Source organism: Haliotis asinina, chromosome 2, assembly GCF_037392515.1.
Source record: "Haliotis asinina isolate JCU_RB_2024 chromosome 2, JCU_Hal_asi_v2, whole genome shotgun sequence".
NCBI classification, from domain to species: domain Eukaryota; kingdom Metazoa; phylum Mollusca; class Gastropoda; order Lepetellida; family Haliotidae; genus Haliotis; species Haliotis asinina.
The window spans coordinates 37,481,248-37,603,143 of record NC_090281.1 but is presented as its reverse complement, the minus strand read 5'-3'; the positions used below and the strand labels follow the sequence as shown (position 1 = coordinate 37,603,143).

Here is a 121,896-nt window from a genome sequence, read left to right as displayed (position 1 = left end):
TGATTCTATGTAAATGTGCCTCCTTACTACCCTGGCTAGAGGACGCTTAAATATAGTCCCTCCGTGTCACTGCTGTTAAACGGCCTGAAGACATAAGCAAAAGCTAAAATCATAGTTAACAATTCACCAGACAGGTTGTGCGAACTTGCAACAAGGAATTCTGTCACTGATCCAAGTTTTGATCGAAGGTGTTCGCTCCAGGTATCCCCGCGCCGGGCGTAGTAATATGTAAGACGCTCGCCCGCAAGCGGCTTGGCACGAGTAAAGTTTTATTGAAAGGAATAGGGAGAGGTAAAGTTGGATTACTAGTGAGAGGGACCAATACAAACGGATTTACACTCCTCGGACGCTATGCGGATTTATTCTATATGGAATTAGGATATGTGCAATTCGTGAGGAATTGGATTACAAATTCTGTGCGCAATGTTACGGACAGCGAAGGGGATAGTCGCGGCACTGTTACTAGTGTTAGCGGTGATAAGTGTACCCCTTGTAAAAGGTGAGATGCATTCCTTTAGAAAAATGGGCCATCGTGATTTCGGCTGGCGGACGATTGTTGGAGTGTCTGGGTTGCTCATTGTGCCATTTTTAATATAAGTATGGTCTTTTGATGAATAATGATCATCTTTACTAACTTTTAATGTGTATTTGAGGTATTTACAGGCTTTTCCCACGGTCAGAATAACTTCTGTTGGGGGAACTGTCTTTGTTTAAACCGTCCATTTTGAAACACTAAAGGGTACTGATAACGTGGAGGGTCGAATTAAGTATAACTTTTGATAGATGCTCTTTGTTTTCTTTGACTCGAATTAAGAGGTCACGTGAAAGTTACAATGTTTGGCAAGTAATAGAACTGAGAATTCGTGAGTCATATTGGAGCTCGTGTGTTTACCTTTCTAAAATAGACTGGTGCACTTGTTACGCGCAGTCGCTAACACTGCACGTGTTTTTCATGATATGTATGCTTTCTCGGATGTTTTATCGTGCAGTGATAAAAATAGACACACAGACGTCTTATGTAATGATTGTTTTACAACGGGTTGTGTTCAATTGAAAATAAATACCTGACGCAGAGGATGCAATATAGTTTTTATCACCTGTCAGAAATAAACACTATTAAACATTGTTTAACACTGTCAGCAATCATGATGTGGTTATGGTTTTGAAGACATAGAAACAATATTGAACTGAGTAGTTTTTTCCTTTACAACCCGTGTGTTTGATACGGGTTTGTTGGCTTTTATCACTTCAGTTGTTTTGTTTTGTAAATGTTTTGCATCAATACATATTCACCCGTTCCGATTTGAGAAACAGCTTACATTGTTGGTTTTGTGTCAATGGATGGTAGTGATTGATCTATGGTATACTCTGTATATTGCATCAGTTGATAAAACTGTTGACTGGTACCATTAGTAATCAGCTGCAAACTGAAATCAAGAAGCTTAAATTGTTATGATGTCAGTAGTTATCATTGGTTATAACAATCTTTGCTACTACATGTGTATGACTAAGCAAATTTGAGTTCATTCTCATATTAAAAAAGTACCTTTAAGTCTTAGGCATGAAATAACGATATTACATTGTTTTGTTGGAAATTAGTAGTATTAATTAAAGTAATTCTCTCTGTTTGATATTAAATGATCTCTATTCCTCTGATTCTTGTTTTATATCCCACCCCAGCTCTTTGGGTTGAAAGAAAGTAATTAAGCCCTCAAGATCAACGAAGCTCTAAAATATCTTTAACATCAAGTAGATTAGAAATGGAACTAAAGGAAAATGATCAGGTCAGGAACATGGTTGATTGTACGTTATGATGTTTGTAAAATGATGTCATTTACCCACAGGGCAAATACAAGTGGATTATAAGTGTAGAAGTGTTATCCTGCATACACACCATTTGAAGGTACAACTGCTTTGAGTGGGTGAAACTAGACTTCCAAACTGGGAGTATTGAGTATGAACTATTACATATTTATCTTCAAATTAGCTACACACAAAATGCCATTTTGCCCAAAATGTGTGTATGTTAGCTTAATGAGTTTGGTAATAGTTTGTCTTAATATGCTAGTTTGGGTTACAGCATTACAAAATATTTAACATTAGCATATGAGTAAGGTCTTACACTATATGGAACTGTATTCCATTCAAGCCAGCTTGGTGTTAAAAGAAAACCCTCATATATGAAGGCTTGGACATGACTCCGTGAAAGTTACTGAAACCTATGACTATTGGAGTGGACATACCAATTATCAAAATCAGGATGAACTGTCCTTGACATGTAACAAAAAGGTTATGTTTTATACCATTTCATGTATGTCATCAATGCAACATCTGTTGTTTGGTTCCAATACTTAAGGACCAGGGTGAATTTTGAAGGCTACTTGTTCACTCATCGAGGCTGAGACTTGTGAGTATACCATACAGTTGAGTACTTCACTGATGCCCCAATATTGTGTCATCATGGATGTCTGGATATTTTACATTGCTGACCCCTTGAAACCTGAGTTAGAAATGATGGGTCTCCTTGGGTTTTCATTTTTTGTTAAAATTGGTGAAAATGTATGCCTGGTGCCACTGGAATCAATGCACAGATCTATGTTACCATAAACTGAGGGGTTTCTTCTTACCAATACTTTAAAGGCGGTGGAATTTCACGTTTTAAAACTGATTTCAGTATTTTATGGTGATGCCAGATAGTGGATTATCATTTATGAATGGCTGTACTGTGTTCTAAAGCCTGTAATGCTGTGACATGATGTTTTCATCTGTTGACTGATGGTGAATTCCATTGAACAACTGAGGTATGATTTCAGTTTTTTTCAATTTACTGCAGGAATTTCTAGCAAAATGTTCCACTCTTACAGATGATGAACACCAATTTTCACATCTTTCACAGACAACTGTCACCTAAAAATGATGCCACAATATCTGTGATAACATCGCATATCACCCTGACATACACATCAGTTGCTATATATATTTATTACCAAATTCCACATCCAGGCCATTTTGTCTAAAAATACATCTCATGCAAGAGATCTGTGAGCTTCCCTCCCAGTGTGGTGGAACCTGGAGGCAGAACAGACACTCTGGCTTATCTACATGTTCAGTCAACTAAAACTAGAATCGATTTCCCGGATAATGGCTCCTGCTTTTAGTTGGTACCAAACAATACCTACATTTAGACGTTATGGCCATCATCCTCCAGTATGTAATACCTGGCAGATCAATAGTGCTGTTAAGTTCACTTCATTGATTTGGCGTTGTCCCTACAGAATCCAGTCATTGGGACATGGTTTTCAGAAGGGGAATTCCTCGCTGTTCATTGCTGTCGCTTTGTGTTCCTTGGGGTTAAAAAGTCCTCATTGTGGCTTAAACAATATATCCAAACCATGTTTTGATATCATATTGTCGGCTTAATTGTGACAAAAGGTTCTTTCTTTGATCATTATTTTAAAATTCCTTACTTTGCTTAAATCTAGATGTATTTCATCATAGTATTGTATGCATTTATGTAAAATTTGGTATTAAAGCCTTCATTGTCTTTGTTATCCCTGTTAGCACTGACAGCAGGAACCCAACTGCTTATGGACAGGTAAATGATGCAGGTATGATGATGGTTATATGTTCCTGATTTCAGTTAGTGTACAGAAAAAGACTGAAAATCATATATTCACAGAATCCAAATATCAAAGACTGTTGTGTTTTACCTTCTTATCTTTAAACAACTTAGTGCCTTCCATTTTGATATAAGTTTTCCATATTGTCAATGCTTTGGGAATTGCAGTAAATATTTCAGTCTAAATATGTAAATGAAAGTGATAGGTACAGTTCATATCAGTTGGAAACTTAGTACTGGTGTAGCTGCTTGAAGTATTTCTGCAATTACAGTGCTGTAAGGAATGAGTTTTCAATAAGACAAAATTGATTATGTACAGACCACCACTGGATTTTTGTTGACTGCATTGCTAAACAGTTCCACTCATTCATTCCGAATGAGGTAACCTTTTGGGTTTTGGATTTGGCAACATGTTAAGCATTTGTTGTTATGATTGTAGTTCAGTGATTAATTTGTAAGTGGTTCTGTGGCATGTTTACTGCTGACAATACATTTTTTGTTTTCTTCAGGAATTACAACACAAGCAACATGTCTACCGTGTCTCTCATTGGCAAATAACATTGGTAGAGCTTCTGATAATGGAATAGTTAAACAGGTTTCATATTATCAACAGTTTAAGCGTTATTGGTGAAATGTTGAAAATATACCTGTAAAGGTACTAGTGTCTAAGAACTGAATTCAATACCAATTTTGCTATTCTTGATCTGTAGACATACAACAGATGTGCACAGTGAAAACAGATGTAAATTCTGCAAGCACATGAACAGGGTTTTACATTTGTACCTCCTTAAAAGCCAACTGAATTAAATGACAAAATACATATTTTTTTAGACTGTGCAAGGGGACTCTCAATTATGTACAGATTTACATAGTCATGTTTTAAAAGTATCTTCACTGAGATCTTGTGTATGTTTGCTAATTTTCTGAGAAAATTGCCTTAGTGGGTTTTAATGTTGATCATTCAGATTTATGATGATATAGGATGTAAGTGGCTGTCTACCAGAGGTTCATGTCCCAGGGGGCCAAAGCAGATCATTGGTTTATAATGAAATATGATTGTTCTGGCCCTGACTTTACATTTTCAAACAGTTCCATCCCCCAACCCCTGACACCCCCAACCCCCCAAAATTCTGTAAAGTAAAAGCAAAAGGCTGTGTTGGTGTCTTAGTTGTTAAGGCATTTGCCCCTTGTGCCAAAGACATGATTTCTGTGTGTGACGACTATTTCTGGTCCCATGATTTTATTGAAATATTTCTGAAATTGGATGAAAAGTATTGACCAGTGACCCATTGAATACTTACTATTAGAATAAGACTACTTTTTATGATACATAAAAACAACAATCCAATTTCATGGATATGTGAAATGTCTAGGCAGTAATGGACTAGTGTGTGTGAAAATTACTGAAAAATATACTTTACCTTTGAGAGTATATGTTCTTCTTATAGGTGTAATCAATAGCTACTTTCAAATGTTGATTTAGCATTGTGCATTTGAAGTTTTGATTATGGTGTTTCTTGACCTGCTGTGTCTGATTAAGGAAGTAGCTCTCTCAAATATGTTCCTTTCAAATTCTCTTCACAAAATGGCCATTTTGAATTTTGTGGGTCAGATTGAAAACTAAGAGTAATTAGTCTGAGCATCTGAAAATCTCCAGTGGCAACTGCTGAGATTTCATTTTGTAGGCTCTTAAATCTTAGTCCAAATCACATAGTCTAGTGGAATGGTATTTAATTTTTTAAAATCAGACAATTAGTTTTTGATAATTAACCTATCCTCTACAAGATGTTGCAAATATTAGTTAACAAAGTCAATGGTAAACTAATTATAAATCCTCAAATAAATTAGAGCCATTATTAATTCACCAGTCTTGACTCCTAGAGCCAGTCGTGCATGAACTGTTTTCAGGAACTATTTTTTTTACTTCACCATCCCTCTTAGAGCAGCAGATGGCTTGTCACCACCAGGGGTCCTCAGTAGTTCGCAGCTGTCTCAGGTTCCCACGCTTTAGCAGGGACTTGTTGCCCCCCATTGACCCCCCTCAGCTGTACATCCCCCTCCAATCTTTATCATTAGAACCATCGGTATTCAGGGTGTCTGGATGGGTAAACAGTATTATTAAGCATCCCTGTGTATTGAAGTCGCGCTGTAACTTTCAACTAAGATAAAGCACATTGTGCTTCATACAGTACATCTGTTTGATAGCGAGTTAATCTCACATATTTATTATCATTTATGGAATTTTCGTGACGAATTCAAATGAAATGCCATGGATGACGACTTTGAAAAGGAAAGTTCAGAATTTTATTGGAGGTAATTATGTAAAGAGAAACTTCTCACTGGTAATGTTTTTTGAAAACTGTAATTATATACAAGACATGGGATGACAGTTTGATTTAAGTTTGAACCCATGTCACAAAGGGTGAAGTCTTTACTTTGCGTGGAATACATATGAAAGACGAGGAAGGCATGGTTGTTGACATAATAACATACCACATACTGAATTAGTCACGTTTATGTTGAAGCATTTCTCCCATGTTTTAGTAGTTGTCTTTCCACTTTGTTGCATTCTTCTTAACCACCATCATAATTATCTTGAAGATGACTCACAGAGCCCTGCTGTATAGTTTACTTGCTGAAGTGATTATTATACTAATTGATCAAGAATGTATGTTCAGATGTTGGTTTCATGACAAAGAGGTGGTGTTCATGGCCAAATGTTCCCGTGTCATATACTTGATATCTGTAGTCAGTAGCACATGTTCTCTATATTTATGCTCATGGTGGAGTAGGTTAGTTAAAATTTCAAAGTATACAAAGTGACTTTAGTCTCCCATACATACCTAGAAAATGGAGGGGGTGGTTGGGCAGTCTAGTGGTTATACGATTGTAATGGTTGTATGATGGGATTCCACATATACATATTATATGTACTGGTAATCGTTTACCCAACAGGTGCTGTGTTGCTGTAATGTTACTAAAACCACTCTCTCTCTCTTTCACTCACTCACTCACTCACTCACTCATCTCACTCATCTCACTCATCTCACTCACTCACTCACTCACAATTGATTCTCTCAGGGATGTGTTTTGGATGTGGTGGACTTAGTAATAGAGGTGTTTGCTAGTCTCACTCACTCAGAAAATGAACTTGGGAAATGAACCAAAATCCATTTACAGAACAGCCACAATGTACAGTTATATGATAGCAACATGGATTTAAAACAACAAAACAAACTTTGTCAGTATCAGATAATTGAAAAGATTTAAAAAAAAAGTAAATTCATACATGGATATAAATTTAAGATACAGTTACAGAATAAAGATTAGTGCTTGTTGAATTTGGTCAGAATGCAAGACCAAATTTTGACACTTTAAAAGACAAGGTCCTAACATATTAGTGAGTATTTCAAAACAATGCAGTAGTTCCCATAATTTAAGCCTGTTGTTTTGACAAGTATGGACTTACATAACCCACATTGTCGTAAATGTTTATAAACCTGCATTAGTAGAGTCCAGTTAGTCACACTAATCAGTAGGGCACTGCTATTAAGTTTCTGCAATTAATGTCTATCTAAATGTAGTAAATTGGGGCTTGATTTAGGTGCCATCCTTATCATTTATACTAGGGTATGAATGGAGTGTCCATGTTATGTAACTGTCACTGGATGTACAGTTGGTTCACACCTGACTGCCCTGTGGTCTAGTGCTTAGAGAACCTGCCTAGAGAGTGGAAGGTCTGTGGTTCGTGCTCCATTGCCCTGAAGATGATGTATACGAGACTTATAGTTGCTGTGCTTCATGCTCAGCATGGAAGGAATTAATTTGAGGTCAGCTGCTCAGATCTGTATCAATATTCTTTTGTAACTATGATAATCTGCAGCTTGATGTACTAGTGGGCTTGCAATATGAAAGTGGGGATCACACACTCACAAACTTACGCACACTCAAACACACTGCTGTAGTAGTCTTTGATATGATGTGATGCCTTATTTCATCAAACTTATATTCGTTTTCTTTGTTCTTTTGGTAGATTTTATTGTCTGTTGAACAGAAACATAATTATGATCACAAAATGAGAAATAAAAAGTATGTGTTTGGCCTAAAACGTAATGGTGATGGTAGAACATTTAATTTTCAAAATTTGTTTTCAAATGCTATATATATTCCACAAAATAATACAATAATGTATTCCCAAAACCCAAAATAAAAGGCATTGGTTCACTTTCACACCTCTGTCGATTGTTCAGGGATGTGTATGCCTTCATTGTTTAGGGGCTGACATACCACTCAAGCTTATCACTGGTCCCAGCAATCAAAATACATCAATAATTGCTAAATCAATATATGAAATATTTACTCAAGTGCTCGTATTTGTAATATTCATAAATGCAGTGCTGTATTATCTGTACCAATATTTTCATATTCATATGTATATATCATTGTTCCATCCAGGAATTGTGTGCTAGGTAAACATACCTGGAATATTAATAATACTCGATTAAAGTGAACACCTGATATTTTCTTTGGTCTGTAATCAATCGCAGTCATGACAGATCACCTTTTGTCATGTATAAAACTCCGATGTCCTTATCTACTTGTCAGTATATACAATTGTGTACAGGTAAATGATTCATACTGCATGTTGTTGTGTGTTTCTGAACAATAAAATAGGCTTAACACTTATTACAGTATGGGGAAGTAAATTGGACACACATGGTCCAACTGTTCAATGTGTCATCTAAAACATTGCGTATTAAGTCTGTTTTGAGATGATATAGTATGTAAAAATCCTTTTTATGACACACAGGAAATGGCAGATGTTCTTTACATGTTTGTGAGCTGTCCCATGATAAGTTTTTATCATTTTAACCATATTGTTTTGTGATAAAACAGTTGGTGTTAAAATATGGAAAAGTCTTATTTGACTCTGCCTATAAATGTGAGCGAGTATGCTCCATATGCTTGTTGTGTTCATGTGTACATCTTCAAAGGATATCTAGGTTCATTCAAAATCTTTGATCTGCATACATGAATCACAGCCTTATTGTATAGCTTGGATTATCATAGGTGGGTAGAGTAAAATAAAGAAGTGATATTGAAGTATTGTGCATTTCTAAGTACGCAGACCTTTAGTGCCAAAAGTGGTGCTTATTATAATTCAACATTTTGAACACAGGTGTTGGCATTTAATAATGCTAATTACATAAGAACTATTCTGGAAACTATTGAAAATGCATTTTTTTAAAATGAAGAGAGCTGTGTGTCAATAGTTTAAATATAGATACTTTCATATTTTATCTTTCAAAGCTCATATTAAGCAATTAATTCATATTTTACTTGAGGCAGGGAGCACTTCCAAGCACTACAGTCCCATGGAAGACATGACAGAATGACTGATGGCCAACTCTGCTAATATTTACTGCTTATACTTGTTTCATTCAAAACAATTAAGACAACAAAATGTCAAGAATGACAAAATAAAGTGAATGTTTCAAACTTGGAGCAAGTTCGTGGCCTTTCACACTTGGGGTCATGTGACTTTTCCGAGATTTGTGTGGGATGGCCAGGTATTATCATTTGTTATGCTAGGCGTGCCCTGGGTACAACAGAACGCTATTTCTAGCAGTAGCTCATTGCGAAAAGACTTTGTGAACGTTTTAGCTATTTCTCTTCAGGTATATGTCATGTAAATTTGTAATTGATATCGATAGGTGCACTTTCAAGTGCAAGACAAGTGAATGAATCATTCTGATGCACATCTAGTGCAGTGAATAAATTGGTTTATTTTTTGTTGAGAATAAAATGTTGGGTTTTTCCTTATCTTTTGTACATTTTAAGGCTAACCAAATGCAGTTTTTGCCAGTAGAGAATGGTAAGTTTGCAATTTTATGTGTATCACATGCATGTCAAATTTTAACTTTGATATATTTTTGCTGTAGATAATGTGATTTTCGCTTTAATTTGATTTTAGATTCATATGTCAATTTTACGACCAACATTGATGCATTTTTAACTCTCACTTGCCTAGTCAATGGAGAATTTTTACACCAATGTGTACATTTGTTTTCAAATAATAATCTGTTTGAAATGCCATATATAACTCTCAACAATGTTATGTATTTCTAATGGCCAATAAACAAGACCTAAATGAATTTTTTGTATTACTCACTACAGTGGTGTTGATGAATGTGTGATGCTGTTCGTGCAAACAGTCAGTACAGATCTGCAAGAAAATGCATGTTTGGAAATTGAAAAAGATATTTTGGGTGATTTGAATTCTCAATTCTTCCAGACCTTAGAGAATAAAATGAAATTGAGTTCAGTTAAAGTCTAAAGTGATTTGGCATGTCTAGATTGCTTCAAGCTATTAAGCATAGCCATGAGGTCCATTTATGTTGTGATATTTATGTTGTAGATATGTATTTTTGACTGTGTTCAGGGATTAAGGTTTCTAGTAATACACAGTTTTGTTATCTTTTTTCTTTTTTAAAGCTTTTGTGTTTCTTGTTGCCAGAACAGGGTTAGTTTGAATAAAATTACAGTGAAATGCGGATGAGTCGAATGCCGGCATCTCCAATGTTATGCATAACTCTATGTACTCCATGGTCCTGACAATATTTTCTACCCAGAGTAGTCAACCTTATTACTCGAAAATAAGAGAATAATAAAATCAAGAGGTCAAATTTATTTTTTGGTCCCCAGCGATTTGAATCATCAGGATTTGGCTATATTTCATACTCAGTGAGCTTGCAGGCATGGGGTAGCCATGTGACTATGGCCTTTTAGTGTCATACCTTGGTTTTACTCCCTATATGAGTACCGTAAAAGAATGCAGTTTGTGGTTACCTATATGTCACCTGAATGACAGTAAAAGCATTGTTAAACCACATTCACTTGTCAGTTTCTTTCAGTCAGATGTGGATGTGTTAGCTGTTGTCATGTTGGTTATCTCCAATCATATTTAGTTTCTTTGCGTGGCATTCAAGAATCTTGGAAGGAAAAAAATGACAAACTTTATGGATAGCATTCCTGGTTGACAATTGTACACAGTTCTGTATCAAAACTTCACACTCTCGTAATAAAGAAGTTGTTTTCCATTACGTTAGTCAATTCACATTTAATGTTCAATCTTGAAAGAAATCTTGCTCCACGTTTTCTGTGGACAAATGGCAAGCTGCTGGTTGTCTCTATCTTGAAACAATCCCATCAAGCAGTCTATTGGCATCACATTATTACAGACTCAGCAAGTGACAGTGATCGCATCAAGCATCAGCCTTTGAGATACACGGTTATGTTGTCAGTGAACACATCTCACTGTGTGTCATCTAACAAGGCAGGTATTTCTGGGAACTGGGCATCGGTAATGTATTGTCCATAGAAAAACAGACAGGCGATCACCAAGCTAGATAGTATACTGTAGCCAGAGGATGACCTTTTGAGGCTTTACAGTATTACTGAATTTCCAGCTGTGTGAGCATGGTAGCTTATCGCACTAAAGTCCCAGTTTTGATTCCCCTTATGGGTACGAGGTGTAAAGCACATTTCATGTGTCTCCTGTAGTGATATTGTTAAAAAGGCATAAAACTAAACATTCTTTCTCTTGCTCGCTCGCTCGCTCACTCACTCACTCACTCACTCACTCACTCACTCACTCACTCACTCACTCACTCACTCACTCACTCACTCACTCACTCACTCACTCACTCACTCACTCACTCACTCACTCACTCTCTTCTCTCAGGGATGTGTTTTGGATGTGGTGCACTTTGTGATAGAGGTGTTTGCTGGTCTTCCTGAAGACCTAGGTTGGATTTCCCACAGTGGGTACAAAAAAGTGTGTGAAGTCCATTTCTGGTGTTCCCTGCCAATGCCATGATATTGTGGGAGTATTACTAAAAGTGCCATAAAATCATATTCATGCTCACTTGATTCCCTCGTATGACCACAGTTACTCTGTCAAGCTATGAAAGCTGATACATTTTCATGTTCTTTAACATCTTTTGAGTGGTTGGGATTGTGTTAAGATAACATAGAAATATTTCCCAAATTTGAATGCTATTAATGAACTGCAACTTTCTTTCCTTCAGCATGTCAGAATGGAGGAATGTCAATAGTAACTGTGTTTGATTTCTCTATAGCAACACCTTATCCAAGCACATATTGCTGTTTGTGATATTGATCTTACCACTGATACTGTACCCAGATTTCATTGTGTTGTAAGCACTTGCTAATATGCAATCAATATGACTACACACGTTATATACACCCGTCAGTCAATGATCAATTGCATCATTAGGCCTCGTTATTGGGTGCAAATAGTCATGCCTTCTAGTCTATGTACATAGATCCCAGCAGGCTGTTATGTCAAGGCATGTCATACAAATTTCTCAGCTATAGAAACATGATCACATTTGTACAAAGCAATCATTAGAATGTTTTTTTTGTGACCTGAGAGTGAGACAAGACATGATGTTCTTTATTAATTTGAGTTAATGTCTTGAATGTATTTCTTTATATGCACTTGTTATGCAAACTACTTAAGTTAGAATGTAAAGATCTATTGTAATTGTCTAATTGTTCTGTTTTGATAAGAATGCATAAAATGTCTAATGGTATATTTCAAGGTATGCATAATGATCAATTGTCTCAGTGGTTGCAATTTCTTATTAATAAATCAAAGATTTTGAATTAGAAAACTAGGCTTTTAAGGTCAAATTTCTAAGGTGATTTGAATTGATTAGCTAGGATTATGACTGCATCATGAAATAGTTATAAAACCTTTGCGTTTGTTACAATCACTGTATATACTTGCCAGGTGACTGGATCTTACACCTGTCCATCATTTGAAACTTCTTTTTACTTGCCAGTCAAGTTGTTTTATGTAGGTTTTAAGCAGATAAATAAATATTTAACAGCAACATTATGAGCAGATATGAAATGAAATCCAAGTCTATTTGCAGTTCGAAACCATAAGTGGAAATTATCTAGTAGTCCATGGACAAAAAAGATGCCATTGTTTGATTGCCTGAAATGAAAACTGACTTGTGCAGGGCATCTGGCGATGGGATTTTTGAACCCCTGGTTGAATCCTAGATGAATGTGTGTTTTATTTTTGTTATTAATTTAAATGAGTATATTTCACTGACATTTACTGTAATGTGTTGTGTGTAGAATCCATTAGGCAATTTATCCAACAAGTGCTATGACTGTCGTAAGTCTTTGTTAGAGTCTGGGACTTGCGATCACCTTAGTGCTATGGTCGCTTTGTGAAAAGGGACCCAGGCTGTTTGACTGTTGACATAACATCTGTGTTTTTTGCTTGGCCCATGTATGAGCCAGGTTTCATAAACAAGCATGCCCATATCATGTTTCTGTTTCGTGAATGGTTTTATGTTAACTCTGATTGCTTGTTTCAGGTTTCCCATCCTGCCACCCCAATCCATGCAAGAACCAGGCACAGTGTATTGTGATATCTTCTGACCACAGCGTCTGCAAGTGAGTAGCCTCCCCTTTTCATGTCAGGTAATACAGTTCAGGCTGTTGAGGTAGTGAAGTCTGCGACAAATACAGTGAGTGGATATAATAGCAATATCATCCTGACGTTGTAATGAATTATGGTGAAAGCGTTCACCTAGGATTTAAAATGGCTTGTCACACCAAAGACCCAGGTTTGATTCCCCACATGGGTCCAATGTCTGAAGCCTATTTCTGGTGTCACCTGTTGTGGTGTTTCTAACATATTGCCAAAAGCAGCATAAAACCCATCGTAGTAACTGTAATGAATGTGTTACAGGTCACCTGCCTTATTTTCAAGGACTGCCCCATAGTGTGATATGAATAATGATATTCCCTTTGTACACTAATAGGTATCAGGACTTTGTAACTTCAGTGTACTTATTGTATGGGGTGGGAATCGGTGAGGAACGGGAGTCTAGGATGTGTGTGTATATGGATAGTCCATTTATGCTCAGAATAGTAGGTCTCACAGTCCCTGAACCACATTATTATCCCAACTGCTCTGCCCTCTCTGCAATGCTAAAACCTTAAATGAAGCAGGTCTGAATTTTCTTAGATTCACTCCCTTCTCTCTGGGACTCCTTTTCAATTTATGTGACTTTCTTTCTTTCTGTCTTTCTGTCTTTATTTATTTATTTATTTATTTATTTATTTATTTATTTATTTATTTATTTATTTATTTATTTATTTATTTATTTATTTATTTATTAGTCTTTATAAGGCATTGCAATTAGTAGGGTGGGGTTATATGGGTGCTGTGTGGGATGCTCATTTCTAGTGTCAGTTGCTATGATATTGCTGTAGTATTATGTGATGAAACCTTCTCACTTTCTCTGATTACTTCTGCAAATGGCTTGCATCTTGTTTCATCGAGGTATTACAGATTGATGGTGTTTTGATTTGTGTACATATTATTTTCACTGTTAAAACACATTGGTTTTGGGTATGTAATTTGTGATTGATAGTACAGGTGAAACAAGTGTTAGCATAGTTTTTTGTGTACCTGTCCATCATTTAGACAATCAGCAAACAGTGTTAGTTATTAATGAGTACAGATGCAGTCAGTAAGTGAGTCCAATCAAGAATTTATGACTAGGTTCTATTCCAATGTCATTCAGGTACTTATCTTGACTTCCCCTGGAGGTATTGATTTCTCTCATTGAAATCTTCAACAAGTTCATCATTACAAGTCTATATTAACAGGGTTTCATGTTTCTGGGAGAGGGAGTTTGAAGAATAGTTAATTCTACCCAACAGTAGTTATATGTTCATAATTGATGTTAACATTTTTGTGTTGAGATCAAGTGTCTTTGCATCTCTTTGTGTACAGGTTTTGTGTAAGTTTTTATTGTAACTGAGCTCTGTATTGTCATTAGCTGTCATCTGACTGACCTGAAACTGTCAGCCCTCACCCTTAACTCCAGCCTCTTCCATTTCTCCCATCTTCAACTCCAACCTCTTCCAACTCTTCCACCCTAACTCCACCCTTAGCTCTTCCCACTTGCCACCCACCCTTAACTCCACCCTCTTCCCACTCGCCATCTGCCTTTAACTCCACCATCTTCCCTCTTTCTTACCTTAAATCCAACCTCTTCCACTCTCCCACCCGTAACTCCATCCTCTTCCCACTGTCCCACCCTTAACTCCACCCTGATTTACAGTAGTACAATATCACAAGATGAAAAGTTTGTATTACAGTACAGTACAGTACAGTCACAGTGTATTTTAGAATATCGCAATACACAGTATATTTTAGTATATCACAATACAGCACAATATTTTAGCATATCACATAACGGTCATAGTTTATTAGAGTATATTGCAGTATATTACAATACAATAATGATATATTACAATATATCACAATACAGTCACAGTATTACAGTATGCCGCACTACACACACATTTTTTTACAGTATATCTCAATACAATCAAAGTATATCACAGTAGACACATTATTACAATGGATCACAGCACAGCCACATTATATCAAAATGTATCACAATACTATGCATTGTGTTTCATTTACAGTTACAATAAATGCACAATTTCCTCTGTGACACCTTAAGGCTCTTTGTGTTTGTTTATCCTGCACTTAAAGATTGTGGACTAAATAACAGGACGGTTTTTATCATTCCTGACAGAACAGCTGAATTAGTTACCTTGCAGTGTTAATTAACTCTATTTTTCTGTGTAGTTAGCAATACCTATACAGGTTAAGCATGGCCAGAATTTGCCTTGTGGAACACTACATCAGCTGTCTGTCTTTGTGCTATTGGATCAATAGCATGGTTGCACTCTCAAGGGGTTTTGCTCGATGACAACAAAAGAAATGTTTCAGAGTCTGATCAACAAAACCACATTAATATTTCACTACATTTCTTTTTTCCTTCAATTCCAAACCATATTTTCTCAAAGATTCGCTGGTTAATTATTTAATCCCAATCAGAAATGGTTTGCTTCGACAGTTTGGGAAGGTAAAGAAGGTGGACTAGCTCAATTGGCCACACGACATCGCGTTAAGCGTGTTTATAATGTTAATTACACTCTGAACCATTGATTGGTTGAATTCATGTGTCATGATCTATGAAAGACGCATTGATCCTCATTTCGTGCAATGTCTACTTTCACACCTCCCATTAGATTAAAGGAAAGTACTTGAATACCTTATGTTAAGTTCTTTTTTGATGAATAGCACAGGCTCATTAGTCTGAAAATGGATAAAAAGAGGGTGATAGGATGGTTTAACATGGCTGTTTTAACTAAAATAATATGACTGAAATCAAAAGTATTAAGACAATATCAGTTAATAGTGGGCAATAGTTAGAGTCAAACAATATTTTGAATGTTTACTTTTTGCTTTAACACCACCAAGTTTTATTTCATATCTACAACAGCTGTCTGTAATTAATCAGGTCTAGACCAGACAATGAAGTGATTGACATCATGAACATTTATATATGCTGTTGGGATAAATGATTCTGTTGAAGGTGGTTTTCAGCAATATCACAGAAATATCTCTCTGGAATAGCCATAAATGTGATTTACACATTGTACCTATATTGGGAATTGAAGCCAGGCCTTTGGGGCAATGAGCTGAGCAGTTCTGACACTTTAACCACCAGGCTACCCCATTGTCCCAAATGTCTTGCAGACCAAGTTGAATGTGTGTTACATATCTATCAACAACAGCATATATTGAAGTGCACAACTTTCTGTTCCAAATCATTATTGCTTGTTGTACCTCATAAGGCAAACACGGGCAGTGTGTCATAAGCAAAAAGGACATTTTTCTACTTAACAGAGGAAAATCCAGGTATTATTGGATCAAACAGTGATTTTGTTTAAATTTAGTTTATTATTGACTAAGTTTATGGATAACAACTTCTTAATTTTGTGAGTACGATGCTTTAATATAGATAATTGTATTCTTGTCCTTGACAACAGTACAAGAATCTGTATCAAAATGTTACACTCACAAAATAAAAGAAGTTGTTACCCATACATTTTGGCCACAATTTCTACATGCCACTGTTTGGTAGGGAAAACATTTGCCCTTTTTTTCATAAGCAGAATTACCTACACTTCAAATAGAGCTGATGGTGCTCAAAAGTATCTGTTTTCACAAGTGTATCCATCCAATCAACAGGTGGAAGTGATATTCTAGCGGACATGGTTTCAGTTCTCCCAATAGACAGATGCATCATACAGGCTTGACATGAATGGTCAGTGGTAACATTGCAGTGATCCATCAGGGATTATTGAACCTAGGAAGCAGCTGCCCCTCAGGGTCCTAGATTAGAATGGATCCCAGGACCTTATTGCTGGCAATAAATGCAAAAATAAAACTGGATGTTGCGGTCAGGCTCTGTGACTTGGTTCCTAGCGTGACATTGTGTCTGCATAGGGTGGTTCATTGTTCAGTCAGTGCTCATTGTTTCTAGTTAGTGGTTTGCTTGGTTCAGACTTGATTATTTATGGGTGGCTGTGATATAGCGTTACCATTCTTGTTACTGGTGTTAAGGATTTACTTACTGTATTTTGAGTGTATTCAACTGTTGTAGTCAATCACTGTTTATGACACAGAATCTTGCTGGAAAGAATCTGTTCTTACAGGTAATGAAAGCGTCTTTGTTGAGGTATCTTGGCCATCATTATAGGGTGAAAATATGTTAACAGTACATATATTCGTAGATATGGTTCTTCTGAAGGATGTGTATGAAAGCCACATGGAGCATTGGTGGTGTTTCCTCACTGAATTGTTTTGTCTTTTAAGCTCAAGTAAAATGTATATTTATGAAAAGGGTTAAAGTAAAATCTTCTTTGGGTCTTTCTTTTATTGGAAATCCCTAACTTTTGGTCATAACTGATTTGTTAAGAGGGGATGTCTTGGAATGGGGTATGTGTGCAACATCGGTTAAGACTCAAAGTTGAAGGGTAGATGGTTAAGGTACTTGCCAATCACTCTGGGGGCACAGTTTGGTTGCTCTTCATGGCTACAATCTTTTATGCTCATTTTTGGTGTCCCCACCAAGATATCAACAGAATGTTGCTTAATGGTGTGAAATGGTTCTTACTCTTGTGTAGGCTTGACTCCAGTATCCAGGTTTTGATCTTATATAGTTATCTATGAAGTCCAGTGTTGATGGCCCCTAGCATCATATTGCTGAAGTGATGCAGAAATTGATAAAAAACTCACAACAGCACATGACATGGATTTTCAACATCTATATAACACACCATTTCTGAGTTACTTTTTGCCCTTCTCATCATTTAACCCATCCTCGATATCTCCAGGGTATACATTCCGATAAGTCTCCACTATACCCTGGATGCATCTATGGCTCTGTCTGATACATTCATTACTTCCCTTTGCTGGCTCCGCCTTCTCACAGTAGCCAATCAGCTAGGCCACCATTATAACCTAGCTTGCCAGTGTCAACAAAGGTAGCAGTCGCAACTGCGAAGGTTTGCCCACAGTGCGTCCCAGATTTTAGGGAAATCATACAAGCAAATTGACAGGTCCGAAACTTTAAAACAACATAGGCAAGAACGCCTTCTAACTCTTCCAGAGAACCTCTACATGGTTTGTGTTGCCAAGTATAATCGGTTAGATAATTCAAAAAACGAAAGTGAGTTGTGATTGGTTCGCTCAACTTCCCAGCGTAGACACCTGATTGGATCAAAAGACAGTCAAGGGAGGTAATAAATTTATCTGGCAGAGCCGTATATGCGTCCATGGTATAGTGGAGACTTATTAAAACGTATACCCTGGAGATATCGAGGATGCATTTAACCAGATGAAGGGGCAAGAAGTAGCTCAGACATGTTGTGTTGTAAATAATAAAGATGTTGTAAATCCATACCATACATTGTTGTATAACCATATAACTTCTAAATGGCCATCAAGCATCTGACATAATATTCACTGGTGAATGGTCAACAGCACATACATGGCACACATGGATTTATTTGTTGTTCATTAGGTAAGGTGTGTTTAGTTTGCAGAATTGATGGTTTGTGTGAGTCTCTCACTTACACACAATAGTTCATACTTGGAAAATGTCAGAACACAGACCAGGTCAACTGTTTCTCGGACAGAAGGGAAGCAAGTAAATGCGATAATTACCTTTTGTTTTGTTGCAAAGATCTTATGCGAAGTTTTATGGTAAAATGCATGTTTTTTTTTTATTTCATTGTAACGTCAGTGTTCTTTGCTTTGCTTGATACAGCTGTTCTTTTTGTGATTTGGCCATGGTGTCAAAGATGAAAGTTGTATTGGTTATTTTAAAATAAAATTGATAAAGAAATTTATTGTTCTGTACAAAGGCCAAAGATTGTTCACAGCAAGAAAGAAAGAAACATAATATGTGAGAAAAGCTGGAGTTGGGTGGTATTGTCTTGTGTCCAGTTGCAGGAGTGTGGTAGCATTGTGACATAAACAATGACTGTTGGTATGCATTATTAAATGAATTTTTGTTCTGGTGCACCTGTACATTGTTATGGGCAATGGCGGATAGATCTGACTGATACTTGTTGATAGCATCTCACAGAAAGGCAATAGACATTCCATTGTAGAAAATGGTGGGAGTCTGGCATGAAAGTTCAGTTCTTGATAGGATTATAGTTTGATATTGGATCCTTTTTTGCTGTTGACTTTGTTGTGCTGCAGAGTGAGTGAGTAAGTAAATATTTGTTCAGTTTTTGCTTTGTCATCCTACTCCAGCTTGTGAGTGAGTGAGGGGATATGTCTGGTTTTATTGATACTTATGCTGTATCACTGGAGAGTCAAGCCACTTGTTTGATGTGAGGAGAAATTGCTTTAACCCATTGTGAACACATGGGTGTTCTTTTGTGATTTGACAAAGGGTGTCAAAAGTAAAAGTTATGGTAGTAAATTGAGGTGTCATAAAACAGAGTAGGGAAATTATTGTTCCAAGGCAGAGGACAAGCTTCTTCACAACAGATAATAGGAAAGAAACATAACCTTTTCTAAAGTTGGAATTGGGTGAAATTCTCAAACATTGGTTTGATGTGATGAACAAATGCTTAAAACATATTGGCTACCCTGTCTCTAACCCCAACCTACCTACAGCCTATCCCCATCTCTACCCCCTACCTGCCTTCCCCCAACACTAGCTATGACTCTATTGGCTTGGTAACATTGCAACAAGTCTGTGTTACATGTGTAAGTCCAAGCAATAGTATATATTAGTGAGTGAGTTTAGTGTTTTGCTACTTATATCAATATTCCAGCAATATAATGGCAAGGGGCATCGAAAACCTTTCTTCACACACTGTACACATGTGGAGAATTGAACCTGGGTCCTTGGAGTTACACATTTTAGCTCATCTAGTAGTCATGTGATGTAAGTATTTGCAGACCAGTGTGTGTTTAGCAGCTAAGTATCTTTAAACTATTTAAAAGTTTTTAAATTTTTTTACCATTATATATCTAAAGTTATCACACAAAAAAACCAGTTAGAAACTTTGTGGAACTGTTCTCTAGAATAGCCGGTTAGTACCTACTTGAGTTCATGGCAACATTTTGTTATTTCTACAGTGGAAGTCATCATGAGCTGTGGGTAAACACTCAACCTGACACTGAGCACATCCCAAAGGATGGTTTTCTGGTGTAGAAGGCACTTACCTGAGTTTGTTAAGACTTAGACAAATGCAGCTGAGCATGCATGACCATTGTCTGTCTGTTAAGATTCAGACCATTCAGATTCCACACAAGCTGACAACTTCTTATTTACTTGATGATTGTATCAAATTCAGGGTAAAAACAGGTTGCCTAAAAAGTAATTCTGTCTTATGATGGTTATGAAATGGAAGATGCAACATTTATAAAAGAAAATGCATTCTTTGAAGGAATTGGGAAGAAATGTCTTGAGATGATCTTTGACAGTATTGTGATCTGTTTGTTGAACACGGAATAACTGTTGAGCTGAAGGATCTAATGTTTTTGTCAGTATCTGGCACATTTAAGAATAAGTTCTCAAATACACTAAAAGCCTTTATAACAAGTGTCATACTAAGGGCTTACATCCGCAGGCTTATGGATTTCCTGAAAACTGCACGTGTGGTTAGTCTGCTATTAACAATAGCTTGGAAAGATAAGAGCTTTGGTATTGATTAAAAGAGAGCTTTTAATATTGATAAAGAGTTTCTTCAGAGATGATGGACCATAGATAGTTTTGGTCGCATCCGACACCTTATCTTGGACTTCAGGATGGACAGCTCAGTCAATCAAACACACCTTATATGATAGCGGTGTGTCAACACTGAAGTCACAAAAATACATGGACTTTGAATAGCTGAAAGATACGTGATTGATAAGATGATTGTTTTCATGATGGCCTTGCCCTTTGTCTGGCTCTCCTTTCTTAAGCCCAGAGCTTCTGATGTCCATGTTCAAATTAAAAATAATACTTTCAATTGATTCAGCACGCAAGCGACAGGATATGACGTAAATAGCTAGCGTTAAAACATTGACACTCTCAAAGAAGGAAGTTTTCAGGCAGGAACAGAAAACCCTTTCAAAAAATGTCTTTGAAAACCATTTGACATGTTAACGGACATTTGAATGGAGATGACTTGTTGCAGAATAACACTGTGGACAGTTTTGGGTTGAAAAGCGCTTTTCCACAACCTTGACCTCTTTGTACTTGAATTAGCTTCATTTGGGCTGAAGGGACATCTTTCCAATCTGACACAGTGTGAGACCATGACACATTCAAATCAACTTCACATTATTGATTTTTTGGCTATTGAAACGTTTGGATGAAAAAGTGAAGAGAAAAAATATTGTCAGTATAAAACTCAGAATGAGGGTGCTTCCATGTTTGAAGTCAGGATCTGAATGAATTTTCTCAGTATGCTTTCATGATGTGATGCCAGCCTTGGAACATGTTATTTATCGTAACAGATGCCCTTTCTGTTAACCTGTAGACATGGTCATCTTTTATCCTGCTCATTGGTGGTTTACCATTTTGTATTCAACGGAGGAGAACAAAGGCATTTGTCCCAGGAAAGACACCTCATTATCCTGAAGCAGATAAATTCTATTAACCAGGTTGTCATTAACATTTCATATCTAAGACATTATGTGAATGTCAAATATTTCAATATTGTAATGAAACCATGAATTACCCCCACATTATAAGTAATCTTGTAAATGAAGATATGTTTTAAGAGAGATACCATTAGTTAAATATAACTGGTATCCAACATGTGGTTTCAGAATAAGTGAGTGAGGAGGTGTTTATGCTGCTTTTAGTAATATTACAACAGTATCACAGTCAGGGACACCAGATATTGGCATTCATACAGGGAACTGAACTCGGGCCTGGGCCATGATGAGCAAAGGCTTTATTTGTGATGTATCACCTCACCACTCCAATGGTGTCAGAATATTTTTTTTAGCAAACAAGTCATTCTTCCTTGCCACATCTTCAAGCTCCACAGCCTTGCTTTTATACCATTATTGTCTGTATATTATTGTTACAATTGGGTATATGTACATGGAAAGGTTAAGATTTTTTCATATTTTTGGATTTAAAAAAATATAGATTCTTAAAAAGATGTAATGTAGGCCTAACTTATGACGCTAAAGGACCACCACCACAACAAGACAAAGGTTCCCTCCCTCACGTTACAGCTTTTCTTTAAGTTCTTCAACACCCTAGTCCGCTGAGCCTCCCCTCAAATACCCCTGTGTCCGAGCTCCCCTATATTGTAAATTACAAGGAACGCATACATTGTAGAGTTACTGGAATGCAATAGCAATTTGTTTCCATCTTAGTACTAGTTACTTGGCAATTATGGAATTTGGGCAATAAAACCTTTTTTTGCCATTTTATTTCAATGCATTTTCCTTTGTGTTGAAATATATTCCCTATCCCATGATTAATTAGCTTGTCCTGGTTAACAGGGTCACAGCCCAGAACAGCTTTGTTATTGGTGCTGGTGATCATATGAGTGTGCATTTAACTTAGGAAACTATCATCTGAAACATTTGATTCTGGTTTTAAGAGATGGCCATGCCTTTGGGGGTCTCTTGGATAGTTCACCTGCCTTGAAAGCAGGTCAGTGGTTAGTTCCCTGTCTGTCACCCCCCAAAAAAACATTTTTACATTGAAACATTTTTCCAGTTAAACATTTCCGTCTTGTTACTCTCGGCATTTAGGTAATAAAATGAAAACTGGTAAGCATAGAGCAGATATACGTCACCTGAGTGGGGTATCCATTTTAAGTGAGTGTGTGTGTTTTGTTTTAAGTGCTTATCAGCAATATTCCAGAAATATAATGGCAGGGGACACCTGAAATTTGCGTCACACTTTGTACCCATGGTGGGAATCGAACCCAGGCCTTTATCATGAAGAGCAAATGCTTTCAGGCTACCCCACAGCCTGTAGCATGATATCTCAGTACACAAGTGCTGAAAACCTCTTTCAATGGAGTGGTACACACATGCATGTATGTTGTTAAGTATAGGCAGTAATCTATAACACAATTTAGTTCCCGCTTCAGCCCACTATAACCAATTGCAGTGGGTGTGGTTTTGTATGAACTGCTGCTTGGTTCTTTGTATGTTGACATTGTCAAGCTAAGATTACTTTCCAATGCGGCTCCATTACTCAGCATGAGAATGATGAGAATGATTTCTGTTAAGATATATTCCAGTCTATTTGTTGAAAGTTATTAAATTTTCATGTGTTTCACAAAGACTTACATTTGGCGAAGTTTTATTGTTTTTACTTGAATGATGAATAATGTAATGATGATTTGGTAAAAGCGTGAGTAGTGTATATTTGCTTTTGACATCAGGAATGGATACCTGATTTGGAGAAATTCTGTGTGGAAAAATACCTAAATGAACTCACTAAGGTTACATTTAATAAGTAAAGTGTCTGAAAGAATTGGCTGTGTGCTCTTCTTATGGACTGACTAACACATGCTCTCTCTCTCTCTCTCTCTCTCTCTCTCTCTCTCTCTCTCTCTCTCTCTCTCTCTCTCTCTCTCTCCCTTTCTCTCTCTCTCTCTAGATCATGGTGTGAACTTTCTTCATGTTATAATATGATATATAATAGAGATGATGACCTTAACATGTCTGTTCTTGAGTGAGTGAAGCCAGAACCTTTGAAGTGAACAGCAAGAATTTATTATATTCAGGAGCACAAGTAATCCAGAAAACTTGATTATACAGTTATGACAGAAGCCTCCTGTCACAGACAGATAATCTGGAATTACTTTTCAAAAACTCCATGTGTAATGAATTCACAGTCATACTAATGTCAACACATTACACTGTCTGAAACCAGAAGGTCTCCTGCTTGTAGCAAGGGCGGACTAAATCGACTGAGTCTGTGCCCAGAATTACACCCAACCGGATCATTCATCTATCTTCCAGAGTCACAGGCCTCAGCAGACACTTGAAGGTTAATGTGTTGTCATTGAATCACAGGCTGGCCTTCTTACCCTGGTGATGAGTTTAGATTCCAGTTGTAGGTCTTCCATTCACTGATGTCGATATTTCGGTCTGTTGCGTCCATTACCAAAGCATCTGATTTATAAGTCCATTTTGATAGGCTTGAATTTAAGGAGAGTAGATTGACCACTTCATATTTCTGTATTCATCTGTCATTGATGGGAGAACAGTTTTTCAATTTTATGGCAATTCAAAGGACTCTACGTTCATTAGGAATTGAAATAGTAGAGTATGTTTGTGAGGGAATATTAGACTGCCATGAAGTATATGGGCGGTGGTAATAACCTTTTGGGTAAAGCATTTTGATTCCCCATATGGGTGCTGAGTATTTCTGGTGACCACTGCCACGATACTGCTAGAGGAGAGGTATAAACCTCACCAACTTACTCACTGATGTATCCAGATTTCCCTGATGATCACTCTTACCATGTACATGTATGAATACCTGCAACCGGTGTTGCTATGAACCCATTCGCCTTTACTACTACTCTGAACATAATGAAACTGAGTCCTCAAGGTCATCCAAAATTGTTTCACAATTATCTTGTCATTGATGAGAAAGCTGACATCATTTAAACTCACCTCCTTGTATTTCATGGGGAAAGAAAGTTTGGATGATAACTTGAAAATGAATGTAACATTTAGAAGCTGCAAGACCTTCATATCGTTATCATCCTGTCCAGACACGCCAAGTTGAGGTATGATGCTGGTGTGTTGTTGATAGTATTTCCACATGTGTTTTTTCATATCGGTGGCCTTTATGCATTATCTGAAGAGATCATACAAAGGGTCAGATTTATACTTGAAAGGGTCATGCTGGAATCTTTTAATAGGCTGTTTGTAGAGGAAAATGAATGAGTGAGTTAGAGAAGGAGAGAAAGAGAGAGCTGATGACTGAGGTGATATAGCGATTTTGCACCATTGGGCTGCTAGTCTGTCTCACAGTCCACGAACCACTTTATTTTCCCAACTGCTAAGCCCTAAAGGGGCGAGTGTAGATTTCTTCTGAGTTGCCCATCGCACCGGGTCTCCTTTTCATTTTTAATTTGATTGTATATATGTTAATAATAATTTCAAAATTAAATGTACTGAAAGTCTAAGCATTTGTCTAGGATGCTCGTGTGTGGCTTATGGCAATAGAAAGACATAATAGAATAAGTTTCACAAATATTAAAGGTGAGGTAATAAATATATGTAACTAAATGCCAGTCATCACGACATCTTTGCTGAGAACTGAGTCCATTGTAAGGATCCGACAGCCTCTTACCGTATGTAGTGTATACTTCATTGATTTTTTATCCATTTGTTCCATATAATTACAATCTAGGTAGGTTGAGAGGATAAACAATGTTTTTTTCTTATGAAAAAACTGTTATCACAGAAAGAAACATAATGAAGGACATGTATATGGTTCTTGTACTGAAATGTTGAAAGAATTTATGTAAAGTAGATTAAAGGATTTTTAGCATTGCAACGTTAACTATCAAATTGCTATTCATCAGTCACAGTGAACAGTTTGAAATGTAGGGATGTAATGACATACGTAGGTAGCTATGCAGGGTTGGTATGAGGCAAAAGACCACACCATATCTCCACCTGGACAGACTACCTGACTGGACAGTGACAGGGTCCTCATACCTTTTGTGATTGGATTGTTTGGATGTATGTGTGGTTAGGAGGGTGACTACAGCTCAATCACCAGGTGCTTATCACAGTCTCTCTGGCAGAACAGTGACGAGATCCTCATATCCATTGTGGTTAAATTGTTTTCGGTGGGAAGAATGGGAAGAGATCCATCACCAGGTGACTTGCAGAGACTTCCAGACAGCACATTTACTGGTCTTTTCTGATAGGATAATATTACAAATGAAATTGTTGATATCATGCAATGGCTTACAAATACATGACAAAGTAGTAAATATGGATGAAAACATGTTTCTGGCAAGTGACTGAATTTTGTCCACGATGCTTGACTATATCATGATAGTACACAGATGTAGGCTCTCTTCCATTGATAACAGAGTGAACGAGCTTATGTTTTGTTCAAGTTTGGAGGCTTGGAGCATTGGTAGTGGATTAATTTAAAGAGTGCCACAGTTACATTTTGATTGACTGGTTTGCAGTTGAATCGTTTTGGTAAATGTGAAATTAAAAAATATTTCCCATTTAAAGAGAGAATTAAGTTGCTACCAGGGATCAGAGATGAATTCTATCCACATTTTCAAGATTGATGGCAACCCTGGAACATGTTCTCACTACTGTCTTGATTTATTGGATATGGCTGACTTATAATCTGCCTGTGGAAGAGATGTTTTTCTCCCTCAGTTACCCCTTTATCAATAGTATAACACATATTGAAGGACACCAGTGTACATACATAATGTTATGTGAAAACATTGTAAACAGTATGAATTATAAATTGGCACAGGTGAGGACTTGGTTTCCCTGATAATTTGAACTTTTCTAAGAATTTGCAATGTGAGAAGTTGAAATAAAGTTTGAGATAAACTGACAACTTGTCTGTGTGGTTGTACATTGGTAGGGTTAACCTTGTGGTTAAGCTGTGCCCACTTTGATTCCTTAGGCAATGTGTGTGCAACTAAAATAAGACAGTTTCAGAAAGCCAGCATGTAAGTTTTCTGGTATCCAATTATAGGTGTCATTGTTCAAATCACTGGCAGTGCCAATAGTTATCATAAAAAGTTCCAGCAAACCCAAGGTGTGCCATTCAAATAATCCACTTCAAGCTGTGGTCCTCAGTTTCTGCTCCATCAAGTCCCTGGCTTAGCCACCTGAAGTTTTCTGTGTGGGAATGTTGTGTTATCAGCCCTTTGAGACCATTGTTTATATAGCTATGATACCAGCTATCTGGGCGTCTTAGTGGTATTGTTGACTGATAAATATCAAACACTAGTAAACTTGACCTGCTTCATGTGTCAGATATGCCCAAGATGATCCGCTCTTTGTGAGGAGTGCAGGAAGCAAAGATTGCAATAGTATGAGTAGTTTGATCACAGTTTACTTCTGTATAGGAATTGCCAGGGAATAAAAAGTGGGCTTGCTTACAGGAGCCAGAGAAAGGAGTTTCATATCATTGTAGAGTGATGTAATACATGATATATGGAGTTTCGTTATTGTGGAATATAGAATAGGCTTCCACTATGCTTTCTGTCAGAGGAATATTATGAGTGACTTTAGTTTAACACTTCACTCATCAATATTCTAACTAAATGGTGGAAGTCTCTACATAATCAAGTATGGACTAGACAGTTCAGTGAGCATCAGTCTGTGCAACTGGGATATGATGTGTCAATCAAGTCTATGAGCCTGACCACCTGATCCCACAAGTCTCCACTCTTTCCAAGCATGGGTCACTGAAGATCAATTCTAACTGGATCTTCATGGGTTAGCAATCTAATGAGGATTGTGTGTAATTATTGTATGATTAGCCACCTGTCTGACTGGCCATGATATGACTTGACTGTTGGTATCCTGAGATCATCAGTGTAACAAGATGATAAAGATGAGAGTTTATGGTTTTAGTGTGAATAAACATCCAAGAGTTTTTGCGATGTTGACATTTATTTCTTTTTTGATTCGCACCAGTAAAGCTTTACCATTATAGATACTAGTAGTAACCTTTCATTTGGGAGAGAACTAGGTTTCTGTCACAAATATCGGACACTCCTTTGACTAATTCATCCAGTTTTGTTCCAAGTTGAGTTCATATCCTGATGGTTAAGTGGTTTAAGCATTTGCATAACAGTAAAGATTTACTGCTGTTTCTTTCAATATTCACAATACAATAATCAGTATGAATGATCTTGGGTGTTGTGGGGTTTGACTTTATGTTACTATTAATGCAGGTTGATGAGTCACACAAGGAACATGTCTGGTTCAAAATACCTGACTACCGATACCCATCACATTGTGGTATTAAATATAAAAATGGTAACATGCTTCGTGCTGGGGGTCAAATTTTGACAGGGATGAATCAACCTTGCATGTGTAGTGCTGTAGGGATTACCCGCTCGTCATACATGACTGGATTCTGATAACAAGATAAGGAAACTTTTGTTTTGTAGTGATATCATTATGTCTGCTGGAATGAAATCAATCAGGACTATATTGATAGACAGTGTACATGATAGGATCAGTTGCTTCAGCTTGAATGCACACTGTTTACCGTAAAATATTATTCAAGTTCATGTGGTTTAACAAGCAGAAAGGGACTTGCTATAGCAAAGCATTTTCAAAACTGTCAAACAAATTGAAGACATTTAGGTTTTACTCTGTAAAATGATACCTTAGACAGTCAATCTTGTTATTTAACATAGAGGTCACAGTAAGCAGATGGAGTCATTGTTACTCTGTTACTTTGTCTTCTTGCCAATGTACACAGAAGGTGATGGGGTAGCCTCATGGTTAGTGCTGTCGCGTGTCACATCAGTGGTTCAGGTTCTATTTCTTGAATGGGTACAAGGGAGCCTTGACTCAGCCATTTCTACGGATCTGGGTAGTTTTGATAATACTGAAAAGTTTCAACAGTCACAAAACTGCTCCTGCTCAGTTCTAACAGAAAACTGTATCACCGCTAAATTCATTATTAAACTGACATGTAGTGTCAAGGTTTCATGGTTCACTAAGTAGCAGCATTGAATTTTAAGGTTACTGAATAGTAATCTGAGGGGTGCTATTTATGTCAATTACTGTATGATTAATCTTGTCAGATCATCAGTGTACTAGGTGATGTTTTCTGGCGTGTTGTTGCCAATCAGGAGAAGGGTGTAGCAAAGTTTATGTCAGTTCATGCATTATTGAAGTTATTGTCATGACTTCAGATATGATATACATACATGAGTGGTGTTTGGAAGGTAGATCTACAATCATCAATGATGTTGCGATTTTCTTTGTGGTGTACATTTGGCCTTGGCATTTACACCATATGACATCTTTTGTGAGTAGATTGTGGAGTGTCTCTTGAGTCATGCATATGTCAGCTATTGCCCTCAGATAACTGACAGAAGTTGACATCTCAAATTTCATTTGGGAATGTGGACTTATCGTGTACTGTTCATAAAAGTGAAGAACATTTTTTTCATTGTTTCCTAATGATGCTGACAAAAACTATTCATTACTTTTGCATTTGTCTGATCCCTGGGAAGTCTATTTTTGTTTGCAATTTCTGTATATATTGCTGAATTATTGATACGTGATATTCATATAAAACTCATCTGGTGTTCTACTTGGTTGATTTACTCATTGAATTGGGAGATGATAAGTAAGAAAGTGTCTTTTGATAAGTGAAATAACGAAGTTTATGTTGTACATGTTTTAAATGTGATAATCGACCAGCTAATGATCACTGAAGTGGCTCCTTCGACCTGACAGTCTTTACGAAAATGAGGTAAGTATTGATTATCCTCATATGAGTTTGGGCTGCCTGTCAAGGTAGATCAAAGAGATCGATCATTGGCAAATGAAAATCGGTAAATATAGAAGTAGGTTTCATTAAAAATAACAAAAAATATGAAAGAAATAAACAAATTTCCCATCAGTGGCATGTGATGACAGCAAAATACCATCCTGATGATATACTTCAATAACAACGGCCCATAAATAAAATCTAACATTATGTTTTTCGTGAGTACTTTTTGAAATTATTTCAGCATACTAGTTAATATACAACATTATCAGTTACACAATTCTCATATTGATATTCATAATAATGATTCCCATCAACAGTATTTCTGATTGTCAATCTTTTTTGCCATCCCAAGATGTGGTTGAAATGATTTTGGAGAGATAAACTGCTCTACTTGGTTGCTAGCTGAGAGTAATAGTGTGTATATTTAGATTGTTCAAACTCAAAAGGTTACAGTGCAGTCATTTGAATTTTTGTAACCACATACATGTACATTGAGATGAATGATAACAATTTGAAAGGGAGAGCACTCTCTTGACATGAAACCTGTTGGCTATGCCACACCTTATGGTTGAACAAGCTGGCTCTGTTCATTGAAATATTCTGAGTTTGTGACAGGTGAAAAAACTTCTTTCAAAATTCCTAACCTCAGAAAAGTGTTATGAATATTCACATTGTTTGAGTGTGAATGTCTTTCTGCAGTGTGATAGGTTTTCAATGGGGGTATCTTAAAGCTGGTTTATATCATTGTGTATGGTGTACAAGGGAGAAGATAGTCATAAAAGTCTGCCCTAGGTCACTACTTTATCAACACAGAATGGGACAAGGGGCTGGAGCACCTGCCGCTTTTAATGGGGTATGGAGGGCTCTGATTGGCTGAAATAACTGGGAACGAGCTGGGCCTGTGGCCAAATTGTTGGCTTGCTACCAGGCACCAGGCTTTGACATGCTGCTGCATTTACCAGTGCTTGATTGATAGTGTTCTGCTTTTATTGAAGCTTGATACTATAACTCTCTTTCATGACAAGTGTCTATGCAGGATAAGAGTGGCCACAGTAATTGAATATTTTTGCATATTAATCTATAGGTGGTCTCAAAATACGGCTTTTGATCTAAGGAATTTGTTTGAAATTTGTAAGGTATCTATGTGTTTGCTGCAAACTAATATATCAGTATTTTGTAAATTAGATTTCAAATGATGTATTATCAGTTAAAGTTGAAGCCGTATTTTGATTGTCAAATGGAAACTAATTTTCACTTTTGCATAGTAATGAAAAGTGGTTGCAAGGTAGCTTTGTGATTAAAGTGTTTACTTGAAATGTGTGTGTACTTGGTTGCAGCCCAGTCATGGTGCCCCTTTCTCCTTACCATATGGGTGGAGTTTGGTTTATCAGTGTCAAATTCAGTACACTGATACTGAAAGTCTTTACATTATATTTATGAAAATGATTTATTAATAATGAAGGTTAAACATGTAAGTATTGATTTTAAAAGTGAAGAAAAATTTCTTTTGAAGATGTTATACTTTTTTAAGAATGCTTATGAAAGATTAATGGTTTAAAAAAAAGTACCCAAATAAATGACTGACGTTGGACTCTTTCTTTCTTCCTGATCCTCATTCTTGTTCTGTGAGTTGATCAGGAAGCAGATATGGCAGTCCAAGCTTTTTATTCAATGCTTCTGAAGAAGCGAATTTAATGCTTGTTTAAGGTTTGCTAACAGGCAGGCGTTTATTTCAATTGATTGCAAACAGACTGTACCCAAAGCACCATGTCGATGGACAAAGCCTTCTGGAACGGCTACAATAACACACGTGTAGCCAGACAATATTGTCGCTTATTGCATGTTAATTTCACCATTGATCTAGCAAAGACTAGGCCGTTATCTCTCGTATCACTATGAATAGCAGGTTACTATCCTGAATTGATTAAGACGAAAATTTCTGTCTTTTCATCATTTCTGTCTGGGAAATTGTGCTGGAAACCGTCCTCTTGGGAATGTTGCCATATGCTAGCTCTTGCTCTTCAGACCACAGTTTTTGAGTTGAAATTGCAAGGCGAGGCCAATTAAGGTGAACAGTGTGTTATTGTCCATAGAAGTGTGTTAATGGCAGGATCAGCTGTGAGCCAAAGGGCGCAACTTGTGCACTGATCTCTCAGGATGACCTCCCTTGCAGCTTTCTGATCTTGGTGCATGTTCACTGTTGGAAATATGCATTTAAATTTTAACTTGCATGTGAGTTTGAACCACAGTATTTTCAAAGTCTTATCCTGAAATATTCTATGTTCAGTGACTCCAATATGTAAGTCACTTGATATATTGGTTTTATGCCGATTTTATGCATTATCATGGTGGGGAACAACAGAAATAGGTCTCTTAGCAGCATTTAAAAGTTGTTATGTATGACCAAAATCTTTTATGGATAAATCTTTCATGGATAACCTGATAAAGGGGTCTGAAATGACCCTGAAATGTTGTGTGTCAAGGAATTAAAAGAAGATTTATCCATAAAAGATCTTGGTCAACAGAAGTCTGGTTCACATATTGTACCCATTTAGGGAATTGAACTCGGGTCTTCAGTGTGAAAAGCAAAGTTTTAGCCGACAATGCTACCTCACCATCCCACTTGACATATGACACCTGTCTTTTGACTGTCTGATGAGAGAGGAAGTTCAGTAATTCGATGCTGGCGTCTTCATACCATAAACAATTATGTGATGGAACTTGTTGTTTCCCTGTTCTGCAACCTTTTGTTTCTAATGTCGGATTAAGTGTCTTGGTTTCAGAGACAGAACATGTTAAGCTAACTCCTCATTTGGGTCATTTTGGTATGCATACTTTTTCTAAATTACTTTGATTATGAAGTGAAGCAAGTAGAAATATGACTGGATGTGCATAATAGATAATGCTGAGACAAATCTTCAGGACATACGTTCTCTGTGTTTGAAACTGCAACAGTTCTCTGTTAATCATAACCAGGCTTTAAGGCAGTGTTAAAGATAAAGCATAAAAGTTCCTGCCATAACCCAAATGTTGAAAGGTGAATGTCACAATTCAAATATTATGTTAGCAAGGGACCCAAAGAGCTTTCTTTACATCAAACAATGGCATACTACTCTGGATAAGGAGTGGGGCTTGGATTTAGATTTAAACCTAAAGAATTGTTTTCCTTCCAATTGCAGACATATCGCTGTCGAGCAATTTAGGAACCTTGTTCTTTTTTTCAATAAAGTTACAGTTTATGGTGAGAATAGAAACAAACCTCAGGAGTCCAATGAACTCTCTGTATTGCAGTACTACTGAAATCCGTAAAAACCTAAAGCATATCTGTCTGTGTCTTTGTATTGTCGAAGGTATCTCCAACATCTGTCTAATAAGATCATGATAGTGATTCTCCATCTACCGTTGAAAGACAGCAGCTGAGATTTACCTGTTCTTTGGCTTCTGAGCCAGGTTACCACTTGAGATGGTTGCTTGGCATGGTGTTTGACCATGTCCCTCGCAGACTGTAGCACATGGACCTCTGTTTACATTTGTCATGTTTATAGCAAATGGTGAGCCTCCCTTATCTGGCGACCAGGTGGACAGTAGAGGAGGACTGGTCCAAGTGGTTGCTGGGTGAAAGGAGTGACTTAGTGTATATGATTTTACAGTGCTTTTAGCAATATTCCAACAATGACACAAGGGGGAGAAACCAGAAATGGGATTCACACATAGTACGCATGTGGGGAATTGATCCAGGGTCTTTGGTTTGATGACTTTTTGCATCTGAATGGAAGTGGCAAGTGTTGAATTCAAGTGGGAGGGGATATAATTCAAGGCCTATCCTGTGACATCAATATTTTAAATTAGGTTATTATCACTCGCCATACATTTAGCATGAAGCTTGGGATATGGTATTAGGCTCTGTCCGTCCATACGTATGTACGAATTGGAATATGTTACGAATCATTCACTACATTCTTTTGGTACCTAGGTTCATCATAGTAAAAGACTGGTCTCAGTCAGGTTTGGTTAACCTTGACCTTCATTTCAAGTTCACAAGGGGACTTTAACCTTAAACCCTTGTCAGCAAAATATTGCTAGAACCATTCCCAGAATTTTCTTCATATGCAAGACCGGGCTTATTTTAGGGAGGGTGCAGAGCCCAGTCAATTTTGGTGACCTTCACTTAATTTTCAAGGTTATGGCGACACTTTGAAGATTTCAGCATGTTAAACTTGTCATTGAGATATCTCAAGAACAGTTCTTTGGATTTTTTTCATATTCAACTCCAAGCTCATTCTAGGGAAGGCAAAGGGCACAGTCGATATTGGTGACCTTTACATAATTTTCAAGGTCATGGTGACACTTTGACGATTTCATCATGTTAAGCTGCATGTTAAGCTTGTCAGCGAGATACCTTAAGAATGTTCCCTGGATTTTTTTAACATTCAACATCAAGCTTTATCTAGGGAAGGTGCAGGGCCCAGTAGATTTTGGTGACTTAATGTTCAAGGTCATGGAGACACTTTGATGATTTCAGCATGTTCACCTGCATGTTAAGCTTGTCAACATGATGTCTTAAGAACTAGTTGCTGGATTTTCCTATTCATCACCAAGCTTCATATTTTGAAAGCGCATTTAACTTTATCTTAAACTACTATCTTCATTTTTATTACTTTTTAAATTTAATTTGATAATTTGCAACGGAGGATTATGTGACCTAGTGACAATCTTGTTGGTAACTATTTTATTTTAAGGGGCAGAAAGGGTAGAGAGGTGTTTGTATTGTTTCTGTGATTAGTTTCCATCTTCAAGTGAATTCTGGGATGGAGAAGATTTCAGGCAATGAATTCTTATAAGAAAAAATTGTAGTGTGATGAAGGACAGGGAGGGCAGGATTTATGGAAAAAAATGCTTCTCAGTGCCATTCAGTAATTTAAACTGAAATGTGCATCATATGTTTGTTCAATTTCTTTGTTGTTTGATGTCACATCCTGCAGTTTTTGTGCTATGTGTCTTTGGTTGTGAAGTGATCAAGTTTGGATCCGACAGTCATGTAACTGACATCACAAGCTTCCAGCTGGAATACATGTAATACATGTAACAAGCATCAGCCTTGATGCTGTAAGTTTTCTCTCAATCATTTTATTGAACCCTTTATGTGAATTTGAACTGTTGTTTCCACTTGTCCAATCAAAATTGCAATCCTTAGATAGGCAAGAGGATGAATACAAACTTTGTTTGCTGAGTAACCTCAGAGTCGATTGAAATTGATGAGAAAAGTAAAGAGTGCTGACTTTATTGACAAACCAAATATGGGACATCCCAAACAAAAGCTATGCTCGCTGTTAATACCATAATTGCAGAAGAAAAACATTATACTGTGTAATGCTACACAATAAGGAAGTTGTTCTCCATAAAAAGTTGCTTGTCTTTATGTTCTGTTCACTTCTTAATTCCTCAGCCTCATTTCTAAATCAGAAACTTAATTATTCTAGCAGTTTGTTAAGCATCAGTGCCATAGCTATGGCAGAGCCATTATGTAATATTCCCATGCATCCAGCGCTGAAAAGTTTTATATCATAAAGTTACATATAAAAATTGGCATGGTTCAACCTTGGGCTTTGTGAATAATTGAAAGGTTTTATTTTTAGTACTCCTTGCTATAGGCTGAGATGCCCATACTTCTGTGATAAGTGACTCACAGGTTAATAATGCTGCTGCTGCTTCTGGCTGTCAAGGTTCCCGAGTGTGGGAAATTTGGGGGGAATGCTGTGAGAGATAAGAGTTTTCACTGTACAGAATATCTACCTGAGCCTTATGATCATGTAATAGTTTTGGAAATCAGGGCACATGTGACCTTTGTGTTTTGAGCATTGTGAATGTATGTTCAAGAGTGGAAATTTGGATTGTCCAAGCACTTCAGTTACGGTGCATAATAAGGAACATCAGGACCTCCAGTTAGAGCACTGTAGTCTCTTAATATAGTTGAATTACCCTTGTGGGTATGCTTATGAGGTCACTGTAGTTCTGGGCACAGGTTGCCCAGTCAGCTATTGCACCACAATTTGCTCTCCCGAGTTTGCTGCTCCAAGGAGCAACTACTATTAAATCTCTGTGTCAGGTTATGTTTATGGATTTCATTTTTGTGATAACTGTGTAATACCTTCATATCTTTGGTCTCTCTACATTAGGCTGTTGTATTGCATCATGCAATAAATAAGTTTTTCAGAAAATAACGTGAACTTTTGAAGTTCATATTCTGGTGGGGCAGTGAGGTACCAGTGGTTAAGGCATTTGCTCATCATGCATAAAATCTGGGTTTGATTCCTCACTTGGATACCATGTGTGGAGACCATTTGTGGTGTCCCCTACCATGATATTGCTGGAATATTGTTAAAATTGGTATAGAACCAAACTCACTCACTTTTAAACTGGTATTCATGTGAAAATTTTGCTGAAAAGCTGTTGAATTCATGTTTGACATGCTCATTAGATTCACATTGTATTGCATTTGTAGAGGGTAAATCTGAAGAGTTGAGCTTGAGTCATGGAAGTCACAGTTTTGTTTAATCACAGCATATTTATCTGCAGATTAGATAAAAACTGTAAATTGAAAATATGGCAGAGATGCTGCAGAGGAATGTAAAATGGCTTGCTTAATGGCGGCACATGTCACATGTGGCTTTCTGGGACATGGGGACAAAGGAAGTTGGCCTGTCAGGATGTGGTGTAAGATATCAGATTTCACCTTTCCAAACATATTTAAGACCAGACCAGGACTAAAAGTTTCTGTCCTCGATTTTTCTTGGTTTCCATGGCAGCGGTTCTGTGTCTGATTAATTTGAGCTTTGCCAACGCCAGTGGGTGTTTCCAATCCAGATTGAAAAAATAATGTCTGTGTTAATCTGCTTATTGTCAGAAACACTCCTCACTCTTTGTGTTCTGTGGCAAACTGGTCAGTCTAAATCTCGACTGTCATTTACCCAAATCAATTTACAGGGAATTATGTGAATGTTAAGCTACACCCACTCTTTCTTTATCATTAAAGACTCACCAAAGGGCTTGTTGTGTGTGAGAAGATGTCTTATGTAGGAACCACTTGTACAAAGTCAGACCTGCTCTGGACATTTTGTGTTGGGTATTGGGAGGATGTGTGTGCGTGTAGGGCCAGAGTGTGTATCATAAACTAATGTGTCTGATAAGTGGTGCGTGCATGCCTGCGTGCGTGCCTGCGTGCATGCGTGCCTGTGTGCGTGCGTGTTTTTATAGGGCATGGTGCAGGAGAGGCTATGTCTGTGTATTAGATGGCCAGGGTTTGCGCATGCCTGAGCAGAAGAGGACGCTGGCTGGCTTCACATGAGGGTGCTCAGTGGTAGTGGGATTGATGTCATTGACAGAATTCACTGCTGCAGAGACACATTTTACTGCATTTTATTGCATATAACTGAATATACAGGTACGAAGTCTTGCACAGGTTCCACTGGAACAAAAAATTCCAAACCGTTCTTTGTTACCCTGAGCAGCGCATTTTATGGAGGCTATTAAAATGGACCCCATCTGTGCATATGTGCACGTTTATTTTCTGGATCATATCTTTGGAAACATTCAATATTTCTTCAAAAAACTTGTACATAGAAAGATTTGGTGCCTTTTGGTAGTTTTGGATTTGTGAATTAAATTTGTTTTTTTTTGTGTTTCCATAGCAACAGTTTTGGCTTCAACTAAATTTCAGATGAATCTGGAGCAGAATTTAAAACCTTTCAGTACTTTCCTTTCACTTTGCTACATACCAAAACATTTGACATAATCATACCTCACAGACATAGTTACGAAAAATATTTTGCCCTTGCAGGGATATTAATGACTTTGTCTGGTTGTTGTTTTCTTCTTGAATACCATTCAGATCCCACTATTCAAAACGTTTTGTACCATGGTAACTCCTCAAGACTTCAAATACATTTTGATACTGGTAAGTTGTGCAAATTAAGAAGCATTCTATGTAAGTGCAAACTAAGAAACGTTTTACCCAAGTGGACTGATGCTTGAATAAAACTTTACTGACATTTCTGTTGATTGCATTTCTTATGAGGCTATCAAATATGTGTAAGGATGGTGAATTGGCTGATCTCTTGTCGAAGATAGTGTTTGATGTTGGGCAACAGACTAAATGTCCACAGTTAAGTCATGGGTTACCTCCCCTTGATCAAGCCCTTGCTGATTGTAGTATTTAAATTTGGAGCTGTTTGCAAATTCATGAACTTCTGAAGCATATTCCAAATATGTTTTGAGCTGCTGCAATATTCTCCTGTCATACAAGATTTAGTTTTTGGAGGGAGCGTGATAAACTTATACAGCGATTAATTTGGGAAGTTATTTCAGCTTTTCATGTGAATACTAGAGTTTTTCATGATGCAAATCCCAGTCCTAACACACACACTTGATCAACATTTAGTTTTCAATGTGTACTAAATAATGTAATATTTTTAAGGAGAGAGAATATTTTCATGTTCCCCTTTATACACATGTAGCATTTACTTGTCACACAAACTAAATCCACATTGATCTTGAACATATGCAAGAAAGTATCACCGACCTTATTTCTTGTGTTTTAACATCTGGTTGTTAAACATTTTCTCCTCAACCATCTTAGTTTGCAGTGCCATTTGTTCACTACTCCCCATCCCAGCCCCAGTCTTCCCATAATAAATAACCAGTTCCTGATGTAGTAGTTAATTGGATGATGAGAGGTTACAAAGCACAACAACACTACATATTTCTTTGTTTGAAAAGGGGTGGTGTAGCCTAGTGGTTAAAGCATTTGTTCATCATGCTGAAGACACAGGTTTGTTTCCCACATGGGTATATTGTCTGAAGCCCATTTCTGGTATCCACTGCCATGACACTGCTGGAATATTACTCCCTCTCTCTCTCTCTCTCTGTCTCTCTCTTTCTCTCACTCAACATTTAAGCTGCTTGGCCCTATAACATCTCAAATAACACCTATGCAATAGCATAGCAGTACAGAGAATTGAAGGGAACATGTAATGTCGTATTAAACTGAGTCGACGCCTTGTGTGGTCGGACTGAAATAATCCATATTGAACTGGAGGTGGTGAACTAGTCTCGTGTGCATGTTAGAGGGATTACGAGAAGATCATTGTGAACCTGTATCATGACTGAGGGTCATGTCAGTGGAAATTGCTCTATCATTCTTGAAGAATGTCATGAATATTCTCAATACCATTTCTTTCGTTGGGTCGCCACATCATGAATTCATTGGTGTTGCACTGGAGACTGCATAAATATCACAGGTTAGGCAAAGGTAGTCTTTGAAGGTAGCATTTAGGAGCTGATGGGGTAGCCTAGTGGTTCGTCTTGAGAGGCCAAAGGCACGGGTTCAATTCCCCACATGATAACAATTTTGGGGCATTTTTCTATGTCCACTGCCATTGTAGGAATACTGTTAAACGCTGTGTAAATACCAAACTCACTCACTTTCATGTTTTCTTATTGCTTATTACTATGTCAGTGTGTTTTAATGTGACAAGTTGTTTTGCTGTGTATAATCTCAGGAGACCTATACATTTTGTGCCAATGTGGACTGTTCCCTAGTCAAAACATAATGAATGGTTTTCAGAAATAATCCTTGTTGTTCAAGGCTGAACTCAGCAATAATATAGCTATATTATGGTCTGTAAATTAAATCTGCATCAGACAATCCAGTGATTGACATCTTGAACATCAATAATACAGCTGAGATATGATGACATTCAACTAAGTGAGCAAGTCTGATCAAACTATTATGTCAGGTCTCTTTTGTTGGCATGGGACCTGTTTCACAAAGCTCTCGTGTAAGCCTAAGATCTCGTAACTTTCCTCATAGCATTCCTGCTACCTAAAGTCTAATGCTGACAAGCATAATCTTTTTGTCTGACAATGATAACCCCATATTCATATCATGAGTTAGCATAATGGATACCGGTAAGTGTAAGGGATTGCCTGTCATGCCTAAAGTCAAAGTTTGATTCTACAGAAGCCTGAAGCCTATTCTTGATGCAGATTGTGGGTACCAAAATATACCCATAAAGTCTTAAACCTTTTGGGATTCAGGAGTAAATTGTGTTTCATCAAATCCAAGTTACTCCCAAAATATTTCTAAATCATAAAACTGGCACAACGATGGTGACATCACCGCGTGTTTCAAGTTGCAATTGATCTGTATAAAGTCACCATCATATTTGACAAATATCTAGGTTTTTATGTCTAATTATGTGTGGTATTTGTTTAAGCTTGGCATCATATCGAGAGTTTGGATACATGCCAGTTGTTTAAGGTGTAGCATTTTGATAATGCACAGAATCAGGTGTACAAAATGAGGGTCATTATTGACTAAATATTTTGCTTGTGTAAGAGAAATGTTTGAGATGTGTATGGCATTAGGAGAATGTGTTAATTGACTGTTGGGAAGATATTGTTTCTTAGAACATTAGAACTAACATACAGAAGGTCAACCAGTGCTTATTCTTGCATGGTGATCAGGTATAATCAGGATATTATGTAGCAGGGCTTTACCTTTATTCAAACCTGGTTGTCCCAAAGACCCCTAATAGTAGTTTTAAGGGTCCTTGCAGGTGACATGAGGGCCCTGTGATGTAATGGTGCACAGAACTGTGTGCTTTGATATCTTTAGACTCTGAAGTAAATCATTGATCATGTGGACTTATTGGTAAAATGATGCATGCTGAAAGAAACAACTAAACACTTAGCGAAGTCTTAGATGTGTAGTGGGTACAATGAATAATATGTCTGCATGCAGTGACTATTTTTACAGCATCCATTCTCTACATTTGTGCATGATGGACGCACGTTTGTATGGTTCACAAAACGTGGTCAGTATATAGTAAGAAAAAGGGGATGCACATTTCAAGATGATATCTTTTCTTGAGAGAACCTTGTAACAGGCCCAACTGAGGAAATTTTGTATTTGTTTTTACATCTGACAAACTTCAGATAAAAGCATTTTATTGATCTAACAATGCCTAAAGAAAATTTCCTTTTATAAGTAAAATGATACCTACACCACTTTCTACTAACAACACCTTTACATAAAACTGTTTTACAAATTTTACCATGTTGACAATAGTTATGGCTTCTAATTTTCAGCTGTCTGATATAAGCATGATATATCAACAATGTTGATTGACAGGCCATGTGTACCAGCCACAATGATAGATGTTTATCGCTTGTTATCTCTCTGTGTTGTATGCTTGTCTGATCATTGACTAATTATGAGCAACTTACTGAATTATCCCTTCAGTTTGTCTCAAACTTGACATCTGTATTATTTTTTATGTTAGTGACAAATGTGAGAATTTTGATTTAGTTATAGTTTTTTTAAGATAATGGTATTTATTTTGTGATAAGGAGTTCCATGATGTTTTATTGATGCTGAAGCTGGTTGATGATGTGGGAAATGTAATTGAAAACTTTCAACAAAGAGTTAGTAATTGTGTCATAGTTCCAAATGTCAAACTCAGCATTTTTCATTTTCTGTTGATTTTTTACTTCCCAAGACTAGGGACCATCACAAAGAAATACCCAAAGCCAAATGCTTAATTCAAATTATCCCCTCAATGGTTGGTTGGTCTTCAGTAACCAGTGCTTGTTCGAGGTGACTATTTTAGTTGGATGCTCTGATTGATTTTTGTGGATGACGGTGTGTTCAAATTTGGTACTTTTGTGCTCATGATGTCAATCGCTGCATTGTTGGATTTCGATTAATTTAAATGCTGCCATCTTTGTGATGTTAAAATTGCTGAGTGCAGTTATAGCATCACTCAACAAGCAATGAATAATATTTCAAGCATATACATTTTTGGAGTGATCTTGACCTTGGCTTTTTACGTCTGTGACAAATTTGTCATTTTTCAAAAATGAAGATGAACTAGGCAGTCACAGAATTAATGTGTGTTTGCTGAATATTATTTCTTTGATCTATCAAAGTGATCTGAATCTGATCTGATACAAGATGTCTCTCTCTCTCTCTCTCTTTCTCTGTCACACAGAGAGAGAGAGAGAGAGAGAGAGAGAGATAGAGAGTTGTATAGACTCAACAGAGAAAAAATTGGCTGTTTACTCAAATTAAACTTCACAACACAATACATGAGCATGTGGAGGCAGGAAACTACAATATTCACAACAGAGATACAAATTTGGAAGATAATTAACCAAGGATATAGACACCTGCAACTTTTGGAATGCCTACCACAAACATTGTCCAGCTCTTGAATGAAAAACTATTACCATTTTGGTATTTATCCAACCAGTTTCCTGGCACAAAAATGTATTCGGTTCTCAAAAATGTTCATTTGTCTGTGTATGTCTTTTCAGATGTCCGGATGATTATGTTGGTGAGTTCTGCCAAGATTTGAACCCCTGCAGACGAAATCTCTGCATGCACAACAGTACGTGTATAGTCGTGCAGCGAGCAGACGAGGCACCCAGAGGTGTCTGCAAGTGTAAAATAGGTAAGACTTTCTGAACATTGCATAAAATATATTTAACTGTTCCATTACAAGAAGTCATACAGAATTGTCTTTGATTGATGAAGCGATTACTGGCAGGAGACAAGTCAGTCAGCACTTTTGGCACAGCTACTAAGAAGTCTACTTTTGGCAAAGGTTCTAAGGAACTCATCATTTGAGGATGTCAGGAAGCCAGGGTTATTGTATTTACATTGGATGCATTTCCATCCAAAACTGCAAAACCAAATACTTCTTTAATCCAAGTTATAAACTCCCAAACTGAATGTTAATGAACATTTATGACAGAAATTGTTTTTGATCTTGGTTTTCTTGATCTTTTTATGGACTTTTAGGGTGAATTTATTTCTTTTAAACATTTATGACCCATGAAGGACCAGGGTAGATAAGGCCTTCAGCAACCCATGTTGGCCATAAAAGGCTTGTCGTAAGAGGTGTCTAACGGAATCGGGTGGTCAGGCTCGCTGACTTGGTTGGCACATGTCATTGGTTCCCAGTTGCGCAGATCGATGTTAATGCTGTTGATCACTGGATTGTCTGGCTCAGACTCGATTATGAACAGACTGCCGCCACATGGCTGGAATACTGCTGAGTGTGGTGTAGAAGTAATCTCACTCACTCACTTACTCTTTCACTCACTCACTTAAACATTTATTTGTTGAAGAATCTCTCATTCAGTGAGCAAACTTAGATATATGAGATTTTAATCAGTCAGGTGTGTGTGGATCACAGGTAGAACAAACCAAACACTCAACATTTTCATCACTTGATGATTCAGGATAGAGTAGACCCATGAAGATCCAGGTTAGAATTGATCTTCAGTAACCCTTGCTTGTTGTAAGGGGTGATCAGGTGATCAGGCTTGCTGACTTGATTAACATGTGTCATCTTGTACCAACTGTGTAGATGGATGCCCATGTTGTTGATCACTGGATTGTCAGAGTGCTGAGTAAGAGAACAATCCATATATTGAATCGTGTATGAGACTTGAAGGAAGCAGGTGTGTGGAGATTACAGTATAAAACAGACCCCAAGTACCAAACACTTTCATCACTTGGTGATTCTCATCCTCAATATCTCCAGGGTATAAATCTCCATTGATATACCATGGATGCATTTATGGGTTGGCCCGATCCCGATAATTTTATTACCTTCCTTAGCTGATTTCGTATTCTCACAGTAGCCAATCAGCTAAACCACTGTTACAACTGAGCTTGCCAGTGTCAACAAAGGTAGCGGTCGCAGTTGCGTAGGTTTATTTCACAGTGCGATTCAGCTTTGGGAGAAATCATGCAGACAACTTGATAGGTCTGAAACTTAAAAAAATATCTGCTAAAAATCCTTTTACCTCTTTCAGAGAACCTGTGCATGGTTTATGCTGCCAGGTTTAATTGGTTAGATAATTTATAATGTGAAAGTAAGTTGAGATTGGTTCACTCCGCTTCCCAGTGTAGACACCTGATTGGACAAAAAGCCAGCCAAGGGAGGTAATAAATTTATTGGCCTGTGCTGTAGATGTATTCAGGGTGTTGTGGAGACAGAATGTATACCCTGGAGATATCTGGGATGGGTAATTTTAAGGCAGAATAATTCCCCAGTAGCTGATGCCTGTACCCATTGGGGTTTGTAGAACAGAGTAAGGTACCAGAATTCAAAGCTTCACCAGTTGTGATTCAGTAACAGAACAGGGACTCCTTCTTAGGAGCTACCTTTACTTAGATTACTTTAACGCTGCACTTGGGTTACCTAGTGACTTACAATCACCTTACTACTTTGTGAAAGGATGCCTGTTGCTTTGGAACCAAGACAACATAGGACCCACAAACTCACAGCAAATCCTTAGGGAATATCATGGGTCAATATTTTCCCACTACCCTCTGATGATTTTGGATGAATGGGTTGGTTCAATGTGAAATTCACAGTACCACTACTTGTTTTCATGGTTTAATTATGATTATTTAGAAGCTGATGTTAAGTAGATAATCATTGCTAATTGCATGGTAATGCAGTATTTGAAATAGAGGAGCCTCAGCTTAAAAATTAGACTTCTGTTAAGAATGAAGATTTTTATGGATATCAACTTCTTTATGTGAGAACACAACGTTTCGGAGTTACTCCTTCATCATTAGAACATTAGAAAATTAGAGAAAGGTTTAAGTCGCACAGGAAATTTTTTAATCAGCTGTCACATGGAAGTTGTTTTCAAAGAGGGAAGAGTAACCTCCCTTTGTTTAGTGAAGCAGTTTTACCTAACTGTTTGAAGAAGATGTTTCCCATTAGCACTGGTAAGTCATTGGTTCCTAATTTGTTTTCAATACATATGCAAGCTTTCAGTATAGACAGAATTATTACATTTATATGTTTTGAAAAGGAAGTCCTCTGTTTGCTTGTAACTCAAAGTCATTGAAGTGTTTATTAACATAAAATGTCTCCATTGAGTGAAGGTGAGGTCTGTTCTGTCTGCAACAAACTGTCAGGAATGAGTTTGTTTCATAGTCAACACTATCATAGTTGTATGGAGGACTAAGTCAGACCATGTAACTAACAGTCTTCTCACCTTGACTCCATTATTTTACCATTTTCAGAATTTTTTTTAAGAAGAGTGAGTTGATATTGCCCTTTTTAAAGTTATAGTCATCAGGTGTCTTTAAAATTTAACATCACATCCATTTTTGCCCCTCGATATTGAGTTACTGTCCACTGTTATGAACAATAATCCCTTTCATCCACATAGTTTTGTACCTGTTTTATGTTGGTTTTCTGCAGTCAGTAAGATCATATCCAATGGCCAATTTGACCTATCACCAAACATTTCGACAGCCTTTGAAGCCAGTGGACAATATTACACTCAAATTCTAATAGTTGTTTACTGGACACTGATTGAAGGATGCATGTAGCTGCTCTTGCCAAGAATCCAACCAAACACCTATCAAAGTCATGGATGTGTTGTGCGTGGAAGGAATAATATTGTGCTTCCCACTGTGTGAGTAAATGTACAGAAAATAACAAATGTTTTCACTGGTTTCAGGCTACCAGGGGACTATCTGTGAGATGATTGATAGCAACAGTGCCTGTGTCAGTTCCCCCTGTCAGAATGGAGGTTCCTGTTCCAACACCCACAGCCTGTCGGACTTCACTTGCCACTGTATGCCAGGATATAGGGGTATGTGTGACAACAGCCCATGGTGGTTTTATTCCGGGTCTTCAGCAACCCATCCTTGTCATAAGAGACCAATATTGCCATCGGGCGATCAGACCCACCAAATAGGTTGAGATGTTATTGAATCTCAGTAGTGTAGATCAATGCTCGTGCTGTTGATCACTGGATTGTCTGGTTCAGATTCAATTTTTTTGTGGACGACTACTATATAGCTGGAATATTGCTGAGCATGACATGAAACAACAATTGTTGTTCAGTTGTGCCCTGATAGTGGTAATGGAGTTCCTGAAACTGAGTTCTGTTTTGTGTAATGTGTGTATTTCGTCATATTTCAGGCCGATATTGTGAGTTAGATGATCATTGTGCATCTATGCCATGTCGGAATGATGGAAGATGTACGTCCTCAAGCTATGGATTTACCTGTGAATGTACCCGAGGATTCCGAGGAAAGACTTGTATGGATGACGTTGATGAGTGCAACGAGAATTCAAACCTATGCTTAAATGGCGGCCGGTGTCAAAATACCTATGGAGATTATGAGTATGTACTGGGTCTCAGCATAAACCATTTATTGTTTCAGGATTATTTTGTGGCCTGATGATATGCTTGTTACAAACATGCTTACATTTTTTGTTAACAACTGGTGTTTTCATTGATAGTCAAGCATGTATTCAAATAATTGTCTTTGCTATCTTGCCTGGTCCAGATTTACTTAATAACTAGAAATTTGCTGACTTGCCTGAAGTAAAGTGTCAACAACTTGCTACATTAGTTGTGTAAAGTTGTCAGCAGGCAATTTGTTTTGTTAAGTTCCAAGTCTGTGAAAGTCAGACAGTCAGTAAAGTCACATGTGGTATACCATTTTGTCCAAGTTAAAGCCAAGCCAGAGAGTCTCATGCTGTAATTAAAAATGACCCTGTACCAATCAAATCTGTAAGACTGACACAGTGACACAGAGTCTTGACAAAAACCAGCAAAACCAATTGTCGGTGAAATTCATTTCCCTGATCTGAGCTTCTGATGAATCCCGAATTCAAATGCTACCGCAAGTCTTGATGATGTATCAGATGTCAGTGCAACAGTCCTGTCCCATAAACTTTACATCTTTGATGTGATAAATATGCAAATAAGGGCAGTTTATGCAATAGCATGCAGTGTTTCTGCTTCTCAACAATATATTGACTGAAATTATGAAAGGTTTTGATTGGGCTTTTCAAAGACTGATTCTTACAATTATGTCAGCAAATCATCTGGCACTCTTTGATAAATGAGCATTGGCAATAATACATTATTGACACAATTCATACACAGTTTATTCAAGTAACACCATCTCAAAGTGGAAACGTGGTACTTTCCCGCTGCTTTTTAACCCCCTGGCATGTAATGTGAGGGGGATATAGTTGATGCCTTGTCTGTCTCTCAGAAATCATTTTGTTTCCGGGGCATAGCTCCAAAACAGTTTAATATTTTTCAGCAAAAATTTGCACGTGTATCAAACAGCACCTAATATGGTGCCTTTAGCTATTTCCAGTTTTTTGTCATTTTTATTGTCTTGGGTTTATTTTTTTTTAATGATTTGAATATTGTTTATATGGAATGGGTGATCATCGTTTCTGGAGCACAACTGAAAAACAGTTCACTATCTTTCAATGAAACTTGGTAGATATATCAAACATAAGCTTGTGTGATGTGTTTCACTATTTGAGGATTTTTGTCATTTTTATTTTTCTTGGTATCCATGGAAACAATTTGGACTTAGTTTCAAAAGGGAGGGTTGACCTTCGTTTCCAGAGCAAAACCTGAAAAATTCTTTCAGTAAAATATCTTTCAGTAAAACCTGGCAGATATGTGAGACACATCTTGAAGTGGTGCCTTTTGCTGTTAACAGATATATGGCATTTATATTTTTCATGGTTTCCATGAAACGATTCAAACATAGTCTGAAAAAAAAAATACATCAAGTAACTGTCAAATGATTTGTCCTTTCAAATATTTGGGGGCCAGGTTTATATGTCATCTTCTGATGACTCATTTTTGCATTTTTGAGTATGTCCCTCCTACTTTGGCAAATCAGTGTTTACTCGGGGTGAAGTTATATTGCTTAAGTTAAGAATTATATTGTAAGGTAAAGAGATGATTACCCCTTTGTGTTTGTTTGTTGTAATTAGGAGCCACAGGATAGCCCAATGGCTAAAATATTCTGTCGTCACACCAAAGACACAGGTTCAGTTCCTCACGTATGCATGATGTGTGAAGCCTTTTTCTGGTGTCCCACTGCCTTGATATTGCTGTAATATTGCTAAAACTGGTGTAAAACTAAATCACTCACCATATTGTGATTGTTTTATGTTTTGATGAACAAAATTACATGGAATAATGATGGTGATTTGTGGCATAAAGGTGTGAGTGCCCAGAGCGGTATACTGGACGCCACTGTGCGGAGAGATACATCCCGTGTAACCCAAGTCCATGCCAGCATGGAGGAAGCTGTACCAGGACTGATGAACTACAGTACCAGTGTACCTGCCTTGCTGGTAAGACCTTTGAAGCCCTTCTTTTAGAGATGCTAGACACCATATGATGCTTTTTGTACATCATGTGGGATGAAGTGCTCATTGTTGAGGCATTACTCACCCATTTAGATTTCTGTATATCATGTCAGTTGGAGACCTCCTTTTTGAGGTATTACATACGTCATGGTCTTTTTCTTATGTCATGTCCCTTAGGAACAGCCATTTGGAAAGCTTTCACTACCCATGTAGTCTTTAGTGAATCATGTTTTTTAAAAACCTCTTCTTAAAGGACTACATGTTGTGTTTCACATGTTTTCTCAACTCTTTGAATTGAAATGTGACCCAGCTCACTTTCTTCAGAAGAGGTGAGAGTTGTTAGCACTTTGATGGCAGATCAGTGACTGTGTGAACACACATTGCAGGACCATTATTATGAATTAATTGTTACATTTTGCCATCCTGTTGACCATGTGCTGTATTACAATTATGACCAGTACATGTGAAATAATTGTGACAATAATGGATGAATAGATCATAGTGTGGTTAATATTTAATCCTGCATTGTGGCCCCAGTGTCACGATCTTCCTGCTGAACTGTGGATCTGCCTTGACCAGTGGTGGTAATGGCCATGCTATAATTGTGAAGGTGATATATTGGGGCTGTCAGATATGACAGCCTGTCAGATCAGGGCTGTGTGTGACCAACATAGATTGACTGGTTCAGAGGGAAGATGACATTTAACTGACTCCAACATCACTTCCCATGCAGTGACCACTGGCTTGTCAACAAAGGTTTACATTAGTATGGGACTGATGTTGTAATTTGGCTCACAAAATAGTCAAATGTCATCAAAGGCTGTGAATGTAGATCAGAAGTGTTCCCATAAGGAAAAATAGCCAACAGACATCATGCCTGACTGGCCTTGTGCTACATATGTCATATTTGGGATTTCACTCTCTCAGTAAAGTACAAATTCTAGTACTTTTTTGGTTTAGTCCCATCCGGGATTTGAGCCTGCACCCTCAGAGTCAGGCACCTAATTGCCAGCACACAGGGTCAGCTGCCTAGCCCACTCAGCCACCGCGACTTCCACTGACCTTGTGCTAATTTTATCCTTGAATAGGTGTGAAAATGTGTTGTACTGATCACTTGTGATTCCTGGGACAATGGGTCCCTTGTATCTCAGGTTGGTGTTATTGGGACTGAGTAGAATGTTTTGAGTAGAATTTACTGCTGAATGGACTCTGGTCCATTATACCTCATGCCAATCTTTCTGTAGACATTCTACATAGAATATCTCTGTAACGTCTTCTGCTGATGTTCCTGTGGTGATATTTTGGCAGAAAATTCTCCTTGTATTTTAAGCTGATCTTCCTTTGAGAGTAGGCACAATAATTCTGTGATATCTGCAGCTGATGTTCCTGTGGGGCTTCTGGACAGCTTGGATCAGTCCAAGTAAACTTCGTCTCAGTGTATTTCGTTACACTCCACCACTGAGTCTAACAAAACCTAGTAGAAGGTCGCGTCAGGTAACCTTTGAGCATCCGATGACAGTCCAATCAAATGCGAGATGATTAAACAGATTTAACCAATCAGACAACGGCTACTATTTGGGGATTGGAAGGACTTTCAAAATATTCAGGTCACTGAGACTGATCTCTCCACAAACAAAAATCAGCATATAACACAGTTATTTGACCTGCAGTATATACGCTTTGGGGTTTCTGATGACATAGTTACCATTAGCTAATATTTCCTCAAGATGACATCCTTGAATATTCTCAAAAACACCATTTTCAGCGACTGTTTACTCCCCGTTGTCATGGCTGTACGTACGCTGTGTGCATCACCCGGGAGCGATCGTACGCTAAAGAGCATTCGGAATCGTTCGGGTACGAACCTTTTTGAGATGACAAGTTCATAAGGGATGTGCGAATGTGCACTTTAGCGATTTGGTAAGCTGTGTTCTGATTGGTCAATCTCAAAGGTTACATGACGCGACCTCCCATAAGGTTTTGTTAGACTCAGTGGTGGAGTGTAACAAAAGTACTGAGGATAAGTTTACTTAGACTGCAGCTTGGATGACCTCATGTATGGATCCCAATGAAATTTTGGGACAGAACAGCTCCCTTTTGAATGTAGAAAGAAAGTTACAGGAAAAAAAGTCACAGGAAAAAAATGTCACGATTGTACAAAAATATATGCTAGTAATATGGTTTAAACATATTTTTATTCATCAAAGAATCTGGTTTGGTGAACTAGCAAAGGTTTACTTTTGTGAATTTCTCACCAGTACGAGCATAACACAATCACAACATACAAGAACTGGACAAAAGAGAGAGTGAAATAGAAAAAATGAAATGAACTAAAATCGTGAAGAAGTTGCAGAATGGTTCAAGAAAGAACAGACTTCAGCTAGAACTGTGATTGCTCAAGATGCTGTAGGCAATCTCCCCCAAGAAGAAGGTAACCATAAAATACATCAGATTGCAGCCACATCTTCAGAACTTGTGCAGGGATCAAGTTGACAAGTGCAAAATTATCCCACAGTTCCACTGGTCTTACTGGAGGGACTCTAGGCAGAATGTATCCCAGGTCTTTCATACTTGTCTATTTGAAAGGATTTTGGACAGAACTTCATGGTTTTCTACCAATGAAATTGTCGCTGACAGTTTAAAACGTAGTCTGTCATTGTTCCCTCACTGTTGCATCCCATTATGTCAGTTTTTGTAATATGGTCATTTTCTACAAATACATTGTTGTTTGGGACTGTGTAAAATGTGCAAACATGATATACATTATAATACTTACACATGCTAAGGCTCTGATGTATTTGGAAACGTGACCCACATTCCTTCATGAGTTCATTTCAGTATCTGTGATTGCTAGAACTGAATATTGGTCAATTTAGAAAGAGAGTGTTTTTACATTAATTTATTTGTTAAAACCATCACTACAATAACCACTACACTTTTAGATTTCATTTGACAGAAAGATGGTCGCTGTCCTTTCACGTGACAAATTATCACTGTCAGCATAGTGAAATCATTTCAAATAGTCTATTTTGTTATTATTTCACACTGGCTATAATGAATAATTCATCAACTAGGGACATGGTATTGAATCTGTGAACAGTATTAGCATTTATTCCCCTGTAGTCATGAAATGTATCATATATGTCTTACTGTGGATTCACTGCAACCTTATAACAAACATATGTACACATACACATTCATACAGCACTCTCAAGTGGGTGGTGGTAGTAGAAGAATATCTCTATAGTATTAACGAATGAAAAATGGAAAATATTCTGTTTGCATATCAGAGTTTTTCAATGCTTTTGTTTTGAAGGAAAGGCTATAGCTTTAATCAGGAAGGGGTTTGTTTGGGATTTAACAATATCTACACACAATTCCCCGTTTTGAGTTACTTAACAATTCATCATAATCAGTTGGAGACAATGTGACTTTACATGCATACACATTACATGAATGACCTTCAGCATTTGTACTGTGCAGACATTTTCATCATTTCATGACTGATAGACTCCCTTCACTTCTTACAGAATTGTAATAAAATATGAGGTCTTTTTAAAAGCGAAAAATGAAGAACACTATCTTATCGTTTAGCGTGAACAAAAGAAGTTCATGTCTTGGTGTGTGGTTACAAGTCTGTGATAGATTTGAATGGAGGAATTTCCCATATATGGTTTGATGCAATCAGCCATGCAGTTAATGAACAAACTTAACATTTAGCTCAAATGCTCATTTTTCATTGGTTAGGACAGGCAATTACTCTTTCGTGCTGCCATCAGAACAAAAGGCCTGTCATTCTCCCACCAAACACTCTCGCCAGAGAGGTTTATTGAATATGAGGGCCCTGGAAGTGAACATTCATAAACAATTGTTTTCTTGACATGGTTATAAAACTACATCTGTCGACAGATTCTTTAATAGAATTATTTCATGTGATGTCCTGTTATTCAATCTTTGTTTTCAGGGAAGTAGTTTTATACAATATTTGCTTGCCCAGGATGAATTTATTTGTCCAACTTTTGGCAAGTGCGTATTGCTCACATGTCGATGAAGTCATTTTCTAATTAAACAGTCTTGCCACAAAATGATCACTCGGTTTGATTGCATATTTGTGTGTTTGTTCTGATTAAGAACTTTTTGGGGTGTGTGTCAGATTTCTTTGTTTATTGTCTTCCTATAAATCTTACATCTCATTCAAAGGGTTTTGCATAATGATGGAATTCTTGTAATATTTGGACAGATTCCTTTTAAATGTTAATCTGTTACGTGTCAGAGGCCAGATATCTTTATATACTTGAAGATGTTTAATGGTAGAGGTAGCTGTAAAATACTTCACAACATTGGGTGAAAAATGAGAAGCACAAAATAAAAAACCCAAATTCTTTGAAAGCCTGTTTATTCAATGGAAATGTTTTGAGTATTTATGAAACCGCTTTGAAACTGTGGTAGTGATAAATTGGTCAGCAAATTCTGGTACAGATTTGACTTTTCACACATGACAGTTTATATGACAACTTGATGTGTTGCCTTACTGTATGTTCTGCAGTAGTTTCAGTTTTCAGTGTAATAGTGTGAGGCATTTGTTGTAGAATTATGATGAGCTCTTCCCACAAACAGGTACAGAAAATGATTAGGCAGTCACTGTCTTTCTGACAAAATTGTTTTGCTCATAAAGTGTAGTCAGTTAGGTTCAGTGGCTGATTCAAAATCAGTAATGAGTAGTCCTGTTGAGAACAACCCCGAACTTAATCTTGAATGGCTTCCATCATTCCATTATTTTCAGAATATTAGTTCTGCAGCAACTAATTATAAATAGTGCCTTCTGATAGCTGTTATTGCATTTATTCCCCATTATATGTGAGAGTATCTATGCTTCAGGTAATGGGTCAACTATGCTGCCCAAAATGTGACGTTTTTCTTGAGCTAACGATCAGGTTTGTTGATTCTGATGCAAAAAGCTACACAGAATCTGGAATAAGCCTCCTATTCAAGGACAGGTAACTCTCAGGCAAACACACTGTCGGAGTGCTCGCTATCAGCCCCTATAGGCAGTGGTGGGGGCTGCGATCGACAATCCATCCTGCGGAACTTCTAGGGGCTAGTTATTCACAAAGACAACACAAATGTGGAGCCCGAGTCCACAAAGGATTTGTTTGTTTCGAGAACAACGCATACTTTTTCCATAAGACAAACACATGGTTTAGAATGCACCCATTTCTCCCAGTGATATCATCCTTTGAACTTGTCCCAGACCAGGCAGAATCTGCATGTGGAGCAAGAAGCAACTGGAATGCTGAGACACAGCACATCTAGATGTAATTGAATGGACATGAACTTGAACCATCTAGACAAGATTAGGGGTGTTCCATCAAGGGTGTTGATTTGAGTCTCAGCTGGGAAAACCTCAGCAACATTTGCATCCTGATTTGATGACTGACAACAATTGGCAGCTTGTCTTGTGACTTACATCTAATTGCTACCTGAGGAAGCTTGAAGATGTATCTGCATCAGCTGGATATTCATAAGAAGTTAGATTGACCTTATGTGTGTTTGGGATTTCTTAAAAGTATTTGGGTGACGACTGGATTGTTAATTTTGAGCAAGTTATGATTAAATACTTCAGATTTCTTTTTATGTTTTTCCTGATATGGATTTAGTGACAGAATTTGTGTCCTGAGTTTCACTAACTGTACTGAAACACCAGTGATGTGTCTTTTTTTTTCCAACTTGACATATTTCTCAGTAATGAACATTTCTGGAGGAACTAATATATATTACTAATGTTCAAGCTTATTTCTGTGTTGAAATCTGTTGTGACTATTACAAGTCTGTTTTGTTTGCATTAGTTCAGTGGAAGGCTAATATTTGTATTGGAACAAACTTCCTGTTAATGATTATAATTAATTTTGTAATTGAAAATTTAAAAGTTGCTGTAGCATTTGTTTAAAACATTTCATGATGATATTGAAGATGTTGATGTGAAGTAATTAGCGTGCCAGTAACAGTGGAGTAACAATTACTCCGTCCAGTTGACATTCAGTCATTAATAGAATTAGTTAATGAATTCTGCTTGTCAGGTGAGAAGTGTCAGGCCAGGTATTGTCTTCAGGCATGGCTTGTTAACTCAGGTGGAACACCAACTAGAGCGTGACCGAAGCTACACTATTTACATCAACACTGAGTACTGTTTCATGTGCATATCCGGAAAACTGACAGCCTAAATGAGGAATTTGACAATGTTAGTGCAGACAGTTCTTGTGTTGTGTTGTGGTTGATAGGAAATCTGCATGATGTCGTCAGGTCATGCTTGGCTGGAAGTGTAGAATATTGATGTTCTGTTTGAACAATGGCTGGGATGTTGTGTTGCACCTGAATGACTTGGCTAAAGATAGTTATTACATACTGTGATGGTACCAACTCTGTATGGATTTGCAAGACCTGTTCGGCTGTACAGCAATTCTGTGATGAGTTGATGTTTAGGGACTTGTGTATTTGTTTTTAAGAGAAGTTGTTCCTTGTTTTGTTGGATGAACAGTGTCAATATATGAAGCCTTAAGTGTTACAGGATATAAGTAATATGGTATATCCGTGAGATCCAACTCAATATCGCCCAGTTAGACAATAGCATGTGGGAGATAACTTGCAATGGGAGGTTCCTGATGATTCAAGATGATGTCAGAGAATAACATTGTTATTGATGCTGTTGGAATGACATTGTATTCTGAATTTCTTATCACAGTCCTCAGTGATATCACAAGTGACAACCATTTTTCAGTGAAATATGAAAAATCAGAGTTTTGAAAATCGTCTCTTCAGGATGTGAAAATGGATCTCATCAAGTAATGTTGTTTTAATGGAATGAATATTTGTTCCTTTTTTCTAAGGAATGGAAGAGGAAAACAGTTTAAAGATGAAGTAACATGTAATATAAACATAGCCTTAAGAATCTTTTGTGGAAGAGTTAGTCTCCCATCACTCAAGGTTAGAAATCGGAGACAGTTTGCGTACAAATCAAGATCATTCAAAACTCTCTTTCCACAAGGACAATAATAGCCAGTCCAGCAGTGACCCAAGGTCTGACTGTCATCAACAAGTAGAAATACCTGCTACTAGTGTCCATTGAACACAACTGATTTGTTTGTGTGGGGAGAAAAGGTTCCCCCCCTGTAACAGCTGTGAGCCTAAGCTGGCTGGTCCCCGAATTCTATTGTGTGAGAGAGGGGAGCCTTATTACAGGCAGCCCCAGTGCTGTGATTACCATTTGAATAGGCCACTTCCCTTCTCCCAACCATGTGACCGGGCCATAATTGTCGCTTGCTTGCCATGTGAAACTCTTGTGCTCGCTCAAGCGAGGACTAGGAGAGACAGCGGAGCTTTGCCCTATGTGCTGTGTGACTAGGCTGTGTAGGCATTCAATGGTTGAAGTCCACGGACACAGATTTGTTGTGGGATAAACTTATGTACAACAGGGATTGTTTGGTGTACTAGCCCACTTTTTGGATATTTTACTGGAATATGTCTTAACTAACAATGCCTGGGACATTACTCGGCTCTTTTTGGATACTTGGAGTGGTTGTCTTCATTGGAAGTAAGTATTTCATGTGCTGGTTGAAGTTTGAGAAAGTTGATCCCACATGCAAACATCTGTTGATTGTGGTTGTCCTAGTTCACCCTCGGATTTCCACAAACACTGAACAGATTTAACAATCTATACTACAGCTATGAAGTTTATTACAATCTTGATGCTTCAGTTTCTGTGCAGACAGGTTGACTTTGTAAACCCAAAGCATAGAGGCTGAAAGTTAGTTGGCATTTTCCCAGGCCTCGGCATCCACATGGGTTCTCACAGTGCTGGCAGCCTAGAAGTAGGGTTGAGAAATTCAAGCTGGAAGCTGCCACTCTGTGATGCAATGTGTACTTATAAACACTTGTTCATATAACTGATTACATACTAGTTGATATCATTACACTTGTATAATAATTAGTCTACCCAGGACTGTGTACTGTTTCTGGAATAAGTTCATGAGGAGGCTTACTTGAACCTGAAGTGTGTTAGGCTATGTGTTCCATGTTTGTAAACAGGTGCTTGTTGATTTTGATGTACTAAGTATACTTATAACTTTATGGGAGGTAGGTTAGGTACACCGGGAGTATTATGCGGTGTCTGTTATCTTGTGTCTGTATTAAATCATGGCTGTTGATTCATACATAGGACCAGAAATCACAACAGCTCATAACACACTGAGTGAAGGATAAATGTTTAGATATTTCACATAATCATTTGATTTCAGGTGCCTTAAGTCTTCCTGATATAATTGGTTTACATTTAAGACAGGAGACTTGGAAAGTAAAGTGTTACAACTAACAGTATGTTTTTGCTGTTGAAACATTTAAACTGAATTTTGACATGTTTTCATATGTTACAGACTAATATTATCAGTTGCTGTATTTTGACACCTGATATATGGATTTCAGTCTGTTTGTCTGTGTTGAATAATTTAGAAAGTGAGTATGTGGGATGACAATTTCTTATTCAGATTAGTACAGATTCTAGTAGTTTTGTTGGGTTCGATCCCATCCAGGATTTGAATCCATGCTTGCTGTCAGGCACCTACCTAATTGCTTCTCAAAGAAGTAGTCTCAAATGTGAAGCTAATCTATGAACAGCCAACCCCTAAATGCCTATCAGAGATCTGAGGTGTATATTTATCATTTCATAAATGTTGTTTACTTGTAACTGTCCAAGAGAGATGACCTGACTACAACTCAGTTGTATCCAATCATGGACCTGTTGTTGGTGGGGAAGTTGGCCGACATAAGGGATATATACATGCAGTATGGGAGCAAGTACTCAGACAAGATAATGCAATGTAGACCTAAATGTAGGATGTACAATACTGTATTCACAATGTAAACTGTCAGTGTGTAGGAGAATATATGTAGAGGGTGTGTATGGCAATGTAGCTATAGTTATCTAGTTATATGGGAGTGGTCTATAAAAAGCTGAACCTGGACATGAAAATCCAGTGATCAACAGCATCTTTTGCAACTGGGATAAAATGACATGTATCAACAAAGTCAACAAACCTGACCACACAATCCTGTTAGACAAATCTATAGATTACTGAAATATGTAATGATGTTAATTGACAATATACATCAAGGTACAGCAACGCATAGCAATAGACTGACAGCAATGTATGGGAAGGGAAGTCTTCATCCCTCTTGCTGTACTATGTAACACTCACTCCCTCCATGATGGAAGTAAGCATCCCAGTCATCTGTTCACAAGGATGAGGTCATATAGGATAGAACCAGGATGACTGCTGTAGTGTTCTGACCCGTAACATTACTTTCATGATAAGCTTGTAGCTATATACCTATGCATGACTCAGTTGTTTAAGTTTTCGGTCAAAATACAAATTGTTTGTCAAATAGTAGATAATTACTATGTTTTTTTGAGTTCTGTCAACTGTCATCTTTACAAGTAGTTGTTAAATTCTATCTACCTGAAAACAGTTAATTGTTTGATCTCTATTTCAGAAGTTGGTGAATCAGTAATAAGGCATACAACTTTATGGATAGCATACAACTTCTTGTTTACTGCAAAGACAAGACAGTTATTGTCCATAAAGTTGTATACTATATTACGGAAAACAGTTATTCTGTGTAATTATCATAGGTGCCTGAGTAGTCCTTGGTAGGCATTTCGTATATTGACCTCTTTCTCAAGATATAAATATGTAGACCATAATGCTCCTGTTCTTCTCTCAGTCATTGTTTACAGTAATTATACATGGCAATCTTTCTCATCCAAGTTAAAGAATCATAAACAGAACAGTTACAATGTCGTACAAACTAATCCGAAAAGCTTTTGGTGATGAATAATGAACATAACGTTTGTTATATATTGGTCAGATTAGTTTCTCACTCAGTTGACATGACTTGGGCTTGTTAAAGAACAGTTTCTGATACAGGTTATGAAACAAATGGTTTCTTACTCAGGTGACATAAGAAGGCCTAATGCAGGTTTCTAGGTAGTTGGTTATTGACTCAGGATAGAAATTAACTGATTTCTCACTAATTCATAGAGCAGTAGTTTTCCCACCCAGGTCACTGAACAATTAGTTTTCTCACTCCTGTCACAGGACAGTTAGTTTCTCACTCAGGTCAGAGTAGAATGAGTTTCTCATGCATCTCACAGGATAGAGTTTCACCCAGGTCATGGGACAATGGAGCACACCACAGTGTAGTGGTTAGCTACCTCTCATGCCAAAGGCCCAGGTTCGAATCCCGGTAGAGACACCAAATTTGTGACCTGGGTCTCATACTGTGTTGTGTCCCTGGGCAAGGCACTTCGTCCACATTGCACTCAGTCCAACTATCCGTTAGAAATGGGTACCTGAAAATCGGATGTATAGACCTATATGTTCGCATACAAAATCGGTCAAGATAATGATGTAATGCCAGAAAGCAACATCATGTTGGATTTTAGTTTCTAGATTCTTCCCAGGTCACAGGACAGTTAGTTTCTCACCCTTGTCACAGGATAGTTAGTTTCTCATGGAGATCTGTGTGCAGGGTTGTAGCACAAGAAGTCCTTTTAGAGACTTATTAAAGTGTTACACTCTTGTAGCAGAAAATATACATACAAATGAGATGTGTCATGTCATGAGACATTTTAAAGCAGTTTGTCCTAGATAGATGCACAAAAAATGTGGCTTCAATTAAAATCTTTCAGCATTTAAAATGAGCAATAAACCGGAATGTATACTACAACAGATGAAACATTTTAAATGATCTTATCTTGTTGACACAAACTGACTGCGAGCCAAAGAACACTGGAAACAGAAAGCTTAGTATGAGATAGGGTGCATGATACATGCAGCTGACAAATTGACTCAAGTTTTCCATAACAGTACATTTATGTGTATATAAATATCTTGTGGTTGCTGTGAGTTGATGGTGTAGCAGCAACTGGGAGTTTACTGTTGTTAATGTACAAACAAGGCTAAACTTTGTGGTAACAGATACAAGTGAGCAGAGGAGGCATTTTTGGAAAAACAGAACTGCAGGCAAGTTATGAGCTCTGAAAAAAGGCGACTTAGGGCTCGATAGGATCATTTTCCCACACTCTGCGTCCAGGCTGAAACTGGGTCAGGATATACGAGAAGATGTTTTGAACTTGGAGTTTGCAGGACTACCAAGTAGCTAATGTCTCTCTGAAATTGTTAATGACAAGTTGCAATAAAGAATTCTTGAAATCTGCTTGGCCCCTTTCGAAGAGCTCTTGAGATGACAGAAGTTTGTTGTAATTAATTTATTTAAGTAAATTTTGATGAAATCTGTTGAACATATGGCTGCTTCCTTCTCTGAATTATAAAAATTGACACGCCATACAATAACGTTTGCTATGTCAGCAGTAGATGCTTGTTTATCCAATACATTTTTGTCTTGTTATCTGAATGACATAGGTATTAAATCTTTCTCACTGACTGAAAACTGTGCTGATGACAGAATACTCTAGTTTGTATGATATGCAAAATTGTGTCATATGAGAGGCTTGATCTGCCATTTAAGGAAGATTATGAATCATAAAGACCTTGTATTGAATGTAATTGGTTTGACATATACACAGCCTACAATTACATGGATATTGCATTAAATATTTATACAATGCATTGAATCGGAATGGTTGGTAGGCATGGGTTTCTGAAGAATACTTTACAATTGATTGAGTACATGTAATCAGCAGTAGCAGGCTTTTCAGAGATTTTATGGTAATTGCAGTTTATAGTGGAGAAAACATGCCATGATGTCTGGTCTGGTTGATTTATGATTCTGCCTAATGTGAATATATTTATGTTTTTCTTGATTAGATCTTGTTTCAGGTTTTATAAGTATTTAGGTGCTTTTTTATTAGTCTTGTAACAGCTGTCTTGGTGAAAAATGTTTAACAATGTGGAAACATTTTTCGTTTTTGTTTAGTACCACACTCAGCATTATTTTGGCTACGTGATGGCCAGAGCTCGGAGAAGACAATCCAGAGAAGGATGGGGTTTATAATGATCCACTGGGTATGATGACATGCTGCCAAACGTCACCAGACCTAACTATCTGTCCATTGGGTCGTCAGTGACCAGCAGAGGCTGCTGAAGATATACTGCAAACTGGAGTCCTTGAGGTGTTTTGCAGTGTGGTAGCCTTGTAGTTAAAGTATTTCCATGTCACGACCCCTGACCCAGGTTCATTTCCCAACATGGGTACATTGTGAAAAGCACATTTCTGGTGTCCCCTTTGTAATATTGAAGGAATATTGTTAAAAGTGGCGTATAACTAAACTAATCCGCAACAAGGTTCAGAACTCTTTGTATAATGGAATAGCATAGCAAGGGAATGGACAAAATCCCTTTTTTTTCATAATGCTAATTAATCTGTACTGATTTACATTTGGTGAGTGGAAGTATACATGCTTAAGAGCATTGCGCCAAGCCCTATTCCCCCCCTCTCCCCTCCCGTCCGGAAGGAAATAGGTTGGTTCAAGTCAAGGGTATCCTTTTGTTAATGAATTGCTTATTGATTAGATATACTTGGCATAACAGAGTTGTCACCTTACAAGCGAAGGCTTGAGAAATTTCAAGTATATTTTCCGGCATGTAATAACTTGTAATTTTCCCAGCGAGTTACATGCTTGGCATCAAATTAGCCAGTTTGCTAATAGCTGAATATGTTTGAGATTAGTGTATGCTGAGAATAGCTTTCTCATAAGTGTTTGACACACAAGCAGGATAGTCTTTTAAGGGTTAATGAATTTTTATTGTCACATTGCTGGTAATCTAAAGCTGAGAATAATCAGAACCACATTAAGAGTTGAAGAAATAAGACAAAATGAGATTTTAACCATGTAAGTCAATTTTGCTGAATTTAAACTTGTTTTCAACAAAGGAACCACAGGTGATAGGAGTCCAGTACTAATAGCAATAGTGATTGTATGTGAAGGTTTCCTTTATACACAGTTTGGATCAGGCAACACGTAGTTAACTTGTAGAAATAGTATGAGAAGTAGAAGTGGTTGTAGCTGGTGGACCTGCAGTTGTAGAAATACTGGTTGCAGTAGAAGTAGTTGTAGTATAAATAGCAAATGTGGAAGTAGTTGTATTGGAAGCAGTTGTAGTAGCAGTATCTGTGCAAATTTTTGGTAAAGTAGTATGAGGTATTGTTTAATGGCAGCAGAAGTAGTTGGAGTAGCAGTTGTAACAATAATAGATACAGTTGTTGCTTATGACTTGGAGACTGTCTATGTAGTTGTACTAGATTGTTGATTGATCAGTTCATGAGGGGTAAACTGACACCTGCAGCTGTGCTGCTGATAAGAATACAATTAAAACAAGAGGAAAAAAATGAAACTGTGTCTTCTTCTTTGATTAATCTTGCATGTTTACATCCATTCAAGGTTTAGGTTTAAGGAGAAATTCCAACAGGAAAAAGAACAGATCACATAGGCCAGAGTTCCTGTAGTTGTTATTAACTATTTCAAAACAGGTTGTCATCCATTCAAGGTTTAGGTTTAAGGAGAAATTCCAACAGGGAAAAGAACAGACCACATAGGCCAGAGTTCCTGTGGTGGTTATTAACTATTTCAAAACAGGTTGTTTTTAAGACATTGTTTTGTTACATTTTAAGTTTCATTGACAGACTGGTAATGGATGTAGGTCTTTGAGTTAATGTTATTCAAAGGATTGAAACATTGCTCGTGTAGTGGTTAGGTGAGAACCGTGTAATGATACTGTTTGATATATGAGATAAAAAAATATTTCTGTTAAAAAATGTCAACATATGTGACCTTGATTGTTGTTGAGCATTAAAGTATTCTAATGTAATATGTAGGTAGCTCGCTCAGAGCAACTCAACAAGGATCTGAGAATATTACACTAATGAGAACCAAATCTTCATACTTCACCAACTCAATCTGTTTACTTGTCAAAATGTGAAAAACAAATTGATAGCCATGCCTTGTATAGACATGGGAAATTTGGGAATGGTGGAAACCAGGTCGTAGAGGAACTGGTGATTGTCGCAGGAGCATCCTGTCCATGCACAGGCAAAGGCCAATTACTTCAGCAGCTAGTGTAGCCATAATAGTGGGGCAAATTGCCTGCAGTTTATCATAGGGAGACCAGCATAATTGAGGCAATTCTGCTCCCTGTGTTGTGGAAAGACATGCAGAATAGTTGCCACTGTATGAGTTATTGTAATAGTAGGTAGTTAGTTGTTTTCTGTACTGGCTGGGCCTTTCATGTGTGAAACACAAAGCTCACTGAATTTCTTAAGAATTTTTAAAGTACATTTGAACAAAAGGCTTAGGTAAATTACCTGTTCACATGCGAAGATTAACGGGAAATGCCACCCTTGATAAGCATTTTGATGATGTTATCGGTTTTTGAGCCAAAGTCGTTAAGTTCAGTAGATTTTGAAAATGTGTTTCCCAAGGTTTGTGTTACATTCTGTACAGATACTGCAGCTGAATTCAGACAACTAATTGCATGGTTATGTCAATGTCTGTAAGTGTACTACCTTTCATTATAAGCAAAACTATTTCTAAGATGTATTTGGGTTTAAATGTTGTTAGGTAAACAGTAGGAGAGAACAGAAATAATTTAGAGATTTAATGGCAACTCTCATATCAGTTTGGACTCTGATTCACCTTTCAAGGCCATGAAAACAAAGGTCAATATTTAATGTGCTCAGCTTTGAATTCCATGCAAGCCATATTCACAACAAAAAACTAAATATTGACATATCATGGTGAATCCACCTGAGTCTGAGAGGAATGTCTCCTAAGCTCATCGCTGTTTACCAGCTGCCTGAATTCCAACAAGTTTCTTCCAACTTTTTGCCATAATTTTTAGCCTAAGTGTATTTGTAACTTTGCATTGAAATATTAAACTCTGTTCTTGGAAAAATCCTTGAAAGTCTCATTTATCGATACTATTTCTGATTTTAAAAAGGGTTTACGGGTTGTTGCCAAGATGGCCTTAGCCTGCTCCAAGGGCGGAGCTTGACTGTGCCTTTGTTTTGAGGCCACGTGTCAACAATTGAAGAGTTGGTTAAGTTCTGCCTTTTGCCTTCAGCCAAATCTCCTTGGAAATCACCTGTATGTTTTCCTCGCTATTGACAAGTGTAAGTCGTTTGGGGAAATTGACAGTTTTTGTGGATCAAACTGTGACGTGTTTGGAACAGTCATTAAAGGTCTATTATTCAGTGAAACAGCTTGAGGGAATCAGTATAATTAATGAACTGTTAGCCTCCTAGGCATCAGTCATGCAGCAAATATAAAACCTGATTTATCTACAATATCATGTTTTTTTCATGGATTTAATGAATTAACATTTTTGTATTTTTCTTTATCTTTACATTATGGCATTATCCTCTAATTATCATTTCCAAATGAAAATACTCAAGAAACTAAGGTATGATTGTTAAATTATTGTTTGTTATTTATCAGTGATGATTTGAGTAAGAATGTTTCTTTTGATATGTTCAACTTAACATGTTGTCAAGTAAAGTAAGTTTTGTTGCCTTTACCGCAGACGAGTTTGAATGTGACAGTTGCACAAATGTACAGGAAGTCACTTGAGGAGGAAGTGATAAAAAGTTGCATGGAACTTCTTTGTCTACAGAATTCAAAACTGAAAACAGATGTGCCATGGTTCTGGCTTTAAATTCATATCTATTTTTTTCACAGATATAACCTGCCTGTTGCCATGTGGAGGTATCAGTTATATTAACATGAAGAATTTTCTTGTTTTCAAGCTCCACTTGCCCAAAATTATGACCTCTGTTGACTATTTCATGTTATCAGCACCATTAGATCCACATCTTCTAACATGTAAATGTATTGTGTTCTGAATTTTATCTTCTTCCTTTTGTGGTTTCAGATAACTTACATAAAAACCACCAGTGTTAATGGATATGAGAAATGTAATATGTTAGAGTTTGAATAGGGCTGAAGTGAAAGCAAATATTATCAAATCATGCACCCAGTATATTTTGTGGATTTAGTTTTTAGTGATGATTAATACAGAGTGTAATAGTGATAAAACAAGTAAAGCTGATATGAGGTTCTTCCTCTCCCACCACAAACAGGTCACCAATAAATATCACCAAATCTTCCTTTAAAAAAGTGTCAGTGCGTGGCGGTATGGGAGACAGGCTGACAGCCATTGTTGTGTGGGCCTGGTCAAGTGGTCATTTTCATTGTTCCCTGGCCATGCTGCTCGTTAAGGGATTTACTTTTCACCTGTTGGCAGGTGCAGCCTGAGGTTTGTGGGGCCCCAGACAAGCCTAATGGTCTCAAATTACTACCTGTTTTGATTTACTGTTAGTGGCTGCGTGATGGAATTCTGGGATACAGAAGGAAATAAGCAGCCATCTTTCTTGTATTCACACTGCAACCTTAGTTTTTACTTTGTTTTCCCATGGACTCAGTTTAAAAGAAAAGTAATCATTTGAATGTTGTAATTATAAAAATATTTCATTTCCTCTTAGAACCATTAAATTTAATGTCTTCTTACAGTTATTCTGTGAAATATGATGCTTGATGATTCTCAGAAAAAGAATAAAAAATAGATTTGTTAAATCTTCACAAAAATAATTAATTACAAGTGTGAACTTTTCAACAGACACAGTTAAAATATCCTTTGTCAAGGGTACTAATGTTAATTTCCACCCCCTTCCCCGGGGCTTAATGGTTGCAGAGGTGTTTAGGGTTATGGCATTGCCATAAACAACCCCAAGCCACTGACCTCCCCCTTCTCCCTCAACACACACCACCTACTTAAACCAGTTATGATGTAACAGTAAATAAAATTGTGTAAGTGTTTTCACTGCCAGATAAAGGGCAGATAACCCAGTCAGTAATGACTTTGATTATGCCCTCTAGCACCAGCACTTGTTCAGGGAAGCTAATTACAGTTGTGATTTGTTTTGATCTTGGCTGTAAAAGTGTCACAAAGTGGTAAATAAAAGTCCTGCAATAAAGAAGATCTGTTACATAATTAGTTTTTGCATGTTATGGTTTGAAAGTGTCATGGTCATCAGTGGGTCTGGAATCTTTGTTGTGATATATTACTGGAAATTCCTTTGATTCCTTTGATTTGTTCATAGGCAGGACAGCAATGAAGTGCCTTTAGTTATTTTTCTAGAAATTCATCATTCAAGTCTTGTTGCTAAATATAGCTGTCACATAATTCATTGAGACTTGGTCTACTTGTCTTATCTTGGCACTGATACTGTCTTATTAGAAAAATATTCTTGTGTTCCGTTTTGTGCAGATAGTCGACATAAAACTTGACAGGCAGTATGATTTTGTGGCCAGTACAGGAGGAACAGGATACCCGGTGCGGGTGAAAGTGGACAAGATGTCTTTATGATGTAATCTAGAGTATTTTAAGGAAGTCCTTTTGCATCATTGTTGGAGTGGTTGTCTTTCACCATTTTCCCATCTCACCAATTAACTGAAATCAGAGTTCACTTCTTCTTTATTAGGATGCATGTTGCCATGACTCTGTTATTGAGCAGACATTCATACTCTTAGCATTTCAAGATAATAAATGATTACAATTATTACCATTTATTCAAACTCACTGAGAAACTCAGTTTAACCAAAGAAATAGTCTTTTCCACAACAGTTGCAATGCACTATCATTGATAGAGATTTACCTAAAATTGTATGAGACATACTCACCACCAACAGTTGAATAAATGTAAGGTAATGTTTGAAACACAACCACATGTATCAATATATTGCAGTCATGATATATCAGTACATTCTAACACGCTCTCTCTTGCTGAAAGCAGTTTCAGAATCAGGGTGACCAATTATTTTTCTACTATTGACATGTACAGTCCTTTGAACTGTATAACACAATATTGCTGACACATTGATAATGACTGTTCAGACCAACAGCCTTTCATGGTAGCTTTTCATAATTTGGAGCTTGGGAATTAGAGAGGGCAGACTCGCACTTAGTCACCTGAATATTTAGACTCTGATGTAGGAGGACAACTTGCTTATGTTAACTTGTGTAGTGTGTAGGAGAGCATGTGTCATGCTTAGTTTACATAGACTGCGTGTAGGGTGGGGTGGGGACGGGGTTGTTTGGGTGGAGGCAAGATTATTTTGGTGGCTTTTGGCTGTAAGGATGTTTACAGGACTTTTTGGCTGGGAACAGGGTTATTTGGTTGGGGATGAGCTGTTTGGGTGAAGATATGATTGCTTGAGATGGGATTGATTGGGTGGGGACAGGATTCTTTGGGTGGGGATGGGTGGTTTGGGAGGCTACTGGAGTTTTGGGGAGTGGACAGTGTTTTTATGGGTGGGGATGGGCTGCTTGCGTGGAGATGGTATTGCTTGGGAGGAGATGAGGTAATTTTGGGGTAGAGATGGTCTTTTTTGGGTGGAGATGGGGTTATTTTGGCGGCAATGGGCTGTTTGGGTGGAGATGGGATTGCTTTGGTTGACAGGGGTTATTTGGGTGGAGATGGGCTGTTGGGTGGAAGTGGAATGGCTCACGTGGGGACTGGGTGTGTGTGTGGTGAGGATAGGGTATGTAGTGCGGGATATGTTGGGCTGGGATAGGGCTGTTTGGATGGGTTTGACAAAGGACAAAGCAACAAAATGGCATTACATTAATACACATTCAACATTTGTTGTTTAGTGTTGCTCAAAACAATATCCTAGCTATGATAGGCTGTAAATTGTTAACCCAGTGTTAACCCAGTGTTAACCCATTTTCCAAGCCACTCACCTAGAATGCCAGATCCATTTTCAAATGATTGAGGGCAGTGGGGTAGCCCAGTAGTTAAAATATTTGATTTTCTCATTTGATTATGCAGTATGTGAAGTCCATTTCTCTTTTCTGTGGCAGTGATATTACTGGAATATTGCTGAAAGTGATGTAAAACCCCGCTCCCTCGCTCCCTCACTCCCTCACTCACTCACTCTGAAAATTACTGTTAATTACCTGTTTCACAGTGATCTTTCTTCTTACATTAAGTTGGTATCTGACTGTGTGACTCTTGAGCAGGCATATTGCTGTCAATGTGAAATATGATAGCAGATACATTTTGTAGTTGCCTAAAGAGTGTGTACTATGTTGTGTTAATGTATGTATCTGTTAGTTTTATTGGATTAATGAGGGTCTGCCGGCACTGACAAGACAAATTGAAGGTTGGTTGATCATGCCACTTCAAAACCTGGTTCACTTACAAATTGGCGTTGTGACTGACAAGAAATTTCACAGTGATCTCAGACAACATTAAAGAAAACACCTGGGGAATTGCACGATTTGTTGCTTAACTCCATGAAAGAACTTGGTGTTTCAAGCAATCGTCTCTCGTCATGTTCACCTTGACTGGAGGAATGTTTAATCAGGGCAAACATGTCGTTTGTGTCTTCTTCTCTTCTTGCCGTCTATACTATAGTGACTCATGATTGCCTGTATCGCTTCTGAGATGTGCTCGGCATAAGTTCTTATAATGAGATGAGAATGTTTGAATAAGAAAAATAGCTACATTACAGTCCTAGCTTGGGAATCTGTCGTCTTCCCAGATGGTGGTAAGCATACTCAAGTGTTCGGACAATATCATATAGATCTGTCCCCTTGATGTTGTGACAGATGCGTGTCACATACATGTTGTACAGGGTTTTTAAGTGCTGAATAGTATATGCCTCAGATCATTGGTAGAGCCCAATAGTCTTGTACACCTTTAGGTCTTGGTAGAACTCAGTAGTCTTGTACACACTTTCACCAATGGTAAGAGCTTAGTGGTCTTTTACCCACTTTGACCTGTGGTATGAGCTGTGTTTGTCTTGTACACACTTAGACTTTGGTTGGGACAAATCTTGTATACTCTTAGACCTTTGTAAGAGCTGAATGATCATGGAACCCTTAGACCTTGCTAGAGACAAATGGTCTTTTACTTCCTTATTAGACACCAAGATGTTCTTGTGGTCTACTAGAGCCAAATATTCTTTTGCTCCCTTAGATCTTGTAAGAGCCAAATGTTCTTACTAAGACCTTTGATAGAACCACTTCATCCTTTGGAAGAACTTGAAGCAGTGCAAGTTATACATTTATCAACTTCGCTTTGGGTCTCTTTGTCGAAATACAATCTACTGATATAAGATTCATCTGTAGACTGTTAGTGTTTACAATGTTTAAACAGACAGTTTGGATGGTACATTCAGTGGTGTTAAATTACACATTTTTTCTACAAGAGGTCTACACAAACTGCTTGTGTAGGTTTCTCCAAGACAGCAACTGCCCATTCAAATAGCTTGGAATGAGATTAAGTGATGATAAATGGCCATATAACTGTAGTCTTCGTTATCCTTAGCAGAAATATCTAGGTATGTTTCCCTGTCAGTCCTTCATCACTTGAATGTCTTTCCAACACTTCAAGCGGTTGTATTTTAGGCATTTAATGATAAGAGTTAATCATTGCAGTAATGATCAATTATGCATCATTTTCAAGGTCTGATTTAGATTCTTCATTCATCTAGTCGTTGCTGAGGAGTGCATTGGCACATTTTGACAGGAAGTCAGTGTTTAACGTCACTACACAGTGTAGATTTTCTTAAGGGAACAAAGAATTCCTTAGGCAAACAAGAGGAGTTTGTTTAGTAAACAGCCAAATAGCCGTGGGTTTTGTAATCCAACAAAATTTGTGTTGTGGTGCCCAGAACACAAAGCTGTAAGTCTTGGGCAAAACTGTCAAATCAAATCTAGGCAAAAGTTCAAATTTAGATATCAGGAAAAATGGCTCAATATGGGATACTTATCCTCTTGATGAGTTGTTGTAAGGAAAACAGTACATGTGTGCTGCAGACCAATGGCACATTCAGTCGAGAAAGTTTGATTTTTAATCGAGATAAATATTTGGCATTTTTAGCTTTATTTTGATTGACTTTAAGTCAAGGGCAACTTCTTTCAGCCATGCACTTTACCTCCATTACTGTGTTGTTTTTGAAGCAATTTGATGTTCATCAATATCAAACTATAGGGTCTTTTCAGAAAATCTTCAAATAATGAGGCTATAGTAATGATAAAATACATATTTTGGTTATGACCAGTTGAAAAACATTTGATTTTTACAATGATGCCAAAAGGCCAAATATTGTCCAGAGTCAAGACAGTATTAGAGAGTGAAAAATCACCCTTTCCTTTTCAGTTCCATAAATCACTGACATCTTTTCTCAGTAGCTTGTGTTTGATATTTCAGTTTCGTTGGTTGTTTCATCATTGGTGCATACTGAAATAGGGAAGAATTTCATTGACCAGTAGAAAAGTATTTGATAATATCATATCTGTTTTTTCTTCAGGTTTTCGAGGACGAAATTGCCAGATCAATGTAGATGACTGCGTGAACAACCTCTGTAATAATGGATCTACCTGTGTAGATGGAGTGGACAGTTACACCTGTCACTGCCCACCTACCTATAAAGGTAAGTTATTTCTTTTATGAGGATTATGGTCTGGGGTGGGGTAGCCTCTAGTTGGAAGCTTTCTTGTTTTGCTGGATTCAGTTCCTCATATTGACACCAAGGGGTAGCGTAGTGGTCAAAGTGTTCACTTGTCTAACACATGTACCCGAATCCCTAAATGGGTACAGTATGTAAAGCCAGTTCTTGTTTCATCTGCTGGAATATTACTAAAAGCTGGCTCATTCTGTCTTATAGCCAGGGCCTTGACATACACAAATGTATAATTTCTTTTTTGAGAGACCACTTTTTCTTGTTTTTATGAGGTTTTCAATTCTAAACCCAAGGAGGTCATGTTGTTGACATTTGCTGGGAATCTATGAACTGCCTTGCTACCTCCCAAACAGCATCTCCTAATGATCCATTTAGACACTTGGGACATGGGAAGAACTGTTCATTGAATTTATGATATTGTTACACTCTATGCCAAATGAAACATTTGCAGTTTTCAGTGTTCTGAACTGCATCTTGTTTACAATGCTGGTGACTTACAAACAGTGTGGAACATGCATGATAGATAAATGTCTGATTCTTTTGTACTACTAATGAAGGTATTATATAGACAAGCTTGCCTTTTGACCGTAAATGTGAACCCACCTAGATCAGAACTTGAATCCTCTTTTGTATCGAAATATTGAACTAAGGGGTGGAGAGACACAACCCCATTGATGACATATGTTTGTGAGATATATAGAAATGCGGGCTTTAGAGTTGAGAAGTCTGTTGTAAATACATGATGAATATTTGCACTACTTCTCTTTGTATTGTACCCAACTTTCTGTTTGTAGAGGGTAGGACAGCTAGGCGCCAAATCATTTTTGTGCGTTTTAGTATGTGGTATGGACAATGACAACTGTTCAGTGCCTATCCAAGAGTAACTTGATCATGGTGGGGTAGCCCAATGCTTCAAGCATCTGTGCTTGGGTTAAGGGCCCAAGTTTGATCCTGTCTGTCTCTTTCTCCGCCTTTCTTCTCTCTCTCCTCCCTTTCCTGATATAACTGCAAGTGGTGTAAAACCACGCTCACTCTCCGGGGTTTGACCAAACTGGTTTACTTGATATTTTGCGTGTATGTACTGGCATACATTCATTGAAGATTAGCTTTCTTTGAGAGCAACTCAACCATGTTAAGACCCTGGTGAAGATATTTCCTTTGATGTTGTTCTGTTTCTGCAACATTGTTAAAGGCAATGTAAAACCACACTCACTCACTCACTCACTCACTCACTCACTCACTCCTGTAAATCAAACATGTAACATGTGCCATCAGGGTCACAACAACATTGCCATATCTCATTCAGTATTGCAAGTAAATGGGGGAATGAGAGCATGTTTGAAGTATAATTAAACCTTGTTTGAGCCACTCTCTGCACTTTTTACCCATCACAGCCCATTAAGTCCCAAACTCCATTCATGGGAAATTCATGTACACCCCATGTAAAACATGTCCCACCTTCTGTTCTCCTCTGATGTTCTGTTATATAGACTCGAAATGCATTTCTGCTAGTAACAAGGGGCCAGGAAAAGCAACTATAAAAATTCCTGGAAACTGTTGGCATCAGCTTGGACTGTAAAAGATAGCTTGGCCCAGTTTTCCATGCTGCGATTCTTAGACTGTTGTTAGTGGTGGTAAGTGGCGTAAGATTTATATATACCTACTGTTCACGAAGGGATTCCGCAGATACCTGTGATATTGTGAAACGGGCTGTATTGATTGACTGTGGAACTACTCCTGTGGAACTGTAGACAAACAAAAGATTCATCACAGACAGCCATACAATATTCATTTGCTAGAGTACAGGTTGTGGTATTGGAAGACCTGGCATAGAGCTGATAGAAGGGAAGACAGGTTTTGTGACAAACATGAGGGAACATGTGATGAAGGAAGTTGTACCTTGGACAAGATAAGGGAAAAACAGTTTATTTGTAATGAAGAGTCTGTTAATGGTAGTTGGTAGTGAACATATCTGTTTTGATACTGATTGTTTTGAGGGACAGAACGATAGCCCAGTGGTTCAAGCTTGTTATGTTACAGACCTTGGTTTTATACGAACATTTGAACAATGATGTGTGAAGCCCTGGTGTCACGCACTCTCTCACCCACTCAGTCACTCAATCACTCAGTCACCCACTTTAAATTACATCACTTCTCAACCACAAATACAAGAACCGTGAAGAATCAATAGAAGTGGTGGCATATATGCCATGTTCCAATGTGTTACTGGGATAGTCTTTTGTTTCCCTACAGTATTGATATCACGGACTAAATTATTAACATCCAGCTTATCTCTCAACATAAAAGTGATGTCAGCTTCCATGCACAGAAATAGACACAGCAGTAACGATCCATGCAAGATCTTCGTTCATGTGCATTAAGCTGCAGAAACTTCTATTTCAGTTCATTTTCTGAAGTAAGTAATTCAGTCCCAAATTCCATGCACGACATCATGGCATCAGAAGCTATATTTGCTTTGCGGAGAAAGGAGAATAATTGATTCGAGCTAACGGTGATGAGGGAGATGTGCATGAACCCTGACACTGGTACGCTACAAAGTAACATGAAATATGTTTCACACATGATTGAGGCCGTGTGTGTAACGTTGTATCGTTAAGTGCAATCAATTAACTGATCACATTGTTTCATATCTTCACTGTCAATAAATGTCGTGTGCCTCCACTCACTGGATCAACTATCTATGCATCACTGGTCGCTCTGCCCCACTTGTAGTGAATAAGCTGTATGCTTGTAAGTGTACAAGCTTATCACCATTTGGTGGAAGTAATTACAGAAAGGGTTTAATGCTGTTATCATTCCTAACTAGAATAACAGATTAACAGATGAAATGTTGATGAGAAAAATATGTAAACAGGTCAGTCCTCATTTAGTAGTTAGGGCTATTCTGTGCCTTTACGGTAAACACTTGTGATAGCTATTGATGTAACGATACACTTAATCGAAACATACCTGATACAATAGATGATACAGAGCATGATATATGGACATCCTTTTTTTAAAAGGATGCCATCGTTAAAGGGATTATCCAAGGCCAACTGAAACATGTTAAAAACACTTGGGTATGTCAAACTTACGATCAAGAGAGTGTTTTACCCTTGCTTCAAGGCTCTACTGATGCTCAGCTCATGGTTGTAAAGTAACTCTATCATTTCAAAAGGCAAGTCCAGCAGACAGTAGACACTAGTCTCTTGGTTATATGCTTTTACACAAATTTTCATTTAATCTCTTAATCTTACCATCAAGACTTTTGCAAGGCTTAGGGACTTGGTTGAGTGTCAGGATGCTCCAACAGTATAATTTTGCTCAGAAGATGAATCATTTCATGTCCTGATGCAATTGACTAGTTGCTGTCCTACAACTGGGTCATATCAGTGTGTTGCATTTAGAAATAAACAAATAAGTGTCTTTGTATGGATAAAGATAAGATGAGTAACAATAGGATACTGTACACCATGCTGACATGGTGAAACATTGTGATTTATGAGTGGAACAGTATATTGTGGCATGACGGATATCACTGATGGTGAATTAAGTGGGAGATAAGTTTACAAGATGTATGTACAGGTGAAAGCATAGATGCTTTGGAGAAAATTTCAGTTTTGATGAATCTGAGAAATGAGATGTCAGTGGCTTGTGAATTTATGTGAAGGTGAAGTTAAATTTTGTTCAATTGCTTATTGAATAAAGGTTTTAATATTATTTCGAGATGTGTACAACTGACAGATTTCAGATTTTGAGAAACATTTAGTTCTGATATATAAGATTCCAGTTACTTGTGAATTTATGTAAAGGTGAAGCTTTATTTTTCAAATTCAACACACTAACTGTGAGTTCATCTTGCAAAGTCTGATGTTGTGGAAAGTGGACAATTTCAGCCAAGCTAAGGTAATGGTTGAAAGTCTCACAAGGGTAACAACGTGTCTGCATCACTTTGCTGATAACTTGATCTTCATGAAGGCAGTGAACCTTGACAAACATCTAATGTTGTTCAGTTTATATTCACCACAGTCATCCAATTATAGGGCATGAGAAAAAGTTTTTTATGGAGAATATGGAAATTCTCAAACTGAGACCTATAGAAAGGTATTTTCATAGATTTAAGAGGTCGTGGGACCAGGTCACAGAGTCCCAGAGATACAGAAATATATTAGGTGTTTTAGTAACAAGCACTTGCAAAAGTAAGGGTTGTGGTCTTGTCGGTTGATCAATCTCGAAGATGCTTCGGAGAGCTTGAGTCATCAGAAGAAATTTAGTAGAGCGTGTTGCTACCAAGTTAGTAATGAATGACCAGTAAGATGGAGTCATTGAAATGCCTTTGTGTCCAAAGGATGTCATAAAGTATGGGTAGTACTTTGTTGTGAGGCATCTAGTTTCCTAATGTCTTCAGTTACTTGACAAAAAGAGCAAGAAGTTACTGATCCAGATACCCTCAGTGGGCTAAATTTTCATCGAGTTCATTTTACCACAATCATAATATTAAGCCTTATTCATTGATTCTTTTAGCATCTTATTGATCTGTGAATGCAGTCTCATTGGTATTCATTAGGTTTTTCTTTATCTTTGATAAATTATCTTTGAGATCATCTGTTTTAGTTCAGTTTTTATGTGTACAGGTAGAAATTCACAATTACTAGTTCTTGCTATGATTAACTGGAGAATTGATGATGCAATGTAAAGCTTCATTGATTGATTTACTGATTCATTCATTGATTCATTCATTCACTCATTCATTCCAAAACTTACATCAGAGAACATTAAAGATGGGTCGAAGAAATTGTTTATATGTGGCTTGAACAAGCCTACTCCTCGTTCTTCAAAAAGATAGTTTTGTTGATGCTGAAGTCCAGGTTCCATTCCAACGTCAGTACAAAGTGTGAAGCCCATTTCTGATATCCTATGCTCTGATATTGCTGGAGTATTGATAAAATCAGCTTAAACCCCAACTCTCTCGCTCACTCATGTTGATGTGGGAATGATGATCATAACTGTTACAAGAAATCACTTCTCCTGACATTAGTTGAGCATAGTCCTCCATATCTTTTCACATATGTTAAAAAGATCATCTGTTTAGCTATTATTTACAAGCTAGAACAAAGTCTGTGAAAATTATAACAAAAAGTATCGGATGGATTCACATAAAACTAGACATGTTTGATATAACATAACTAAATGTGTAATTTAAAGAGACTGTGTGCTAAGAGGCTGATTTAAGATGTTATTTTGGATCATATTTCAAGTACTGAAACATGGGAAGGTTTTCTGACATGACTCATTTTATAGATATGGATAAGAAACAAATATGTTAGCCATAATGATATATACTTAGTCACATTAGGAATCCAAACATGCAACTTTGAAAAAAAACCCAAGGCTTGATGTAGGGCATTTGATAATGTCAGATTGTTTTCCTACCCTTGCAGTTTTCTGTAGCTTTTGTTTTGAACATTTTGAATGGACAGGGGTATAGCCTGTTAATAAACTTGTTTTTGTCAAAAGCTTACCTCGAACGTTAATAGCACACTAGTTGACATCACTGATGCAAGGATTGACCCCAGACTGATATCATTCCCCTGTACAATAATATGTGAAATGTGGCATTTGCCTCAACATGACTCACACATGACTCTCATAGTATGATTATGCTACATGACACTTGTATCTGCCTCAAATGTATGGTAAATGTTGTGATGTCCTAGGCACATATTGTGATATCACTCTAATACGCCAAGCGTATTGTGTGTATCCTATATCATTCTATATCTGCCTTATATCATAAACACATATTATGACAACTATGTTATAGACCGTAACATATCGTGAGATCTGCCTGATGTCTTGGGCACTTATTGTGATATCTACCTTATATTCCAGGCAAATACTGTGATATTGACATTGATGAGTGTCTGGAACAGCCTAGCATATGCCGGAATGGGGCCACCTGCATGAACCAGGCAGGGGGCTACCAGTGTATCTGTGTGAATGGCTGGAATGGTACAGATTGTGGGGAGAACATCGATGACTGCAAGGAGAGTCCTTGTTACAATGGGGGCACCTGCAGAGACAGAGTGGGCTATTTCTTCTGTGAATGTCCAAAAGGGAAAACAGGTAGGAAAATGTCCTATAATTTTTTCTCTTGTATAACATTTCCTTTATCCACTGAAAAGTGTTAGTAGTACATGTTTATCACTTGATTCACTTTGTTTTGCTGACAGTCCTGCACAAAGTGTTTCAGTGGTTGACCAAATTATGAAAAGAAAATGCTTTGTATGACTGATAAAAAAACCCATTACAGATAAAAAAACCTTACAGATCATCGTCTGGAGTTAAATGTTGAACAGGAAACAAACATGAGTAGTTATACTGAAGGTGGAGATATATTGTGTTAACTGTTGTCTTGAGGACAAATGTTTGTTTGAAGCTATCATAAACCAGAATGCCCCCAAACCTGATGATATCAGTAATGTTTTACATAGTGATCTTAAGGCAAACAGAGTTCTGTCTGTCTGTTCCTTCTGCAGTCACTATATCTGATTCTGATCGGATATAGTTATGATTCAGATATGGTGTTCGTTGTATGTACTTCTGGTTCCTAATTTAGATGTTTTCCGTGCTGCAGTTGATTAAATCAGTAATGAAGGTCTGAGACTTCGAGATACTGAATATAATCTCTCTTGAAAATCTGAGTCATTGTTCTTATGAGACTGATTTCCTTTTTCTAATTTTGTTTTGAAGTTGACCTACATGAGTCAAATATCAGTGTGTGTAAATACTTTGATGTATGTTACATTTGACACAAACACAAAATGATCCATTAATAAGGAGTATGCAGTGACCTTATTTTGTTCTTCATGACAACCATAAGATAGACAAGTCAAGTTTGACATTATGGTGTTTGGCTGTATTCAAAACATTTTTCATATTTTGTTATCCAAAGTGAAATTTTCACATTAATAAACTAGAAATGTACAGAAGGAAGAAGAACACTAGTTAAGTACGGAAGTTGAAAGTAAGTAGTGCTGTCACTGCTGGTGGATGGGACGGATGAGAAACAGAGAATTGTCTGTTTCCTTGTCTATACTGTAAAACTTAAAAATCCCAAAGCTTCCTTTCACTCTTGGACGTCCAAGGCACAGCAATTCACTTGCAACAAGGAATATGTTATGAAAGGAAACCTGTAACACATCAGGTCCTCAAATTTCAGTCATTTATAGACACATGTAAAACAAAATATCATAAGTTTAATTTTCGGATAGACTAGGCACAGTCAAATATACTTTTCCTGCAAACCTGATTCAATTTGACTTAACATATGTTATGGGTGTTTGACCTCCAACTCAAATTTTATCATGTACACACCAGTAGCATTTTATCCTCACCTCAGTGTTTCAGCTTCAAAATATGCTTAGATAATCACCAAATCAAGACACCGTGACATCTTTTCCCCCATTTTAATATTTCATCCTCATCAGCTGTCAGTGATTTGCATGGATACTTATGTTTGAGTTCTACTGGTGGCCATGACCTTCTCTTAAGCAAGGTTACAGTATAAGGATGGAATGGTGATATATAGGGATTGGGCCCACTTGCACACAGCAGTCGTAGTGCTACAAATCTGTTAAGTCAGTCTTGAACCACAGGAATTATGGCCATTGTGATGTAAAGGTTGCTTTGTGCAAGTGGGCTCAGGGTTACACTGTTCCACATGTTAAGGGTTTCAGGGTTCATGGTCCCATTTCACAAAGCTATTGTACTGTTACAACTGATGTACCTCTTATTCTGTAACTTAGACTTACAACAGTCGTAGTGCTATGTAAGCTTTGTGAAATGGGACCCAGATCCACAAAAGGATCTTACCCCAAGATTGATTATAGGCCTATGTTATGGATTGAAGTTATGATTTCCTATTGTTTTCAAAATGTGGGATGTGTTGGAGTTAGTTATTATGTATGTAGAAGCCTGTATGCCATCACCATCCTTACCCTCACTGTCCATTGCTGCAAACTTGAGATTTCAGTCTGTTTCAGTTCATTACAGAACATTGCTTCCCAATTTCCCAACGTGATATGCATATTCTACTCATTCTGAAACCACATATATCTTGCTTTGTTTCTGTATACATCATGTTCTGAATATGATACCTTTACACATCTTTAAATGATTTACAACCTTTGAAGACATTGATAATCTCTGTCCTCTGTGTATTTGTACTTCCTGTTTTGTCTTGTATGTTCATCTTACTAAATTGCTCCTGTCTTGGCTGAATACTAACAATATGGCCGCCATCATCTGTCGCTTGTCTTCAGGTCTGCGCTGCCATCTGGAGGACGCATGTGAAAGTAGTCCCTGTCATGCTGGTGCAAGTTGCGAGACTTCCCCTATTGATGGCAATCATAAGTGTACATGTAAGAGAGGGTGGAAGGGCACCTTCTGTGACAAGGACATCAACGAGTGCGAAGAGAGTAAGTTCATGTCTCCTCCTGCCCCAAACTGTGCAGTCCATTGTTGCTAGATTGTGCACAAATGACTAGGATGAAAGATCTTGGCTCTGGCATATTAGCACCAATTCTGTGATGCAAAGGGCTCAGCATTTGTTTGGACACTTGATGTGTAGCATACTTTTTCATTTACAAATGTTGGTTTCCTAGCCCCAGTGTTTCTAACTAAGTTATAACTTAGGCATGCTGATGCACATGGCAGTCCAATAGCAATTTACAAGTCTTATATAAATGATGTTTTCTTGAGTTTGTTTGTGGGTTTGAATCTCAGATATGTTTCTAGGTTTGTCAGCACCAATGTTCATCTGTGTTTTACCAATTTGATAAACTCTGACATCTGCAGCACTTTAGACTTTCCTTCTGGACATAGCTGCCATGTATAAACCTGAATGCTGTTAAAAAAAAAAAAATCACATAAATCCTCACTTACTCATTCACTCACTCACTCGTTAAAAGTTAAAAGTCTTGTGTGGCATCAGTTAAATTTCACTGATCATCATTGGGAAGAAACTCTCACTGAATATAATTCATGCTACAGAAAGACTGTTGTATTAATACTCAGATGGGTAAAAACATATTCTCAATTTTGATTAGTACATAACTGCCATTTAAATGAAAAAGAAATGGGAGTTATAAATTTGCAAGTTAAGTTGATTTTGTTCACAAAGGCTGGAGACCGGTCACTTGGTTTGTAGAAACATAACCTTGCAGAAACCTGGGTAGCTTTGGGTGAGGTTTGCCATTCTTCATTGGCAATCTATTGTTGAGCCATGTTTACAACTCAGTTCTCACGGATACCTAATACCCCGAACAAGGACTTGACTGATTTCATTTCATTTTTTCCTATCATGATTACTGCTTCAGGGCTGTCACGAGCCACTGACTTTCTTAGGCATTTTTGTCTTGCTCTCGTATGCAAGGCTACATATGAAAACTGAAGATTTTTATGGGAAATAATATGTTGACCTTACAACACTCTAGAAATAACATATTGTTCAAACAAAATTTATGCATCAGAAACCAAGTGTTAAAATACCATGATAATATGTTTAGTGGTAAATGTTGGTAAGTGGTGATAGTTTGTATTTTCTGATGTCTTGGTGAATAGTTTTTATTAAAATTTCACTCTGGAATGAAACATGAAGGTATTTTGATACAGTGTGCATTGATCTCAATTAATTAAACTGTGTCTCAAGTATATATGCCTTATGCATATCTGGAACGATTTTGCTTGACTGTGGTACTTGACCATGTTTAACTACTTCCACTTAAGACATGAAATGGTGTTAAATGTAAAATACCATAGTTTTTGAAGAATGTGAGATTTCATATATGGTTAACAGTTAACTCTTTTTAATCTGTTGTTAAATTGTCAGACACAGTTTGACTTTGTCCTAAACCATATTTCACCACTAACTTGACCTGATAGTTGATCCTCACGATGTGTTTACTTCATAATTATTTATGTTGCTCTGACAGCTAGCTTTAGACATCAGAGATCCATGTAATGCTTACAGATTACTTGACGTCTGATACTTAGTCACACATTTTCACAGCCATGTGTTTCCTTCCATGGCTGCAGAGGGGTAACCTAGTGGTTAAAGTGTTCACTTGTCACACCATAGACTTGCATTCAATACCTCACATTTCTGATGTCCTGTTCTTGATATTGCTGGAATATTGCTAAAAGCGGCGTAATTACACCATTTCAATTCCACATTAGGAATAAATTTTCTCACATGCAGTGTCATTTTTAGAATTGTCTGTCCACTTTTCTCTTTGAACTATCTTGAAGTTAATTTTGTTTGTTTAAATGGATTTTGAATCATAATTCTTATTCTACTGTAATTCAATGCTTTTGTGTTTGATAGAACAGATATTTTCAATATCCAAGTGTCTGGAATTTAATCTTCTGCCTGCTTTGTGATCAAGAGGATTGACTTTAAAAATGAGCGTACAAAGCTGACATTTTAAGTGTATAGCAAAGAATGTGTTTACCAAATTATTTTGAAACCAGGGATTATGAATTGTAACATTTTGTTGGTTTGCACAGGTTACGAGGGCCCATGTGAACATGGCAGTACCTGTGAGAATACCCCTGGTAGTTTCAAGTGTATCTGCCAGACAGGGTTCTCGGGTCAGTACTGTGAGGTAAACCTCAATGAATGTGCTTCCAACCCATGTCAGAACGATGGTACCTGTCTGGATATGAATGGAGAATACAAGTGCATATGCATGCCAGGTAAGGGCAGTAAACCTATACAACTGACCAAATTCTAGATTTTCAAAGCGCTCATAGCGCTAAGATAATGTAAGTTGCGCTTTCAGCTGTCTCAGCACTAGGCCCAAACTCAAGTCTGAGCCTGTTAAGTAACTAGGTCTTCAGACCTCAGTTATTGGTAAACTTTGTATTCACATAAACTTTGGAAAATGATTCTTAAATAGTTCTGGGTTAGAAGTTTTCAGTTTTGGATTTTCATTTAATTATTTTTTATTTACTTTTATCCATTTTCTCTTTTGTAATGGGGAACAGTTGCATGAAATTTGATACACAATATCATATTTTTGTCATTCTGAGTGAAAATGTATTGTTTGCACAAACTGGTCTTCAGACTTGGCATAATATTAATGATATTTGCTTTTCTCATAGTCAGTGTTGTGTTTTGTTTGAAGATTTAAAAACAATCCTATTTTTCCCAGAAATTGTGTATTGGTGTATCAATATTTTTTCATGAGCCAAATATATTGTTATATTAGAAATTGTTTTTGGTCAAGAATACAAGAATTGAACAAGTGCATTACAATATGTTTCAGTGTAAAACATGGATTTTAGTCTCTGTAAAATCACAGAAAGAGAATGTCATATGTTCATTTACCTTCTTAAGTTTGGAATATCTGAAAATGTTCCATAAAAGAACTACTTGAAAAGACTATCATTTCCCTATTTCATAGCACCAGTTGTCACATCAGACTGTTTGTAGTTTTTGCATTTGTGGCGTGAGAAAATGTGTGCTGAATGAAATGTATGGCAAATTCCAACTTGTAATAGATGTCATAACATTGCATGTATGTCTATTCTTATCAAACAGAATTCTTAATCTTTCTAAATATCTGTCTGATTTTCCCATGGCAATATTGCTCAAGACACTTCAAATTTACTCAGTGATGGAGAACTTTTCTAACAGTTTGTAAAAACTATTATTAACCTGTTGGATTGGCTGCTGTAAGTGGCAGTGAAACCCTATAATTCATGTGAAAAGTTAACAATGATACGGCAGCTTTCCCACTCGTCTCGGTATTACGCAGCCCCGTGCACTGACAACATAAGCACTAGTCAACTGTTAGAAAGCTACTGATGTACTCCGGGATGTTTAACAAAGGTCAGGGATGAAACTCAAGTGTGGGAAAGTTGTCTACCCTTTCTAAAATGAGGTTCTACATGGGGAGTATTAAGATGAGGAAGAGATATTTTACCTGTATGCTTTCTTGTATGTTTTTGTCATTGAAGTTGTGTAAATCAGAACTATATTAGCATCTACAAGATGTATTTGAACTTTGGCAAGATGAACTAAAAATTTTATGGAAAAATTTGTGGGTGTATTCTGTATTTAAATATCACATTGATCTTACGGTTTGTTTGTAGTGCAGAAATTTCAGTGAGTGAACACTGATCACATTCTGGAAAAAAACGCATTCACTAGGAGCAGATTTTCAGGTGTCAATTATTTCTTGATGGAGCAGCCTGTATGCACTGTGCAAGTGCCTCGAGTTGTAAGGCTCCAGACTGTAGTTCTCATTATTTCCACTCCATTGAACTGAGCCATTGCCAGAGCAGTCATAGTTATCCATCTGGGCTAAGAGTTGTTTGGGAAAGCTTTTTATGACGATTTGAATCGTGGGAGCGAGTAGAAGGGAAACTGTTAAATAAAGGAAAGTGGAGCACAAAGGTCATGCTTCATAAACACTGATGTATGATGTATATTTTAGTGTGTATATGTACAAATAGAATACATCTTAAGTCCAAGATGAGCCTTTGTTAGGCTGTATGTGTGAGAGAACGAGGCTGGGGTTGCCATACTGGCATTTCTGTGATAAATCTGTAGCTTCTTTCAGATTGAGAGGAGGAACATTGTGGAGGTCATCATGGGATTGTGGGAGATAGGGCCATTAGTGTGTGCACTAAAGTCTACTGAATGGTTTCTTGAATATTCAGAAGATGTTTATGGTGTTTCCCAGGCAGTAGCTATGCGTTGATGGAGTTTAGTGGACTTGTAATGATGAGAATGTGGATGGGATGAAAAGATGATATTTTGTGGATTATGTTCATTTTACATACCAATTGTTAGAGTTATGACCATTTCTTGATGAAAATCATGAGAGATTCAGCGTGTGTACTAGAATACTGAACACTAAACAGTGAACAAAACCCAGCTAAACTTTCGCCATTATTTAATTAAGGTTCACATCTGTAGCAGAACTTTTCAGCATGTGTCAGCTGTAGTTTGGAACACCCTGTCTCATGATCTGAGATGCTTTCCTCCACTTTACAATTTTAAAGCTCATCTCAAGACACACAATCTCACATTTTGGAGATGTTAAAAATGCTTTGAACTGTTGTATGTTGTATTAGAGCATGCATATGAGGTGTGGAGATCAGTGCTACACAAATGTCCTGATGATTATTATTATCATCACATGATTACAATGCTATTTAGAAAGTGGTCAACTAGGCGGCTGACTTTGTGTGCTGGCGATTAGGTGCCTGACTCTGAGGGTGCAGGTTCGAATCCTGGATGGGACTCAACCAAAAAAGTGCTGGAATTTGTACTTTGCTAAGAAAGTGAAATCCCAAATGCGACGTATGTTGTATTATCATCATAGTTACACTAAGTAATGTGAATCAAGAATGTTGTGACTCAGCACCACAATAAATTGTTTTAGATACAGAATACATTTCACTTATGTCTTCTTCTGTTAGGGTAGCCTAGTGGTTAGAATGTTTTCTTGCATTGTCATAGGTTCAGTTCCTAACATGGGTGTAATGTGCAAGGGCTGTTCCCACTATCCCTTGTGATAATGCTAGGGTATTGGTGAAAGCTGTGTTTTGAAACATGTCCCTTGGGACTGTGGGTGTTGACTTGTAAACATATTCCAAGCATGTATCATCTGGATGTAAACTGTGTTGTTGCTAGGTTATGCGGGGGACAACTGTGAGAGGGACATCGATGAGTGTGCCAGCCGGCCTTGTCAGAATGAAGGCTTATGCGAGGACAGAGAAAACAGCTTCAAGTGTACTTGTCTCCCAGGTGAGTCTAAAAATCCTTAAACTTACTTAACTTAGATTCAACTCAACATAGATTTCATATGGTTTGGAGTTAACTTAAAACATCACCCGTGGAGATCTCAGTGAAAAGTGGTCTTTAGCAACCCATGCTTGTTGTAAGAGGCGACTACTAACAAAAAAGGGATGTCAGACTTGCTGACATGGAATCCCAGTTGTGTAGATCACTGCTAGTGCTGTTGATCACTGGATTATCTGGTCCAGACTTATTATATACAAAGCGCCACCATGTAGCTGGAATATTGCTGAGTGTAGCATTTAACAACAAACCAACCAAGACAGGATGCCCAGTTACTAATTTCAAGCTTCATATATTCCAGATGAAAATAATGCAATGCACCTGGACAATTTAAATAGGTGCTGAATTGAAGTTTGATGGTTTGATATTCTATAAATAAATGTGCTGTATTGGCAGGTTTTCAAGGGCACACCTGTAGCATCAATATAAATGAGTGTGAAAGTGACCCCTGCCTCAATGGTGCTACCTGCAACGATGGCAGAGATTCCTACAGCTGTACCTGTCTTCCTGGTAAGTCATGTACATCAAAAGTTAAGTTTCAGGTACCTGACAATAGTGTAGCTCTTCTCCAATTTGGTATTGAAAAAATGCTTCAGAAACCCAATTTTTGGAATATGCTACGATTCATTAACTCATCAAGTATTCTCTTACAGGTTTCCGTGGAGATCATTGTGAAGAAAACATCAATGATTGTGCCAATGTGAACTGCACTTATGGTAAATGCATTGATGGCCGTGAGACCTATCACTGTCAGTGTATAGGTGGGTACACAGGCACCCACTGCGAATATGAAATCAACGAATGTGACAGCAACCCTTGCAAGTTCGGGGCCACCTGCAATGACCTGCGGAATTCCTACGAATGCCAGTGTCAGATGGGAACTTCAGGTTAGCTTTATTCTCCATTAACATTATTTTGTCAGAATATTTGGTTTTTGAAAAGAATCTGATCATGTTCGTTATTGTCACACAGTAGAATTATTCCAAATTTTGGTGGTTGTATTAATTGATAAAATACTTCAGGTCTAAACTGTGAGAAGAACAATGATGAATGTGCCAGCAACCCATGTCGTAATGATGCCAACTGTATCGATGGAATAAACTCGTACACCTGTCACTGCAAGCCAGGCTTTACAGGTGAGTACAGATCTGACCCTCATCCATTTTACAAAGCATTGACTTACAGTATGTGTAGGGTGATGGGGTAGCCTTGTTGTTTAAAGCGTTATTCATCACGCTGAAGTCTTGGGTTTGGTTCCCCACTATGTGAAAAGTCCTTTTCTGGTGTTCACTACCATGATATTGGGGGAATATTGCTGAAAGTGGCGTAAAACCATACTCACTCACTTTTTCACTCACAACAGTGGGTGTACAGGTCGAGGATACAATGATGCATAAATTTAAGATATTCTGTTTTCTTTATCAAATAAAGAATTCTCAAAGCTGTGAGCATTTTTATAGTACACATCTTAATTTGTTGAGAATGGGCGTTTCCTACTTAGTGAATTATTACTATTGCAGGTAAACACTGTGAACGAGACATCAATGAGTGCGAGTCCAATCCTTGCTCTAATGGTGGTATATGCAAGGATGAGGAGAACGGCTTTTTGTGTGACTGTCCCCCAGGTTACTATGATGCTCTCTGCTTGTCCGATGTGAATGAATGTGCAAGTAATCCTTGTCTCCATGGTGGACAATGCATTGATGGGGTCAATCGGTAAGTGACATACTCAGATTTCTGATAGAACTTGGGAACTTGCTTTTGAACAGTTTTGAAAGCTTCAAATTTGAGGCAGTTTGTCGACTTTGTGGGTGAAAATAACCCCAGCAATCTGTGTTCAAAGTTTATATTCCAGACATCACTAATAGACATACATATACATAACCCTATATCAAGTGTTATTGTAATAAGTTCATATCCTGTATGAAATACTGTGTGGAATTTCTGATATTTAGAGCCTAATCAATTCCTTGTAACTACTTGCTTCATGTTAATCATTACTGAGGGAAATGACTCAGTGAGCACTACTACATTGCAGTTTTCCTCTGTTTATTCTCAGTTTTCCTCCTGCAGTGCTATTTTAAGCAACATATGTCATATTTTGGATTTCACATTCTTTGTAAAGTACAAATTCTGGAACATTTTTGGTTGTGTCTCATCCGTACATTGATTTCAACCCGCACCCGCCTAGCCCTCTCAGCCACCACGACTTCCACAAAGTCGGACAATTGGTAGTCTAGACTGAGTACTTTTTTTTGTATCCCTCTATTTTAAGCAGGTGATGAAAAATGGAACACAGGAAGGGGATGCTTGCATTTTCCAGTGTTCTTTTATTGTATTCTCGTGGTATATTTGACCCTATTTGCAGTAGAATGAGATGATAATGTAACTTAGTTGAAACTTTATGTTTGTGTTTTTTTCTGTAAATGTCTAGAATCTACTGGATGGATACCCCAGGTAAATGAAGAGGCTTCAACCTTTATATTTAATCATGACGGTGATGATCAGGAATCTATTTGACACTTCCCCAAACTCAAGGTTCATTGCGTGTTTCAGATTTGACTGCCGCTGCCCTCAAGGTTATGGCGGGTTTAACTGTGAAAGCAACATCAATGAGTGTCTGTCCAACCCCTGTCAACATGGAGGAGCTTGCATTGACTATCTCAATGGCTACACTTGTGAATGCAGGCCTGGATGGAGTGGTGAGCTTTAAGTGCTGTTGGGGTTTTCATATTTTTTATTGACACAAGTCTTATAAAGGCTGAATAATGATTTACCACCAGGTTGGTTTGAGGTGGAATAGGTTCTTCTGTGGGGATAGTATAGATAGGCCCTTCAATAAGTGTGTCTGGGGAAGAGTAGTCACCAGTTACCTGTATTAATGATAGTTGCTTTAACCCTCTCCCATTCTAGTTTGAAATCTGAAAAAAAATATTGTGCCAAACATGATCCTCAGTCGAGCCGTGTTATCATAGTTGGTATTATCATTGTGTTGATACAAGTGGCTTTGTGTTGTGTTGTTAAGTTGCTGATGAAATGTCATTTTCAGGAACAAACTGTGAGACCAACATTAATGACTGCATCAGCAACCCATGTGTCCATGGCCGGTGTGTGGACCAAAATGACAACTATTTCTGTCACTGTGAGGTGCCTTACACAGGGAAGAACTGTGATGTGGAGATGAACCCCTGTGCTGCCATCCCATGCCGTAATGCTGTTCAATGTGTCCCCACCGACAACTACCAAAACTTTGCATGCACATGCATGACAGGATACACAGGTAGGTCAAGAAACCTGCTGTCACAGATATTGCACAATATACAGTGATCTATTGGATCAGGTGGTAAGGCTTCATGACTTTGATGACAGATGATATTTACAATAACGGATGTTTATGCTGTTGATCACAAGATGATCTAGTCCAGACTGATTATTTACAGATTGCTACCATAAAGCTTGAATATTGCTTAGTGCAGTGTGAAGCTAAACTCACTCACTCATAGTGGTAGATGTTAGACTTTGTTGTGGGTCCCTGATTTTTGGGTCGTTGTCAAATAGTGACAGAGATTTGTCACAGCGTGTTGTGCAACTGTATTGCCATGGAGGTAGCTCATTGGAAAATTGTTTACTGTTGTATTAACAGGCCGTCGCTGTGACCAGGACATAGATGAATGTGCAGAACAGCCTCCTTGCCTCAATGGGGGCACCTGCCAGAACACCAATGGATCTTTCATCTGTCACTGTCCCCCTGGGTATGAAGGGGAACAGTGTGATCTTAACCCTGATGACTGCAAACCTTTGAGTGAGTACAGTTCCTCTTGTTCTTAAAACAAATGTAGTCTTCTTTTAAATGATCTGAAGTGGAATGGCATCCTTGATACCCTGTGCTTGTTGCTGACAAATGAGGATCGGGAGGCTATATCATGTGACCTTGTTCATTGTGTCATATTATACCCTGATGCCAAGTATATTTGATTATCAACCACATGTACACTAATCTTAAAGTGTGCTGACAAATACATGACAAAAACATGATATATAGTGAGATATAAAGAAGGCTTTTCACTTTTGGTGCACACATGATGTCATCACTGATATTCATACCTATCTTGCCACAGGGTTTAACCTAAACTCACAAACATGGGGCTCACGGGGACCTCTGATCATTAGTTTTAAGCATCCTTGCAGGCAATATGAGTGCCCTGTGAAGTAATGTTGTACAGAACTGTATGTTTTGATAATATCTTAAAATCCTGAGATGAATCATTGATCATGTGGACTGATGGGTAAAATGGTGCATGTAACTGCTCTGAAAGAAACAGCCAAACACTCAGCAAAGTCATAGATGTGTAGTAGGTACAGGGAATAATATTGCGTATCCCTCTGGATACAGTGAATTTTTTTTGCGTCCATTCTCAATATTTACGTATGGTTGATGCACATTTGCATGTCACATAAACCCTGCTTATTGAATCTGTTTGGTGGATGCATGACTGATTCTGTTGCATGGGTGTTTTATGTCATGTGTATTTGTGTAATTACAGATCCCTGCTACAATGGAGGAACATGTATTGATGGCATCAACAACTACACCTGTGTGTGCGTGCAAGGCTTTGGTGGCCACCACTGCAAGGATGACATCAACGAATGTGCTTCTATGCCTTGTCTGAATGGAGGAACATGTACTGACTATGTCAACTCCTACACTTGTACATGTCAACCTGGTTTCAGTGGCATCCATTGTCAGAACAACGACAATGACTGTACAGCAACGTAAGCATCTCAGTAACCTCAGTGGTTAAATGTTCATATGTCATGCCAAAAACATTTGTTCGATTCCCAACATGGAGACAATGTGTGAAGCCTATATCTGGTGTCCCTCGTTGTGATATTGCTGGAATGTTGCTAAAAGTGGCACAAAAATTAATCTCGGACACTTATTGACTCCTTCAAAGTCGTTCAGGTTAGACACGGCCATGCCTTGGAGTTTTGAACTTTTGCCAACTTGTCTTGATGTATGAGTTTGATATGAAACATTCTTGGATAACAATTTCTAGGTATGATAATCATATTTCAACAGCCTATTATGGTAACAGAATATTTATTATCCTCTTGAAATTCTGTCCATGTGAACTGATGTCCTGGGTAAAATTAGAACTGTTACATTAGAAGACATTTCATGTCTTTCATTTTTTAGTGTACGTACATGTATATGTTGCAGGTCTTGTTTGTATGGAGGTACCTGTGTGGACAAGGTGAACCACTATCAGTGCCTGTGTGCCCCAGGATACACGGGATCCAACTGCCAGCAGCACATCAACCCCTGTGATTCCAATCCTTGTCTTAACGCAGCCACCTGCAACAATGTTGATGGGGACTTTGCTTGCTACTGCCCCTATGGCTTTACTGGGCCTAGGTGTGAGGTAAAGATGATTTGTTCTAACAAACTTCTTAAGTCACTGATAACCTAGTGTGTGTAAAAATGAAAATATATCATTATATGTGTTACTTTTGGAAAGTCATTGCTTCATAGTTGATATTCTTTCAGGAATTCCTGGACTGGTGTAGTCAGAGCCCTTGTAAGAATAATGGCAACTGCGTACAGCAAGCCAATCAGTACAAGTGTGTCTGTCCCCTTGGCTGGAAGGGAGCCCACTGTGATGTGTCAGAAGTTTCCTGTGATACAGCAGCCCAACAAAGAGGTCAGCACACAACTGATGGATTTTGACTTTCATCCTTCAGTATAGCATATCATAATTTTCAGAGATTATGGAAAGCCAGCTGATGGAATTACCTTCCAAACTTAATTATCACAACATGATAAAGGTAGAACTTTGTGGAGGGAGGTAGTTTTACAAAAAAGAGAGTTGTGTCCCCTTCAGTAATTTCACATTGGCACTATTTTAACAGTATTTTGAAAAGAAACCTATTTGTGTAACAAATCAGATATAAGGACCTGTCAGCTTATAGGTCTTTTGTTTCTATTTATAGGTACTACTCGTGACAAGCTGTGTCACAATGGAGGGACTTGTCATGACACTGACAACTACCATACTTGCAGATGTCAGACTGGGTATACAGGCAGTTATTGCGAGGTAGAGTTGAACGAGTGCGCCTCTCAACCCTGCCAGAATGGAGCCACCTGTGAGGACCTAGTTGGAAGGTACACCTGCCGCTGTGCCAATGGCTTCCAGGGTCAGAACTGTGAATTCAACATTGATGACTGTGCAACCAATCCATGTGTGAATGGCGGCACATGTCATGATGCAGTGGGTGACTTTCACTGCTCATGTCCTCCAGGAACTCTTGGTTTCCTCTGTGAAATTGATGAAGTTAATTGTTTACCCAACACTTGCCACAACGGCGGAACATGCAAAGATGAGATCGGCACCTATAAGTGTATATGTCCGCCAGGATTTGTTGGAACCAAGTGCGAAGGGGATGTCAATGAGTGTCTGTCCAATCCCTGTTATGATACTGGCACTCAGGATTGTGTCCAGCTGAACAACAGCTTCAGATGTGACTGCAAACATGGCTGGTCAGGTCAGCGTTGTGACCAGCCCATCACCTGTCATCAACATCCGTGTCAGAATGGCGGAAGCTGTTCCCAAGTCAGTGGAGGAACCATCCGATGTGATTGCCGAGATGTAAGCAGCCCTCACACACATTGTCTGTCACATTTACATTGTCTGTAAATAAAAGGTGCAAAGTAATGTTCTATATTCTGAAGTATCCTTATTCTATGTGCTCTCCATGGTTATTTTCCAGGGTTTCACAGGTAACTACTGTGAGATGACATCATCTGCCTGTGACAGTTCCCCCTGTCTAAATGGTGCCACCTGCAAACCCACCCCAACTGGCTACACTTGTACCTGCCCTCCAGGAGCAAGTGGCCCCAAATGTGAGGAAGACATTTTACTGGAGTGCCAGTCAAACCCTTGCTTCAATGGTGGAATCTGTCATGAAGATATAGGTCAGTACTGCTCTCCAATACACCTGATTGTGCTAGGATACATCTGGGAATGTTGTGATAACAAGCAGCAGATCCGATGGTTTTAGATACATATTTGTTTAATATCACACTGTGCAGTGTTCCTGCTGTGTGACAGCAGTCTGTTAACACAAATCTGTAGTGATATCATGGTATCATGTGCATTGATCTGAACATTGATGAGTTTGATGACATTTCACAACAAAGTAATCAGTCCAGACCACCTGTTCCCGTGACTAACCACTTTTGACAAGTGTGGGTTTCAATGGATGTCTGATCAAGTGAAAATCTATTTATAAGTGAAGATGAATTTATTAGTCATAAGAACAGTTGCTTATAAAATTTCACTCCACTGTATGTCCAATGGTATTTACTTATGCAGAGTGCATAATTTAGTCAACAGCTTTGAACATATCATTTAGTATCAGTATCAATTGATTTTAATCAGAACACATGGGCTGTTGCCCGCTTACCAAGTTCCCTAGGCTCCTATATCTACATCATACTAACTGATAGCAGCCACAAACAGATCTCTTTGCTGGAAGTGTCAAACTGATTTGAACTGTAAGTTTAACAGTATTTGTTAAACTGTGATGTTGCTGTAGGTTTCTACCGATGCCAGTGCCCTCGGCACTACACTGGAAGCAGATGTGAGTACTACATGCCTGAAGAAACAACCCCAGTCATTGACGAGCCATGGCGGCGCTGCTTGGAGCTGGGTTGTCCCGACAAGGCCAACAATGGACAGTGTGATGTGAGTAGCAAGCTGGCCATGTCATGTGTCTAAACATCAATTTTTTTGTCTCTGGTAATCTGATTTTATTGATTTATTAGACAATATCAAGTTTTCACACCAAAGGAATTAGCATTCAAGATCTCTGGATATCGAGGGTACTCCATCAACTTAAGACCAATTTTGACAAAGGTTTAGTGATGCTTACTATTGAGAATGAATACTATTGTTTTAATGTTGATGTTAAAAATTTGTTACCGCAGTTCGTAGTTTAAGAAAAACTTAACACCATTGAAATTTAATGTTTCTTTATTTTATTTAAGCGTGGTTTTCTTTTCAGACTGAATGTAACATGCATGCATGTGATTATGATGGCAAGGAATGTTCTTATGGGATGAAGCCCTGGGTAAATTGCACAAAGGCAAGGGATGGTGTCTACTGCTGGAAGGTCTTCAAGAATGGAATCTGCAACCCACAGTGTAATAACCAAGACTGTCTCTATGATGGTTTTGACTGCCAAGAAGACATCAAAGAATGCAACCCATTCTATGATCAGTACTGTCGCCTCAACTACCACAATGGACATTGTGATCAGGGCTGTAACACTGCTGACTGTGAGTGGGATGGTCTTGACTGCGACAACAACCCTCCCAAGCTGGCCCAGGGAACGCTAGTTATCATTGTCTTGGTGTCACCAGGACATTTTCGCAACATTTCAACAATGGTGCTGCGCAATTTGAGTCACATTTTGCGTGCAGCACTCCGGATAAAGAAGGATGCTGCAGGCCAGGATATGATCTTTCCATGGAAACAGGAAGAGGAAGATGCCAACACTCGTGTCAAGAGATACATTAAACGTTTGTTGAAGATGCAAGACGCCAAAAGAGAAAAGCGTTCTCTGCTGACAGGGTATGTCCATTGTTTGCGATTTAGTTATTTTTAGTGCATATTTGTTACCTTGCTTGCCAAACCAGGCCCTTCATGAAACACCAGCACCAGAGAGAAATAGTCTTGATAATCTGGGCATTAAAGATACGATCAGACTTCAGGACAAAACTGCAGTGAAAGGGTTATGAAGGAATCACTGATAAACTCTCAGAAATCAATTTTCTGGTGGTGTCCAATTTGCATCAGGTTGATACAATAATTCAGCTGACTATTGCTTAAATAATGTAATTATTATTTGTTCGTCACCTGAATGTCAAGCACATCATAAGAAAGTATTTTACCTTGTGCTTCTATTTTCTTCCTCAGGACAAAAGTGTATTTGGAAATTGACTACCGAAAATGTTATGAGATCAGTCCCGAGAACTGCTTCAGCAGTGCTGACCCTGCTGCCCAGTTTCTGGCAGCAACGTTGAAGGAAGGAGGTGACGTTGGCATTCCTATTGCTTTAGTCAGTGCTGAAGATGACACTGCGCCTGGAAACAAACCATCCATGACTTTGATCTACATTGTCACTGCTTGTGGTGCCATCCTGCTCTTCACTCTAGCTGTAATCATTGTAATTTCGAGACGAACAGAGAGAGCAGTGACATGGTTTCCTGAGGGTTTCTTTCGCAGAAATGAAGCCACTAAACCACGTGCACGAAATCGAAAGTGCCCTGATGGAGAGGAGATGCAGTAAGTTACCTTCTGTAAAAAATTTTAAATGAAGTATTTGTTGCTGAGGCAGTGGTTGGGCAAACTTAGGAAAGTATCTCAGTCAGGAGTGACTGGGAAAGTTCTCCTATTAAGAGGTTATATGTGTTTGTTAGACTTAAAGAAAGAAGAACAATAGATTGCTATGAGATCCTTAGTTCAAAATTGGTCATTATTGGGAATGTATTTGGCATGAAATATATTCATGTGTAAAGGGTATGCACGAAACCATGAATAACATTCTTGACATGTACCTGGACTTGGTTGTAGGTTCATTAGATTTGGAGGTGGGTTTCACATGTGAACCAGACCAGCTCTATATCTGCTGGTAGACTCACAAGACATCCTCACCATATTCAGCTATAAAGTCATGCCAGAAATACAAATTACAAAGTAGCTTCTTGATTAAGCAAATTGTTGTGCTTGTTGGCAAATCTGATTCTGTCATTGACAGCAGTTGAAGATGTAAGTTCTTGTGTTGGTTTGTGAACCATAATTACAAAGTAATTTGTAGGAGTCTCCAGTGATTTATCTTGCCAGATGAGGAATTGGTTCCTGTAAGTCTTCATATCTGATTTTCAGTGAAGTCCAGAAAGGCTCACACCAATCCCAGCTGGACAAGATGGATGCCAATGAGAACCACACATCGCCACCACTAAGCAGTGACTGTTGGGAGGATGAAGATGAGGAACAGCCCCAGAGGAAGCGCCAGAAGGTATGCAGTGTAAGCTGTTTCAATGTGTTGGTGGGATATTGAAGGTTCATTTCACTGGAAATAGGGCTTGTCAGGTAGCCTTGTGGTTAAAGTGTTTGATTGTCATGCCGAAGGCCCAGATTCAATTCCTAACATAAGTACAATGTGAGAGAACCAATTTCTGGTGTCTACCCCTGTGATGTTATTGTTCACTCAAAGGAAATATAGGTTCTCTTTACTAAGTTAAATAGTACCAAATTATGGCGGATTTTGTGCCAATTTGTTTTTATAGCTTTCTGGTTAATGCTATGACATTTGATTTCACCCATATTCCTCTCCACAGATATTGTTTGAATGTATGCAGAATAAGAGTGTTGATGCTCAGTCAAGTCATAAGGATGGTACAGTTTTTCCTCTCAAGTATGGAATTATTAATATGTGCTTGTCTTATACAAGTGCTGTGTCTGTCATTGCTAACATGGTCCTGAAGCTGTGAAAGCAGGATAGTCGTAAGAGACTGGGTAATGTAATCATATCTGTCTCCAGATTGAACGGCATTGTGGAGAGAGTGACCAGGCTGCCTGCATGGACTTTGACCAAGGTGACACTCGTCAGTGGACACAGCAGCATCTTGATGCAGCCAATATCCCAAAGCCGTCTATCTTGGCACTGACACCACCTCAGGGGGAGGACCTGATGGATAATAAGGATGTCGATGTTAGAGGACCTGGTAAGTTGATACTTTACCTTTCTCTGACAAAAATACTTAAGTGTCAAAGTGTAAGTCTGCCTCCTATAGACTTATCACCACTGTTTCCAGAAAGCAGACTTGGTGCAACAGTTCAGTACCATCTGTAACACATGTTGATATGAAAGGGCAAGGTTGTTCTATCAGGTGAGAGACAGCCTTGCCAAACAATGCATTGTCACGGTGGCCCCAAAAGAGACATTTAATCATTCTTTCATAACCAAAAACCCTCACTGTGGTGTAAGAGACAGCATTCAGTCAGTTGTTCCTGTTTAATGTTACTCAGATGGCTTCACACCCCTGATGTTGGCATCATTCCGTGGTGGAGGTTTGGAGACTGGTTGTGATGAGGACAGCGGCTCTGGTTCTGGTGAGAGTGGGGAGGGCGAGGAGAGGTCAGCTGATGTCATCACAAGTCTGCTGATGCAAGGGGCTGCAATCAATGCTCAGACCGATCGGACAGGTGAGTTGGTGCTACTTTATTACAGCAAATGGCCTTGTTATAATGTATCACCAATCTAAGATATGAAGCCAATATGTACTGCCTCCATAGTAAATCTTATCCTTCATATGTACTTCATATTCATCAGTGAATAGCTGCAGTATTGCTGATAGGTTGAAATGTTGCGTCAAGTAATTTAGTTCAGAAAACCAGTTCTCGCCAGCAGGATGGCAGTTTACTTTAAGCCTAATACTTCATCAACAGGTGAGACCTCCTTACATCTGGCAGCAAGGTATGCTAGAGCTGATGCTGCCAAGACGTTGCTGGATGCCAGTGCAGATCCCAACACCCAGGATAGCACTGGGCGGACACCGCTGCACACTGCTGTAGCTGCTGATGCCCAGGGAGTGTTCCAGGTAAGATCATGAACATCATCACATATGCCCCCCCACAGACCCCCATTTTACACTAAGGATGTCTTAAAATGTAAAATGTTTAACCATAGTTGAAGACTGATAATTGAAGAGCTGTGTTTGTTCTAATTTATAACAGTATATGTTATTAAGATTTGGTGTCATCCTTTTTTCAAAATATTGCATGATGGTATGACATTAGATTAGCTGGGTTACTTATTTGAACATTATTTAATATGTATGGATGGGCTGCTCACCATTTTTTGATGTATTTGAACAGGTCCACAACAGATAAGATCATAATGGTTCTTTGTATTGTATTGTCTGCTCGCTGATACAAATCATGTTGCAGACAACAGAATCTTTACAGCCTAATTTAAAGCAAATTTTGATATGTGTTGATGGCATCTGACCATCTTTCTGTATTCCATCCTGCTCTGTTTCCATTATTCAGTAATGCTGGTTCCATTATTCCCTGGTCCTGTGTTTCTTTTATTCCATGGTACTCTGCTTCCATTAATTCTCGATGCTCGATGCTCTTTCTTTTGTGATTATTATTTTTTTTTTGTTCTTTTCCTTTTAGATTCTGTTAAGAAACAGATCAACCAATCTCAATGCTCGAATGCATGATGGGACAACTCCACTGATACTGGCAGCTCGTCTGGCCATCGAGGGCATGGTGGAAGACCTCATCAATGCGGATGCAGACATAAATGCTGCCGACAACAATGGCAAGACAGCTTTGCACTGGGCAGCAGCAGTGAACAACAGAGATGCAACATTGACGTTGCTGCAACATAGTGCAAACAGAGATGCCCAAGACAACAAGGTACAGTTTTGACAATGAGACGTGTAGGGTGTTTATTATTAGTTGAGCAAGGTGCAGTCATTGTACAACTTTCCCACATAGACATCTAGCTTTTTATTATTAGTCTAGGTTCCAAAAGTCTGTACATGAGGTGCACTGAACAATACAACTGAAATATTTAAATATACATTGAAACAATTTATGGACAATTGCCAGGCTTTGCTTTGAGAATGTATGAGTGGTGAAATCACTCTATTTAGCATGCTGATATCCTATGAAATTACTATAATAACATAATCTGTTGTTCCAGGATGAAACCCCCTTGTTCCTGGCAGCTAGAGAGGGAAGCTACGAGACAGCTCAAATCCTCCTGGATCACTTTGCTAACAGGGATATCACTGATCATATGGATCGACTACCCAGCCATGTTGCTTATGAGCGCAGACACCATGACATTGTGCAACTGTTAGAGGAATATAAAGTAAACAGTCCTACTGCAGGTGTTCATTTAGCAAATGGCGGTGTGCCATCTCCATCCATTTCATTTATGCCGCACATAAGTGGAAAACCTGGCAAACAGAAAGGTCGAAAGAATGCCAAGTCCCATGGACCCATGTCTCCTCAGGCAGGCAAACCAAATGGCTTGGCACAGGGACAGAAGTCCAAGTCTCGGAAGAAAAAGTCCACCTCCACCTCCAACGAGTCGTCTTCAGTTGGGACTGTGTCACCTGGCACTTCATTGGATTCTTCTCAGTCACCACAAAGTTACGACTTGACGTCGCCACGTTATGAGAACACAGTGGTGGCTATGCCTCAGCCACACATTCATTCATTAGATGATGGTCAGATGGGGACCCTGCAGCAGCCACTGAACGTCAGTGACATGACTGTAATGACTAATCATTATAGATCTAGTGCAGCTATGGACCAGGATTTGGGCTGGCTGGATCCTCATCATGCGCAGCCTCATCAAATACCATCCACAAACTCCACGCCCAACACACAGCCTGGTGGCAGCCCCATTGCTCATGGAATACCATCGCCCATTAAACCTAAAAATCTTCCAACGTCTCCTCGTCACATACAAGCCATGCAGCAACATGCCCAGCAGAACAGGGTCCAATCCAATGCCATGGGCAGGAATCAAGGTGGAACTGAGTACACGTTCCCATCAAATGACGGCCATCATGCCATCTCAGCTATATACCCTGGATCAGATGTTTGTCCAAAGTACTCCAACACTCAGCAGCAGCAGCAGCAACAGCAACAACAACAACAGCAGCAGCAGCAACAGCAACAGCAGCAACAACAATATCCAGCATACAACACAATGAACATTGAGCCATTCCCTACCCCACCTTCGCATCACAGTCAGATGAGTTCTGACTCCCCTCCCCAACATCAGATGTCCACCTTTCTGCCTGACCACTTCCCAACCCCATCTCCTGACTCCCCAGGCCAGTGGTCAAGCTCCTCACCCCACTCTGCTCACTCAGACTGGTCAGAAGGAATCTCTAGCCCAGTCCAACCCATCGTACCCAGCCGCAACAAACGAACAGCTGATGCCGTGTATATCTAAGACTTAGTGTAGCCATGAATCCATCACTATGCATTTAATGTGCGTGCTGCTACTGTGTTCAGACTTAATGGAACACAAAATGTGTTCAAAGGTCACAATAAGGCATCTGTAACTCCTGATACAGTTGCTGCTGCAACGCAAACATTTTCACCAGGGGGTACTGCATGTGACTTAAGAGAAAAGGAACACTGATGTGACCTGACTTGTGTCATGTGCATATTTTATTCCAAATGGTGAAAAACTTAAAGTAAGTGCATTGCACCATTAGGAATCTATGAAAGAGGCAAACAATGCTCGTGGATAAGTCCCTGGAACCATGCTACAGAGGTGTTGAAAGCTGGCAGTTTTTTGTGCTATGACAAAGATGACAGCATGGCCGGCATGCCAGCATGATAGAGAGATTTTATGTTTTATGACACGGATCTGTTAATTTTATATGGCTGAACGATGCGTAACGTGAACGGAGATGCTGAAGGGTAAATGTGCATACAGCTTTTGTATCAATTAAGCTCTCATTGAAAGGATATTTCACAAAACTTCATAGGTATACATGCAAACTGGTTACAACCAGTGATCCAGCTGGATTACCTGACTAATGTCCTTTGACAAGGTGGTGCCATAGAATCATTTGTGCTATGTTGATTTTATTTGCTTGGTATTGAGAAGGAAAAATCCATACCTTTGTTGACCTTGAATTTGGCTGAAGGTCGTCCGCTTAAATGAAGATGAGTATTAATACACAACCAGCAGTCCCAGCCTCTAGGAAGCTGATAGTCCTGAAGAAAACAAATAGTACTCATACTGTCCTGTGAATTAAGTAACATGTCAAATGTTGTTGCTGTTTTAGTCAACTATAGATAATCCCAAATTGATTACAAGACGAAGGGAACATCTCCCACAAATTAGTGGCAATAACAATGTGTCTTTTTGTGCACTTGAATCACAGGACAGGTTATTATTACAAGATGTACATACTGTATCAAGGTCAACGTACATGGATACAAATCATGTACATTCTCATATTTGTATTTTTATACACAATTCAGTCACTAGAATCGTATCATTATTCAGTATCACACAAGCCATATGATATTTTCATTTTCATCTTTTTTGTTTCTCTCATAGTGGCATTTAAATGCCATTCCACATCATTGCCTGGGTTTTATTTGTGTTTGTTATGAAAACTGTGTTTGTATTCTTCTGTATGTTGAATGTTGTATCTACAAGTGATTGCCTACAAATAATTTTAGATAATTCACCCCTGACAGTTCTACAATCAACATTCTTCATTATCATAACTGTTTTTTTTTTGTATCTGTTTTAGGGATGAGATCCTGATCATTTGTTGATGTTTTAGTTGAGTTCCTTGAGAAATTGTGGAAGTAGAATTGGCAGCTATCATTGCTATGGATCCTGGCATAGATAACATACTTTGAATATTTTAGGGTGTTACTCATGGCTGTTTTGTTATTTTATTTCATTTCTTATCATCAAATCCCCATTCCTTATTTCAATGTCATTGTTACTCCCAAAATGAATACATTTGATCTCAATTTGCTTTCTAAACCAAGGGAGGTAATCACTTGTATGACCAGGATTCCTTGGGGTCATTCCGGCAGCAGTTAATAAATGGTGTTAAAACTGTCTCTTTTTTTCATTCCACTGTGTTGAAGGAAAAATAAAGAGAATTATTGGTCTAGAAATTCACAGTGACAACAGTTTTAAGGCAGTCTTGTTCTAAAATGTTTTTAATATGACACAGAGCAGTAGTGTTAGATGTTAGTTTTTCATATTTATTTTTGTGGTACTGTAGGACATGTTATTTATTGTCATTACGTCATTTGATTTGACAAAATAGGGCATGGTAATCAAGATTTGTTTACTTGATTTAATGATGAGTAATTTGATGAAGCTAGACTGGATAGGTTTTTATTTGTAATCGATTGTTAAGATGTCTTCACCAGTAATTCTCTTTACTTTACAGGTTTTCAGATTGTCGAGTAAAGAACACCTGTTTTTGTAAGACTAACATGTGTCACTTTGCTATTTTCTCATTTTGTGACTTTTGGGTAGAATTTGACTGCAGTGATGAGTGATCCATTGAGATGATGGTCATGGTGACCCAGTCAATGAAACCACATCAATTATTGTGGAAAAAATAAAATTTAAGTTCTTAAGAGGTGTTTCAGTTGACCACTTTGGCTTTTTGAAAGTATTCATTAATGACAAGAAAATGAGAAAACAGTGATGCGAGTTTTATGAAGGTGTATTATGTATATTTTGTATGTTTTCTAGTCTAACAATTGTTCATTTTGACTTGTTAAACATTTGATGAATTATAACACAGCTATATTATTTTAGCAAATGTGAGATGTCCATTAAGCCTGTGTCGCACAAGTCTGGAATGATAGGGATTTATTTGTGATTAGATTTAAAAGAAAATTGACAGAAGAATTGATCTTTTAGAGTTAATAAAGAATGAACAATGTATCTTTGGCTGTATAAAGGCTAAGCTCCTGGCTAAAATGTATGTATGTGTGTGTGAATAAGTATTTTTTCTACATTGTACAGTACTAATCTACATTAATGCATTTATCTTATTCTGTTTTTGCATTGTTATGTTTTCTTATCATTAGTTGACAGATTGTGTGATATTATGTAATTGGTTGATGATGCATAGACTGTGCATGACAAAGCATCACAACTTAATTGTGCTGAGGTACATAATGCATGGAGCTATTTTTCATTAGTACATTAGCACACAATCCTTGACTGTCAACTGACTAGGAAACCATTTTGAAACAGATACTACTGATAATGTTTTATGTTTCTTCTCTCAGCACTAATGACTATTCAACTGAGAAAGTTTCCATGGAGACGGTCTCGTGTCTGTTACGAAAATGCCATTCAAAACATGAAGTTTATTGGTATGAAGCTCTGAGTATTCAGTTGTTGATGCGGTTGTATGTGATTCAACATAAGGTTCCTTTGGGGCCAAAAATTATCAAGTGGCTTTATGAAATTTCTACTGATCACCAAGATCAGTGGATGTTATCAAAGATCATGAATATAGTAATGATTGATATTCAGATGAATTGAATATTGACAGCTTCATTAAATATTACTACCTCTCCACTGCCAGAACAAAATATTTACGTTTCGATATGTTTTTTTTTTTCTTTTTGGCCACGAAAAGCCTGTTTTGTTTGTAATGTTTATTCAGAGTCTGTTTTGTACATGATGTAAATAAAAGTTTTGATACAGCTTTACTAGAAGTTTAAACTGTACATCATTTCAACAGTTTCAAAGCTGCCACAGAATGACAGTAGTTGGGAAATTAGTCTAATATTTTCACCTGCCTTAGGAAGCCTTCCTCATCCATTTATTTATGCATTGAATACGATATAATAAAATATGTACAAAGAATTTAGATCAGTTTGTTGTCATTGAATTGCGATGACCCATGAACACCCATATTAGAATTGATATTCAGCAATTTAACTTGTCTTAAGTGAATTTAATTTTATGCTGCTTTCATCTCTATTCCAGCAATATCAGAGTAGGGAACACCAGAAATAGGCTTTACACATTGTGAAGTGAAGCTTTAACCACAAGGCTACACCACCACCACACATATACTAATGAGGTATGGAGATCAGACTCCTGATTTGATTGAAATGTGACATCAATGCTCATGTTGGCAATCTTTGAGTTGCCTAGTTAGTGACGTGAAACAATGTCCAAATCTCATTGAACCTTGGCAAATCATAATTTACAAATAAGATGTCAATGTCAATCTCAGTTATCATAAGCAATTGAATACGTTATATAATGAAAATTACATGGAAGAATAACTGAAACAGACGGCGCCACGTGTTCAAAAAAGGCTAAGACGGTCCTGCCATACGACTTGCAAAGATTGTGGCCCACTTGCTTAGCTATTGCAACAGTGGCCTTTCGTAAAGGCCTTCATTTATGTCCTGAAAGGCAACAGAAACGTAATATTGGCAATGACACATGTTAAAGTATTGTTTGACACTGAGATTTGACATGTTTTGTGTTTTGTGGAAAGGTAGAGTTTGCAGAAATACAACGTTGAAAACGAGATGCACGTGCATCGTTCATGCATTCAGCATCTCTAGGTTAACGAGAGATTAACGACAAGAAGCTTCTGGACTTCTACAGGGTGGTCAACGTGCTCGAGTCATTGCTGATGACTTAAGTTGCAGCGAACGAACAATGGAATGTCTGAGACGGCGACACGACGTCACCAACTGCACTCATCACCCGTCCACATAGAGGGGGAGCCCCTGTAACAACATTTCACTAGGACCGTCATAATAATGATCTTCCATCAACACCTGCAAGACCGTTTGACCAGTCCCACAGAAAGAGCAAGGGTGACCACAGGAAACCACCAGTGACCAGTCATTGACAGAACATTGGGCGACGTCTCCAAGCCAGGCACCTGTTTTGTGGGCGTTCTTCTCTGAAGAAAGTCGGTACTTTATAACACAATCTCCTGTGACGTTTCTTTTGCTTTTCAGTAAATATCCACACATTGTATTATTGGGGATTTGTGTCCATAAAATCTCACCCAGCAGTAGTGTTACAGGTGGATGTTTGAAAAGAGAAAGGTGATATTCCTCTAAACAGATGAAACTAAGAAACAGGAAACACGCGGATTGCAGTGATAAATTGATTGATTTGTTGTGGAGGAGGCTAACACAGACTTGTGAATTCAGTCAGAATGATGTTACCCTTTGAAAGAAGTAACTGTGTCTCACCACCCAGTCTCAGAGTTAGTCCAGACGAGGTAACTTACCTTATCTTGACACACAGCTCCAGTTTAATTGAAAAGGAGCCAAAGTATGAAGGGAGACTCCCTGAAAATATACAAATCTAGACTTGCTTCATTGAGGACTGGCTGAGTGGGAAGGGAAATATAACATGGCCTAGAGACCATAATACAGACAAATTTCCCTGCTGTGATGGAGGATTGTTGTAGGTGTACATTATCTTAAGTCCGTTCATCCTCCATAGAACAATGTGCGCTATATCATCAGGATATCACATATGCTTTGTGACCTGGTCTAATCAGAACGAACACCTGTTTAGTTCCAGCTTGATTAAACCTAACTGGTACCTTAATTGCCCTACGATATTCAATCGGATGGATAAATAGAAGTTAAACCTGGTCAGCCGAGGTTAATTATTCCCTGTGGAGAATGAAAATTGAGGATTTTGATATAAATATAGAGGCACTGACATTGTCAGAAAACTGCTCGTTAGTTACAATGCTGTTGATATCCCTGTTTTGGGTTGTTTTGGGGATTTCTGAAACGCATGGTGAGTATTGCAACTAAAATTTCGACCACAAGTTTCCAACTCAAATTCTGAAGTTTTCGGTTTAGCCATAACACTGTTCAGTTCTGAGTAAGCAGGGGTTCAAAATGTTTTTACACGCCACTTGCCACAGGGCAAGTGACTCCGAGAAAGTAACTTGTCCTGACTAATTTTCCACTTGCCCTGATTTTATCACACCGAGTTTGATGTTAATGATTACTGGACTATTTATCGAAGAGTGATAAATTTCAAAGAAAGATAGCTGTAAATTATCATTATTACTAGTAGTTTTATGTTCTACAGATTAGAATAGAATGCAGCAGAAAGGGTTCGGGTGATCCTTGCACAGTCAGGCTGGTAAAGCTCATCATCAGCTCAGGGCCCTTGCCCCCTCTCCACGCCCAGACAGCAAATGGGACTTCTCCCAGGAAACACTGCCTAGTCGAACCCAACAAGAACTTTCCGGAGAATATGAAGGCTCTCCAACACTGCTGCCTTCTGCATTACCCAGATTGTCAGAAGGGCTGTACTCCCGGTGGAGAACTCGGGCACACTCCTGATTTGCGCTAAGAGATCAGAAGGTACCAAACCAAGGGCACCGAGAACAATGGGGAGCCTGGCGACAGTGTACTTGGGATGCAAGCGAGACATTTCAAAGGCGAGGTCCGCATATTTATCATGCTTTTCCTGAATCTTGCCAATCACATTGCTGTCAAAAAGGGACAGAAAATTCAATTATATAAATAATTTCAGTGGTTACTATCAAAAAGGACAAGATCAGGTTTGTATATTTGTTTGTATATTGGCCTATTCCTGAGAAGTTTAAAAGCATCATTTTCCAGGATGCCCTGGACATGTTCAGGGTCGTACCATGGATGGACCTCGGGGTCAAAGCCACAGACATGGCGGAGACGATAGTAAAAGCAGCGAGCCATGCCACCATGTCTTTTAAGATCTGCTGTTTGTGCCAAGGAAGGGCATCCACTGACAAGGTGTTGGATAGGCTCTGTAAATTCATTGCAAAGACGACATTTCATGTTCACATTTTGATTAAGAATCACATTCTGGCGATTGCAAGTGGGAAGTGACTGGTCCTGAGCAGCGTGAAGGAAGCCCTCAGTTTCACATTTGAGACCAACCGACTTCATCCAGGCGAAGGAGTCGGTTGGATTGCTGTTATGTTCCACACACTGCATGTACACACGATGCAATGGTTTCTCAGACAGCTTCTCCACAAATGACCGACTCTGAGCAGACTTGGTCACCTGGTTTACTCTCATCGCTGTACCGTCCAGCAGTACATCATCATCAATAAAATCAACCTCAAATTTCAGATCGTGTCCAACAACCTTGGCACGCTTAAAATAGCTGATGGAACGTGCATCACCAGAGGATCATCCGATAGATAAATATGCGCAAAAGTGCACAATAAAATTCTATCATGAAGAGCCTCCACAATAATCAAACCCCGACCTCCAGAATTGATTGGCATATATAAACGATTAAGAGAGGAACGAGGGTGGTGAGCTCTGTTATCAGACATGATCCTTCTGGTCAAGCGGTCAAGACTCTGGATGTCTTGTTTGCTCCAATCAACTACCCCAAAGGAATAGGAGAGGACTGGCACAGCAAAAGTATTTGTGGCATTGACCTTGTTTCGAGCATTAGCTCTGAGCTCCAGATTTTCTTCAAACGAGATTAATTTTATACTCGGCCCGAAGTTTATCTTGAATCTGGGCATTCTGGAGCTTGTCTCGAACTTGCATTCCATGATAGGTGTATGTCTGATCTTCCACAAGATGCTCAATAACTCCTCCTCTTTGTAACCTGACCGATCCATCATTGGTTACCTTGCCACGTTTCAAATGAAGAGTATTACTTTTGTCGAGTCCAGATGTCATGTCAATATCACTAGAAAAGGATTCGACAAGGAGAACATGTTGTTTCAAATTGGTCTCTCCTTTGGCAAGGAGCTCGATGTCATCCATGTGGAGGAGATGAGTAAGAGGCGTTTGGGATCTGTGCTGAGGAGGTCCGAGATGGTAACCCTCCTCCCTATTGAGCAGACAACTCAAAGCATTTAAAGACAGACATAAAAAACAAAGGACTGAAGGAGTCCCCCTGGAAAATTCCCCTTCTGATTGCAATAGATTCCGAAGCCTGCACCTGCAATTCTGAGTACATCTCAAGTTGAGTCGACCAGCAACTCATTAAAGACTTGAGTAAATCAAGTAGTCGCTCAGGGAGGTCAATACACTGAAGAGACTTCAGAATCCATTCGTGAGGGACAGAGTCGTATGCCTTTTTGTACTCAATCCAGCACATGGAGAGGTTGCGGTGATACGTTTCAGCCTCCTCCAAAATCATTTTCTGTACAAGAAGTTTATCCTTGCACCCCCAATATCCCTTTCTCGCCCCTGTTCTCTTTAAATTATGTCATTAGACGAGCAATAAGATGACACGAAGTTCGTCAAACACCCTGTGAATAGTCTGTATTGAGTATTTAGACATGTGGTAGGGCGGAAGGTTTTGGGATCGGTCAAGTCTCCTTTCTTGGGGAGAAGTATTGTGCGACCTTTGCAGAACCATGGAGGAACATCACCTGTGTCCACAAGAGAACTGAGACAGTGAAGGAGTGGTGCTTGGACACAGGAAACAGTTTCCAATACCGTCTTCAGGCAATCTTTTGAGATGTAACAGACAAACGACCTGGTTAATTTCTCATGCATTGCATGGTCACAATCACTGACCCATGGTGCCTCCAGGTTACAGTCGCCGGGTATGAACCACAACTGTTTCGAGAACGTTTCATTGGCATCCATGGGAGGCCGTTTATCATGCTCATCAACACCACTTGTCTTGAGTTGCCTATAGAATTGCTTTTCATTATTTCTCAATAGTTTATTTAGTTTGATTAAGGTGTTTCTCTTTTCTCATTTTTTCTTTCTTTCAGTCCAAATTTTTATTTTGGCCTTAAGGGAATCGACAATTTGGAGAAGGACTTTTTCTTTTGTTGTCTTCTACTGTAATTTTAATTTTCTCCAAATTGCCTTTTGTCGTTTAGACATGGGATTCCCTGATGATCTTAATTTCAGGCACAGCTCTATCAAGGAAATATATTTTCTAGTTTCTGTGAATTTTACTTGAAACCGGTTTTTCTTTGGTTTATTGTTCTTAGTATTAGAGGACTTTTCCTTGGAAACCGTGTGAAGTTCCTCCAAAGTTCGAGCGGCAGCATAAACACAACAGTTTACTTCATGTAATGAACAGTTCGCAGAAAGTTTCATAGAAATAATCTACTGTCATTTAATAAATCAATTTCAGTTTTGGGAAAAGAATGCCTGGTTTGTTTGTATTATTATTATTATTATCAGCAGATATGAAATGAAATCCAAGTTTATTTGCAGTTTTAAACCATAACTGGAAATTATCTAATGGTCCACGGACAAGTAAGATACCATTATTTGATTGCCCGACATGAAAATTGACTTGTCCCGGACGTCGGAAGACACTTGGCTTTTTGAAACCCTGGTAAGATATGCTATTTACACAGACGATGTACGATTTCAAATACAGAGTCTTGTAAAGCTAACGACTGGCATCAAAGTATATACTGTCACTGGCGGGGTCGTAGCAGTGGTCTTTAACATAGTGCTAGGACCCCATCAGTGACAGTATATACTTTGATTCCAGGTTATTAGCGTTAAGATACTGCTAGGACCCTGTCAGTTACAGTATATACTTTGATGCCAGGTTATTAGCGTTAAGATACTGCTAGGACCCTGTCAGTTACAGTATATACTTTGATGCCAGGTTATTAGTGTTAAGATACTGCTAGGGCCCTGTCAGTTACAGTATATACTTTGATGCCAGGTTATTAGTGTTAAGATACTGCTAGGACCCTGTCAGTTACAGTATATACTTTGATGCCAGGTTATTTGCGTTAAGATACTGCTAGGACCCTGTCAGTTACAGTATATACTTTGATGCCAGGTTATTAGCGTTAAGATAATGTTAAGACCTCGTCAGTTGACAGCTTATACTTTGATCCTAGTTGTTAGCGTTACAGGATTCTTTGATTTCCACTGTGTACATGAAATATTTTATACAAGTTTTAAGCCCATTTATGCTTCCAACTACCACGTGTTCTCTGTCCTGCTTATGTACCCAAAACATGGACAACGGCAATATTTACACAGCAGATACTGTTGTTACTAGAGTAGAAAACGAGGTGCTTTCAAGTGTTGACGCTCTAGGAAACAAAAATCATTGTTATAAACTTTCGACTCTAATCTGTGAAGGACATGTGAAGATCAGGGATAGAATTGATCTTCAGCAAACTATGGGTCAGACTCGCTGACTTGGCTGACACATGACATAGATTCCCAGACGCGCAGACCGATACTCCTGCTGCTGATCAGTGGGTTGTCTAGTCCGGACTCCTCCACTATTTAGCTGGAATATTACTGATATTAGCTGGAACATTCAGAGAAGGATTTCCTTCTTCAGATGCACTGGAAGTATTTGAGTTGTGCAGATTCTCAAAACCTCAAAGATTTACTTCAGTATTTACACTATCAGGAAGTACTGAGTCAAGTATTCATTTCAGTTTTCAACGCAACATCTGTTGAGTACGCAGTTTCTTTAAAATGTCGCTGAATGTGTTTCAAAATTCTTGGCTTGACCAAGGGGCAGCCTTGTTGTGGACGTTTCAAAGTTTGACATCACTGACACAACGATGTCCGATACCCACGGTGGGGCGGGACACACTCACTTTTTCACAACTATAGCCTATTCCTCTCTGAATGATAAAATCGTAAATGAAGCAAACTCTAGATTTCCAGGAATGTGCTCCCTTTCAAATTAAATGATTTCATGATATGAGCTCAAGCTGATTGGCAGACTATATACTATATACTTTATATACATATAGACAGGATTTTGTTCAAGTCGTATAATTGCCTGTCAGACACACATTTCTGTACCATACGTGTTCAGAAACACGATACAGCTTTGATTTTCGATATCTGACAAAAGAACGCATCGATACTATCCTTTCATATTTGTTTAAATACATAAACGTACTGTACCTCTCTCTGATGTCGCTGTTTGATTAATGATGAAAGAAAGGGCGCAGGTGAAAACTACTGATGAAAGGTATGTCTCTTTGAGTGAGATTGAATTAAACTGGCCAAATTTATTGTTAGAGCGTTAGTCACGCTCCTTCACTTTCCTGCACAAAATGGCCATTCCGAAGACAGGTGCGTTTTTTCCCACGTATTTATCAACTTCTATCTCAAAGATATTCACTATATATTACATATACACCATATGCAAGACTGCATGAGTATAATGCGGTCTGTCTCACAACAAAAATTGCTAGGGCCGGTGGGGTAGCCTAGTACTTAAAGCATTCGCTTGTCATGCCGCAGGCCCGGGTTTGATTCCCCACATGGGTACAATGTTCATGTGAAGCCCATTTCTGGTGTTCCTCGCCGTGATACTGCTGGAACACTGCTAACACCCAACCCACTCATTCACATGAGTTTCGACGTACACTATGTATTGCTGCTACCCCTGCTCCGAGCTGGAAGACATACAGGTAGATATATCCTTATATTTGACTTATCGGCTGCTGTGATTGTTTGTCCCCAGGCGTGGTGATCCCAATCCTCGGATCACAGGTTTCTTCTTCCTCGGCCTTCACCTTCGGCTCCGTAACGTACGGTCCAGAGTTTGCCGTAGATGGCGGATTTGGCACCGACTTCGTCGCTGACAACACTACGTTTGCATCCGACGTCGGCGACAGAACGCCCTACATGGATATCGACTTGGGCGGCATCTACTCCCTCCTCTCCGTCAGCATTACCAACAGGGGGGACTGCTGTTGTAAGTAGAGAGAGAGAGAGAGGTTGTTTTGTGTCAGTGCTGATTTGACCGTGGGCGATATAGATACTGGCTCGCTAGCTAACTATCTCTCCACAGTTATTGGCCCGATTGGCTATCTTATTTTCATCTATTTTTGTAATCTTTTGTTTAGATTCTACATTCAGATTTCGAGCTAGTGAATTATTTTGTGGACAAGTAACTTCCAGGTATAATTTGGAAACTATTTCAAACTCTTGACTTGACCAGTATGTCAGTTAAATGTTTAATGCAGTGCTGTCATAAATTCAAAAGTGATGTCATAAACTTTAATACAAGACACTATTATGGATGACAACTTCTTTAATTCTTTTAACACGACGTTTCAAGGTTAATTCTTGCCCCTTCGTCATCCACCTGACGGTAACAATATCTAGTATGTAATATAATAGTTATTAAATTGAAATTTAAAAATAAATTCATTCCCTTTCAGTATGAGTTATTCTGTAAAATGGACGCAGTATATTCACTTGATTGTGTATATTATCCCTTTTAATCATTAAGCTGAACGAATAAATTTCTAGCCAACGGACTTCCTTCCCAAACGTAAGATTTTGTGTAAGCTTGTTTGATACAGTCTGTAGAAATCTGTATTATGGAGTAAACTCATTACCGACATCCCAAATTTGCATTAAAGGCAGGAAAAGGTAAGGTATTGTATGTGATACGAGTGGACGTGACATTGTTAGCAATTAGTTAATATGTTGTTTGAAACGAAGGGTTGTTCCACAAACAAGCCACAGTTCTAGGTCAAACTGTCAATCTTATGAAGCGCTGGTAAAATCTGGTGAAATCTCCTCACCGTCAGCTGTCACGTCTTGTAACCAGAAAACACAAAGAAATTGTCCCTAACAATGTCTCAGCAGCTCAGTAAGTTTTCCTAGGAGGACCCCGGTGAGGAGAAGGTGTCAGTCCTAGAACTGTTTAATATCATGGCAGGTGTTCATGGCATGAAGGCAGCTATGGAGGACAAACAATTCCCTCTTTCTAAAACAATTGTCACTATTGAACAGAATATTGATGGTAGCCAGGACAACCCAATACTAAACCTTGCACATCACCGACGGTGACCTAAAAATTGCTTGTATCGATATATTTGCGTCACCGTAGGAATTATAAAACTGCCTATTCATCAAATACCTACCTGGGGTACGTTTCACACAGCGATCACAGCGCTACGACTGTCGTAAGTCTATGTTAAGATATGGGAGTTACGGTCACCTTAGCGCTACGACTGTCGTATATATATGTTAAGATATGGGAGGTACGATCACCTTAGCGCTACGACTGTCGTAAGTCTATGTTAAGGTATGGAAGCTACGGTAATAATAGCGTTACGGCGGTCGTGTGTCCATGTTAAGATATGAGAGCTACGATCACCTTAGTGCTACGATTGTCGTTACAGTATGTTAAGATATGGGAGTTACGATGTTAAGGTATGGGAGTTATGATCACCTTAGGCACCTTTCTCACAAAGTTACTCTACTTCACTTACTGGCTGCACATTAAGTTCCAAGCAACAAACATCGTTTAAACTGAAGATGGCTAGGCTTTTTATGACATCTATCACAAATTACCTTCATAAGTAAAAATATTTATCGGACGTCATGTTCAACTTCAGTTCTCTCTCTGTCGGCTTTTTACACCAAGGGAGGCAGCTGTGAGTAAACGGTGCATATACATGTGTAGACACAAGTCTTATCAAAATCTCTGTCCAAGATTACACGCATACTATATATAGCAATTTTACTCATGTCTACACAGGTGCTTCAAAGGATCCCACATATGGTCGTGCTGGTGGGGCTTTTTGTATCCCTGACCAAGATTTATTCTACAAATTTAGGATGAATGATTATTTGTGTGTATTTGCAACAGAATTGACAACTATACCTCAAACTTTAAAATGGGTCGTTGTAAGCTGTAGAAGCGATTCAGTCAGGTGTACATGGTTCACTAAATGACATTATGTACAACAACCTGCACCTTGTTGTTGCTTTAGACCCCATCCACATTCGCTGCGATATTGTTTGGATTCCATCTTGGCAAAATAAATGGGACAATGCAACTACAGGTAAAGACATATGCTCTACCTGTCCAGTAATAAACATGTTAAAATATGTCCGCGTTGTCGCACAGAAGTTGTTTCAACTCGCGCCAGGCTAGGAAATTGTGCATTGAAGGCATGTAGAAGCATTTTAGGTAAAGACCTGTCTCCTCTCCTGTGTGAATGCTGTAACTTACACTGCCCAGAACAGTTTAGCACTACCTCATTGAATGTCCAGCTCCTAAAAACCACAAGCAAGGCTCTCAACTGTGCTTAACACAACCAAACACATTTTACAATGGACACAATACTTGGCGATATTTTATTGTATGGTTGTATCCGAAGGGCTATGTTAGACATCCTCGTTAAAAAACAGGGAGGCATCACATAATTTAACTGACCATAAACATAACAGTTTGTTAAGTGTTGAGTGCATATGTATAGGGGAAAACACTCCTCCGAGGTTTTGGTAGACAATGTAAAACCGGAGGGGGAGGAAAATCACGAGGGAGAAAAAGTTCTGTCTACCAAACCCAAGGAGAAGTGTTTCCTCTAACATACATACCGTCAATGGTGGGTAATTACAATGTAGATGATCATTTAATGAAACTACATAACAATAATTGAAGCACGCGTAAAATCAATTTAATGACAGTAACTATAAGTAGATAATTTTACCCCACCACCTTCGTCAGCCCGGTGGCCGGACGGTAGAGCGTCTGCCGAAAAATCTGAGTTTGCGCTTCTAAATCCCCTTGAAAAAACATTTGTATTGCGAGTTTACTCTTGAACGATATTTTTCAAATAATTTCAAACATTCGTGTATCATTTGAATGTTGATGTTCATATAAAGTTAGGAAAAGTAAAAACCTTGGAAGCGGTCTTTCGAGCGAAAAGTAAAACCTGTCCCCCAAAAACAAAAACCTCAAATACGGTTATTCTGGGAAAACAAGAGATGACCCCATACATAGTGAGACGCACACTTTAGGTTTATATAGGCCTTTTAGCATCCACGGTCCCCCTAAAACTTTACCTACCTGTCTGAATATAGTCTAGTTCAGTTGTAAGTGCACAAAATTACCTCGTAGGCTAAATTTAATCTGTGAAGATGAGGTTAGAATCAATCTTCAGTAACCTGTGTTTGGCGTAAGAGACAACTAACAGTATCAGGCGGTCAAGCCCGCTGACTTGGTCGAAACGTGTCATCATATGCCACTCGTCTAGATCGATGCTCATGCTGTTGATCACTGGAGTGTTTTGTCCAGTCTCGATTATTTATAGACTGCCTCCATATAGCAAGAATATTGCCGGGTGCGACGTAACATAACAAACCAACCAACAATCTCGCATGTGTGCCCATGCTTGTGTAGATGTATTTTTATCAGTGATAAAAGGTTACATTAAGATGGATACAATGGATAGTAGAAATCTAAATTTGCCACAAAACTGGGTTCCTGTCTACAGCACTCTATTTCCAAAGTCTGGATACCTTTTCCCAGAAACCCGTGTTAGACTGAAGGACCTCCGTCACTATATGTCATCAATACCTAGTCAGTTGCTCATGCAGACGACCACTGACGGCCCAGAATGTTTAACGCCATTTCAATACTGCCGTATAGAATGTCATTGTTTCCACCTTTGCAGCCGAGCGTCTTCGCAACATCATCATCGAGGTTTATGATGAGGACCCAACACTCGGAGGGACGCCTGAGATCTGCGCCACCGTGGGCAGCACTTCTCCCGCCGCCGGCTCCAACACCACGTACGCCTGTTTGGCCACATCAATCGGAAGGTACATCCGTCTTAACAAGTTCACCACCGTGGACGATACAGATATCCTTCAGTTGGTAGAGGTGGTCCTAGATGGTGTTTTGCTAGGTATGTGTATACACCTAATCGTAGGTACAATTTGTTTGTTGCTTCATCGCCTGGATGCTTGTTTGTTGATTAGCGCCGTATTCAGCAATATATGGGTCACGCAGAAGACCTGGGTTCGATTCTCGACATGGAGCCCATTTCTGGTGTCCCCCAGCGTGATATTGTTGGACATTTGCTAAAGCGTCGTAAAACCACTCACGCACTCAGTTTTTCTAGCTATGGATTGTCTGCCCCAGACTCGATTATTAATACAGTTGGAAAGACGCTGTGTGCGGTGTTTAAACAAACTGTCACCTGTGGCGCAGAAACATGATGCTAATAGCTGAACTGAACTGCTTGGTTTGCCTTCTGCTGGTTTGTCAACGCTCTGCCAGGAGTTGTCACCGTGTACTACCTGAGTGGGTTACACCAGTGTAACACCCCCATAGCAACATACCACTGGTTTAATCAGAGTTAAACCCAACCCACTCACTCACTCTTCCACAGAATGTCCCTGCAATCACTTCCAGCTGGAGGACAACTGCTTCTACTTCTCCGGATTCCAAACGACATATGCCCAAGCCAAGGTAAACAACACCCACGTCTTCCGATTGAAACTATGTTGTATTTATTCCAGAATGTCTTATTGAATTAACATTTTTTTGTTTAACTTGGAATGTACATTCTTTAACAGAACGTTACATTGACACAAATATGTTGGTTACTATGGCATACACTGGTGTGTGTTAGGGTTGACCTGGGGACGTGGGTGGCCCTGTAGGGAAGGGTTCGATATTCAAACTTATAGTTGCGTCCCATAATCGGGTTACTATCAAATGGTTGTGGAGCAAATCTCACTCAGATAATGAATTATCTTCATTTTTAACGGCTCAGCGAGATAATCTAGTGGTTAAAGCATCTGCTTTTCACACCGAACACGCGGGTTCTATTCACTCCCTCCGTCATATTGCTGGACTATTGTTAAAAACGGCGTAAAATCATACTTATTCACTTTTAAGACCAGCGTATATCCCAGCTTTGACCCATTATTTGAAATGCGCCGTTACACGACTACAACTACACGATGAATACTAACATTCAGAGACCATTGTTCCAGGAATACTGTAGCATCATAGGAGGTAACCTTGCCATGATCAGAACCCAAGAACAGAGCGACTTCGTCAACGGTATTCTCACTTCCAACGCTCTAAAAGGTAACTTCAAACCCCTTTATACTTGGCTAGTCGTAATCATAATCAAGGGATGGGAACATTTTCCAGCTTGGACCAATATCATTAGTGGAGTTAGATGTCAGTAAGACGGTATCGTAGCCTAGTGGTTAAAGCATTCGCTCGTCACGCTGGAGACCGGGGTTCGATACCCCACGTGAGGTCAAAGTGTGAAGCCCATTTCCGGTGTACCCCGCCGTGACACTGCTAAAGGTGGCGTAAAACCAAACTCACTCTCTCACTCACTAGATGCCAGTATGAATGTTCACTGAATTGGTTTTGTCAAGGAAAATTGAACTGTTGCGAGGGCGGTGGGATAGCATAGTGTTTAACGCCAAAGCCATAGGTTCAGTTCCCGAGTGTGTGAAGCCAATTTCTGGTGTCCCTCCGCCGTGATATTGCTGATACGTTGCTGATAGCGGCATAGAATCCTACCCACTCACTTGTGGCAGTTAACACTCGGAGAAGACATGAGGGTTCCCTGTCTCATCTGACTGGACCTGTTCCTCTTGCCTGCATCTTTACTACTCTACTTTGCTAAGACATGTCCTAATCGACGGTTAACGACGGTTAATCAAGGAGGCAGTCTCAATGGATGGACATTGCTAATAACATTAACCAAGTTATCTACGACTTCATTATAAACAATAAGCAAACACTTAATAACGTATGCATGTGTTTGAATATTAACTTGCGTATTCTCTCACAAGGTCAACAATACTGGATTGGGGTGTCCAATCTCCTGGACCGTGTCCAGTGGCGTTATCTGGCGGGCGACGTCGTCCCGTTAAATGACTTTAGCTCCCCACTCGTGAACGGCACTGGCACCTGCAGCAGCTCAACCTCTTCAACCCACCCAGAAAACTGCGCCTCCCTGGGAATGAGCGATACTGGCCAATGGGAATGGGAGGATGACCAGTGTAATAGGGAGAGGTACTTCCTCTGCTTGGAAACCCTGCCCACAACAGAAAGCTAGCCTCTGTACAGACATCCCGTTAGTACCTTTACGTTACGGTTATCACGAGTCGGTTATCTAGTGATAACCTCACTGATTCGTACAATAGTCAACCAACGTTACTTTAAACGTGAACACATGTACAGTGTGCCTTTACAAATAATCGTTGTGTTACTCGTACCTGTAAGAATAAACTTAAAGGGATGTTGTCGTAAATAAAAAGGTTAGCCATATCACTATGTTATGTTATTGTCGTAAAAGATGTTGGCTTGTGCCATATGTTTGTGAAATAACAAATTGATATATAGTGTTCAAAAGAAATTAAAACAACACTGAATGACAGATTAACACGAAAGAGTCGGGCGTTCCTTAACTTCCTTCGAGCAGTTTAAAGTAACAACCGTTTCGGTAGGAGATTGGTTAGCTAAGATACATAGCGTTCACTACATGAACGCTATGCCGCACCCCCATAGGCCGCAATGGTGGAAATCCTTTGTCGCAAAAACAAAAACAAAAACTTATATGAATGGCTTCTTTGTACTTATACCTACATGTTCGCCCTAGTTTCGTTATCAAAATATTAAAAAATAAATATTTGCAAGCAAACATCTCAGTCGATCGATCGCATGAGCGGCGCCATTTTAAATCACGTGACACGAAATGTCTGCAGTGGATTTAGGAAATGCGTAATATTTCCTGTAAATAGGAATTCCATCCCAGATAAGACTTTTGCCCCTAGCAAACCCTTTGACGTGAGCTTCGAGTCATCTGGAGAAGGGGGAGTTGCTGATATTCCAGTTGTTGCTGAAGCTGACGCTCCAGTCAATTCTGGCATCATCACGCCTGATGCCGGAGCGTCTGCTACACCAGTAGCTGGGGCATCAGTGGATTCATCTACATCTGAGGCAGCGTTACCAGAGGGCGCGTCTCTCCTGTCTGACACTGACTTCATTTTGTCGGTTTTGATAGGTGACACTCCATCTTCTTTAGATGAATCAGGCAACTTTATTGTTGAAATAGATAGTGTCCGAGGTTGAGGCTATAGACGCTATCAAGTCCGAGTTTTCTCTCCCACCCTCTGTAATGAAACAAAGTTCCAAATCAAATCCACGGAAGCTGACTTCCCATCGCATTCTGACGAGCGATGAGATCATTAAGATGAAGACAGAGAAAAGAGATGAGAAAGAGAAACTAGCAACAGAAAAACAATCTCGTCAGAAGGGTGGGAAGCCAGCTTCTAAATCTAAGATTATCTTATAAATACACTGTACCAATAAGCTCTTGAAATCCATTTAAGATCGATGAATTACTCACTAACACACACAAAAAATACCGATAATTATTTTTGTTGTCACTTTTCACTATTTCTTAGGAGGGTGACCCTATGCATGTGAAACCGCTAGGTGCTTTGGGTGTCGAAAATCATAATACTAATCGTGAGTGTTGGTCTGCTGTTTTCCTGGCACTGTGCAAAATTTAGTTTTGATGCAATTATTAGATTTTGTGTTAGTGAGTAAGTCATAGTTCTAAAATAAAATCAAACGCATGATAAACAACACCTGTTATTACCTGACTAGCATGTGCTGGAAGGAAATGTTCTGTATTTGGTATTTTTAAGCAACATATATTCAAATTGGTGTGCCAGATTAGCAGCCATTGTTGCCAACAGAACAAACGTGACATCCTCACACTCCTGTATAAGCTGATTATTACCCTTCGTCAACTTGCTGATAAAAACGGCATATTGGTGAAAAATACTCATGACAGATGGCCTCATTCACATATTACACATTGCGGTGCCATGTTTGATTCAGTAGGATGATAAATAAATTGGTTTCGTGGTTGTTTTCTCAACTGTAACGGGCGCTGTACCACAAATTGGGGGGTAGTCCCATTGATATCCCGTAATGTAACCCGTTAGTTAAAACGCGGTTGTGAGGAAAAGCGCTCAGTTGTATAACAATGGGAACTCCGCCCACAAGAAGCACTGCACAAAAATACTGTCTTTAGCATAACGGCACTAAATCAAAAAGTCTTATTGCCCAACTTGTATTATAATCTTGTATTGTTCAAACTCTTACCTTCTGCGATGCATTTCAGGATATGTTGAATTTGGCGACACGTGACATACAACATGTCGACCCTGCCCCCACGAGATGTTGTAGTGCGCCGCTGTACTGCAGGTGCTCCCAGTTAGTCATTCGGTTTCCATTTTTTTCGTTAATGACACTTGAAATACTATTTTCCTGTACTGCAGTGCATAAAGTCTTTGTGTCAAAACCATAAAATTCATTTTTAAATTCGTTTCTTACTGACGATAAGTGAAATCTCTATTCCCATGCTTCCGTTATCCGACGTGTTAACAGTTCACTGTGTAACTTTGGAAGGAGGAGCTGATTCAACCTAAAACCATTGATGACGATGATGCACCGTTACTACGTCACTGCAATTCAAATTTTCCCGCGGAATGTGTCAGTAAGGACGACCCCCCCCCCCCCTCCCCCGAGCCAGCTACAAATCAGTTACCCAACCTCGAAACTCTTATTTCATGTCTTATCTTATAACTATAGAAATTTCTAGTGTATTGGTTTAGTAAAACTACTTGGTGTGTATTTCCTGTGTCTGTTTTCAAATGCTTTTAGCAATACATTTGTGTATTATAATATGTTATGATATACTTATCTCTAAAGCATCAAATGAAGAATAAAGCTTTACATTTAAAACAAATATGCATTTTCAACATTAGCTAACATTGACAACACTCGATATTCATCAACTCAAGTTCATTATATTCTAGTGATAATTATGAATGAAGAAATGTAAAAGTGAATATAGTTTTGAACTTGATTTACCTCCAATCATTTATATGAGTTAACAATTAACCAGTGGATGTAACTTGTATTAAGAACTAACAGCAGCGAAAGTGTCATTTAGATAGTGTACGGAATTAAGATACGTGTACGATATTAGAAGAAACAGTGTACGGTATTACAGTCACTCTGTACGAATTTAAATGACTGATGGTAGCCTCCTTTGACTGAACAAATGGTAAAAACGGAAAACGGATTGCACAACCGGTTTAATGAGCAGGCAAGATGATTGGATGATCTTTTAAACAACATGCGCCATGACGTAGTATTTGTAACCGAAGCGATTCAGGTGATACCTGTGGCCAAACGTGTACGGTATTCGGAGCACTGACTCTATGTATCTTAGCTAGAGATTGGTATGCTAAGGGACATGACTTCTAGCACCCATTGTTTTCGAGTAATATTCCGTGACCTTCGGTGTGTACTTTTCACATCTTTGATTACCGAGTTTCATCTTTCCACGAAGATTTCAGACAACCCTTGCTCAGAATGTGCTTGCTCATGGCTACAACGACATGGCAACAACTGAAAATCACACACATTTCATAACGCGGAAATTTCCAGCCAATAGCGTTGGTCGATGCTTACACAGGGGCTTGTATCGCTTTGAAACGGCGTTCGAAAGACATATAGATGTATAGACCCTACCCTAGTACTATATAAAAGGAAAGGGATGTAACGAAGAAACCACCCCCTCCTCGATCAAAGTTACATGTCACCGGGTAAAATATTTTTAAGGCAACGTCGAGGCCAACGGATCGAACGCCAGATGATTTCCCTACAAAATGAGCCATAAATGGTCACAATCGGATCATTATTTCAAAAGTTATACGCTACGAATCATCGAAAACAGCTACCACTGCAATTTCACGCCAAAATCATGGATCACCAAATACGGCAAAAACTCACCTTTTAAATTAGTTTATTAATTCCAGACACGTTGACAGCACCAGCGCTGGGCTGGATTCGATCGGCTGCGGCATTTCGTGGGTCGGAAAACTTATTGCAACATCTACATGTCATTTTCTCGACAGTAAGCAAACATTTTCACCAAAATCGCTGGCAAACCTACTCACTTGTCGGCCATAAGTGACCTTGACATTCAATGAACTGAGCAGATCCGCGCAAACAGACTCGGGTCATCCGATTGCTGGGAAATAAAATATACAGTGGCAGTGGCCAATCGGATGACCCGAGTCTGTTTGCGCGGATCTGCTCAGTTCATTGAATGTCAAGGTCACTTATGGCCGACAAGTGAGTAGGTTTGCCAGCGATTTTGGTGAAAATGTTTGCTTACTGTCGAGAAAATGACATGTAGATGTTGCAATAAGTTTTCCGACCCACGAAATGCCGCAGCCGATCGAATCCAGCCCAGCGCTGGTGCTGTCAACGTGTCTGGAATTAATAAACTAATTTAAAAGGTGAGTTTTTGCCGTATTTGGTGATCCATGATTTTGGCGTGAAATTGCGGTGGTAGCTGTTTTCGATGATTCGTAGCGTATAACTTTTGAAATAATGATCCGATTGTGACCATTTATGGCTCATTTTGTAGGGAAATCATCTGGCGTTCGATCCGTTGGCCTCGACGTTGCCTTAAAAATATTTTACCCGGTGACATGTAACTTTGATCGAGGAGGGGGTGGTTTCTTCGTTACATCCCTTTCCTTTTATATAGTACTAGGGTAGGGTCTATACATCTATATGTCTTTCGAACGCCGTTTCAAAGCGATACAAGCCCCTGTGGATGCTTATGCAGTTGATCAATGGATTGTCGGGTTAAAACTCTGAATGCTGTTTAATGCGAATGAAAGAACAACGAGAGAAAGACTAGTAACAAAGACTTTGAATGTAAAAGCCAAAGCGGAAAATCACGAAAATCATATGAAACAAATGATCAAAACCCGAGTACACAGGGAATCTGAACCCACGATCGCGGCAAGGCACGCCCAAGGGACGCAACTCCGACTGACAACTTGGTTTATATGCTCTCCTCTGTGTGAAAGCTGCAACTTACACTGTCCAGAAACAGTTCAACACTATCTCACTGAATTTCCAGCTCATGAAAATCCACGTAAGGCTCTTTGTGCTAAACAAAACCAAAACTAATTTTATACTGTACGCAATACTTGGCGATAATCTAATGTATGTATGGTTACATGCCAAGAGCTGTATTCGACTTCCTTCTTCTCACGTTCATCATTACTGTTAAGATTAAAACGACACCAGCCTCACGCCACTACCGATTCTTTGACCTTTTCACTGTCACGTCTGGGTATTTTATGTGTGCTTCAGCAAATAGGGCGAATTGTGCGCTGGTCAATGATGTCTGATTCACCATAGAGTCTAAAAGGACGTGTGGGCGAGTGCGATGAAGAGTGAAATAATATAACAATCAGGTTCAAAAGCTAATTTTAGTGTTATTGAAGTCAGAATAGTGAAGTCAGAGTAGTGACTGAGTGGGGTGGACCTCGGGTATTGGCGATAGAATGCCTGACTCCGAGTGTGGGTTCAGTCTTTACTAACAAAATGTAATCCACAAAATAACATGTTTCATTTGAGCACCTTCTAAACTGCATTGAGTAGTAATGTAGACTAATTGGACAGACCAGGGCCAGGATTTTTGAAGATCTCTTAGTGCTAAGATAGTCGTAAGTGCCATATATTAACATGAACTTATGACTAACTTAGCGCCACGGGAGCTTCGGAAATGTAGGTCCAGTTGCTGTTCTCAAGTGGCAGTGTTTTAAATAAACACATTTCGGACAGTTTTGGCATAGCGTGTTGGTGATCCCTTCCAATGACAAGGAGATCTTTTTTCAGGCAAACAAACAATTTTCACCATCACAGAAAAAAAGTAGATTTTCTCATAATCGAATCTTTGAAACTCTGTGATATAATATCCCTCCAAGAACAAGTCAAACAATCACGTGCACCTGTTCGAGGAACATGAAGCGCACGCAAAATATTCTTAAGCACACCGCTTGAGTTTATTCCCCGGGGCACCTTCGCTTCTTCTGTGGCGACATGTATCTTGCTTTAGGGACCCCGGGTTTGGGATAATATTTTGGAAAACCAATGAATACGATGCTTCCTATGGCAGGACAAAAATGCATAAACATTTAAAAGTTACTGACTCACTCAAACAATCACAAGACGGTGTCTGAAAGTAGAAACTCAATCATAAAAAAGAGGGTTTTTTTGTTTTCTTTGATTATAACTTAAAATTAATACTATGTCACATAGTTTCATTCAAGATCCTAGTATAAAAAATCCCAAACCCTTTTTCGTTTCACATTGTGCTCCGCCACATCTAAAGGGGCTGTTTGCAGCCGTTGTCACCAGTAAATATCCGATCGACTCGGCACGGTGGGGTATCATAGAAGAGAAGCGTTCACTCATCATGCCGGAGACCCGGGTTCGATTACCCACATGGGTACCATGTTTGAAGCCCATTTCTGGTGTCCCCCGCCGTGATATTGCTGGAATATTGCTAAGAGTGGTTCAAAAGCGAACTTACTCCCTTTTGATAATCACACTAAAACCGTTATGGATGAGAGGAATTATTCCGATAAGATGGGGCAGCACACGTATTCATGAAAATTCCTCTATGGTAGTCCACGATTAATCCAAGCATAGTTCGTAAATTTATTATTGGGCAAAACAACCTGTAGGTGATTATCCGACGACGAATGGCAAGAATGGCTGATGCAGGCATAAAGCTGCTGATTGTCAAACACAAGACTACATTTATGAACAGATTGGTGCCAAATGTGGGCTTAGTCCGGAATAAAAAGAATGTCCAAGATCTTGACGGCCTAGTGTGACGTCATCGAGGGATATGCCCTGTCCCGCAAGCACTTATCTGCAGAAGATCTGCCCCCACAGACCATTGTCATCACGGACGTTGACAAATCGACTCCAGGTCGAGGAGGAAGATCAAGCATCATTTGGTGCCACGTTGTCATTGCAGAAACCGTTTAGGGCTGTGTTTGGCGAGTCGCTGCTGGAACCTGAAAAAACGAAAGAAGATCAACTTATGGGGAGCGATTCGTAAGCCCATGACAAAGTATGGCGTTACGACAGGTCGTAAGAATAAGTCGTAATGCTACGAATACTTTGTGGACCAAGGCTCATGTTCTTGATGTGATTCAGGCTGGGGTGTTATCGGGTCTGGTAGCAAGAAATGGCAGACAAAGCGTGTTACATTCGTCACATGGTCCTTTGTGGAGGAGGATCTGTAGGGAGTGGAATGCCTGTGAGTGAGTGAGTGAGTGAGGCAGTTTATTTTTATGCCGCTTTATTTTACGTCCGGCAATATAGTAGTGGATTCCGACATTTGACAGGTACTTGCATAAATCCTGGATCAGAACATTACATCACACTGAACATCCGCTGGCTACCAGAAAATAGAA

The 121,896-nt window shown here is 38.6% G+C and overlaps 2 protein-coding genes across 5 annotated transcripts; both read left to right on the top strand.

Moving 5' to 3' along the window:
• The first annotated feature begins 251 nt into the window (after window positions 1-251).
• On the top strand, window positions 252-100,684 carry LOC137273682 (neurogenic locus Notch protein-like). Of its 4 annotated transcripts, none has more exons than XM_067806476.1 (32): window positions 252-499; window positions 13,039-13,117; window positions 41,935-42,071; window positions 45,115-45,249; window positions 45,582-45,786; window positions 47,647-47,780; window positions 69,181-69,303; window positions 75,226-75,459; window positions 77,658-77,813; window positions 79,903-80,091; window positions 83,042-83,155; window positions 83,606-83,719; window positions 83,863-84,096; window positions 84,232-84,345; window positions 84,730-84,925; window positions 85,766-85,911; window positions 86,259-86,489; window positions 86,853-87,011; window positions 87,754-87,982; window positions 88,431-88,632; window positions 88,758-88,911; window positions 89,201-89,856; window positions 89,978-90,182; window positions 90,806-90,954; window positions 91,274-91,842; window positions 92,188-92,556; window positions 93,157-93,289; window positions 93,815-93,998; window positions 94,303-94,479; window positions 94,723-94,874; window positions 95,455-95,700; window positions 95,990-100,684. In XM_067806476.1, exons 1-32 carry the CDS (start codon window positions 424-426, stop codon window positions 97,256-97,258), a joined length of 7,470 nt encoding a protein of 2,489 aa, XP_067662577.1. In that variant the 5' UTR covers window positions 252-423; the 3' UTR covers window positions 97,259-100,684. The 4 variants fall into 4 exon arrangements, with proteins under 4 accessions (XP_067662577.1, XP_067662576.1, XP_067662578.1 ...); XM_067806475.1 differs by having other exon boundaries at window positions 93,157-93,298; XM_067806477.1 differs by lacking the exon at window positions 77,658-77,813 and having other exon boundaries at window positions 93,157-93,298.
• A 1,871-nt stretch (window positions 100,685-102,555) lies between these two features.
• Window positions 102,556-114,674, top strand: LOC137273689 (fucolectin-1-like). The gene is made up of 6 exons (XM_067806488.1): window positions 102,556-102,607; window positions 108,260-108,493; window positions 112,218-112,451; window positions 112,938-113,017; window positions 113,548-113,644; window positions 114,370-114,674. Exons 1-6 carry the CDS (start codon window positions 102,556-102,558, stop codon window positions 114,633-114,635), a joined length of 963 nt encoding a protein of 320 aa, XP_067662589.1. The 3' UTR covers window positions 114,636-114,674.
• Window positions 114,675-121,896: the final 7,222 nt, after the last annotated feature.

What these genes read in the sequence shown, in the direction of transcription:
- LOC137273682 (XM_067806475.1), top strand. Translation starts at nt 424, where the DNA reads ATGTTACGGACAGCGAAGGGGATAGTCGCGGCACTGTTACTAGTGTTA. An exon ending in CATCAACGAGTGCGAAGAGA is followed by an intron (nt 77,814 to 79,902) that starts GTAAGTTCATGT and finishes TGGTTTGCACAG; the next exon opens with GTTACGAGGGCCCATGTGAA. An exon ending in ATGCCCAGGGAGTGTTCCAG is followed by an intron (nt 94,875 to 95,454) that starts GTAAGATCATGA and finishes TTTTCCTTTTAG; the next exon opens with ATTCTGTTAAGAAACAGATC.
- LOC137273689 (XM_067806488.1), top strand. Translation starts at nt 102,556, where the DNA reads ATGCTGTTGATATCCCTGTTTTGGGTTGTTTTGGGGATTTCTGAAACG. An exon ending in CAACAGGGGGGACTGCTGTT is followed by an intron (nt 108,494 to 112,217) that starts GTAAGTAGAGAG and finishes CCACCTTTGCAG; the next exon opens with CCGAGCGTCTTCGCAACATC. An exon ending in CCTAGATGGTGTTTTGCTAG is followed by an intron (nt 112,452 to 112,937) that starts GTATGTGTATAC and finishes ACTCTTCCACAG; the next exon opens with AATGTCCCTGCAATCACTTC.